General features: G+C 43.7%; 3 protein-coding genes across 5 annotated transcripts; all 3 read right to left on the bottom strand.

The window, feature by feature from the left end:
- Positions 1–8357: 8357 nt before the first annotated feature.
- LOC109896049 (proliferating cell nuclear antigen-like) lies at positions 8358–11278 on the bottom strand. Its single transcript, XM_020490252.2, has 6 exons — positions 10875–11278; positions 10032–10129; positions 9755–9822; positions 9416–9610; positions 9047–9170; positions 8358–8939 (listed from the first exon to the last, which is right to left on the bottom strand). The coding sequence occupies exons 1-6, from the start codon at positions 11093–11095 to the stop codon at positions 8863–8865; spliced, it is 783 nt and encodes a 260-aa protein (XP_020345841.1). The 5' UTR covers positions 11096–11278; the 3' UTR covers positions 8358–8862.
- A 636-nt stretch (positions 11279–11914) lies between these two features.
- zgc:152830 (leucyl aminopeptidase family protein) lies at positions 11915–19810 on the bottom strand. Its single transcript, XM_020490253.2, has 16 exons — positions 19540–19810; positions 17891–17932; positions 17723–17813; positions 17486–17634; positions 17281–17389; positions 16895–17022; positions 16562–16661; positions 16170–16245; positions 15743–15828; positions 15524–15628; positions 15329–15404; positions 15020–15138; positions 14610–14693; positions 14442–14499; positions 12578–12759; positions 11915–12478 (listed from the first exon to the last, which is right to left on the bottom strand). The coding sequence occupies exons 1-16, from the start codon at positions 19548–19550 to the stop codon at positions 12344–12346; spliced, it is 1551 nt and encodes a 516-aa protein (XP_020345842.1). The 5' UTR covers positions 19551–19810; the 3' UTR covers positions 11915–12343.
- Positions 19811–29835: 10025 nt separating this feature from the next.
- Positions 29836–68849, bottom strand: gpat2 (glycerol-3-phosphate acyltransferase 2, mitochondrial). 3 transcript variants are annotated; one of them, XM_031829875.1, is made up of 23 exons: positions 68705–68849; positions 65345–65454; positions 59556–59666; positions 57071–57144; positions 56864–56974; positions 54954–55076; positions 52639–52738; positions 51581–51714; positions 51358–51457; positions 46220–46399; positions 43173–43274; positions 35167–35249; positions 34554–34672; positions 34138–34208; positions 33695–33858; positions 33523–33626; positions 33233–33417; positions 31305–31382; positions 31093–31200; positions 30903–31023; positions 30717–30785; positions 30493–30548; positions 29836–30403 (listed from the first exon to the last, which is right to left on the bottom strand). In XM_031829875.1, exons 2-23 carry the CDS (start codon positions 65414–65416, stop codon positions 30287–30289), a joined length of 2382 nt encoding a protein of 793 aa, XP_031685735.1. In that variant the 5' UTR covers positions 65417–65454; positions 68705–68849; the 3' UTR covers positions 29836–30286. The 3 variants fall into 3 exon arrangements, with proteins under 3 accessions (XP_031685735.1, XP_020345843.1, XP_031685737.1); XM_020490254.2 differs by lacking the exon at positions 68705–68849 and adding an exon at positions 68175–68391; XM_031829877.1 differs by lacking the exons at positions 30493–30548; positions 30717–30785 and having other exon boundaries at positions 30286–30403.
- Between the last annotated feature and the right edge of the window lie 60836 nt (positions 68850–129685).

The following is a 129685-nucleotide window of genomic DNA, read 5'->3' as shown; positions in this document are numbered from 1 at the left end:
TAGTTGTTATATGACCTGGCTCTTTACACAGAGCACTTATATTGGTGTGTGTGTGTGATGTCTCACCATTCTATCACCCCACAGATTTCCTGGAAATTCTTTCTAGAAACTGGGATTTGAGGACAACCACACACAGTAACACACACACAGTCCCTTATATGCCTTAATCTATAGTTTCTCTAAAGCTCTCTGATCTTACTATTAAAACACAGAGCAGTGCTATAGGACAGTGCACCTCATTCATCCATATAAATGTCCCTCTGTTCCTGCAATGGATATTCTTAAAAGCTTTGCAATCATTGATTGTTTCTGATATGTGCAGTATTCCATTTAAAGGGAGGAAGATGTCAATTCAATACAATGTTTTCTTCTCATTAACCCCTACTAGTCTAATCCTGTAGACGGTGACATCCACTAAGCTAACATATGGAGCTGTTTTATTAATATGGTCATAAGACGGACCACTTAGCTATTTGATTTGGAGTTTTAGGACCCCTGTAAACGTTTAGCCTTTATTAAAGCCTTCATGGTGGAGCTTTAGGAAGTGGATGGAACAAAACACAGCCCAGAGACACAAAACACAGCTTATCTTGGAGGTGGGGTGGGGGCGATGGAGGGAGACACGTTGTAGCCTTGGAAACGGTTGCTAAGTAGCGGGGCGAAGGATGCCTGGACAGAGGGGCCGAGGTGGAACTGTGAGGAGGGATGAGGAGAGAAAAGAGGGGGAGACCTGTGTGTGTGTGTGTGTGTGTGTGTGTGTGTGTGTGTGTGTGTGTGTGTGTGTGTGTGTGTGTGTGTGTGTGTGTGTGTGTGTGTGTGTGTGTGTGTGTGTGTGTGTGTGTGTGTGTGTGTGTGTGTGTGTGTGTGTTGAACAGTAGTCTGTGAATCGAGTACACACATGGAACTCTAAAGTGCTTTTGCACTCCGTGGACCCTGCCTTTGGTGGGATAAAAATAACCAGGTTCTGGTTAACCAACACCACTGTATCCTAAAGACACACACACACACACAGACACACATTTCCATTCAATCTGCTCTTACTTGAGTTTATTCCACTCGATGCCTAGTTGAACTAAAACCTCTGTACCCTCTGTTTTTTCTCCTTTCCTCTGTCTATCCCTTCTCCACTCTCTTTTATCCTCTCCTTTCCTCTGTCTATCCCTTCTCCACTCTCTTTTATCCTCTCCTTTCCTCTATCCCTTCTCCACTCTCTTTTATCCTCTCCTTTCCTCTGTCTATCCCTTATCCACTCTCTTTTATCCTCTCCTTTCCTCTATCCCTTCTCCACTCTCTTTTATCCTCTCCTTTCCTCTGTCTATCCCTTATCCACTCTCTTTTATCCTCTCCTTTCCTCTGTCTATCCCTTCTCCACTCTCTTTTATCCTCTCCTTTCCTCTGTCTATCCCTTATCCACTCTCTTTTATCCTCTCCTTTCTCTCTTCCTCAGTTATGAATGACAGAATATGAATGACAGAAAGCGGACACAGACGACATGCAATTCATATGCTAATCCATGTGGGTTGGATTTCCGCAGTTCCCGGCCACATTCAGTGAATACACAAGTTCACTTTAAATCAATTTGGATTAAAGCATCTGCTAATTGAACCTTTTGTTTTTATATTAAAATGACATTATATGTGTTATTGGAACTTCTCTCAATCACCGAAACAGTGCTTACTTACTTGCTTATGGTAGCTCAATTCATCAGATGATGGTACGCATAGTTCTCTGTTAATCATGACAGTAGATGTCGGTAGATGTTGTCCACGTATGTTTCATGTGGTCTTCCACTATGAGACCACTGGTGGCCAGCTGATGATGCCTGAAACATACAGAAACTGTATTGAAGATTAAAATAATAAACACAAATCATAAGACCAAGTAGGACATGGACAGACACGCATTCTAATGCACACACGTATTCTGTGTATATTCCTGAATGGTAGAGATGGGGGGAAAAACATGAATTCGAAATAGTCTGGAAAGATTTCATCTATTTAGGCAGCGGTGGTTGTGTTTTGGTAGCAGCCTTGAGTAGTTATTTGTTTGACAACAGACAAGCATTCATACACTGAGAATACAAAACATTAAGAACACTGCTCTTTTCATGACATAGACTGACCAGGTGAATTCAGGTGAAAACTATGATCCCTTATTGATGCCACTTATTAAATCCACGTCAATTAGTGTAGATGAAAGGGAGGAGACAGATTAAAGAAGGATGTTTAAGCCTTGAGACAATTGAGACATGGATTGTATATATGTGCCGTTCAGAGAGTGAATGGGCAAGACAAAAGATTGAAGTGCCTTTGAACAGGGTATGGTAGTAGGTGCCAGGTGTACCGGTTTGTGTCAAGACTTGCTGTGTTTTTCACACCCAACAGTTTCCTGTGTGTATCAAGAACGGTCCACTATCCAAAGGACATTCAGCCAACTTGACACAACTGTGGGAAGCAGTGGAGTCAACATGGGCCAGCGTCCCTGTGAAACGTTTTCGATACCTTGCAGAGTCCTTGCCCCTGGCTGTGGTAAGGGCTGTTCTGAGGGCGGGGGGTGCAACTCAATATTAGGAAAGTGTTCCTAATCCTCGGATGGGGCCACAGTGTCTCCTGACCCCTCCTGTCTCAGCCTCCAGTATTTATGCTGCAGTAGTTTATGTGTCGGGGGGCTGGGGTCAGTTTGTTATATCTGGAGTACTTCTCCTGTCCTATTCGGTGTCCTGTGTGAATCTAAGTGTGCGTTCTCTAATTCTCTCCTTCTCTCTTTCTTTCTCTCTCTCGGAGGACCTGAGCCCTAGGACCATGCCCCAGGACTACCTGACATGATGACTCCTTGCTGTCCCCAGTCCACCTGGCCATGCTGCTGTTCCAGTTTCAACTGACCTGAGCCCTAGGACCATGCCCCAGGACTACCTGACATGATGACTCCTTGCTGTCCCCAGTCCACCTGGCCATGCTGCTGCTCCAGTTTCAACTTCCACCTGACTGTGCTGCTGCTCCAGTTTCAACTGTTCTGCCTTATTATTATTCGACCATGCTGGTCATTTATGAACATTTGAACATCTTGGCCATGTTCTGTTATAATCTCCACCAGGCACAGCCAGAAGAGGACTGGCCACCCCACATAGCCTGGTTCCTCTCTAGGTTTCTTCCTAGGTATTGGCCTTTCTAGGGAGTTTTTCCTAGCCACCGTGCTTCTACACCTGCATTGCTTGCTGTTTGGGGTTTTAGGCTGGGTTTCTGTACAGCACTTTGAGATATCAGCTGATGTACGAAGGGCTATATAAATAAATTTGATTTGATTTGGTATACTCAGTGTATATAGGCATGAATGAATGGATACAGGTGTAACTGACGTATTCTAAATGGATACAGGTGTATCTGACATATTCTAAATGGATACAGGTGTATCTGACATATTCTAAATGGATACAGGTGTATCTGACATATTCTAAATGGATACAGGTGTATCTGACGTATTCTAAATGGATACAGGTGTAACTGACGTATTCTAAATGGATACAGGTGTATCTGACGTATTCTAAATGGATACAGGTGTATCTGACATATTCTAAATGGATACAGGTGTAACTGACGTATTCTAAATGGATACAGGTGTATCTGACGTATTCTAAATGGATACAGGTGTAACTGACGTATTCTAAATGGATACAGGTATATCTGACGTATTCTAAATGGATACAGGTGTATCTGACGTATTCTAAATGGATACAGGTGTATCTGACATATTCTAAATGGATACAGGTGTATCTGACGTATTCTAAATGGATACAGGTGTATCTGACGTATTCTAAATGGATACAGGTGTATCTGACGTATTCTAAATGGATACAGGTGTATCTGACGTATTCTAAATGGATACAGGTGTATGACATATTCTAAATGGATACAGGTGTATCTGACGTATTCTAAATGGATACAGGTGTAACTGGTGTGTCCTTGACTTGTGCGGCCAGTCTTCCTTGCACACGTCAATATATCTATAGGACTAACTCTGGAGGGAGAACATTTGGCCATCAGAATTCTCTCGATTTTCCTCTCTCTTACATCTCTTTTTATCTATCTCCCGCTCTCCTTTTCTCTCTCTTGATCTCCCCCTTCCCTGCTCCCTCTACACCAGGGGAGAACGACTGGTCCCTCTCGTTGAAGACACGAAGTTCAAGGCCGACCGCCGTACTGCAGGAATTGTTTGCAGAAAATAGGATCCCCATTATAATGAAGGGGAAATGGCGATCTTTGTGGTCAGTCTTCATGTAAATAAATACAAATTTGAAGGAAATCCTGGTACCAATATTACTTCTATAACACCAGATGTATCAATCAATCAAATTTATTTATATAGCCCTTCGTACATCAGCTGATATCTCAAAGTGCTGTACAGAAACCCAGCCTAAAACCCCAAACAGCAAGCAATGCAGGTGTAGAAGCACGGTGGCTAGGAAAAACTCCCTAGAAAGGCCAAAACCTAGGAAGAAACCTAGAGAGGAACCAGGCTATGTGGGGTCGCCAGTCCTCTTCTGGCTGTGCCGGGTGGAGATTATAACAGAACATGGCCAAGATGTTCAAATGTTCATAAATGACCAGCATGGTCGAATAATAATAAGGCAGAACAGTTGAAACTGGAGCAGCAGCACAGTCAGGTGGAAGTTGAAACTGGAGCAGCAGCATGGCCAGGTGGACTGGGGACAGCAAGGAGTCATCATGTCAGGTAGTCCTGGGGCATGGTCCTAGGGCTCAGGTCCTCCGAGAGAGAGAAAGAAAGAGAGAAGGAGAGAATTAGAGAACGCACACTTAGATTCACACAGGACACCGAATAGGACAGGAGAAGTACTCCAGATATAACAAACTGACCCCAGCCCCCTGACACATAAACTACTGCAGCATAAATACTGGAGGCTGAGATGTATGTCCTTGAAGAGATTATTTTTAAATCACACAGAAGAAATTATAAGGATAATTTAGTAGCTAATATCAGCCTGCAGTACCCCGGTCAGTCTTCAATTTGAGGAGCAGCACTGAGCTACCCTCAAAGGTCACTTGATTTAGTAGCTCAAACTTTGCATGTGAGGTCTAAATAAATCTCCCACGAGACACCATTTTAACCAACTTTGCATTCCAAACACTTAACAGACACACCCTCTCAAATTAAGTGGACACTTCTGATGACTTATCATGAAATCTGACGAGTTTACACTTGCAGGGCAAGGGGCGAGGGAGGAAGGAAGGAATTTTAAATGGACCACTCTTGCCCGGATATTCGTCCTCGTTCATCCCACGACGATTGTGTTTTCAGCCACTGGTAGCTTGTGGGTGCTTTATATGCGCTACAGTCAATTATGATTGCATGTCTACTTATATTAAATATATAATTATTCATATACGCCTAATGTATGATAGCTAGCAAATTAATTAGCTAACTAATGTTAGCCTGCCTAGCTAGAACTTCTGAAGTAGGAAAATGTTTTATTTTTTACAATTTCCAAAAGCTAACCAAACTAAAACATAATTACTGAAAACGAGGACTGAGGGGCTTACGTTGCAAACTTCCCTTGCTTGGATAATCATTTGGACCGACGACAAATATGGCCGCAGGGATTCCCCCAAGGGCATAAGACAAGGATAAATGAATAAGGGTGTGTCTTTTATGAGTTTGAAACGCAGCCCTGGGCTTCAAATGCGCTATTGAGTCTTCAGATGGGAATGAATGGTGTCACGTGATCGGTGGCTTTGTCCATTCATAAATGTAGTCTTTGCGCTGTACCCACCTAGGTATACCTAGACTCACAGAGTAAGACCAAAGTGACTTGCTCTCCTCCCTCTCTCCATTAGCGATCCCCTGACTTTTACTATCTCCATGTATCTTCATCTCACTCTGTCGTTTCTGTCTCGGTCTGGGTGACCCACACTCATTGAGAAGAGTCTAACGCAGCTCTGTATTAACTCATTTCCCTCTGCCTCAGAGAAAACTATAGAACTTACACTGTACAACACTAGACTCCACACTGTAGTATCCCTCGTTCATGTGTTGTACTACAGTATACTATAGACAGCAAAAACACTAGTGTATACTATCGTATTTATACCGTAGTGTACTATACTATTCTTTCATGTGAGGGGAGAGAGCGATAGAGACGATTGACACGCAAGCCTAAATATTCTCAGTACTGGATAATCTCCTTTTGCATCTGAGGGGAGGGGGGCACAGAGAGAGAGGCGGCGCATCACCCTGTCCCCTTATCTCACCCCGTCTCTGGCGCAAATCCCAGTCCTCTAAAAAGCAGTTTACACACCAGACAGAAAAAGCAGAGGGAACGAGAAAGGAATGGACTAGAGAGATAAGTGCGGTAGAGTAATGAGCAGAAAAGGCTGAATAGACAAAGGGCACTCCAGGCCAGAGAGAAAAGCTAACTATACTAAACATGTAAAGCAGAGAAAGCAAACTCTATAGGCTAACTTTATGAGTTGTCTGGCTCAAGAGATGTGAAGGGGTGAATTGTTAGACTGCGCAGCAGTAATGCTTGTTAATGTACTTTTAAATGATTAGAATGCTTGGGCACAAATAACTATAAGACAAATGCAGGGGCTACGCAGAGACAGACCTGTCACCAGAGGAAGACTGAGAAATGGAAGTGTCCAGTTAAACCGTCATAGTTGCCTCAATATTTCATTAACCACTCACATCAAGACTCATTACTTTATAGAATTCATCAGAAGTCCACCTAGGTTTGTAACCAGAGAAGGGGGACAGATGGAAGCATTGCCTGGAGCAACCTGAGGCAGTAGTTATTTTTACCTTCAGTAGAAATTGGTCACAGAACCCCTGATGATTTAACTTGAAATGAAGGTTGAGGGAAAAAAACAAATTTCTCCCCTGGTTGCTGTGGATACTAACTCAATGCAGCTCAGCAGATTAGTTTTGAGAGAGCCTGTGGTAGCTGGGAAAGGGATAATGTAGAAATGCAATCTACAGTGAGATTATAATCCAGCCCTCCCCTTTGTTGCTTTTGGGCTGGTTGAACCCAGTGAAGTGCTAAAATTGAGTATACATCTGAAGCCAGATGTACCGATGGGATTAGGGTTTTAGAAAACCCAGACTGACAGAGCTGTGTTGGCTAGGCCCGTAGAGGATTGCTAGAGGACATAGCCTATTCACTTATAGCATGAGTGCCAGTGGTTGTGCCATAATGCCAAACAGTTTGTTTTGACAATGACAGTTGTCAAGGGCAAACAGATCTGGGCCCAGGCTACTATTTACAGCAGTCAAAACGGTTTTGATTGTAAAAACCTTGGATTTTGATTGCTATAAATAGCCTGGTCCCAGATCTGTGTGCCCTTGACAACTGTCATTGTCAAACCAAAGAAGCATTTTAAGACTAGGTAGAAATCACATATCTGCGATCAACTCACATTACCCCAATCGGTAGGGGGATTAGGGGATTGAAGAAATACCAGACCCTATATGGTTAGTGGGAACTAGCAGGATCAGTGGGTCCCCCAGGGGATGGTTGAGCTAACCTAGGCTAATGCGATTAGCATGAGGTTGTAAGTAACAAGAACATTTCCCAGGACATATCTGATATTGGCAGAAAGCTTAAAATTCTTGTTAATTTAACTGCACTGTACAATTTACAGTAGCTATTACAGTGAAAGAACACCATGCTATTGTTTTAGAGTGCACAATTATGAACATGAAGTTATTAATAAACAAATTAGGCACATTTGGGCAGTCTTGATACATTTTGAACAGAAATGCAATGTTTCATCAGATCAGTTTAAAACTTGGCACACTTGCCATCTAGTGGCCAAAATCAAAATGGTACCTGGCCTGTTACGGCCTCTTGCATTTGCATCAGACAATAAAAATAAAGTACTTTCTTTCATCAGATCTAACGCGTTATATTCTCCTACATTAATTTCACATTTCCACAAACGTAAGCATTTCCTTTCAAATGGTATCAAGAATATGCATATCCTTGCTTCAATGCCTGTGCTATAGGCAGTTAGATTTGGGTATGTCGTTTTAAGCAAAAAAATTGAAAAGGGCAGATCCTTATTAAAACATGCACCAATTGTCTAAATACATTGGTAAATTAATCTGGATAAAGTTTCCCTTAAAAACAAGAGTATGTTAAGAGGCATATATTATTTTTCAGGGACACAGATCAACCTCAATACTGGAATAAAAATGTGTTCAAACAAGATTCTCCATTGCAAGTAATTTGTCAAACTAGTCCATCTATGCCCAGGAAAACTGCAAATGAAATGGCACTGAGAAAGTTCTGATTATTTTATAGTCATGGGCACCACCTTGTGGTAGCAGATAGAAAATACATATTGTAAATCAGAATCAAAGTATTTATTTATTGGGGTTCAAGAATAAAAAGTTGGAGTGGTGAACATGACCACAGAACATATATACAGACATATCTACAAACTGGATTGAGCATTTGTTTTCCAAACAGAAGAGGGAACAAGGGGAGCATGGAGTTCTGTTGATCTTCCTCAGACAGCTGGCCAGGTAAGATTAGCAACTAAAAAGTACTTGCGCTAGAATAAGAACCCTAGTCCCAGAAAAGGACATCAGTAGATCCCTACCACATATACACACATATATATATATATATATAAAAATGACTGGATCAGTCAAACTGCTGATAAACAAACATATCCAGATAAAACTAAAACGCAATAGCGATGCCATGATGCAGACAAAGTCAGCCAGCCATCTCTTTCCCACCCGCCAACAAGATCCTCCTCCCCACCCACAGGAAGGAACATGACCGACCCCCCCCCCCCCCCCCCCCCCCCCCCCCACTCCATTGGAAGTTTGGACCAGGGAGGTTTAGGAAGCCTCCTCATCAATCTTGGGCGCCAGGTAGTACTTGACATGGCCCATGTCAGCTATCTTGTACTCCACCACTGTCAAAGAAAAGATCAGTCAGACATCAGAAAACAATGTACAGTACCTGATAGGCTGTGTGTATGGGGTAGAGGTTAGGGTTAGAGGGCAGGAGCAGGTTACCTACCTAGGGGAATGTCTGCAGACATGCTGAGGATGACTGTCTTGGAGAGGGGTGTGGCCTTGGTGAAGAAGTTGAGGTAGTTGAGAGCAAAGATCAGCTGGACTGGCTCGTTCATCTCAATACTGACCTAAGAGGAAGGAATGGGAGAGAAAATATTTAATTCAACATCGAAGCTTCCAGTGATCCCAGACAAAACTGCAAATCTGTTGTCCAAGAGAACAACCGTTACCGAGCTGATGGCCATTCTGGTTGACATGTTCATTGTCCATCTGATATGCAGTTTCTCACACTTCACCCCAGGGATGAAATGATATAGGGCACTATATAGGGAATAATTTGGGATACAGACCCAGGTCTCCTCCCCATACGTACCGCTTCCTCCTCCTTGTCCACATTGCTGGTTTGGGACAGCTTGACGTTGCCAGTGCCCAGCTCTCCCGTGGCCGAGAACTTAACGCCATCCTTGGCGCAAGAGATCATGACGGCGTCACCAATCTGAGACAGGTCACGGCAGATACGGGCAAACTCCCCCGATGGCATCTTGACCACACAGCTGTACTCCTGCTCCTAGAGGGTAAGAGAGGGGTGAGAACGTGACAACCAACATGGCATGGTCTGGTGACAAACGCTACTGCCACAAGTATGGTTCAAATAGCACACTGAAGAGAAGTTTAGAACTTTTACTTAATGGAATATTGGGAGAACACTTACTGGGATTCCCAACTGCTCTACATCGAGATCCATCAACTTCATCTCATAGTCCGACACCTTCTCCTGGTCTAAGAGAAGAACAGGTTAACACTGACATCTAATTAAACATTAAATACATGACCAAGCATATATGATAGCAGTGGTTTACCATGGGTCCTGAGAATTCAAGTCTTCCTACAACAAATCTAATAGATCTAGCAATCTATCATTCCAGCTGCAAAATGAAATTTCCCTACTGTAAAAGTATAGATATTGCTTGATGGAGAAAGGTACTCACTGAGTGTCTCGAAGACTAGGGCGAGTGTGTCTGCGTTGTCCTCTGCTCTGAGAGTGATAATGTCTTCATTCCCAGCACACTTCAGGATCTTTGACATACTAGGAGGGAGAGTGGTAGACCAGTCATAATTTCACTCAAAAAAACTTGCTGAAGCACAAAATATGAAAATTGATTTGATATGCTTTGTTTATACGGCAATATTTGTATTAGCATATTTAAACCTGCCCTTTCCATAGGCTGCGTATGTCAATCAAATGCAACTTTGGTTAGGCCGTCATGACACTGCACAGAGCACCATTGTCTAGAAGCTCTGCTACACGTTAGTGGTTAAATTATACATAAGCATTTATGAGATAATATACAAAGTGATTTCATATAGCTGGTAAACGTGATCGTATGCTCCATTTAGCAAACAGCCAACTTCAAATAATGGTGACTGACGTCACCTGAACTTGGCGGGTTCGCGAAATTCCCGCCAACCTTCAACCAGCGATTTGGCGCTCAAGTGACGTCACTTTCAAAAGGCGGCTTTATTACATGCATGTTACGCTGCAACCGGTCGATAATATCAGTTTTCCAGGAAAAACATTGTCTACAGACTTTTAACTTCTGAAAATAACACGAGGCGTTGCAAGAGACGAACGTCTAAAATTTCCTCAACACAGTAAAAATTAGAATACTAAAGCCACGCCAACAAAATAACATGGTTAACTTAGCTTACTAGCGACAATGAAAAATCTTAAACTAGTTACCTCCTTGCTAAACTAACGACATTATTGTTCTCTAGGCAAAGTAACTAACCTTGACAATCATGCTGTCATACTCAAAATCAGTTCCACTAACCTGCTAAGATTGACTCCCATTGCGAGGTTGCGGTCACAACGGTAGGAGTCGAATCCGTCGCTGCGGAGAGTGAGCTGAACTAGGGAGACGTGGGACGAGTCCATACTCTGAAGAGAGATACCCGACGAGCTCACGTCCCAACAGGCCTCGGTGATCAGGTCCTTCAGAGCCTCCAAAACCTTCTTCAGGATGGATCCCTGTACCAAGCGAGCCTCAAACATTGTCGAGTCTGTTTGTATGTAGTAGAAATACAAAATTATTTCCTGAGACCTTCTCCTTCAACTTTGGTCCTGCAGTCTAAAAAAGCAGGCTTGGATAAAAAAAAATGTAAAAAAGAGCTCCCTTCCCAAAATGCGACAAGAGTTCTCTCTTCTCTAGTTGGAGGGGAAACGGTCTGTGGATCATGAACGCGCGCTAAAGTGTCGTTTAAAGCGTCATTCGTCATTTCCGTTTAATAATGGGCGCCTTCGGCTCCTCCCACTGAAGAAATTGAGGCACAATAATCTCTATCTTTGATATAGTTTTAGGCACTTGTTCATACGCATACGTTGATCCAAAAATGGTATACCTATTTCCAAAATAAGGAAGTTCGATGGCGCCAAATGTTCTCCAGCTTAATTTTCAAAACAGTAAAATGACTCCGATATTTCGACCGTAGCTATGCATACATGTTCTCTGGTTTTACTTTATTTGACTCATATTTATTACTTTAACCCATTCGTTTGAGTGATATGCAACTGTCTATGCGCTGCTGCATTAGGTTTGTCTGAGCTTTCCCAGCTTGCATTTTTGTGTGACTTTGTCATAAATTCCTGTTTTGTTGCAAACAGTCCATGCACCATGACAAATGTAATACATTTGAATATGGAATATACATGAATATGGAAACTATAGCTTCCATATTCAGCATACAATTGGTTAAAAATGGATTTCCCAAAATATATATATGTGATTGGTGGCCTACCTCTAACCTATATACCTGCCATTCCACAATTCCTGGTCCTACAGATGTTAACATTGGTTATTGAAATAAGTAAACATTGAAAATCGATTATTTTATTGAAGCACACAACCATTTGACTTGCCACTCATCTCAAGTTTCACGTGTATAAAATGGATGAACACAGAGCATGTCATTTCTCCCCTGAGAGTATTCAATACAGTGACTCATGTTAGATATGGGGGTAAAACATTTGGGACACTTAAGGTTGGATGGATATATATTAGCATGATCTTAGAAACAGAATCTATCGAACAACAACCTGAGCTCTTGGAATGTTTGAAATTAACTGCCAATATCACACCATTGATGGATGTCTGTTCTTATTCTTTGTGTAATATATCAAATTATACTGGCACTAACATATTAGGACGGTTATCTGTGATATAACTCAGGACAGAGTAGGGTACATTCTACACATTCTTATATCACAAGGTTGCTAAGCACTGGGCAGGGTGTAGTTGGGTTGCTAGGCGCTGGGCAGGATGTAGTTGGTAGCCATGGCAAGGACTGGCGCTCCGGTGGGTACACCGGGGAAGGGGCCGCTGGAGCCAGCGATGTCGATGTGAGAGTATGGCAGAGGATTGCCAGAGTCCACACCATACTAATGGAGGGAAACAAACAAACGAACACAGATTATGTTCGATCCAGGGCTGTGAAAAGAGCTGGAGCATTGTGTGTCTGTGTGGTGTGGGATGTGTACCTTGTCCAGCCCAGAGGCCATGATGAGGAAGGCGGCGGGGGTCTGATGTCCGCGGGGAGTAGCAGAGGATGGCAGGTTGTTGCTCTGCAGAATCTCCTCGTACTCAGACTTCCCCTTATGAAAGTCATAGTCCTCACGCCTGATACTGGACACCTCAAACAGATCACCCAGCACCTCCCCCGCTACACAGAGGGAGAAAGAAATAGGACTAACAGGTTAAACCATGTCCAACCCAGAAAACCCACATTCAGACCTGTAAACCCTGGTTTGAATGAATAGTATCCTGTATGTACAGTGGGGCAAAAAAGTATTTAGTCAGCCACCAATTGTACAAGTTCTCCCACTTAAAAAGATGAGGCCTGTCATTTTCATCATAGGTACACTTCAACTATGACAGACAAAATGCGAGAAAAAAAATCCAGAAAAACACATTGTAGGATTTTTTATGAATTTATTTGCAAATTATGGTGGAAAATAAGTATTTGGTCACCTACAAACAAGCAAGATTTCTGGCTCTCACAGACCAGTAACTTCTTTAAGAGGCTCCTCTGTCCTCCATTCGTTACATGTATTAATGGCACCTGTTTGAACTTGTTATCAGTATAAAAGACACCTGTCCACAACCTCAAACAGTCACACTCCAAACTCCACTATGGCCAAGACCAAAGAGCTGTCAAAGGCCACCAGAAACAAAATTGTAGACCTGCACCAGGCTGGGAAGACTGAATCTGCAATAGGTAAGCAGCTTGGTTTGAAGAAATCAACTGTGGGAGCAATTATTAGGAAATGGAAGACATACAAGACCACTGATAATCTCCCTCGACCTGGGGCTCCACGCAAGATCTCACCCCGTGGGGTCAAAATGATCACAAGAACGATGAGCAAAAATTCCAGAACCACACAGGGGGACCTAGTGAATGACCTGCAGAGAGCTGGGACCAAAGTAACAAAGCCTACCATCAGTAACAAAATACGCCGCCAGGGACTCAAATCCTGCAGTGCCAGACGTGTCCCCCTGCTTAAGCCAGTACATGTCCAGGCCCGTCTGAAGTTTGCTAGAGAGCATTTGGATGATCCAGAAGATTGGGAGAATGTCATATGGTCAGATGAAACCAAAATATAACTTTTTGGTAAAAACTCAACTCGTCTTGTTTGGAGGACAAAGAATACCTACTGTGAAGCATGGGGTGGAAACATCATGCTTTGGGGCTGTTTTTCTGCAAAGGGACCAGGACGACTGATCCGTGTAAAGGAAAGAATGGGGCCATGTATCGTGACATTTTGAGTGAAAACCTCCTTCCATCAGCAAGGGCATTGAAGATGAAACGTGGCTGGGTCTTTCAGCATGACAATGATCCCAAACACACCGCCCGGGCAACGAACGAGTGGCTTCGTAAGAAGCATTTCAAGGCCCTGGAGTGGCCTAGCCAGTCTCCAGATCTCAACCCCATAGAAAATCTTTGGAGAGAGTTGAAAGTCCGTGTTGCCCAGCAACAGCCCCAAAACATCACTGCTCTAGAGGAGATCTGCATGGAGGAATGGGCCAAAATACCAGCAACAGTGTGTGAAAACCTTGTGAATACTTACAGAAAACATTTGACCTCTGTCATTACCAACAAAGTATTGAGAAAAACTTTTGTTATTGACCAAATACTTATTTTCCACCATCATTTGCAAATAAATTAATTCCTACAATGTGATTTTCTGGATTTTTTTTCTAATTTTGTCTGTCATAGTTGAAGTGTACCTATGATGAAAATTACAGGCCTCTCATCTTTTTAAGTGGGAGAACTTGCACAATTGGTGGCTGACTAAATGCTTTTTTTGCCCCACTGTATATGTATGCATGTGCGGAGCGTCTCACCTTTCTGCCACTGCCGGGCATTGCCAGAGCGTTGGGCAGCTCCGTTGTCCATGATGATCTAAAATGGGACAAAGTTTAATCAAACAAAATTGTCACCATGGCCAGTGTGTTGTATTGTACTGTGTGTGTATGGTAGAGTACAGTGTGTGTATATGGTCCAGTCCTCACAGAGTAGTTTGGTCCCATGGCTCTGATGGCGTGTCCTGTCAGAGTGGCAATGGTAAACAGCTGAGGAGACACCTCACATACCGCCTGGAAAGAGAGGAGATAGAGGGTGTCATTACACTTGACGATACACCCTGCCAAGAAATTAAACTTTAAACCTCATTTGACATTGTCATCAACAGCTAATCCCTAGAACGTCGCATGCAAACATATCCAGTGACACCTGTTTTGGGACTTAAACAGATATACGCAAACATTAAAGGTCTTGCCCCTTGACCTGGAAGGCGTATAAAGTCACTGACAGTCAGTCAGTTTTTGACAGGAAGAGGTGAGATTAAGGTGACAGAATGGGTTGGACAGGAGAAACCGAGGGAGAGATGGAGAGAAGAGGGAATAGAATTGTGTATTCTCACTTTCTCCTTCATTTCACAGAGCAGGTCGACCATCACCATGCGTCCCTCAGCGTCCGTGTTCCCCACACGAACTCTGCGACCCGCACGGGACACCACCAACTCATCAGCTACGTAGCAGTCTGAAAGAAGAGAACCACAACACACAACCCTTAAACCCTCATTCAGTCAGAGAGACAACACACAGAGAGAGATAGGAGAGAGGGAAGACGCCAACTGTACACTCATTAGGTGAAACTATAGAAATAGAATAATAAAAATAGATTTTCATATAAGATTCTATTTGTGAAACCCCTACGTCATCACACTGACCTGAGCCCACGCTGTTCCTGACCATCGCCATGGCACCGACCACCTTCAGATGCTTGGGCTTGAGTTTGGCCAGGACCTGACAGGACAGAACAGAGCTACATGTTAGCAGGAGAAGCAGACTATTTGAGGGACTATGAAACATCTCTAACTACCATCCTCTAGTGATAACTAGTGTCAAAGTGCTAGTTGTTGAACCTGGAAGAACCCAGCCACGGCAGCAGCACCACACTTGTCTCTGTGCATGCCAGCCATGAAGCCACCAGCCTTGATGTCAGCTCCACCGGTGTCATAGGTGATGCCCTGAGAGAAACACACACAAACATGTTACATCCAAAAACATGTTCATGACATGAGAACACCCCACCCCCTTTATCGCCACCATCATCTTCCCCTCTTCCACACTCTCCCTCTCACCTTGCCGACCAGCATCAGTGTGTGTTGGACTGGTCCTTCTCCACAGTACTGCAGCTTGATCACTCTGGCCTGGTGACGAGGCACAGCTATAAGAGACAAACACACAGATGAAAAACACAGACACACCAGACCTAGGTTCAAATACATGTGAATTTGAGTATCTGGTATTTAAAATACTTTTCTCTGTGTATTTGAGTATTTTCAAATAAACAGCCCAAAACAAGTACTTTTATTTGAGTATTTGAATGGTTATTTGTAAAAAAAAACAGATAGAATATCAAAAATTGAGAGCATTATCAAATACATGGGAGTGTATGAGTATTTTCAAATATTCAACTACTATTCAAATAAGAGATCTGAATACTTACTGTGAATGTATGTAAAAGTAATTGAGATATTTGAACCCAGGTCTGACACACACACTTACCATTGGCACAGCGGTTGACAGCAGCGAGGCAAGGGTACTCCTTCTCCAGCACCTTCAGATCACTCACCACATCTACCTGAGAAAGACAGGGTGGTTCAGCTTAATCACATTAACATATTAGTGAAATACATGAGACAAGTAGAGTTTAGATATGCTGGCACTACTAAAGGCTGGTAAAGAATGGAGAGCTTATCTGGGTAAAGTCATATTCCCCAAAATTAAAGGTGATTGCATCTCCCAAAAAGACTGCAACAAAGCTTTGACAAAGACCGATAGCTTTTTTAACTAATAAAAAAAGCACCTGAATCACAAAATCACTTTGTTGTTGCCGTCTTTTTGGGAGATAGAAATCACCTTTTCCTTTTTGGATATATGAGAAAATCATCTCTCACCTGCACTGGGCTGTCCTTAAAGAGGGCCTGGATGTACTCAGCTACACGAGGAGCAGCCATCCTCTCAGGATCGGACCCTCCTATGTCGCGGCAAGCCAGCCTGGAGAAAGAGAGAAAGAGAGAAAGAGAGAGAGAAAGAGAGAAAGAGAGAAAGAGAGAAAGAGAGAAAGAGAGAAAGAGAGAAAGAGAGAAAGAGAGAAAGAGAGAAAGAGAGAAAGAGAGAGATTGCTTTTTTAAACTAACAAAAAAAAGATTTTTCAGATCTAATGCATTTAAAAACCTCTCCCCATAAGAGGGATCACTAAGTTGTGAATATGTGTGTGTGTGACCCACCGTCCACTCTCCAGAGCAGAGGCCAGATCCACCAACTCCTTCCCCTGGGCCTCCTGGTCCACCCACAGCCCCAGAACACACACCTTATACTGGCTAGGCTTCACAGACGCCTCCCTCACTTCCAGAGGCTGAGAGAGAGAAGGAGATGGAAAAAGAGAGAGGGAGAAAAAGAGAGAATAAATGTCAGCACCATATTTGGTGCAAGATAATTGATTTTCTAGAGCTCCATATGTGTGCAAAGTTTATTTGAATAAGGGTCTAGGGGTTTATGGGCACAGGAGTGCCTGAAAGTTCTTCGGGTCGAAATGTTGCACAATAAAAAACAACTATGGGAGCATTAATCAGTGTACTGGTATCTATTCTGTTTTTCATAGGATAGTTCTCACCATGTAGAGGGCGTGCAGGGCACCTAGGGCAGCCACCAGGGTGCTCCTGTCATAGCTGCTATGGCGAGGACAGACCAGAAGGGGGCGCTGCATGCCTGCTTTCATGGCCCTGAAGAAACACCCAGAGAGTATATGGTAATGAATGGGAGACACACACACACAGCGTAACCTCTTGATACCATTTGTGTGTGTGGTGTTGACTGACCTCTTGATGCCATTAACAGCTGCGTCACTGAAGCGTCTGACATCATCGTAGTCCCGGTTAACGGGCCCAGTGGACGCAAACACCAAGCGGTTACCAGGCAACCCCGGAACCTTCAACACCACCACCTCATCTCCCAGACCACAGTCCACCTAGAAGAGAAAGGGAGAAAGGAGAGAGATGGAGGAAAAATGTAGGGCTATATTCATCTATCTATCTATATGCTGTTGTGTGACTCACAGAGCTGTAGTCCAGCAGAGGTGCTTTCAGACATTGCAGCTCCTTGGGCAGCGTGTCATAACTCTGCGTCACCAAGACTATTCCATCATAACTGGAGAGAACACACACAGTTAGATCTCACACACACACACACACACACACACACACACACACACACTTAATACTCACTTCTGGCTCTTACAGTCAGTGGTCCACTCGATGGGCTGGACACTATGGACAGTGGTGGAAAAAGTACCCAATTGTCATACTTGAGTAAAAGTAAAGATACCTTAATAGAAAAATGACTCAAGTAAATGTGAAAGTCACCCAATAAAATACTAGAGTAAAAGTATTTAGTTTTAAATATACTTAAGTATCAAATGTAAAAATGTAATTTGTAAAATATACTAAAGTACCAAAAGTGAAAATAATTTCACATTCCTTATATTAAGCAAACCAGAGGGCACAATGTTTGTGTGTCATTATTTTAGGGATAGCCAGGGGACACTCCAAAACTCAGACATTTACAAACAAAGCATGCGTGTTTAGTGAGTCCACCAGACCAGAGACAGTAGGGATGTTCTCTTGATTATGTCTGAACTGTCCTGCTAAGCATTCGAAATGTAGCTAGTACTTTTGAGGGTCAGGGAAAATGTATGGAGTAAAATTACATTATTTTCATCAGGAATGTAGTGGAGTAAAAGTGGTCAAAAATATAAAGTAAAGATGCCCCCCAAAAACTACTTAATTAAGTAGTACTTTAAAGTATTTTTACCTTAGTACTTTACACTTCTGACTATAGAGAGAAACATTAATTACAGCTCAATATTACTGGTCTTGAAGGTCCAACTCACAAACCTGGTCCCAGATTTGTATGTGACCTTGTCAACCCCATTGCAGTCATTGTCAAGCCAAACATTGTTAAGCATGATAATGAATGACACGGAGTTGGAAATCATTATAGTACACACTGGATCTCTGGTTACCAACTCAGAATAATACAGTGAGCTGTTTTGACTGCAGAGAAAGGTGAGATAATGTATTGCTTTGCTTTCCTGTTTGGTATTCTCTGCTGCAGGGTTAGCGATTTCACTGAGACTGTGTCAAAGTCTGTCTTGCAGAGAAACCTTTGGCCTCTAGATAATCTGCAAGACTCGTATACACGCGGCCTGTTAAGACTCCCTGGTTATCTCTAAAGGCACACATAGTCAAGGGGATATCGCTTTTACCTGCCCAATTCATCCACAACGCACAAGGAACAGAGAGACCTTTGAGATCCACTTTATGTTGAGTTGCAGACCATATGAGTCCGACTCAGTATTTACGTATCTCGCCATAGAACGAACCATGCCTTCAGATTGAAATGGAAGGGGTGTTCTAAAGACCAGTGTTACCTTTCTCTCACCCTCCCTTTCCTGTAATGTGGAGATTCATGCATTTGTCACAAGAATAACATGTCATGCAGGGAGACTATTATATCTCCAAAAACAAGGAACACGATCTAGGAACAGAAAGTGAAAATGGCAGATTCTATTTTTTGCCATAGGCCAAGACAAACTGGGCTGTAATAAAAAGCTAGTTCGCAGCTACTTGAATGCAAAATTGCAACTATCTTGCTAATCAGCCTGTCTGTAAAAACAATAGACAGTCCTTGCGAATTGATCAAGTGGATTTAAATATGCATGCAATCCTGTCGAACAAAGCCACGGCTCAAGAAGTTAGTTCGCTCATTCATACCAGATAACAATTGATCCTGCACACATGCATTTCACAAAGTACATTTTCTGACCGAATCTTTGCACGGAAAACAGCTAAATAATATGAATCGGTAGGCTTACCGGGCACACATTGCTGTCCTTCCGACGTCTAGAGGGAAAGAGACAGCAAGCTGACAGAACGAAGCCTCCCTCTGGTTGATCACCTGATTTATCAACGTTCTTTAAATTTAATCATGGGAATTGTAGTTTATACATAGCAATTACTTATCGTCTCGGTCGCGGAAATGTATGCAGATTATCCATAGAAATTGTTCAGATAATCAATTGTAAGTGTTACTTATGATGCACATGCTAGAGAGCATTGACCTTTGATCTCACATACTGTGAGCACTGAGTGACAGTATACAGTAAACTAAACTACAAACACTGACCAGGAAGTGCACTTCTGTGCATATCTGTTCTGTAGACAAACTAGCAAGGCGAGTTTATTGATCTTCGGTCCAAAGTGCAATAATGAGACGATTTACAAGACGTTTGACCTGATTTATATGATGTCGGTAAAAACCAGCTACTTTTCATTGACTAGATTGTATTAGCAGATTTTGGTTGTGCAACGTAGAGTATATGTTGCTGGCTGCGTAATGTATACACCAGTTCCACAGCATAGGGACAAGGGGTTAATTTGGGATTGGGCACAAGCGTTACAAGTGTTGTCTGTTGTGGTCCTCAGTGCTTGACTTCAGCAAGAACTCACCGGAGTTGACTACTGGCACCTAAAATGTTCTACTGCTTGAGCTCCTGTTCCTCTAATAGAATAGGAACTCATACGTATTGTGACGCTCCTGTACCATAATGAAGTGTTCCTGTATATGCGAGTATTTCAGAGAGGTGACGTGGTTGAGTGTCAGATAGAACAGCTGGGGGTAATAGCAACAATGTTGTCTAACCTATGACTCCTGAAGCAGCCAGCCCATTGGTCAGCTCTTTTTTTAATCAACCAATCATTATGATTGATAGATTCAGCTCTCGTTTGGACCAAAGTGGCATTATTCTACTGTACTGTAAATCAGGTCACAAATCCAAGCAATGTTTTGTGTGTAAATTCTGTCAATCTAACTCATGTTGCATATATTTTGTGGAATTCTTGTAGATTCGACTAGATTACTTATCAATTCAAGCTCTGTGTGTGTTCGGTGATCATTCTTATACAAAACATCTGTTGTCATACTAAAATACCACTCACATGGCTAAATGCATGATGAGTCTTTACAGAAGTCAAGTGTGCTATAACAATGTTTCCATCCCAAATGGCACCCTATTACCTACATGACCACAGACCAAAAGTAGTGCACTATATAGGGAATAGGATGCCATTTGTGATGCAAACAGTGTCATAAAGAATATATTTTTACCTAGACAATTAGATTAAGCAGGACTACCATTAATAATTGTGATAAATATTCATGGGGGTCATTATGACTCATATCACTGTTATATTTCTTTGACAATAGATATACTCAGTGGTCAGTTTATTTAGGTACACCCAGCTATACTGAACAAAATAAAACACAAAATGCAACAACTTCAAAGATTTTAATGAGTTAAATGAACTTGAAGGAAATTAGTCAATTGAAATACATTCATTAGGCCCTAATCTATGGATTTCATATGACTGGGAATACAGACAGGCAACTGTTGGTCACAGATACCTTAAAAAAAAAGGTAGGGGTATGGAACTGAAAACCAGTCAGTATCAGGCGTGACCACCATTTGCCTCATGCAGCGCAACACAACTCCTTCGCATAGAGTTGATCAGGCTGTTGATTGTGGCCTGTGGAATGTTGTCCCACTCTTTAATGGCTGTGCGAAGTTGCTGGATATTGGCAGGAACTGGAACACGCTGTTGTACAAGTCGATCCAGAGCATCCCGAACAGGCTCAATGGGTGACATGTCTGGTGAGTATGCAGGCCATGGAAGAACTGGGACATTTTCTGCTTCCAGGAATTGTGTACAGGTCCTTGTGATGTGGGGCCGTGCATTATCATGTTGAAACATTAGGTGATGGCGACGGATGAATGGCAAGACAAATGGGCCTCAGGATCTCGTCACAGTATCTCTATGCAATCAAAAATTGCCATCGATAAAATGTTTGTTGTCCGCAGCTTATGCTTGCCCATACCATAACCTCACCGCCACCCCTCTGTTCACAAAGTTGACATCAGCATACTGCTTGCCCACACATGAACCCTCCAGGACACCTGATGTCACCTGATGTTCAGGACACCCGATGTCACAGGAAGGCCCAAAAGATCAAGGACAACAACCATCCGAGCCACTGCCTGTTCACCCCGCTATCATCCAGAAGGCGAGATCAGTACAGGTACGTCAAAGCTGGGACCGAGAGACTGAAAAACAGTTTATCTCGAGGCCATCAGACTGTTAAATAGCCATCACTAGCACAGAGGCTGCTGCCCTATATAAACTCAGCAAAAAAAGGACCCTGTCTTTCAAAGAAAAACAGTAAAAATCCAAATAACTTAACAGATCTTCATTGTAAAGGGTTTATACACAGTTTCCCATGCTTGTTCAATGAACCATAAACAATGAATGAACATGCACCTGTGGAACAGTCGTTAAGACACTAACAGCTTGCAGATAATTACCTACTAAGGTCACAGTTCTGGAAACTTAGGACACTAAAGAGGCCTTTCTACTGACTCTGAAAAACACCAAAAGAAAGATGCCCAGAGTCCCTGCTGATCTGCGTGAACGTGATGTGGCCAGCGCAATAAATTGCAATGTCTGTACTGTGAGACGCCTAAGACAGCGCTACAGGGAGACAGGACGGACAGCTGATTGTCCTCGCAGTGGCAGACCACGTGTAACAACATCTGCACAGGATCGGTACATCCAAACATCACACCTGCGGGACAGGTACAGGATGGCAACAACAACTGCCCGAGTTACATCAAGAACGCACAATCCCTCCATCAGTGCTCAGACTGTCCGCAATATGCTGAGGAAGGCTGGACTGAGGGCTTGTAGGCCTGTTGTAGGCAGGTCCTCACCAGACATCACCGGCAACAATGTCACCTATGGGCACAAACTCACCGTTGCTGGACCAGACAGGACTGGCAAAAAGTGCTCTTTACTGACGAGTTAAGGTTTTGTCTCACCAGGGGTGATGGTCGGATTCGCGTTTATCGTTGAAGGAATGAGCGTTACACCGAGGCCTGTACTCTGGAGCGGGATCGATTTGGAGGTGGAGGATCCGTCATGGTCTGGGGCGGTGTGTCACAGCATCAGACTGAGCTTGTTGTCATTGCAGGAAATCTCAACGCTGTGCGTTACAGGGAAGACATCCTTCTCCCTCATGTGGTACCCTTCCTCCAACATATCAATGTTTGTGCACAAAACTTGAGATACGCTTTTTGTGCTTATGGATAATTTCAGGGATTTTTTATTTCAACTCATGAAACATGGGACCAGCACATTCTATATGTCGCGTTTTATTTATGATCAGTGCAGTACCGGGTTGAACCCCCCTTTGCCTCCAGAACAGACAGAATTCTTCAGGGCATGGATTCTACTTTATATAGCAAGCCACAGTCCCATGAGTCACTGTCTGTAGGTGTGAACCATTTTCATGAATGGGGTGGTGTACCTAATAAAACAGACAACTGAGTGTATGAGGGTAGATGTGGGCACAGATAAGATTCCAGTGTGTGCAGGAATAGCAGCTGCTTACCATGAGGCAGTGTGGCAGCTGTAAAGGTATTGCTCTGAGTCAGCTGTTATGGGCAGCTCATCTTCTCTGTATAGAGATGGTGGCTTTGGTCTCCATGATTCAATCAGACATATGTATGACCTTGGAAATATTAAATATCTGGGTCCACTGCAGCTCAATGCTCTACGGTAGATACATATTTTGTATTGGAAACATTATACCTGGTTAGTCTCACCATCAGACAGTGGCCTCTCCTGTGGCACTTACACAAACACAAGTGTTTACTGTGTCAAACACAGCCCAGAGATACCCACTTAATCTAAATGCAAAGTGCGAGACCGAAAGAGAGAGCTGAAGGCTATTGATTATTCAAGGGCAATAGAGGTAAAATGCACAGCCAGCCTGTCACATCTCTGATTACAAATGCTGCCATTTGTTCAGACCAACACAAGGTGGTAGTAGTGTGTCATAAGACGTCTTCTGACATTCAGACGGTATCTAATCTCTGCCATCTCTTGAAATAGTCTGCATGCTATATTGTTGCCTTACAAGACAACTGATTTGACTTATTTCCATCTGTTCAAATGTTTCTTACACATGTTGTCTTCTACAGTATGTAAGGGTGAATTATTTGACCTCAACTCATCTTCCCATGTTTTTGCTCTGTCCAGCCACTTCTCCCAGGTTAAGTATGGATTGCTCTCTCTTTGTTATTCAGTGACCCCCCCCATCCCCTGGTTGTTCATGCTCTCCTGGGCTCTGATTCAGCACATCAAGACAGATATAAAATATACTGTCTAGAACAGCGATGTTAGAAACGCACTACCTGGAACAAGCATGATAGAAATACACTGCCTACAACCAACATAAAGTACACTGCCTAGAACAGGCATGCTAGAAGTATAATATATATATATATATATATATATATTTATTATCAGTCAAACTTTTGAACACACTCATTCAAGGGTTTTTCTTTGTTTTTACTATTGTCTACATTGTAGAATAATAGTGAAGACATCAAAAGTCTGAAATAACATATGGAATCATGTAGCAACATTTAAATCTATTTTAGATTCTTCAAATAGCCACCCTTTGCCTTGATGATTGTTAAGAGTGTGCAAAGCTTTCGCTTAACCAACTTCACCTGGAACAGTCTTGAAGGAGTTCCCACATATGCTGAGCACTTGTTAGCTGCTTTTTCTTCACTCTGCGGTCCAACTCATCCCAAACCATCTCAATTGTGTTGAGGTTGGGTGATTGTGGAGGCCAGGTCATCTGATGCAGAACTCAATCTCATTCTTGGTCAAATAGCCCTTACACAACCTGGAGGTGTGTTGGGTCATTGTCCTGTTGAAAAACAAATGAAAAACAAATGGTCCCACTAAGCCCAAACCAGATGGGATGGCGTGTCGCTGCAGAATGTGTGCCTTGAATTCAAAATAAATCACTGACAGTGTTACCAGCAAAGCACCCACACACCACCTCCTCCTCCATGCTTCACGATGAGAACCACACATGCGTAGATAATCCATTCACATACTCTGAGTCTCACAAAGACACGGCAGTTGGAACCAAAAATCACAAATTTGGACTCATCAGACCAAAGAACAGATTTCCACCAATCTAATGTCCATTGGTCGTGTTTCGTTGCCCAATTAAGTCTCTTCTTCTTATTGGTATCCTTTAGGAGTGGTTTATTTGCAGCAATTCGACCATGAAGGCCTGTGTAGCATTTATTTGGGCTGCAATCTGAGGTGCAGTTAACTCTAATGAACTTATCCTCTGCAGCAGAGATAACTCTGGGTCTTCCTTTCCTCTGACGTTCCTCATGAGAGCCAGTTTCATCATAATGCTTGATGGTTTTTGGGCGGCAGGGTAGCCTAGTGGTTAGAGCGTTGGAATAGTAACCGAAAGGTTGCAAGTTCGATTCCCCGAGCTGACAAGGTCGTTCTGCCCCTGAACAGGCAGTTAACCCGCCGTTCCTAGGCCGTCATTGAAAATAAGAATTTGTTCTTAACTGACTTGCCTAGTAAAATAAAGGTTAAAAAAAATTCATGCAGTCTCTGAACAGTTGATGTGTCTGTTACTCGAACGCTGTGTAGCATTTATTTTGGCTGTAATCTGAGGTGCAGGTAACTCTAATGAACTTATCCTTTGCAGCAGAGATAACTCTGGGTCTTCCTTTCCTGTGACGGTCCTCATGAGAGCCAGTTTCATCATAGTGCTTGATGGTTTTTGCGACTGCACTTGAAGAAACGTTCAAAGTTCTTGATATTTTCTGTACTGACTGACCTTCATGTCTTAAAGTAATGATGGACTGTCGTTTCTCATTGCTTATTTGAGCTGTTCTTGACATAATATGGACTTGGTCTTTTCCCAAATAGGACTCTCTTCTGTATACCACCCCTACCCTGTCACAACACAACTGACTGGCTCAAATGCATTAAGGAAAGAAATTCCACAAATGAACTTAAGGCACACCTGTTAAATGAAATGCATTCCAGGTGACTACCTCATGAAGCTGGTTGAGAATGCCAAGAGTGTGCAAAGCTCAAAATCAAATAAAATTTTATTTGTCACATACACATGGTTAGCAGATGTTAATGCGAGTGTAGCGAAATGCTTGTGCTTCTAGTTCCGACAATGCAGTAATAACCAACAAGTAATCTAGATAACAATTCCAAAACTACTACCTTATAGACAAGTGTAAGGGGATAAAGAATATGTACATAAAGATATATGAATGAGTGATGGTACAGAGCGGCATAGGCAAGATACAGTAGATGGTATTGAGTACAGTTTATACATATGAGATGAGTATGTAAACAAAGTGGCATAGTTAAAGTGGCTAGTGATACATGTATTACATAAAGATGCAGTAGATGATATAGAGTACAGTATATACGTATACATATGAGATGAATAATGTAGGGTATGTAAACATTATATTAGGTAGCATTGTTTAAAGTGGCTAGTGATATATTTTACATAATTTCCCATCAATTCCCATTATCAAAGTGGCTGGAGTTGAGTCAGTGTGTTGGCAGCAGCCACTCAATGTTAGTGGTGGCTGTTTAACAGTCTGATGGCCTTGAGATGGAAGCTGTTTTTCAGTCTCTCGGTCCCAGCTTTGATGCACCTGTACTGACCTCGCCTTCTGGATGATAGCGGGGTGAACAGGCAGTGGCTCGGGTGGTTGTTGTCCTTGATGATCTTTATGGCCTTCCTGTGACATTGGGTGGTGTAGGTGTCCTGGAGGGCAGGTAGTTTGCCCCCAGTGAGGCGTTGTGCAGACCTCACTACCCTCTGGAGAGCCTTACGGTTGTGGGCGGAGCAGTTGCCGTACCAGGCGGTGATACAGCCCGACAGGATGCTCTCGATTGTGCATATGTAGAAGTTTGTGAGTGCTTTTGGTGACAAGCCGAATTTCTTCAGCCTCCTGAGGTTGAAGAGGCGCTGCTGCGCCTTCTTCACAATGCGGTCTGTGTGGGTGGACCAATTCAGTTTGTCTGTGATGTGTACGCCGAGGAACTTAAAACTTACGACCCTCTCCACTGCTGTTCCATCAATGTGGATAGGGGGGTGTTCCCTCTGCTTTTTCCTGAAGTCCACAATCATCTCCTTAGTTTTGTTGACGTTGAGTGTGAGGTTATTTTCCTGACACCACACTCCGAGGGCCCTCACCTCCTCCCTGTAGGCCGTCTCATCGTTGTTGGTAATCAAGCCTACCACTGTTGTGTCATCCTCAAACTTGATGATTGAGTTGGAGGCGTGCGTGGCCACACAGTCGTGGGTGAACAGGGAGTACAGGAGAGGGCTCAGAACGAGGAGGATCAGTGTTGAGGATCAGCGAGGTGGAGATGTTGTTGCCTACCCTCACCACCTGGGGGCGGCCCGTCAGGAAGTTCAGTACCCAGTTGCACAGGGCGGGGTCGAGACCCAGGGTCTCGAACTTGATGACGAGCTTGGAGGGCACTAGGGTGTTAAATGCCGAGCTGTAGTCGATGAACAGCATTCTCACATAGGTATTCCTCTTGTCCAGATGGGTTAGGGCAGTGTGCAGTGTGGTTGAGATTGCATCGTCTGTGGACCTATTTGGGCGGTAAGCAAATTGGAGTGGGTCTAGGGTGTCAGGTAGGGTGGAGGTGATATCGTCCTTGACTAGTCTCTCAAAGCACTTCATGTTGACGGAAGTGAGCGCTACGGGGCGGTAGTCGTTTAGCTCAGTTACCTTAGCTTTCTTGGGAACAGGAACAATGGTGGCACTCTTGAAGCATGTGGGAACAACAGACTGGGATAGGGATTGATTGTATATGTCCGTAAACACACCAGCCAGCTGGTCTGCGCATGCTCTGAGGGCGCGGCTGGGGATGCGTTTGGGCCTGCAGCCTTGCGAGGGTTAACACGTTTAAATGTTTTCCTCATGTCGGCTGCAGTGAAGGAGAGTCCGCATGTTTTGGTTGCGGGTCGTGTCAGTGGCACTGTATTGTCCTCAAAGCGGGCAAAAAGGTTATTTAGTCTGTCTGGGAGCAAGACATCCTGGTCCGTGACGGGGCTGGTTTTCTTTTTGTAATCCGTGATTGACTGTAGACCCTGCCACATACCTCATGTGTCTGAGCCGTTGAATTGAGATTCTACTTTGTCTCTATACTGACGCATAGCTTGTTTGATTGCCTTGCGGAGGGAATAGCTACACTGTTTGTATTTGGTCATGTTTCCGGTCACCTTGCCCTGATTAAAAGCAGTGGTTCGTGCTTTCAGTTTCACCGAATGCTGCCATCAATCCACGGTTTCTGGTTTGGGAATGTTTTAATCGTTGCTATGGGAACGACATCTTCAACGCACATTCTAATGAACTCGCACACCGAATCAGCGTATTCGTCAATGTTGTTGTCTGACGCAATACGAAACATATCCCAGTCCACGTGATGGAAGCAGTCTTGGAGTGTGGAATCAGATTGGTCGGACCAGCGTTGAACAGACCTCAGTGTGGGAGCTTCTTGTTTTAGTTTCTGTCTGTAGGCAGGGATCAACAAAATGGAGTCGTGGTCAGCTTTTCCGAAAGGAGGGCGGGGCAGGGCCTTATATGCGTCGCGGAAGTTAGAATAGCAGCGATCCAAGGTTTGGTTGCGCAATCGATATGCTGATACAATTTAGGGAGTCTTGTTTTCAGATTAGCCTTGTTAAAATCCCCAGCTACAATGAATGCAGCCTCAGGATGTATGGATTCCAGTTAGCAAAGAGTCAAATAAAGTTTGTTCAGAGCCATCGATGTGTCTGCTTGGGGGGGGAATATATACGGCTGTGATTATAATCGAAGAGAATTCCCTTGGTAGATAATGCGGTCGACATTTCATTGTGAGGAATTCTAAATCAGGTGAACAGAAGGACTTGAGTTCCTGTATGCTTTTGTGACCACACCACGTCTCGTTAGCCATAAGGCATACGCCCCCGCCCCTCTTCTTACCAGAAAGATGTTTGTTTCTGTCGGCGCCATGCGTGGAGATACCAGCTGGCTGCACCGACTCCGATAGCGTCTCTCCAGTGAGCCATGTTTCCGTGAAGCAAAGAACGTTACAGTCTCTGATGTCCCTCTGGAATGCTACCCTTGCTCGGATTTTATCAACCTTGTTGTCAAGAGACTGGACATTGGTGAGAAGTATACTGGGGAGTGGTGCACGATGAGCCCGTCTCCGGAGTCTGACCAGAAGACCGCTACGTTTCCCTCTTTTACGAAGTCGTTTTTTTGGGTCGCCGGCTGGGATCCATTCCGTTGTCCTGGGTGAAAGGCAGAACACAGGATCCGCTTCGCGAAAGTCATATTCTTGGTCGTACTGATGGTGAGTTGACGCTGCTCTTATATTCAGTAGTTCTTCTCGACTGTATGTAATGAAACCTAAGATGACCTGGGGTACTAATGTAAGAAATAACACAGTTAACTGCATAGTTTCCTAGGAACGTGAAGCGAGGCGGCCATCTCTGTCGGCGCCGGAAGTAGAGCTGTCATCAAGGCAAAGGGTGGCTACTTTTAAGAATCTATAAAATATATTTTGATTTGTTTAACACTTTTTTGGTTACTACATGATTCCATGTGTTATTTCATAGTTGATGTCTTCACTATTATTCTACAATGTAGAAAATAGTAAAAATAAAGAAAAACCCTTGAATGAGTAGGTGTGTCCAAACTTTTGATTGGTACTGTATATGTTCTTAATTTTCATTGGACATAAAAAACATTAACATTTTGGGAAATCTGTTCTAAAGTATTTCCATGCATAACAGTGATCATATACAAATGTAAGCAAGGTTTGAAATGATTTAGTTTCATTTATTATATATATATGTTTGCTAGTTTAGGGTTGGAGTAAAAACCTATACGATGGTAGCTCTCCAGAAATAGGGTTGGAGAGCCCTGGCCTAGAACAGTTATAGATATACACTGCCAAGAACAGGAATGATAGAAATATACTGCCTAGACTTGATAAGACTCAAGAGTTCTAATCTAAACTGACCTCTAGTCCATAAACCACTGTTAATTATGTGAACACTTGGCAAACAATAAACTGAATGGCTGCCCACACATTAGTTTTATAGGGATTGTTCTCAATCATTATGACCCTTATCACTTCTAATGGAGTGTGATGCTTCAGGTTTGTGAGAGCAGAGCAATGATGGATTCAGAAAATAAAAACATTTCTAGGTTTAATAACATCAACGTAACAAAGAGCATCATATGAAAAAAAATCTTGCTAGACACTTTCCACTGAGCTATTCTGCATCATTAACACTAGAAACACACATCTTCTCTCAATTTCTCTGGTGTGTCCAAAAATGTGAACTGTTCCAAGCCAAGTTATCACTATACATCTTTGGCCAAAGGCAACATCCAAACTGAAACAAGACCCAATGTTCCGGTCCATTATAGACTCATGCAAAGTCTTTTACTAAACTGAAACACGCATTGAGATTAAACAAAAAAAATGCCTGATGAGAACAGTAAAATGTAAACTTAATTCCAACGACTTGATCATGTAAACACATGAAAGTCAATAAGAGCAGGCTAAACATTATAGAGCTTCACTATATAGACTTTACTCTCATTCACTGCTTGGTCGTTCTCTTGTGGTGTGTGTGTGTTAGTCATAGAGGAACTGGGATATAAAGCTGTGGAGTTTCTGTCTGTTGTCTGTCTGTTGGAAGAGTGGACTGACTCCCAGGAACACACATCCTCTCTGCTGATCCTCAACCAGCACCTGACACACAAACACTATTTAGATACACGTGCAAGGACCAGTGAGTCACTGATAAAATGTTAATCATATACAGAGTGACTGCTTCTCACCCCCAGGTCTGTCAGCGTCCTGACTGTCACACGTGCCACCTCCTCTGAGCAGCTCTCTGTGTCACACACACACACAACAAACCAGTGTTTGTGAAAGGTGAGTCATGTGCGTAACCTCCAGACAAAAAAGCTGGTTATTAAAGAGGAGATTTTCATTAGGCAAATGTTTGAAGTATGGGTATTAAGCATTCTGTGTGTATGTCATTGTGTAATTCCAGTCTCACCATAGTGTCCCCTATCCCTCTGGGCGGTGTCACACAGGTGGGAGTGTATCTGGCCCAAACAGACAGCCTCTGCAGGGTGAGACACACACAGCTACTCAGAGGAGTTCCGTGCGCGCGCACACACACACACACACACACACACACACACACCCACCCACCCACCCACCCACCCACCCACCCACCCACCTGGTAGCGGAGTGTCTAGGAGGTCTAACCCCTTTGTAGCCCAGCACAGGGCCCTCAGGTAGCCAGCCATCAGACTGCACAGGAAGAAAAGCAGTTCTGGACACTGGCTGGGCTGGCTCAACTACAAAGAGAATGAGAGAGATAGATTTTAGTCACTGAGTTGTGTTGATTAGTAGTTCTGTGTGTGTACCTTGAAGGAGCGTGCCTCTCCTTCTTCACAGTCAGAATGGTCGTCTGAAGCACTCCAGGTCAGAGCACCCTTCCTCCAGAAATCACAGATCGGCGTGTCGCTAGGAACCTACACACACACAAACGATATAAATGACATAAGCCCAATCACTGGGTTGAAATGGTGAAAGTGTGTTGTGAGAGATGTACGTTTGTGTGTGATGCACTTTTAACCTCTTCCATCACAAGGATGCCACAGCGCACCAGTGTGTCCACTGCATCCAGAGCAAAGCCATGAGATGACTGACATGGCTATAGAGAAAGAAAGACAGAAACATGGGGCAAGTCAGAGCATTATCTGTGCATATTTTGTTGCTACTGGTGGACAGACAGGCAGTTATCAGTCAATGTGGAAACCCAGATGGGTAGGGGGGTTGAGGAAACACAGAGGGTAGGGGGATGATGTAATGGTTTTCTTCATCTGAAGGAGAGGCGGACCAAAGCGCAGCGTGGTGGTTATTCATATTCTTTAATTGATAAAGAAACTACACATGAGATAACAAAAACAACAAATGTGAGAAAACCTAAAACAGTCCCATCTGGTGCAAACACAAAGACAGGAACAATCACCCACAAACACACAGTGACACCCAGGCTACCTAAGTATGATTCTCAATCAGAGACAACTAATGACACCTGCCTCTGATTGAGAACCATACTAGGCCGAAACATAGAAAACCCCAAATCATAGAAAATCAAACATAGACTGCCCACCCAACTCACGCCCTGACCATACTAAATAAATACAAAACAAAGGAAATAAAGGTCAGAACGTGACAGATGAGGAAACACAGATGGGTAGGGGGGGGTGAGGAAACACAGATGGGTAGGGGGGGGTGAGGAAACACAGGAGGGTAGGGGGGGTGAGGAAACACAGATGGGTGGTGGGGGGGTGAGGAAACACAGGAGGGTAGGGGGGGTGAGGAAACACAGGAGGGTAGGGGGGGTGAGGAAACACAGATGGGTGGTGGGGGGGTGAGGAAACACAGGAGGGTAGGGGGGGTGAGGAAACACAGATGGGTAGGGGGGGGTGAGGAAACACAGATGGGTGGTGGGGGGGTGAGGAAACACAGGAGGGTAGGGGGGGTGAGGAAACACAGATGGGTAGGGGGGGTGAGGAAACACAGATGGGTGGGGGGGGGGGTGAGGAAACACAGGAGGGTAGGGGGGGTGAGGAAACACAGGAGGGTAGGGGGGGTGAGGAAACACAGATGGGTAGGGGGGTTGAGGAAACACAGATGGGTAAGGGGGGTGAGGAAACACAGATGGGTAAGGGGGGTGAGGAAACACAGATGGGTGGGGGGTGAGGAAACAGATGGTGGGGGGGTGAGGAAACAGATGGTGGGGGGGTGAGGAAAAACAGATGGATAGGGGGGGTGAGGAAAAACAGATGGATAGGGGGGGGTGAGGAAACACAGATGGGTAGGGGGGGGTGAGGAAAAACAGATGGGTAGGGGGGTGAGGAAAAACAGATAGGTAGGGGGGGGGGAACACAGATGGGTAGGGAGGGGGAGGAAACACAGATGGGTGGGGGGGGGAGGAAACACAGATGGGTAGGGGGGGAGGAAACACAGATGGGTAGGGGGGGATGAGGAAACACAGATGGGTGGGGGGGTGAGGAAACACAGATGGGTGGGGGGGAGGAATCACAGATGGGTAGGGGGGGGGGAAACACAGATGGGTAGGGGGGGGAAACACAGATGGGTAGGGGGGGGTGAGGAAACACAGATGGGTAGGGGGGGTGAGGAAACAGTGTGAGTCAGATAGAAATAAAAACTGATGCAATCAGACAAAGGAGAGAGCGAGAAGGAGAGAGAGAGGGAGCGAGAGAGAGAAATGCCTAGTATTTATGTCTTTGATTAAAAGCCTTTGAGGACAGAGAGTTCGAGAGCACACACTCCATACACAATCTCTCGCACTCTCAGAGCTAGATGAATGGCTGTGCTGCTCCATTAAACATTCATTGAATAAGACACACACACACCCAGCCAGTCCATTGTGTGTCTAGTATAGTATTTTCAGGCACAGTAGGTATGTGTGTGTGAATGTGTACTATTCACAGGTATTGTTCACAGGGGGGCATTGTGTGTGTACGTACTCACAGGTATATACCCCGGGGGCAGTAAGTGTGTGAGTTGCAGGGCTCTCTCAGTCAGTTCATCCTGACACAGTGCCACGTCAAACTCTATCTCCCCTCTGACCCCGTCACCTTTAATCTCTTCACCCCTGATCCTGCTGCTGCCCCCGCAGCCTGCCACCTCACACAGCATGGCCGACACCGCACACGCTGCACACACACACACAGTCAATTGTAGGAAAAACAAAAGAGTCATAAATAATACAACTAATCAATGAAGATTGTGAATGTGGTAATAAATTTGCACAGACGTACCTCCGACAGCCTCATGGATGAAGGTGTGTGTGAGTATCTGGGAATGGCGGGAAAGAGAGAGAGTGGCGGAGAGAGAGGGGTGGGGAGCGATGAGGGGATCAGACCTAGAAGGGAGGGAGAGAAATGGTTGGTATTCCCTCTCCGTCACACACACACACACACACCTACCTACCTGTCTTTGGGATGGGCAGCGAGGGTGAGGTGAGGGGTGAGGAGGGTGAGGGAGTGGTAGACCACCCCAACCAGACTCCCCCCAAAGCCCACATCTCTGTTCCTGAACAATATCTCCTCCAGCAGCCAGGCCACGTCACGACACAACACAGACAGACATACACCCTGGATGGAGGGTGGGGGTGGAGAGAGAAAATTAGGTAAGCAGACGACCTAATGACCAATAAAATGAAAGAACAGGGCTTTGCCCCTTTGAGAGTAGAAAGTCAGCATCAGCGACTCTAATAACGTCTATACACAGAAACATTAAGCAGCAAAGCAGAAAAACACGGGACTCCAGTACTTAACCCCCCAGGCTGAGTTTATGGTCATAGATGGTGTGTGTTCCCTGTGATATCACCACAGGGCTGGCAGGAGAATAGTTCTCACACACACACACACTACCTTGCGGTGTTTGTGCAGTAGAAGACAGGAGACCAGGCTAGTGGACATCACAGCCATGCAGGACATAGTGGCTAAAAAGAGGAAAAACACCAGGTATATTACATGTTAATAGACTGGAACTGGCATTATGACATGTCAAAGAGATGGAGACAGAGGGTGTGAGAGAGAGAGGGGGGTTGGACAGTGATGTAGTGTCAAAGATATTATGGAAACTCCAGACTAGTACAGTATAGCTGATCTGGTCCTTTCTGATGTACAAGGGGGAAATCAAGAAGAGTCTAGGAGTTAGGACTAGGGGTTGATTTAGGACGGCAATAGACTCACAGTAGATGAAGGGCAGGGTGGGGGTGTGTGTGCGCGCTTATGTATGCATCTCTGTGTGTGTGTGTGTGTGTGTGTGTGTGTGTGTAACTCACAGTAGGTGAGGTGCAGGGTGAGGGCAATGCTGAGGTCTCTCTCCGATTGGCAGAGCTCAGGCAAATAACGAGGGGGCAGGACCCATGACATCGTCCTCTGGCCAAATATCGCATCAGACCTGGAGGAAGGGCAAGGGCGCGCACAAACATATCAGCCTGAAGACCTTTCACTAAATCAGCTCCTTCAAAACAGGAAATCTCAATTAGCGATGCCAGATAGACAACAGGAAGCATAAAACCTAGAGAGTAGAGACTGCAGGGTGTTTGAGCATCAGTTAGGCACTTTGAATGAGTGTGTTTTTGTGAGTCAGATCAAAAGTGTGTGTATATCCCACCAGGTTCCCAGCTTGGTTTGGCCAGCTCTCCTGTTCACTGCTGTGTGTTTACTATTTGAGCTGTGAACAATAGAGACTTTAAACAGACCTAATAAACCAAGTAAAGCCAGACAGATTGACTCAACAAACTCTTTCTCCATCCATCTTCAGTCCCCACTGCTGATACCCCCTTTCAACTCTCTCCTTTTCCCATCGTCCTCTCTCCTCTGAGTTTCATAAGAAGTGAGGACTGAACAGCAAATATTGAGATAAGATGTGACGCAAGTGCAGGCACACACCTGTTGTGTAGAATGGTAGGGAGCAGGAGATCTTGTAGAGGGCGCCCTCCATCCACACGACACTTCCCTGTGTCACACATCTCCTACGCACGCACGCACGCACGCGCGCACACACACACAGCAGAGAGAAAAGTCAAAAGCAACATTTCTATAGGCTATGCAATTGCACGAGAAAACAGAGTGATGGCCTCTATTAAAAAGAGGACGATCCCATCAGCTTTCTTCAGGCTAGGCTTACTTTATTTATCAACTTTCATAATATTTAGCACATTGCTTCTCTTTACAACAGGAGTAGAGCCTACCTGACTGGTGTGAAAATAAACCAATGGAAAAGTGTCCTCCATTTGCTATTTAAGTGCATAGATGACATGTATTTTTCCCGATGGCCTGCTTTAAGACAGGTGCATGATAATGGTTCATTTTAAATCTAAACTAATTCCACACATATACAGTGGGGCAAAAAAGTATTTAGTCCGCCACCAATTGTGCAAGTTCTCCCACTTAAAAAGATGAGGCCTGTAGTTTTCATCATAGGTACACTTCAAATATGACAGACAAAATGAGGGAAAAAAATCCAGAATATCACATTGCAGGATTTTTAATAAATGTATTTGCAAATTATGGTGGAAAATAAGTATTTGGTCAATAACAAAAGTTTCTCAATACTTTGTTATATACCCTTTGTTGGCAATGACAGTGGCCAAATAACTTCTTAAAATGAAGCACATTAATCTGCTTTATAACAGGTGTAGAGCCTAACTGGCAAACATATGCAGTGCGTGAGTGTAAAGTCTGGGGGAAGATAATTTTCACCATAATAATTCACCTTTATAATAAAATTATTTAATGCATCATCGCATCTGTGGTCACTTTTGAGAATGGTGTTTTCCTGTTAATGGAACATTTGCGCTTATAGCCTACTGCCATTTGCGCATTGCTGCGCTTATAATGTCAAGAAATAGCCTAATAGTTTAACAACATTTTAAGCTAAATGTTCTCATCTGTTTCGTCAGGCTCATTGCTTAAAACAGTTTTTTTGATGCTAGTGGTTGTATTAATTTGGGATCTAGGGCATTCCACAACTGTCCCGGGCTATGTTTGGAAAATGTATTTCTCGCACGGAATAGGTGAACTTTTGTACTATGGGGATAGTATATAGACTAGTGCTTTTGCTGTTTGTTACGCCTACTCATCTTGTTGGTTGACAAAAAGTAAATGTGGACAGTTCTTCCAATATGCACCTCAGAATTGGATAAGGATGCGCACAGTTGCGTCCACGATGTGTCTGTCTTCACTTGTAGCCTGTGAGAAAGACATGTACCACGTGACTGAGAGCCATACGAGTGAGATGCTTCGGCACGCAGCCGGGAGAAGGGAATCATAATTATTATATTCAGCCCAAGGGCACAGACTTTTTTCTTGGGCATTACGGCCACAAAGGGGATGCAGCCAGGAAATTTGAGGCATTATCAAATGCTTGTCAAATTGTGAATGAGAGACTGATGAAGTGTGTACAGTCTGAGCAAAGAAAAACTAATCATGCCTTTTTTCTAAACATCGCACCATGCAGGCTTAGAATGTATAAAATCTAAACATTGTCATGACGTTGCCCTGTTGGGTGAGGTTTATGACTACCCATAAATACATTTCCTCCTTTTCTCTCCACTCTACAGAATGGACTCTTGGAAAGCCATTTGTTAACAGAGAGAGTATGGCAACATCAAAAGGTTGAGGGATGGAACAATATTTCCCTTTCTCAACCAGTTGAAAGTGTCCGTTGGTACTTAAAGAATATGATATCAGATCAGTTGGTGTCTGGGACATTATGTCTGATGAAAGGACGACAAATGTAATCTTGGGACATCTACACATTCTAGTTATAAGATTCACATGGAATGGTTGTGCAATTTAAATGTTTAAATATGAAACAATTTGTGACCAGATGTAATTTTAACTTCTAAATGAGAGAAATGTTTACATTAGTAAACTACGCTCACTCAGTGGACATCCCCAAGTGAACAGACATTGGTTGAGAACTATGAAACACGACCTTCTCTCCTACAGTACAAAGGCCCGTTGACGGATGTCAATTTAGTTCCCGACGACGTGAGGACTGGTGCGCAAATGTTTAAAAGGGTGAATTTCAACGTGGAAGTGACGATCACTACGCTGGAATGGTGAATTTCAATGTGGAAGTGACGATCACTACGCTGGAATGGTGAATTTCAACGTGGAAGTGACGATCACTACGCTGGAATGGTGAATTTCAACTAGACCAGCCAGAATACAGTGCGAGCTGATTACGGCAACTTGGTATGAACTTTGAACAGTTATTCACTAAAGAAGAAGTGAGCCTGCAGGAAGGGTACCACATGAGGGAAGAGGATGTCTTCCCTGTAACGCACAGCGTTGCGATTACCTGCAATGACAGCAAGCTCAATTGGTATATGTTTTTATTTATCACACTTTTCTTTAACCATTTATGTTCTTTAATACAGGGCCGACATACCAGTTCCTTACTTTTTTCCCCTTCTACTTGCCTCTTCCACTTTTGTGGTAGTGCTGCAATTAGTTGGTTGTAATTTTGGGTAGAGCAGATATTTCCATGTCTGTGTTAGCTGCATGTGTGACATAACTCCACCAGTCCTATTTATGATATCATTCACTAAAACACCTTTCCTAGCCACCGTGCTTCTACACCTGCATTGCTTGCTGTTTGGGGTTTTAGGCTGGGTTTCTGTACAGCACTTTGAGATATCAGCTGATGTACGAAGGGCTATATAAATAAATTTGATTTAAATAATTTCTTTGAAAAATATATATTTTTTGAATCAATTAGTATATTTGAGTTTAACCACAATATTTGTTGTATTATTTGTTCTGTCTTTTCAGGTGGATTCAACTGAAATTGCAACCAACTTTCTAAGGCTTGTTTAAAAAAATAACGATATTTGAGATTATTTGCTTTTCAAACAACCGAAAGTGAGCAGGTGTAATCTGAACAAAGGGGAAAAGGCCATTCTTGAACATAGGATGAGACATTCCTACCAATTTACTAGAAAACCAGTTTGGATTGAAGTATAACTTTTGTATGACTGATGCCTTTAGTGAGACCATTTAATTGGTAAACTACACGGTAATGTAAAATTAGCATTTTTTTGTGATCCAATACGTAATAGTACATTTATAATTTGGTTTTAATCCAGAGACGATAGCAAAAGTATCTAGATCCTCTATAAGGCCGTGGAAAGATTCTAATTGTGTTTTTAAAAGAAAACATGAATCAGTGTACAATGACACCTTAGTTTTTAAGCCATGGATTTCCAATCCCTTAATTCTTAAGGCTAGAGGGCATTATTTTCACATCCGGATGAAAGTGTGCCCAAAGTAAACTGCCTGATACTCAGGCCCAGAAGCTAGGATATGCATATAATTGGTAGATTTGGATAGAAAACACTAAAGTTTCTAAAACTGTTAAAATTATGTCTGAGTATAAGAGAACTTATTTGGCAGGAGAAACCCTGAGGACAAACCATCCAGGAATTTTGTTGTTGTTGAGGTCACTCTTTTCAATGGGTTTTCTATGTGGACCTAGATTTCTAAGGCACTTTCTTGCAGTTCCTATTGCTTCCACTAGATGTCAGTCTTTAGAAATTGGTTGAGGTTTTTCCTTTGTGTAATGAAGAAGTATGGCCATCTTGAATGAGAGTCACTTGAAGTGGACTGTTGGATAGATGCGCGTGACCAGAAAAGTAGCGTCAGTTTGTTTTCTTTTTGTATTGAAGACAGATCATCCCGTCTTCAATTTTATCGATTATTTACTTTAAAAAATACCTAAAGTTGTATTACAAAAGTAGTTTGAAATGTTTTGGCAAAGTTTACAGGTAACTTTTGAGATATTTTGTAGTGACGTTGGGCAAGTTGGAACCTGTGTTTTTCTGGATCAAACGCGCCACATAAATGGACATTTTGGATATATATGGACAGAATTAATTGAACAAAAAGGACCATTTGTGATGTTTTTGGGACATATTGGAGTGCAAACAAAAGAAGCTCAAAGGTAAGGCATGATTTACATTTTTATTTCTGCTTTTTGTGTCACGCTTGCAGGGTTGAAATATGTTCTCTCTCTTTGAATACGGAGGTGCTACCCTGAGATAACAGCTTCGTTTGCTTTCACCGAAAAGCCTTTTTGAAATCTGACATGTTGGCTGGATTCACAACACGTGTAGTTTTAATTTGGTATCTTACATGTGTGATTTCATGAATGTTTGATTTTTTATAGTATTTTATTTGAATTTGGCGCTCTGCATCTTCCCTGGCTATTGGCCAGGTGGGACGCAATCGTCCTATCCCAGAGTGGTTAAGCAATATCTAAAAATGTAATGAAATGTGAGATGCGTGTGTCTGCCGCCCCACCCCAACCCACATGAAATAGTCTATTTGAGGCTGTTGAGGGGCGGGCAGGCCCACAACAATGGCCAAAGTGAAATGGAGAAGGTAGATCTAGCTGGTCTGTCATAATATAATAGAGACAGTAGATCTAGCTGAAATGTCATAATATAAAAGAGACAGTAGATCTAGCAGGTCTATAATAATATATTAAACCTTATGTTCCCTGTACTCTATATATACACTGCTCAAAAAAATAAAGGGAACACTAAAATAACACATCCTAGATCTGAATGAATGAAATATTCTTATTAAATACTTTTTTCTTTACATAGTTGAATGTGCTGACAACAAAATCACACTAAAATTATCAATGCAAATCAAATTTATCAACCCATGGAGGTCTGGATTTGGAGTCACACTCAAAATTAAAGTGGAAAACCACACTACAGGCTGATCCAACTTTGATGTAATCTTCTTAAAACAAGTCAAAATGAGGCTCAGTAGTGTGTGTGGCCTCCACGTGCCTGTATGACCTCCCTACAACGCCTGGGCATGCTCCTGATGAGGTGGCGGATGGTCTCCTGAGGGATCTCCTCCCAGACCTGGACTAAAGCATCCGCCAACTCCTGGGCAGTCTGTGGTGCAACGTGGCGTTGGTGGATGGAGCGAGACATGATGTCCCAGATGTGCTCAATTGGATTCAGGTCTGGGGAACGGGCAGGCCAGTCCATAGCATCAATGCCTTCCTCTTGCAGGAACTGCTGACACACTCCAGCCACATGAGGTCTAGCATTAGGAGGAACCCAGGGCCAACCGCACCAGCATATGGTCTCACAAGGGGTCTGAGGATCTCATCTCGGTACCTAATGGCAGTCAGGCTACCTCTGGCGAGCACATGGAGGGCTGTGCGGCCCCCCAAAGAAATGAAACCCCACACCATGACTGACCCAACGCCAAACCGGTCATGCTGGAGGATGTTGCAGGCAGCAGAACGTTCTCCACGGCGTCTCCAGACTCTGTCACGTCTGTCACATGTGCTCAGTGTGAACCTGCTTTCATCTGTGAAGAGCACAGGGCGCCAGTGGCGAATTTGCCAATCTTGGTGTTCTCTGGCAAATGCCAAACGTCCTGCATGGTGTTGGGCTGTAAGCACAACCCCCACCTGTGGACGTCGGGCCCTCATACCACCCTCATGGAGTCTGTTTCTGACCGTTTGAGCAGACACATGCACATTTGTGGCCTGCTGGAGGTCATTTTGCAGGGCTCTGGCAGTGCTCCTCCTGCTCCTCCTTGCACAAAGGCGGAGGTAGCGGTCCTGCTGCTGGGTTGTTGCCCTCCTATGGCCTCCTCCACGTCTCCTGATGTACTGGCCAGTCTCCTGGTAGCACCTCCATGCTCTGGACACTACGCTGACAGACACAACAAACCTTCTTGCCACAGCTCGCATTGATGTGCCATCCTGGATGAGCTGCACTACCTGAGCCACTTGTGTGGGTTGTAGACTCCGTCTCATGCTACCACTAGAGTGAAAGCACCGCCAGCATTCAAAAGTGGTCAAAACATCAGCCAGGAAGCATAGCAACTGAGAAGTGGTCTGTGGTCACCACCTGCAGAACCACTCCTTTATTGGGGGTGTCTTGCTAATTGCCTATAATTTACAACTGTTGTCTATTCCATTTGCACAACAGCATGTGAAATTTATTGTCAATCAGTGTTGCTTCCTAAGTGGACAGTTTGATTTCACAGAAGTGTGATTGACTTGGAGTTACATTGTGTTGTTTAAGTGTTCCCTTTATTTTTTTGAGCAGTGTATTTGAAGATGTATAGAAAAGCTATATTTTTGTATTTTTATTATTATTATTATTATTATTAAGAACTATTTTTGAAATAGCCATGGAGTAGTCTTTATGTCTCTGAACAGCTGGTTATCAATATATAGTTTATCGACGACGAGATCGACTCGTTTCCCTTTTAATCAATTTTTCTTGGAAATTGGATACAGAACTTTATGCCATTCTGTAATTTCCTTCGGGAACTGGTCATTCATGCCAATTTTGGTCCCAGCAAGTCTTTTACCCAGGCTTTTATCCATTATTTTATCTTTAAATGTAGCAAATTTGGCAACGATTGGGCGTTCATACCTCTACTCTCTCTGTCCGAAGTGGTGTACACATTTGAGTTGGATTTTGTCGATAGCTTCGCATGGAATCTGAAGCACTGTAAGGAGGAACTCTAACTACAGATTCAGGAACTTCTCCTTCTTGGACACCTGTAAGTACCAAATTCTCTCTCATGGATCTAGTCTATGTCAAGTAAGGCTTCTCTCAGAACGGTGTTCACTTCGGTTTCAATCTTATGGATTGTCACTTTTAGCTTATTTGTTTCCTTCTCCAATGGTCGCAGCTTTTTCATCACTCATCTCGAGGCTTGCCTTCAACTCTTTTATATCCTTACTGACTATTTCAAGTATACCCAGTTTGTCATTTATTGATTTTAACAGATCGGTTTCGACCATTCCCGGTGGTGAAAATATTAAATTGTCTGTGTCTGTAGAAGAGTCACGTTTTCGTTCAGAAATCGGTTCCCCTGTCTTAACTCTGTCATATTTGTGTGTTTCTTGTTTTCTTAATATTTGTCAATAAATTTCTCTCGTCTTAAGATTTGTTTTGTGTTATTATCCAGATTGAAGGTTATCACCCACCAGATTGTGTTGTGCTAATATTTAGTCTAACTTGCCGATATTGAATATTACGTTTTCATCTTGAGGTGCTCTACATAACTACGTTCAGTCCACCATTACCTGTCTCAGTCCCGCCCTCTCCTCCTACCTCTATAGCCAAGTACTCACGACAATCAGAATGAGACCGATCGAGCTGACGATTAATAATTGACTGCTATTGATATAAAAGATCTTCAGATCTTTTAAAGAGTGGATTCGGGAGATAACCGCTCTATATAAATGAATGCCTCCGTGGTGCCCCAGGTTATTAGTGGTTTAATTGTTGCATGGTTTAATTCAATCATGTAATCAATTAAATGTTAGGTCATCGATTTGATAAAATAGCGTATCTTATAATTTAATCAGTCAGAAACACGACAAATCTAGTCTGCTAAATTAAATAGTGTAGCCCACAGCCATATGGCATAGCCGGATCAGGGCCTAACATAAGGACAACTCAGAGTATGCTATTCTGTTCTTCTGAAATATACTACATTTCCTTCATTTCATGTTTCTATAGACATGTCTAAAATAAATAACGGAGTTATTGTGATGGTGTAGGCTGGTGTACATGGATCTATTAGACTTTTTAAAATGTAGATGTTCCAAAGTTCTGCATCAGTGGCTTGTAGGCTGTGTGTGGAAGATGCTAAATGTGTTTTATGTTAACTAACGGTCACTTACCGTGAGACTGGCAGTTATTTGCTTGACATTCACAGGCTGACTAAATTTCATGACCGCCTCAGCCCTAGTCACAACTAGACTTCAAAAATACTAAGACAAAAGTGTTTCACAATCCCTGTCTGTTGGAGAGTTCGTTTTAAGCTAAGCAGCTCAGTCCTCCATGAAGGAACAACAATAGCATACCCATCAGTTCCTGGTCCAAACATACCTTCAGAGAGAAGGGCTGGGCGAAGTGGATCCTAACACTACTTCTCTGTCGGTTGCTGCACAGCAAGGAGAACACACACCTCAGAGTAGACAGCAGACCAACCTGGGGGATATGGAATATATAAACACATTGTTATCCTCGTGGGGACCTAGAATGAATTTCCATTCAAATTCCTATTTTCCCTAATCCCATAACCCTAACCCGTAACCCTAGCCCTAATAGTAACCCTAACCCCTAAGCTTAAAATAGCCTTAATCCTCATGGGGATGTGGGAATTTCTTTGGATACTTGAGGGAATGATTAGTTAGGAGAATGGAAGTACAGATACAATAGAAGTATAGAATACATGCACATAAGCACACACAGATCAGTTATGATGATACCATAATGGGGCTCTCCCATTAAGAGGAAGATTAGGGGAGCAATAACAAAAATGAGAAGGCTCTTTTAATTAACAATAGGATGACGTGTGTGTGTGCGTGTCAGATTAATAATGAACAATAAGATGTTGAGGGAACATTAGCCCACCCACAACGGAACACCATCTAACCAACAAGTACACAAGCAACACTGTGGGGGGGCTCCGAGGGGCTTTACCAGGAAATTTAAGATTAATGTGTGTGTGTTATACAGGTAACTGTCAAAAATAATGGGAACACTCAAATAAATGAGGGATAGAGGTGTGGTTCTTTCAGCATCCCATCAAGCTTAGGGTCATGTAGAAAAATGCTGGGCAGGCCATTATTTCAGCTACCATGGCTATAACCCCATAGGATGACAATGCACCAATCCACAAGGAACGAATGGTCACTGAATGGTTTGAGGAGCATGAAAATGATGTAAAACACATGCCATGTCTGTCTCAGTCACCAGATCTCAACCCAACTGACCACTTACGGGAGATTCTGGAGCGGCGCCTGAGACAGCATTTTCCACCACCATCAACAAAACATCTCTCCCAGTGTTCCAGACACTTGTAGAATGTATACAGTGCCTACGGAAAGTATTTAGACCCCTTGACTTTTTACATATTTTGTTACATTACAGCCTTATTCTAAAATGGATTAAATACAAATCCTCAGCACAGAGTAACCCATAATGACAAAGCGAAAACAGGTTAAGAATGTGTCCAAGGTACATATAAAAAATTTACTGAAATAGCTAATTTACATAAATATTCAGACCCTTTTGCTATGAGACTCGAAATTGAGCTCAGGTGCATCCTGTTTCTATTGATCATCCTTGAGATGTTTCTACAACTTGTTTGGAGTCCACCTGTGATAAATTCAATTGATTGGACATGTTTAAAAAAAAAAAAAGGTCCCACAGTTGCCAGTGTATGTCAGAGCAAAAACCAAGCCATGAGGTCGAAGGAATTGTCCGTAGAGCTCCTGGACAGGATTGTGTTGAGGCACAGATCTGGGGAAGGGTACCAAAAAATGTCTGCAGCATTGAAGGTGCCCAAGAACACAGTGGCATCCATCATTCTTAAATGGAAGTTTGGAACCACCAAAACTCTTCCTAGATCTGGCCGCCTGGCCAAACTGAGCAATCGGGGGAGAAGGGCCTTGGTCAGGGAAGTGACAAAGAACCTGATGGTCACTCTGACATAGCTCTAGAGTTCCTCTGTGGAGATGTGAGAACCTTCCAGAAGAACAACCATCTCTGCAGCACTCCACCAATCAGGTCTTTATGGTAGAGTGGCCAGACAGAAGACACTCCTTAGTAAAAGGCACATGACAGCCAGCTTGGAGTTTGCCAAAAGGCACCTAAAGACTCTCAGACCATGATTGATGAAACCAAGATTGAACTCTTTGGCCTGAATGCCAAGAGTTCCATCTGGAGGAAACCTGGTACCATTGTTACGGTGAAGCATGGGTGGCAGCATCATGCTGTGAGGATGTTTTTCAGTGTCAGGGACGGTAGACTAGTCAGGATCAAGGCAAAGATGAACGGAGCAAAGTACAGAGAGATCCTTGATGAAAAGCACTCTGGAGCAGGTTAGGACCTCAGACTGGGGCACAGGTTCACCTTTCAACAGGACAACGACCCTAAGCACACAGCCAACGCAGGAGTGGCTTCGGGACAAGTCTCAATGTCCTTGAGTGACCAAGCCAGAGCCCGGACTTGAACCCGATCAAACATTTCTGGAGACCTGAATAGCTGTGCAGCAACGCCTTCCATCCAACCTGACCGAGCTTGAGGGTCTGCAGAGAAGAATGGGAGAAACTCCCCAAATAATGATGTGCCAGGCTTGTAGAGTCATACCCAAGAAGACGCTAGGCTGTAATCGCTGTCAAAGGTGCTTCAACAAAGTACAGAGTAAAGGGTCCGAGTAGTTATGTAAATATGATACCAGTTTTTTATTTTTCAGAAATTAGCAACAATTTCTAAAAATCTGTTTTTGCTTTGTCATTATGGGGTATTGTGTGCCAATTGATGATAATAATTGTTTTAATGTAACATAACAAAATGTGGAAAAGGTCAAGGGGTCAGAATACTTTCCGAAAGGCACTGTACCAAGGTGCATTGAAGTTGTTCTGGCTTGTGGTGCCCAATGCCTTATTAACACACTTTATGTTGGTGCTTCCTTTATTTTGGCAGTTACCTGTAGGCTATACACTGAGTGTACAAAACATTAGCAACACCTGCTCTTTCCATTACAGACTGACCAGGTGAATCCAGGTCACCTGTTAAATCCACTTCAATCATTGTAGATGAAGGGGAGGAGACAGGTTAAAGAAGGATTTTTAAGCCTAGAGACAATTGAGACATGGACTGTGTATGTGTGCCATTCAGAGGGTGAATGGGCAAGATGAAAGATTGAAGGGCCTTTGAACAGGGTATGTTAGTAGGTGCCAGGCACACTGGTTTGAGCGTGTCAAGAACTGCACCGCTACTGGGTTTATCATGCTCAACAGTTTCCTGTGGGTCAACATGGGCCAGCATCCCTGTGGAATGCGTTCGACACCCTGTAGAGTCCATGCCCCAACAAATTGAAGCTGTTAGGTATTAGGTAGGTGTTCCTATTGTTGTGTATACTGTACCGTTGTGCTGGTGTTGGGAACACAGTCATAGGAGATGCCCACTGGAATCAGGTGGACGTCAGGCACCACTCCCTCTCTCACAGCCAGTCTGATGCGTGCCAACCATTGCCCTCCTCGCCAACTCTCTCCTGACACACACACACTCAGTACCTGGCCTTCACACAGCAACTCACCAACCAACTACACACATAAAGAGAGAGGGGGGGTGCGGAGCAGTTGGAGAAAAACACGTTTTGGAATGCAATAATCTGATAAATTACCCAACCATAACGTAATGACAACCTCCAATAAGAGGGGTGGGGGACCAGAGAAGGAGAAGAGAGGATAGAGAAATAGGAGAGCTAGGAGTAGTCGATGCCTCCAGTCCAAAGCATCTGTCCCTACTGAGAGGTTGAAAAGACAAGGATGATAAGGAAAGAGGGGATGATGAACAGAGAAAGAGAGAGGTACAGTGCCTTGCGAAAGTATTCGGCCCCCTTGAACTTTGCGACCTTTTGCCACATTTCAGGCTTCAAACATCTCTGCAGTTCATCCAGAGTGATCATAGGCCTCTTGGCTGCATCTCTGATCAGTCTTCTCCTTGTATGAGCTGAAAGTTTAGAGGGACGGCCAGGTCTTGGTAGATTTGCAGTGGTCTGATACTCCTTCCATTTCAATATTATCGCTTGCACAGTGCTCCTTGGGATGTTTAAAGCTTGGGAAATCTTTTTGTATCCAAATCCGGCTTTAAACTTCTTCACAACAGTATCTCGGACCTGCCTGGTGTGTTCCTTGTTCTTCATGATGCTCTCTGCGCTTTTAACGGACCTCTGAGACTATCACAGTGCAGGTGCATTTATACGGAGACTTGATTACACACAGGTGGATTGTATTTATCATCATTAGTCATTTAGGTCAACATTGGATCATTCAGAGATCCTCACTGAACTTCTGGAGAGAGTTTGCTGCACTGAAAGTAAAGGGGCTGAATAATTTTGCACGCCCAATTTTTCAGATTTTTATTTGTTAAAAACGTTTGAAATATCCAATAAATGTCGTTCCACTTCATGATTGTGTCCCACTTGTTGTTGATTCTTCACAAAAAAATACAGTTTTATATCTTTATGTTTGAAGCCTGAAATGTGGCAAAAGGTCGCAAAGTTCAAGGGGGCCGAATACTTTCGCAAGGCACTGTATATAGCAGGACAGACAAGTGGATTATGAATGTGTGAGATATATGTACATACATACACAGTTGAAGTCGTTAGTTTATTTACACACTCAGTTTCACAATTCATGACATTTAACCCTAGCAAAAATTCCTTGTCTTAGGTCAGTTAGGATCACAACTTGATTTTAAGAATGTGAAATGTCAGAATAATAGGAGAGAGAATGATTTGTTTCAGCTATTATTTCTTTCATCACATTCCCAGTGTGTCAGAAGTTCACATGCTACCAAATGCTAATTGAGTGTATTGCCTTTAAATTGTTTAACTTGGGTCAAACATTGTTTAACTTGGGTCAAACATTTTGGGTAGCCTCCCACAATATAATTTTGGCTCATTCCTCCAGACAGAGCTGGTGTAACCGAGTCAGGTTTTTAGGCCTCCTTTGCTCGAACGCGCTTTTTCAGTTCAGCCCACAAATTTTCTCTAGGATTGAAGTCAGGGCTTTGTGATGGCCACTCCAATACCTTGACTTTGTTGTCCTTAAGCCATTTTCCCACAACTTTGGAAGTATGCTTGGGGTCAATGTCCATTTGGGAGAACCATTTGCGACCAAGCTTTAACTTCCTGACTGATGTCTTGAGATGTTGCTTCAATATATCCACATAATTTCCCTGCCTCATGATGCCATCTATGTTGTGAAGTGCACCAGTCCCACCTGCAGCAAAGCACCACAACATGATGCTGCCACCCCGTGGTTCACGGTTGGGATGGTGTTGTTCGGCTTGCAAGCATCCCCCTTTTTCCTCCAAACATAGCGATGGTCATTATGGCCAAACAGTTCTTTTTTTTGTTTCATCAGACCAGAGGACATTTCTCCAAAAAGTACGATCTTTCTCCCCATGTGCAGTTGCAAACCGTAGTCTGGCTTTTTTATGGCGGTTTTGGAGCAGTGGCTTCTTCCTTGCTGAGCAGCCTTTCAGGTTATGTCGATATAGGACTCGTTTTACCGTGGATATAGATACTTTTGTACCCGTTTCCTCCAGCATCTTCACACGGTCCTTTCTGTTGTTTTGGGATTGATTTGCACTTTTCACACCAAAGTACGTTCATCTCTAGGGGATAGAACGTGTCTCCTTCCTGAGCGGTATGACGGCTGCGTGGTCCCATGTTTATACTTACGTACTATTGTTTGTACAGATGAACGTGGTACCTTCAGGCATTTGGAAATTGCTCCCAAGAACCAGACTTGTGGAGGTCTACAATTTTTTTCTGAGGTCTTGGCTGATTTCTTTTGATTTTCCCATGAGTTTGAAGGTAGGCCTTGAAATACATCCACAGGTACACCTCCAATTTATTCAAATGAAGTTAATCAGAAGCTTCTAAACCATGACATCATTTTCTGGTATTTTCTAAGCTGTTTAAAGGCACAGTCAACTTAGTGTATGTAAACTTCTGACCCACTGGAATTATGATACATTGAATTATAAGTGAAATAACTTGTCTGTAAAGAATTGTTGGAAAAATTACTTGCATCATGCACAAAGTAGATGTCCTAGCCAACTTGCCAAAACTATAGTTTGTTAACAAGAAATTTGTGGAGTGGTTGAAAAGCAAGTTTTAATGACTCCAATCTATGTGTATGTAAACTTCCGACATCAACTGTGTGTGTATATATATTAGAGGTCGACCGATTTATCGGAATGGCCGATTAATTAGGGCCGATTTCAAGTTTTCATAACAATCGAAAATCGGTATTTTTATATATATACATACAATATATATATATACAGTGGGGCAAAAAAGTATTTAGTCAGACACCAATTGTGCAAGTTCTCCCACTTAAAAAGATGAGGCCTGTAATTTTCATCATAGGTACACTTCAACTATGACAGACAAAATGAGAAAAAAAAATCCAGAAAATCTCATTGTAGGATTTTTAATGAATTTATTTGCAAATGATGGTGGAAAATAGGTATTTGCACGCAGAGTCAGGGTATATTCAACAGTTTGGGCAGCCCGGCTCATTGTGAACTAATTTGACAGATTTATACGTAATTATGACATAACATTGAAGGTTGTGCAATGTAACAAGAATATTTATAGACTTAGGGATGTCACCCGTTAGATAAAATACCGAACGGTTCCGTATTTCACTGAAATAATAAACATTTTATTCTAGAGATGATAGTTTCCGGGTTCGACCATATTAATGACCTAAGGCCATTTCTGTGTGTTGTTATAATTAAGTCTATGATTTGATAGAGCAGTCTGACTGAGCGATGGTAGGCAGCAGCAGGCTCGTAAGCATTCATTCAAAACAGCACTTTCTTGCGTTTTGCCAGCAGCTCTTCGCAAGCACAGAGCTGTTTATGACTTCAAGCCTATCAGCCTAATGGCTGGTGTAACCGATGTGAAATGGCTAGCTAGTTAGCGGGGTGTGCGCTAATAGCGTTTCAAACATCACTCGCTCTGAGACTTGGAGTAGTTATTCCCCTTGATCTGCAAGGGCCGCGGCTTTTGTGGAGCGATGGGTAACGCTGCTTGAAGTGTGGCTGTTGTGTTCCTGGTTCGAGCCCAGGTAGGGGCGAGGAGAGGGACGGAAGCTATACTGTTACACTGGCAATACTATAGTGCCTATAAGAACATCCAATAGTCAAAGGTATATGAAATACAAATGGTATGGAGAGAAATAGTCCTATAAATACTATATTAACTACAACCTAAAACCTCTTACCTTGGAATATTGAAGTCTCATGTTAAAAGGAACCACCAACTTTCATATGTTCTCATGTTGAGCAAGGAACTCAAACGTTAGCTTTTTTACATGGTACATATTGCACTTTTACTTCTCCAACACTTTGTTTTTGCATTATTTAAACCAAATTGAACATGTTTTATTATTTATTTGAGGCTAAATGGATTTTTATTGATGTATTATATTAAGTTAAAATAAGTGTTCATTCAGTATCGCTGTAATTGTCATTATTACAACAACAACAAAAAATAAAACGTCCGGCTTTTTTGGTCCTCCAATAATCGGCATCGGCGTTGAAAAATCATAATTGGTCGACCTCTAGTATATATACATAAGTGTGTGTGTGCACGCACGCACGCACGCACACACACACACACAGCAGGACGGATCAGTGATACTATAGGATGAGCTGCAGTAGCTAGATGCTGCCAGAGCCTCAAGTTGTGTTTTTGCTTCTCATACAGAGTGAATTAAATTACTATTGACCAGCAGAAGAGCAGCCCTGTGAAATGAACTCAATAAACTAGCAGGTCTATTAACAATGATGCACAGCCAATAGAAATACACACACAACTGCCTCCCTCCCTTTTCCCCTTACTTCCTCCTCCTCTCTCCTCTCCAGCCAACACAGATGCCACAGATTCTCTAGTGAGATTCAGACTTGCTGTTAATGGGAGTAGAACCAGAGCTGGAGTGGGATGGAGCCGGGGCTGACAGTGGGGGATGGAGCTAGAGTGTGGGATGGAGCCGGAGATGGGTCTGACAGTGGGGGATGGAGCCGGAGTGGTGGATGGAGATGGGGCTGACAGTGGGGGATATTGCCGGAGTGGTGGATGGAGATGGTGCTGACAGTGGGGGATGGAGCCGGAGTGGTGGATGGAGATGGGTCTGACAGTGGGGGATGGAGCTGGAGTGTGGGATGGAAATGGGGCTGACAGTGGGTGATGGAGCCGGAGATGGGGCTGACAGTGGTGTATGGAGCCGGAGTGGTGGATGGAGATGGGGCTGACAGTGGGGGATGGAGCTGGAGTGTGGGATGTAAATGAGGCTGACAGTGGGGGACAGAGCTGGAGATGGAGCCAGGCTGGGTTCGGGTTGAAGTTCTGCCATCAGCATGCCAAGGAGTGCAATAAAGATGGCGCACGTGTGTGTGTGTTTTACCCGAATTCCATTTCTCCCCTTCCCCTGACGTACGAAGGTCTCTCGAATCCACTTGTTGATGGAGACAGACTTACGGAGGTCATGACTGATGAGTAGAGGTTGTCGGTCTCTGCTTCCTGTTCTGTGATTGGATCTGGTGGGAGGAGGACAACGCCAAGTCTCTGCAGGACTGACCTATAAGAACAGGTTATACCAGTCAGGTGACAGGAAGAGTAGAGCAGCCAAACTGCCATACCAGGTTGCCTTTTTGTCAATCACTGACTGTCTGTGTGTGTGTGTGTCTGCACACGCGCGTACCTAAACCAGTTGTTGTGTATCTGTAGGTGACAGAGTGTGTATGGCACTCTCAGGTTGTGACAGAAGAGAACCAGTGGGATGAGAGCATAGTCCACGATACTCTGAGGCACACACACATACACCAGTGACGCACCCTGAAAAACAAAACGCATTACACACATTCATTCCTCCAATCGACCTTCTACACACACACACACCTACATATCTTCTTACACTCCGATCAAAATGTCTGTGTGTGCGTTCGCCAAAATTTCCTAGGGGGATGCAACCTTTATTTGAGGGGTAAAATATCCTTAAATAGCCTATAGGTACACCTAAAATATGTCATGAGTCTTGTTAAAATATGTAGAATTGCAGTAAATTAGCTTCAAAACATTTATTTTACTGTGGTTATAGCGTCATTTAATACATTTTTTGTTTATTTTAACCTTTATTTAACTAGCCATGTCAGTTACGAACAAATACTTATTTACAATGACGGCCTACACCGGTCCAAACCCGGATGACGCTGGGCCAATTGTGCGCCACCCTATGGGACTCCCAATCACGGCCGGTTGTGATACAGCCTGGATTCGAACCAGGGTCTGTAGTGACAGATGTGCCTTAGACCACTGCGCCACTCGGGACCCCATCACTATTGATTTAATATAGAGCCCTAGAACGACCTTGTCTGACGACTCAAACTGAATTATTCCGCTGCTCTATGTTCAACTACATACTTCAGTCAGACTGCCATCGTTGAAGTCGTTTGTGGTGACGTCAAAATGAGGGGTGTTGTACAAAATAAAGTCATCAGTGATTGGATCATCTCTAATCAGAGTATCAACGGCAATTACGAATTTTCAAAATGCAGCTTTACCCATGTGCGTTCTGGCTCTGGCCCAACGCATCAGTTTCTAGGACCACTAAGAAAGGTTCAAATGTCTTTGAGTTCTAGAAATAGTCGGGGAGGTACTCAGATCCAGCCTCTAACGTCCATGGGCATTTGGCCGGAGCAAGGAGTTTGGGTAACCAGGCAAAATGTCTGTATGACAGTGTGTGCGTGTGTGAGTGAGTACCTGCTTTGAGGCTCTGTGCAGGGGAGCCATGTGGTTCAGGTTGACCTGAACACTGCAGAACACTGACCCAAACGCCTTCAGCAACACCCAGCCGACCAGCCTGGAGAGAGTGAGAGAGACAAACGCTTCAGCAACACCCAGCCTGGAGAGAGAGAAAAACCCCTTCAGCAACACTCAGCCTACCAGCCTGGAGAGAGAAACCCCTTCAGCAACACTCAGCCTACCAGCCTGGAAAAAGAGAGAAACCCCTTCAGCAACACTCAGCCTGAAGAGAGAGAGAGAAAAAACCCTTCAGCAACACTCAGCCTGAAGAGAGAGAGAGAAAAACCCCTTCAGCAACACTCAGCCTACCAGCCTGGAGAGAGAGAGAAACCCCTTCAGCAACACTCAGCCTGAAGAGAGAGAGAAAAACCCATTCAGCAACACTCAGCCTGAAGAGAGAGAGAAAAAACCCTTCAGCAACACTCAGCCTGAAGAGAGAGAGAGAAACCCCTTCAGCAACACTCAGCCTGAAGAGAGAGAGAGAAAAACCCCTTCAGCAACACTCAGCCTGAAGAGAGAGAGAGAAAAACCCCTTCAGCAACACTCAGCCTGGAGAGAGAGAGAGAAAAACCCCTTCAGCAACACTCAGCCTGGAGAGAGAGAGAAAAACCCCTTCAGCAACACTCAGCCTGAAGAGAGAGAGAGAAAAACCCCTTCAGCAACACTCAGCCTGGAGAGAGAGAGAAAAACCCCTTCAGCAACACTCAGCCTGGAGAGAGAGAGAAAAACCCCTTCAGCAACACTCAGCCTGAAGAGAGAGAGAGAGAAACCCCTTCAGCAACACTCAGCATGGAGAGAGAGAGAAAAACCCATTCAGCAACACTCAGCCTTGAGAGAGAGAGAAACCCCTTCAGCAACACTCAGCCTGAAGAGAGAGAGAGAAAAACCCCTTCAGCAACACTCAGCCTGGAGAGAGAGAGAAAAACCCCTTCAGCAACACTCAGCCTGAAGAGAGAGAGAGAGAAACTCCTTCAGCAACACTCAGCCTGGAGAAGAGAGAGAGAAACCCCTTCAGCAACACTCAGCCTGGAGAGAGAGAGAAAAAACCCTTCAGCAACACTCAGCCTGAAGAGAGAGAGAAAAACCCCTTCAGCAACACTCAGCCTGAAGAGAGAGAGAAAAACCCCTTCAGCAACACTCAGCCTGGAGAGAGAGACAAATATCCCTTCAGCAACACTCAGCCTGGAGAGAGACAAATATCCCTTCAGCAACACTCAGCCTGGAGAGAGACAAACATCCCTTCAGAAACACTCAGCCTGGAGAGAGACAAACATCCCTTCAGCAACACCCAGCCTGGAGAGAGAGACAAACACCTTCAGCAACACCCAGCCTACCAGTCTGGGGGGGGGGGGAGAAAGAGAGAGACGCATTCAGCAACACCCAGCCTGGAGAGAAACAAACCCCTTCAGCAACACTCAGCCTAGAGAGAGACAAACCATAAAAATATAGCTGTATGTGAGCTCAATCAATGAATTATTAATTTATTTTATAAACCCCTTTCAACCTCAGCAGTTGTCACAAATTGCTTTACAGAGCTCTCAGGAGTGCTCGAATTCTAAAGATAGTGTTTGTGAGGGAAGGATAGGAGAAACATGACACTGATATGGAGAAAGCACGGGGTAAACCCATTTCAATTTAATCACTTTAATCAGTTCTTTGTAGTTTGACAACCCTGTTTGTAAGCTTTTAAATGATATCAAACTTTTAGATTTTCCAGTGATGAAGACATTTATAGCCTGAATGTCCAAAAAGTCACCTTTAGAGCACTTCTACAATGGACAAAAATTGAAAGTTTTGTTGAAATCAAAAGGGATGCTATGAAAAAGTAAATGAATTCAAATGGATTTACCCGGAGGGGGAGGGGTAGAAAGAGAGAGGAGATAAAGAGGGTCAGATGACACTGGCTGGAAATTAGATGGAAGTTGTGGGGGGAGAGAGCGCGGGTGGAGAGAAGTAGACAGATGTTAAAGACAACCACAATAGAATTCCAATGACCGAGTATATCTACTGGGGATGAAATTGAAAAGAGAATTTTCAATTCCATCCAGGACTACATTATATTCCACCATCTACAGAATCTGAAAGGCAGTGAAATTCAGAAGGCAGGTCAAATTAACTCCAAGACAGGATTTCAATGACAATGGTATTCCAAAAACAAATTCCAAGATTTATGGAACAGACAGAGTTAATCCCAAATGGCACCCTATTCCCTACTTTTGATAGGGCTCTATGGGCCTTTTGGGACGCACCCACTGCCGGACAGACAGACCCACCGTAGAAGCTGTGGAGAGATGCAGGTGTTGATGAGGGGGATGTAGGGGGTAAGGTGGGTGAGTGAACCCCAGGTGTCTCCCCCTGCTGGTGCTATGTCTGGTGAGGAGAGAGCCTTCTGAACCCTGAAACACACACACGTTGGGATAGGCAACAGGACAAAACAGCCATTTTACTTAACATGTGCACAAACACGTATGCATGCACTCATACACACATATCCACTTGAGCTTGGGTGAGCTCCCAGCCATCAAGGACGTACATGCAAGGGGGTGTCTGAGAAAGGCCAGAAAATTGCTAAAGACTCCAGCCACCCGAGACATGAACTGTTCGCCATGCTCCCGTCCGGCAGATGGTACCGGTGCATCAAAGCTCAGAACGACAGACTCTTACAGTTTTTATCCCCTGACCATAAGACTGTTAAAAGGCTAACAACTACTACTCACCCTCACACCTACACTCCTGCTAAAATCCTTAATGATTATATTTATTATTTCCACTATGATGCTGTTCATTGATTGCCATTATCTATCCATTTTATCCTGCTATTGGCCACTATTACTCCCATTCACATTTATACACTCACTGGACAGTTTATAAGGTACCCCCATCTAGTACTGGGTCGGACCCCCTCTGCCTCCAGAACAACCTGAATTATTCAGGACAAGGATTCTACAAGGTGTCGGAAATGTTGGTTGCTCAATTGGTATCAAGGGACCTATCGTGTGCCATGAAAACATTCCCCACACAAGTACACTACCAGCCTGTACGAACCAGGATGGGGCCATGGACTAATGCGGCTTACGCCAAATCGTGACTGTCATCCAGCATGACGCAACAGAAACCAAGATTCGTCGGACTAGGCAATGTTTTTCCACTCAATTGTCCAGTGTTGGTGATTGTGTGCCTACTGGAGCCGATTCGTCTATTTTTTAGCTAATAGGAGTGTAACCCGATGTGGTCGTCTGCTGCAATAGACCATCCGTGACGAGGATCGACACGTTATGCATTACGAGATGCCGTTCTGACCACAATTGTTGTACTGCACCGTTATTTATCAATTTGTGGCCCACCTGTTAGCTTGTATGATTCTTGCCATTCTCCTTTGACCTCTCAACAAGCTGTTTTCGCCCACAGGACTGCCGCTGACTGGATGTTTTTTGTTTGTCGCACCCTTCTTAGTAAACCCTAGACACGGTCAAGAAGAAAGGCCAAGGAGGGCATTCGTTTGAGTTACTGTATCTGGCACGCCTGGCACCGACGATCATACCACGGTCAAAGTTGCTTAAGCCACTCGTTTTGCCTATTCTAACATTGACTCATTGTACGTAGGAGCAAACCATTTTCGTGAACGGGGTGGTGTACCTAAAACTGGCATGTGAGTATCTGCTGGTCCCAGTGGTTTTCAATTAATGTGGTCTTGTTTTTTCCAGAGAGAGAGAGTTTTGATACATAGCGATCCATTTGTTATATGTCTGTAGGAGCAATCCATTTTTGCTATACTATTCTTTTAGTGATAACTGTACTGTTGGGTAGAGCTTGCAAGTTAAACATTTACGCTTCGAACACACCGACAGCGTCAATGGGCAAAATAGTATGCAGCATCATCTGGATATGTGTGCAACAAAAGTTACATTCACCTACAGTAAAATTCACCTTCTGCTACCATTTCTGCTACCATTTCTGTCAAGCCGTATACACATAGTTTAACGCATACGTTCAATAAATCCAACATCTGCACCACACCGAAAGCACTGCAACTGCCTCTGCAACACAATGCTGCACAGCAAACTCAGCGTTTCATTGGAAATGAATGTACTTCTGGTGTACCAAAATGCAATGACGCCGTCGGTGTGTTCGAAGCGTTAACTGTACCTTTGCATGCAACAACACAACACACACATACAGGTACCTGTTGCTTTGGGAGACTCGCTCCACTCTGTCAGTAGCAGGACTAGGGTAGACCCTGCAGCCTCTGACCAACAGCACACAGCACACTCTCCTCACCAGCCAACCACGATACCTACAACGCCCAGGAAACATCACATCATTGTGTATTTGCATGCAGTGTAAGGCCGTGGAGGTCTGTGTGTGTGTGTAATATATGTGTTACGTCTACCTGGTGTGGGTCTCATTGACACTCAGTAGATTATGGAAGCCCAGAGAGGGTATGGTCTGTCCCAGCTTCTTGCCCTGAAACGCAAGTGTACGCACACACACACACAACCTAGTTGGTTAGACCAGTCCAAAGACGACTACACACTGCCAGTACCACACCTCATAATAATGGCTGGAATTGAGTGATGGAATGGTATGAAACATGTTTGATGTGATTGACACCATTCCATTACTATGAACCCATCCTGATTTAAAGTGCCTCCAGCCACCACTGCTGCAGAGATTGACTGATGTGAACAGTAAACGTCCTCTCAGGACTTCATTTAAATGGGGCCTTTTATTAGGACATGACTGGGTTTGCTAAATGTGCTTTGTGTGTCAGGTCAACCCCATCTCTATGGTTACACCTCAATAGCCTCTCTATAGACCCTTTTCCAGTACACGACACACTGACATCACTCTTGGCGGCAGTAAGAAAGCCATCACCATTTGCGCCCATTGAACATTTAGATTTACGTTTTTATTACTTTAAACTTAATACGTTTTTTGGGTTCTCATACGCTTACAATGATGTTTTGATTCTAGCTTGAACAGTTGCTAAGATTATATTTTGTATGCAGCAGTTGTTAGCTAGAATGCTAACACTCTTTATTATAAGCTGTAGCAAAAGCTAGCCAAATAGCAATTTTACTGGTTGAAGTTTGTGTTTAAGTATAATGTAATTGATTTGCAATGATGACAAAAACAATATATTAAGCAGGACATTCATACATTCATTCAATTATAATCCAAAAGTAGAGTGAAATAAGCAACATGTAAATAGAGGCGTTTTTGCGGGCGTTCTGCCACCCTCATGCGGCAAAGTTTGCAAACACAGAAAGGGCTCTCTGGGCAGCCCCTCCATAGGCTCGCTCTCTGGGCAGCCCCTCCATAGGCTCGCTCTCTGGGCAGCCCCTCCATAGGCTCGCTCTCTGGGCAGCCCCTCCATAGGCTCGCTCTCTGGGCAGCCCCTCCATAGGCTCGCTCTCTGCGCAGCCCCTCCATAGGCTCGCTCTCTGCGCAGCCCCTCCATAGGCTCGCTCTCTGGGCAGCCCCTCCATAGGCTCGCTCTCTGGGCAGCCCCTCCATAGGCTCGCTCTCTGGGCACCCCCTCCATAGGCTCGCTCTCTGGGCACACCTCAAAAGTGTGAAGTGGCTTTCTCTCTTCCATCTGCATTATTTTTTTATTTCACCTTTATTTAACCAGGTAGGCCAGCTGAGAACAAGTTCTCATTTACAACTGCGACGTGGCCAAGATAAAGCAAAACAGTGCGACAAAAACAACAGAGTTAAACAAATGTACAGTCAATAACACAATAGAAAAATCTGTGTGTGTGCAAATGTAGTAAGATCAGGGAGGTAAAGCAATAAATAAGCCATAGCGGCGAAATAATGACAATTTAGCATTAACCCTGGAGTGATAGATGTGCAGATGATGTGCAAGTAGAGATACTGGGATGCAAAAAGAGCAAAAATAAATACATTTGGGGGATGAGGTAGTTGGATGGGCTATTTCCAGATGGGCTGTGTACAGGTGCAGTGATCGGTAAGCTGCTCTGACAGCTGATGCTTAAAGTTAGGGAGGGAGATATGAGTCTCCAGCTTCAGTGATTTTTGCAATTCGTTCCAGTCATTGGCAACAGAGAACTGGAAGGAAAGGCCGCCAAAGGAGTTGGCTTTGGGGATGACCAGTGAAATAAACCTGCTGGAGCGTGTGCTATGGGTGGATGTTGCTATGGTGACCAGTGAGCTGAAATAAGGCGGGACTTTACTAGCAAAGACTTATAGATGACCTGGAGCCAGTGGGTTTGGCGACGAATATGAAGCGAGAGACAGCCGACTAGAGCATACAGGTCGCAGTGGTGGGTGGTATATGTAGCTTTGGTGACAAAACGGATGGCACTGTGATAGACGACATCTAATTTTCTGAGTAGATTGTTGGAGGCTATTTTGTAAATGACATCGCCGAAGTCAAGGATTGGTAGGACAGTCAGTATTACGAGGGTATGTTTAGCAGCATGAGTGAAAGAGGCTTTGTTGCGAAATAGGAAGCCGATTCTACATTTAATTTTGGATTGGAGACGCTGGAAGGAGAGTTCAGTCTAGCCAGACACCTAGGTATGTGTAGTTGTCCACATATTCTCAGTCAGAACCGTCCTTCATTTGGGAGAACGGGCTTGTGGTAATGGCTGGCGCGGACTTAATGGAATGGTATCAATAACATCAAACAAATGGTTTCCAGGTGTTTGATGCCATTTGCTTCGTTCCGGACATTATTATGAGCCGTTCTCCCCTCAGCAGCGTCTACTGGAGACAACATACACATGGCCTGTACATTCATAAAAAGTACCATTGTTTACATTGTTACCTAGCAACGCACTACTACTCCTCCTCGGGCCTTATTGCTTAAGTACCCACCTCGCCTCGCTCTCCATCCCCCTACTTACCAGGCTGTCAGGGGTACACTGGTGGCAACATTGTCCTACAGATGGTCTGAATTTGCCGAGGTAGGGAGCTACAGTCTTCAGCTTCTTCTTGATCTTCGACCCCCACGACAACTAACAGGGAGAGAATGCAGGGATATGGCATTAACATACACACAAAATCACAATGTAAATTGACGACAGCATCAACTCTGAGTCAACATGCTTCATATTTGGTATTGTTCTTATATTGTCCGGCACAAACACATGATCTTATATCAACATGTCATAAACATGTCAACATGTCTAACACAAACCGGATTGTCACTGTATAGGACTTTTGAGCGGTGACTTTCAAACTAGTGGCAGTAGAATGTGTTTACATGACATCCCTATCAGTGAGACCAAATCCATTATTATTCTGTCTACTCCCAAAACACAAGTTTGTCTCTGTGAATGGTTTGTCCTCTGACAAATCAACTGTAAATTTCGGTGTTCCTCAAGGTTCCGTTTTGGGACCACTATTGTTTTCACTATATATTTTACCTCTTGGGGATGTTATTCGAAAACATAATGTTAACTTTCACTGCTATGCGGATGACACACAGCTGTACATTTCAATGAAACATGGTGAAGCCCCAAAATTGCCCTTGCTAGAAGCATGTGTTTCAGACATAAGGAAGTGGATGGCTGCATACTTTCTACTTTTAAACTCGGACAAAACAGAGATGCTTGTTCTAGGTCCCAAGAAACAAAGAGATCTTCTGTTGAATCTGACAATTAATCTTAATGGTTGTACAGTCGTCTCAAATAAAACTGTGAAGGACCTCTGCGTTACTCTGGACCCTGATCTCTCTTTTGAATAGCATATCAAGACCATTTCAAGGACAGCTTTTTTCCATCTACATAACATTGCAAAAATCAGAAACTTTCTGTCCAAAAATGATGCAGAAAAATTAATCCATGCTTTTGTCACTTCTAGGTTAGACTACTGCAATGCTCTCTACTTTCCGGCTACCCGGATAAAGCACTAAATAAACTTCAGTTGGTGCTAAATACGGCTGCTAGAATCCTGACTCAAACCAAAAAATTTGATCATATTACTCCAGTGCTAGCCTCTCTACACTGGCTTCCTGTCAAAGCAAGGGCTGATTTCAAGGTTTTACTGCTAACCTACAAAGCATTACATGGGCTTGCTCCTACCTATCGCTCTGATTTGGTCCTGCCGTACATACCTACACGTACACTACGGTCACAAGACGCAGGCCTCCTAATTGTCCCTAGAATTTCTAAGCAAACAGCTGGAGGCAGGGCTTTCTCCTATAGAGCTCCATTTTTATGGAACGGTCTGCCTACCCATGTCAGAGACGCAAACTCGGTCTCAACCTTTAAGTCCTTACTGAAGACTCATCTCTTCAGTGGGTCATATGATTGAGTGTAGTCTGGCCCAGGAGTGGGAAGGTGAACGGAAAGGCTCTGGAGCAACGAACCGCCCTTGCCGTCTCTGCCTGGCCGGTTCCCCTCTTTCCACTGGGATTCTCGGGGGGCTAGGGTCAGTTTGTTATATCTGGAGTACCTCTCCTGTCCTATTCGGTGTCCTGTGTGAATCTAAGTGTGCGTTCTCTAATTCTCTCTTTCTCTCTCTCTCTCTGTGGACCTGAGCCCTAGGACCATGCCCCAGGACTACCTGACATGATGACTCCTTGCTGTCCCCAGTCCACCTGACCGTGTTGCTGCTCCAGTTTCAACTGTTCTGCCTTATTATTATACGACCATGCTGGTCATTTATGAACATTTGAACATCTTGGCCATGTTCTGTTATAATCTCCACCCGGCACAGCCAGAAGAGGACTGGCCACCCCACATAGCCTGGTTCCTCTCTAGGTTTCTTTCTAGGTTTTGGCCTTTCTAGGGAGTTTTTCCTAGCCACCGTGCTTCTACACCTGCATTGCTTGCTGTTTGGGGTTTTAGGCTGGGTTTCTGTACAGCACTTTGAGATATCAGCTGATGTACGAAGGGCTATATAAATAAATTTGATTTGATTTGAAGTATTGTGCTGTGTGTGTGCGCATGTGTAACAGACAAAGGCTTGCTTGAAGTGTAGCACGGTACCACGGTAATATAACGTTACCAAAATGTCATGATACGAAGATTTTAGAATACCGTAGTACTGTCTCATACGATACTAGCGACTTTTTCAGCCTGACCGATCTAAAGAACCTGCGGGCGCCTGTTCTAAAATGTTTCTCAAGTCACTTTTGTTTATGAATTCAGTTGAATTTAAGCAACAGCCACTAGTCTCTTGAATCAGCAGGCAATAATATCCACTTCACTTTGTTAAAAAATATATACAATTTAACTGTGATGCGAGCGGGGATGCAGACCCAGACGAGTCTTATGTTGTTAGAGTTGTATATTTTGTACATTGGAGCAGAGAGATACATTGTATAATTTCATCACCTGTTACAACCAGGAGCACAGACCAGTCTGAGTAGACTTTAAAAGTTCCCTGACATGTAGCCTCTGAGTGCCAGAGGGAAAATGGAGCAGAGAAAACATATTGTCTCTAATCTAACCAGTGACAACAATATGACCCATATTACCAGAGATGCCTTTCATTCTACCTATCAGGATTCGCGCACATTTGCTATAATTTCATAAACCATGTCACGGGCCTTTTACACTAATCCTGGGTCGCTGATTATGAGTTTGGTAACAGACAACGTTGTTCAGTCATGTTACCCAGCTAGCTAACAACCTGGTAACTTGGCAAATTGAATTGGCACAGGAAGAAAGGAAATAGTCTGCTACTCATGAGGGGTATTTCAAAGGGAAGAATTAATTTATGGTGCTCCTTCAATTCTGTTTGGTGCCTGTAATTTTAAAAGTTGGGAGTAGTGTGTGTTTGTGGGAGAGAGAGAGTGGTGTGTGTGTGTGTGCTTTATGAGAGTGAGGGAGACAGAGGGTGTGAGGAAGGGAGGGTGTGTGTTAACTGAAAAGACTCTCCCCTTACTGACACAATGACATGCAGATCATTATGCATGTATATCACAGGAAGATGGTGGCACCTAAATTGGGGAGGACAGGCTAGTGGTAATGGCTGGAGCGGAATGGTATCAAACACATGGTTTCTGTGTGCTTGATGCCATTCCAATTGCGCCGTTCCAGCCATCATTATGAGCCATACTCCTTCCAGCAGCCTCCACTGATGTACATATATTCCTTCCCCTCATTCCTCCAGCCAATCACAGGTAGGCCTTTTCAAATATTAGCAAATCCTCCACAGGCTGAGCAGGGCCAGGGACAATCCACTTGAATAGAGAGCCTGCAGTATGACACTGATAAATGAGCCAGTTTTCAGTACAGTAAGTTTTCAGTACAGTAAGAACACATTGTGAAAAATGATAAAGTGCTGACATGTTAAAAGCAACTTTCCAAACCATATATATATATATATATATATATATAAATAATTCGGAGTTTTGCGTGTCAATTCATAAACCATGTAATCGGTACATTGAAAATCTCCCCAACTATTTTGCAATGTACATGGCACAGCTGTCAATATAAGGTCCCGCAGTTGCCAGTGCATGTCAAAGCAAAAACCAAGCCATGAGGTTGAAGTAATTGTCCGTAGAGCTCCAAGACAGAATTGTGTAGAGGCACAGATCTGGGGAAAGGTACCAAAAAATGTCTGCAGCATTGAAGGTCCCAAAAATCACAGTGGCCTCCATCATTCTTAAAAATGGAAGAAGTTTGGAACCACCAAGACTCTTCAGAGTTTGCCACCTGGGACAAGTCTCTGAATGTCCTTGAATGGCCCAGCTAGAGCCCGGATCTGAACTCGATCATACATCTCTGGAGATGCCTGAAAATAGCTGTGTAGCGACACTCCCCATCCAACCTGACAGAGCTTGAGATGATCTGCGGAAAAGAATGGGAGAAACTCCCCAAATACAAGTGTGCCAAGCTTGTAGCGACACACATCTCAAAACAGCAAATGCATTTGCAACGGAAGGCAGGCTTCATCAGCGTGTCATACACCACTTTCAATGAGATGGAGGCCGTATGCAATTTGAAAACAGCCTACTTAATCGTTTTACTACATTATGAAGCATGTCTTACCTTGCTTTAAAACCTCTTGGGGCTAGGGGGCAGAATTTTCACTTTTGGATAAATAGCGTGCCCAATTTCAACTTCCTGCTACTCATGCCAAGAATATAAGATACGCATATTATTCATAGATTTGGGTAGAAAACACTGAAGTTTCTAAAACTGTTTGAATCATGTCTGAGTATAACAGAACTTATGTAGCAGGCAAAACCCCGAGGACTAACCGTTCAGATGTTTTTTTTTTTAGGTCTGTCTGTTCATTGAGTTCTCTGGTTTGTTTTCATTCCTGTATTGAACACAGATAGACCAGTCTACAATTTGATCGATTATTAACGTTTAAAAATCCCTAAAGTTGTATTACAAAAGTAGTTTGAAATATTTTGACAAAGTTTATAGGCATGTTTTGAAATATTTTGTAGTGATGTTGCGTTTTTTGGAAGGTGTTTTTTTTGTGGATCAAACGCGCTTTTTAAATGGACATTTTGGATATATATGGACGGAATTAATCGAACAAAAGGACCAATTGTCATGTTTATGGGACATATTGGAGTGCCAACAAAAGAAGCTCGTCAAAGGTAATGCATGTTTTATATTTTATTTCTGCATTTGTGTAGCGCCTGCAGGGTTGAAATATGCTACCCCCTTTGTTTACTGCTGGTGCGATCATCAGATAATAGCTTCTTATGCTTTCGCCGAAAAGCATTTTAAAAAGCTGACATGTTGGCTGGATTCACAACGAGTGTAGCTTTAATTGAGTATCTTACATGTGTGATTTAATGAAAGTTTGATTTTATATTAAAAAAACTGCATTTTCCCTGTTTTTTTGCCCAAGTGGGACACAACTGTCCCGCCTCGTCAAAATTCAGACCATATCCGTGGAGGCAATTGTTTTATATAAACTTTTTTTTTTGTCCGGTAGCCAAAGGCACAACCCATGCTAGTTGTTGCATATTAGATCACCCCTCTTTCTAAATGTTTAAGGAAATGTTCATCTCTGTTACATGAAACCACTCGCATGTGCATTGCGCTTTTGACAATAAGCGTTTTCCCACTAATTGCATTCTGGAACGAAACGTTGCGCGTAGCCTACTGCTTTGCTGCGCTTATTATGTGAATAAATAATTGTTTTTCAACATTTTAAGCTAAACGGTCTGATCGGTTTCATCACTCATTGCCTTTTAAAGTATAATTTTTTGTATTTTTATGTAGCCTACTGTTTGTATGAATTTGGGATCTATCATCCCACAACTGTCCCAGTCTGTTTGGAATAGGCTAATTCTTTCTCGACAAGCTGACCAATAGAATAGGTAAACGTTTGTACTATAGTAGATTGACATAGGCTAGTGATTTTCTGTTTGTTACTCGTCTTGTTGGCTGAGGAAAAGTACATGTGGACAGTTATTCTAACATCTTCGAAGTGCACATCTGAATTCAGTAGGAAGAACCGCACATCGTTGCATCCTGGACTTGCATGTCCATTTAACATTTAATTACCATAAACAAAATGTGATTTGTCATTCTGAGCACTGTGGTTGGATGCCCTAATCAGGTTACATACCCAATGCATATGGGTCCGGTAAATTTCTCAAATGACAGGTAAATTAAAATGTTGCCGGTCAAATGTCCGGCGCCAAATTTTCCTAACGGAACCCCTGGTGGGTAGGTAGGTGGGTGTACTGTAGGCAGAAGGGTGTTCTTACTGCTGGTCTCTTCTGTTGAGTGCCCTGGGAGATGAGGGCTTCAGTAAAGCCATACCCACTCTCTTGCGCCATGGTGGTTCGTTCCACAGGTGTGTCACTCTCTCAGGGACCTATAGGCACAAAGAGGGTGGCAGGTTAAGAGCAGGTTTACTTCACACACATACACTGTAGAGCTCTTCACGGTTCCGGGTGGACACGATATACCTGAGACTCGAACAGATTGGGTTTGTGTTTGAAATTCAAACTTGTCCCTCGGGTCTGAGCTGGATCCTGTTTGATTGTCATCGGGTCTATGTAACTACAGCTTACAGACCCGAGTGGACCTGACCATGTTCTGCATAGCCCATAGCATACTTATGTTACGCTAATAAGGTGGATTTATTGACTTAGAAGGCCTAGCCAACATATAAAGACCTATTCATTAACCAGAAGAGCAACTTGTTAGTTCACAGGCTGAAACAATGGTGCTCAAACACAAGAGGCTGTTTCTGTTCTTAACTGCCATTACAATTAGACTTTCCTGTTCATCTGTTATCAATAGAAAAATGGTGTTCTGGTGAAGACATTCAGAGACAGATAACGCAGACTCACTGGCAAACAAGACAACAGTCAAGAGAAACAGTATGAATGAGTGCACTGACGCATCTAACATCTATCAGTATCACTGACATCTCCCCCTGCCTCTCAGTATCACATAATAAGGCCAGACTTCCATAATAGGAGAGAGATGACAGAGCCCGAGCAAGTGGCCAACCCAGTCATCCTCTGTTGCTGATAATACACCTGAAAGCATCGCACGCACATGCACCCTTTACATACAGACTTTCCCATGGGAATGAGGGTTATTCTAGGGTGAAGCTGTAACCATAGTAACCCTAGAAGCCAATCTAGCTTGACACACAAGCATTTGCTTTATTTTGCACAAACACCCATAAGCATGCACGCACGCACACTTTATGAATACATAACAGTAATGTGCTGGACACTGCACAAAACAAACAGAAGAGGATTGTGATTGAAATGCACAGAATGTGCTTTATCACTTAAATTACAGCTAAAGCCTTAACACACACACACCTTTCCCCCAAAACAAATTTACTCACCCAGTCCTGGCTAGGGAGTGTTGGCAAAAGTCAACCATCTATCAACCTGAGCCCATAGCTACAATTACTCATCCTCATTCTGCATCTCTCCACACCACATTTCACTCTACCTTCCTTATTACTAACTTTACTCACATCCTGAATCAACTCTCCTTTCTAGCAAGCGTATAGCCTAACTTAATGCTCAGAGAGGGCAAAGAGGGGTGGGCTATCAGCTGATCATAGCGAATGTACACTGAACAAAAATATAAAACGCAACATGCAACAATTTCAAAGATATTACTGAGTTACAGTTCATAAGGAAATTAGTCAATTGAAATAAATTCATTAGGCCCATCTATGGATTTCACAACTGGGAATACAGATATACATCACTTGGTCACAGATACCTTAAAGAACAAGGTAGGGGCGTGGATCAGAAAACCAGTCAGTATCTGGTGTGACAACCATTTGAATCATGCAGCACAACACATCTCCTTCACATAGAGTTGATCAGACTTTATTGTGGCCTATGGAATGTTGTCCCACTCTTCAATGGCTGTGCGAAGTTTCTGGATATTGGTGGGAACTGGAACATGCTGTCGTACATCCAGAGCATCCCAAACATGCTCAATGGGTGACATGTCTGGTGAGTATGCAGGCCACGGAAGAACTGGGACATTTTCAGCTTCCAGGAATTATGTACAGATCCTTGTGACATGGGGCCATGCATTATAATGCTGAAACATGAGGTGATGGCGACGGATGAATGGCACGACAATGGGCCTCAGGATCTCGTCACGGTATCTCTGTGCATTCAAATTGACATCGATAAAATGTATTTTTTTGTTGCCTGTAGCTTATGCCTGCTGTACTATAACCGCACCATGAGGCACTTTGTTCCCAACATTGACAACAGAAAACTGCTCACCCACATGTCTGGCATCTGCCCGGTACAGTTGAAACTGGGATTAATTCATAAAGAGCACACTAAGTGATGCCAATGGCCATCAAAGGTGAGCATTTGCCACTTAAGTCGGTTATGACACCGAACTGCAGTCAGGTCAAGACCCTGGTGAGGATGACGAGCTTCCCTGAGGCGTTTTCTGACAGTTTGTGCAGAAATTCTTCAGTTATGCAAAGCCACAGTTTCATCAGCTGTCTGGGTGGCTGGTCTCAGATGATCCCACAGGTGAAGAAGCTGGATGTGGAGGTCAAGGGCTGGTGTGGTTACACGTGGTCCGTGGTTGTGAGACAAGTTGGATGTACTGCCAAATTCTTAAAAATGACAGCGGCTTATGGTAGAGAAATTAACATTAAATTCTCTGGCAACAGCTCTGGTGGACATTCCTGCAGTCAGCATGTCAATTGCATGCACCCTCAAAAATGTTGACATCTGTAGCATTGTGTTGTGTGACAAAACTGCACATTTTAGAGTGGCCTTTTGTCCACAGCACAAGGTGCACCTGTGTAATGATCATGTTTAATCAGCTTCTTGATATGCCACACCTGTCAGGTGGATGGATTATCTTGGCAAAGGAGGAATGCTCACTAAACACATTTCTGCACAACATTTGAGAGAAAAAAGCTTTGTCTGCTTATGGAAAATGACTCAGATCTTTTAAATCAACTCATGAAACCACTACTCTATATGTTGCATTTGTAATTTTGTTCAGTATAGATTATGTAAAGCAGCTAATTATCTTGCTAGGTTGCTATTCTGTTGAAACAATCTAACTAGTCTTTACCTGTGATTGGAGTTATCTGCCTTTTAGGCCTACTGACAGTCGAATTGAAGCCTTCCCTGTTCCTGACCGTGAGATGACACAGGCAAATCAAAAGTGGGCCACTAGTAGCCTACACTACCGCTCGGCGCCGAAAGCTTCTGCCTGCAGGACAAGTAACAAGGAGAAGTACAGTACGCGCACGGGTTGGTGCGAAGGAGGAGGGAGTTTCAAGATTAAAAAATTAGCAATGAGCTGGTTTGATGGGCAACTCAAATAAGAGAGAAAATGGACTAAGTGAAATAAAAAAAGTTAAACGTCTCCAATCTGAAAGGGCACTTTTCTTATAGGAGGGCGAAAGAGCAGGTGCCCAGAAAGACCATCTATGCACGTGCCTGATTCCTGCTCTCTCAGTCTTTTCCTTTTTCTCCCATTCAACTCCATGGGTACATCTCTGGCTAAGCATCATTAGCTAAACATCAAATGGTACTAAAACAGAGTGGACAGGAATTAGTTTGTAACGTAAACTAGGCAGAGCCCCAACATAAGCCTACCTGTCTTTGCTCTTTCTCTCTTATTAACGCCTTTTCTAATTATCCTCTGAAGTTGTTCAACGCTACTCTATGATACGTATGACCGCTTATCCTGCACAGCTAGCTTATGTAACTAGCCAACTTGCTGGCTAGCTCCAAGTATGGGTAATTGCATACGTTCTGTCTAGAAGTGGGCGTGTCAACAGAAGTCGGAGGATCAACAGACCGTTTTGATTGTGCGTGTTGTTTTTAGTTTCCACGTTTTAATTGGTCAGTTCCCCACCGTGTGAACCAAGACTGGGGCTAAAATGCACTCTGTCCTTGATAGAGAATAATACTGTGCCATTTGAATGTTAACAAAACACACAACAAACACCTCACTTATTGCCTATATATGAAAATAAAAGTAATTTTAACGTTGAATGCTGAACTAAAATCCACAAATAGCAGTAGAGCATAGATAGGCCTTGGGGTTCTCCAGATGTTGCGGGATGAGATGCACTATACTGAGGATTGCTTAATCTGTGCCACATTTGTATTTGTTAGCCAACTGATGCAGGTCCAACAGTGTGTTTAGTCTGACTGAATGATCTTTTCAATACACTTCATTACAATGGAGGTCAGAGCAACAGGTCAACAGTCTTATCTTTGGGAGAAGGCTTCTGAGGAAGAGGGGTGATGATTGCCTTCTTCCACCGAGGTGGAACCGTGTGGGAATGTACAGGTATCTAAAAGACAGTGACTGGTGTTGAGCATGTTAACACACTTGGCAGAGAAGTGATGTCAAATTTTATGTAGAAGTCATTAAGTTAATTTGCTATTTTCTTTTCATCTGTTGTGTACAGTGGTTTTCTGGTGGGAGTTATATTAGTGATGGCTTTTATTGTTAACCTTTGTCCTTGAATACTCTTCATTCTAAGCTGGTTTGCTGCACAAGTCTAAGAGTAATTATATTGAGCAAAACAATTTTATTATCATCATCTGATAGTAAAATATATAGATGCCATAAGTTATAATAAAACAGATTTATTGGTAAATGGAAAAAAAACAATTGACTGTTTGCCGCCCAATTATACAAGAGTAATTATTATTGGTAATACGTGAAAAAATTGGAAGACTAATAACTGACATCAACATTTATTTTCATATACTGTATAAGCTATAAGAGAGGTGTTTGTTATGTGTTTCGTTAACATTCAAATGGCATAGTATGATTTTTTATCAAGAATAAAGCGGCTGTTAGCCTTCCCAGTCTTGTTTCACACTTTCAGGAACTGACCAATAAAAACACGCTCAATCAAAACAGTCTAACCAATTACAGAACGCTGGTGTAACGCCTATCGCTGCTGATCCTCCCACTTCTGTTGACACACCCACTTCCAGACACTCCACTTCCAGACAATCCACATATGCATTTACCCAAGGGAGGAAAAGTGACAAGGACAAGGCTAACGTTACTTGCTTGGGTAAAGTGTACATTGCAAATTTGAGTTATTTTGATTAATACATTTTTCAAATGTGCTTGCAAAACATTATTTGCTACTCACGTTGCGATCTTCTGTCTGCTGTACTAACCTAACATAGAAGGCGTAAAATAAACGCCTGAAACTAGATCCTCTACATCAGTGATTCTCAACTGGTGGGTTGCGACCAGGTTTTGAATGGGTTGCGAGTGTCCAAGTACATTTTTATTAAATTAAAAATACTCCAGTCTGAACTTAAATGACTAAAACCAGGTATAAAGTGTGTATAAATGATAATTAACCTATATTTTTTACTAATTTAACTTCTGAACAATTTCTTCAATCACAGTATTTTCAATATAGTTATTAGCAGAGCTATTTGGCAGATTTTGTAGTCTGAAACCAGTGAGCTTAACATTCTTCATCAAGAAAATGGGCAAATTGGAATTATTGACAATGAAAAAGGTGGGACATTTGTTCCCATGTCATATAATTGGTACATTTACTATCAAGTTAATATTAAAAATAGAATTCCATATTGCATTTTGGCAAATTTGGGCCGACTTTCTTCTCTGTATACATCAATGATGACGCTCTTGCTGCTGGTGAGTCTCTGATCCACCTCTACGCAGGCGACACCATTCTGTATACTTCTGGCCCTTCTTTGTAAACTGTGTTAACAACCCTCCAGACGAGCTTCAATGCCATACAACTATCCTTCCGTGGCCTCCACTGCTCTTAAATACAAGTAAAACTAAATGCATGCTCTTCAAATGATCGCTGCCCGCCCGTCCAGCATCACAACTCTGGATGGTTCTGACTTAGAATATGTGGACAACTACCTAGGTGTCTGGTTAGACTATCAACTCTCCTTCAAGACTCACATCAAACATCTCAAATCCAAAATTAAATCTAGAATCGACTTCCTATTTCGCAACAAAGCATCCTTCACTCATGCTGCCAAACATACCCTCGTAAAACTGACCATCCTACCAATCCGACGATGTAATTTACAAAATAGCCTCCAATACCCTACTCAATAAATTAGATGCAGTCTATCACAGCGCCATCCATTTTGTCACCAAAGCCCTATATACTACCCACCACTGCGACCTGTACGCTTTCGTTGGCTGGCCCTTGCTTCATACTCGTCGCCAAACCCACTGGCTCCAGGTCATCTACAAGACCCTGCTAGGTTTAGTCCCTGCTTAGCTCAGCTCGCTGGTCACCATAGCAGCACCCACCTGTAGCACGTGTTCCAGCAGGTACAGTGCCTACGCCAAACACATTACACACAGGTGGATTGTATTTATCATCATTAGTCATTTAGGTCAACATTGGATCATTCAGAGATCCTCACTGAACTTCTGGAGAGAGTTTGCTGCACTGAAAGTAAAGGGGCTGAATAATTTTGCACGCCCAATTTTTCCGTTTTTTATTTGTTAAAAAAGTTTGAAATATCCAATAAATGTCGTTCCACTTCATGATTGTGTCCCACTTGTTGTTGATTCTTCACAAAAAAATACAGTTTTATATCTTTATGTTTGAAGCCTGAAATGTGGCAAAAGGTCGCAAAGTTTAAGGGGGCCGAATACTTTCGCAAGGCACTGTATATCTCTCTGGTCACCCCCAAAGCCAATTGCTCCTTTGGCCGCTTCTTCTTCCAGTTTTCTGCTGCCAATGACTGGAACGAACTACAAAAATCTCTGAAACTGGAAACACTTATCTCCCTCACTAGCTTTAAGCACCAGCTGTCAGAGCAGCTCATAGATTACTGCACCTGTACATAGCCCATCTATAATTTAGCCCAAACAACTACCTGTCACGCTCCTCAAAATGAATAGACCAAGGGGCAGCGTGAATAGAGTTCCACATATTTTTAATCAACTGGAATTCACTGAAACATAACACCGACCGACCGACCGCAAATCTACCATTTCAGTGTTTTACTTGCTATATTTTACTTGCTATATTGTATTTACTTCGCCACCATGGCCTTTTTTTGCCTTTACCTCCCTTTTCTACTGTATTATTAACTGTATGTTTGTTTTACTCCATGTGTAATTCTGTGTTGTTGTATGTGTCGAACTGCTTTGCTTTATCTTGGCCAGTAAATGAGAACTTGTTCTCAATTTGCCTACCTGGTTAAATAAATAAAATAAAATAAAACATTTGGATAGCGACCGAGACAACCTAGTTCAATTTGGGTCCCGAAGAAAAACCAGTTGAGAAACACTGCTCTACATACTGTTCTTGACAAGAAGGGAAAATAACTGTTAGGGGAGGAGTTAAAATGGAGTGTCGCCAAAGTTGTCACCTTGATAACGTCCACAGTGGTAGTCGTGTCACAGGCTCTCTTTCCATTTCCCCTGAACACCAGAACATCCGGCCACAAAGTCAAAATTGTCTATATCGTAGAAATTCATGAAAACAAACACTTACTTTTGGGTCTTAATTTAAGGTTAGGCATAAGGTTAACAGTATGGTTAAGATTAGTGTTAAGGTTAGGTTTAAAAATCACATTTTATGAAAATAAATTGTAGAAATAGACAGAGTTTATGACTGCGGTAACTAGTGACAATTCTACTGAGAGGCGTGTAAGCGTGGAGCGCCCCCTTCAGGCCAAAAAGAAAGACAAGATTAGCACATTTGTTTGTTCATTTGTTAATATAATATCAGCGTTTTTATAAGCGAATGCCGATACATATGTATAAAAATATCGCTAAACTGATTTATTGTTTGGCCTCTAGTGGTCATAATGCTGTAGTGGGCTGGGATTGGGAGATCATGAGGGACTCTCAGTGAGAAGAGGAGACTGGCGTAACCATGGTTGCATTTGCAACCACTTAACACTGTCACTCACACTATCATCAACTCTGGTATTCACATCACACCGCAGGGCTGGAAATTCAGTCTAGAGGGGGAGACAGCGATTACATGAGAGAGTGTGAGCCGACAAACCAAAAAGAAACATGGACAGCGAGAAAGCAACAGAAGCAGAATACCTCTGTTAGTAAGAGACTGTGCTTGTATTGTTCCCTGTATCACTGATCTACAGAAGAGAGTTCTGACTGTCTACCGTCTGTCCTAAATGGCACCATATTCCCCATAGTGCACTACATTTAAAAAGTAGTACACAGGTGCGGCCTCCCGGGTGGCGCAGTGGTCTAAGGCTGGGCCACCAGAGGCTCTGGGTTCAAGCCCAGGCTCTGTCGCACCCGGCCGCGACCGGGAGGTCCATGGGGTGACGCACAATTGGCCTAGCATCGTCTGGGTTAGGGAGGGCTTGGCCGGTAGAGATATTCTTGTCTCACTGCGCACTAGCGACTCCTGTGGCGGGCCGGGCACAGTGCACGCTGACCAGGTCGCTAGGTGTACAGTGTTTTCTCCGACACATTGGTGTGGCTGGTTTCCGGGTTGGATGCGCACTGTGTTAAGAAGCAGTGCGGCTTGGTTGGGTTGTGTTTCGGAAGACGCATAGCTCTCGACCTTCGTCTCACCCGAGCCCGTACGGGAGTTGTAGCGTTGAGACAAGACTGTAGCTAATAACAATTGCATACTGTGAAATTGGGGAGAAAAAGGGGGTAAAAATAAATATATATATAATTTTAAAAAGTAGTGCACTGGGGAACAGGGTGCCATTTGAGACGCCTCCTAGGTTGTCCTATTTGCTGTGTGTGATCAGTCAGTCAGACTAGGTAGATAGGCTAGAGCCTAGAGAGGTACAGGGAGGCTAGAGGCTGTGTGTGGTCAGTAAGACCAGGTAGGTCAGGCCTGGTCTGATTGACCACACACAGCCTCTAGCCTCCCTGTACCTCCCCAGGCCCTAGCCTATCCACCTGGTCTGATGATTGTATGATGATTGTATGTATTTTCCATGGAGGGCCACATTAGAATATATTTTTGCCATTGCGGGCCAGAATCATATTACATACACACTACTTATTTTACTTTTTTAACATGCACAGAAATAAACCATATCCATGTTCTCCTCTTGGTAGTCATTATTAAACATGCAATGAACTACACGGAGGGAAAGTACACTGCACATTCAGCACCACGGACAGAACTCTTGTTAGCGGGTATGCACAAGAACACAAGAAAGAGAGAGATCAACATTACATTTAAACTACTCAATCAGTGTGAGGAGTGAAGTCTCTGATTGACATTGACTAGAGCAGTGAAGTCAGGTATAGTTTCTGACGTCACTATGCGCAGGATTGCTAAGAGGTGAGAGTCAGTAAGAGATGTGCCTTGACTTGTTATATTTCGTCACTGAAAATGTCTGTTCACATACATAGGTTGACCCAAACAGTACAAACATCTGAGCATGACTCCTAATCTTTGGAAAGTTTTGTTTATCGAGAGATGCATAGAACCTCGTCAGTGACATTGTTTTGAATAGTTCTCCAATCACTGCATCAGACTGAAGATTGATAAGCTCAAGTTGCAGGTAAGTGGGAGCGTTATCCACATTGAAGGTGAAAGGAGAGGAAACCAACAGCATTAAATTTTCCAACACTTTGAAGTCCTCAAAACGAGAGAAAACTCACCATTCAAAGCACGCAGCAGAGATGAATACTTCTCCCACTAGTCATCTGATAGGGAACAGACTAGTAGTGTCAGAAGGTGGTTGAGATTGTTGACTTCTACTTGGCGGGTCAGGAGGAGTAATTTTCCCTTGAAGGCTTTGACAAGGCTGTACATCTGATGTGCAAAAGGGCCCTTCCCTTGTAGTTTGGAATTCATTTAATTCACGAGGGCCATGATGTCCACGGTGAAGGCAAAATCAGCCAACCATTCTTTATCTTGCAGTTGAGGGAAATCCACATATTTTCCTTTAATTTGCAAAAACTCAGCAATCTCCTACTTCAGGTCCCACACCCTTTTAAGTACCTTCCCCAAACTCAGCCATCTCACGTTTGTGTGGTAGGGGAGATTTGCAACTTCCAACTGTGAGACAAACTGTCTGTGGTTTAAATATTTAGCTCTTATGAAGTTTACCACTTTAGTGACTGTGTCCACAGCATGACTCATTTTCAGAACACATTTACAGAGCACCTCCTGATGAGTAATGCAACGCAGGAAAATTATTTTCTGATCTGGGTTCAGCTCAGCTACTTGATCCTTTTCAAAAGGCCAATGTTTTTTTCTGTCAAGTTTGGGCACCCATCAGTGGTCACACTGGATAACTTTTCAAAACTCAGTCCCAGCTTTGCCACACACTTATTAACCTCCTTCAATAAACATTTCCCTGTGGTTTTGCTCTTCGTTGACTGCACTAAAGTAAGCCTCCGTAATTTCAGAGTATGGGGTTATGCCTCGTAATAATATCAACAACTCCGCCTTGTCACGAGCATCACTGCTCTCATCCAGGGCCAAGGAGAAATCCGTTACCTCGTCTTTCAACTGTTGTTCCATATTGTCTGCGATGTCCTCAACACGCCGTGTCACTATTCGTCTTGACAGGGAAACTTGTCTTGTGAAAAGTCTTTGCTGCTTTTCCAACTGAGAAAGCAACTCTTTCGATAGATCTTGCCTCATTAACTTGGTACTCCCAGAGAATTGCCCTAAAGGCGGTTACGCCCACTTCTGACCCAAGGGTATAAAACCTGTGAGTATAGAATTTATGACAGAACTACGTGACCCCAGCTGCAGCAAGGTTTAAAAAAGTCAACGAACCCAGAACGCAACGCAAGTTTGAGGACAAAGAAATCCTTTTCTAAACAAGCTACGGATGAGTAGCTAAGTCTAAGCGGGTGAATTCAAGTCGAACCACCTAGCCTCCATCTCCCATCGAATCGTGATATCTAAAGGGTTTCATTCCAATGCTGTGAGCTCTGACCTACAGAGCTGTCTGTCCTTAGAAGACCCCATTCCAGAGAAAAGGGTGAGGGAACAGACTCCTAAGCCAAAAAGGAGACTGACATCGGGAGGACGAGCAGGGAGGTGCGCAGGAGAAGTGCGTCATCGAACAGCGGAACGGTCCACGCAGAAAATCCTCGGAGATCATCCCCACGTAATTACATCATTATATTCTGACCCATAAGTGCGGCAGTTTGGGGCAAGGCTAGGGTTAGTATAAGCATAGCTGACAAATTCACCCAAATGTATATTTCTCTTGTGTACTTTATTTTTTCTCTCTCTTTTGAAATCCTCATTGTGGGTAACACGCGCCATAGTGTGTTGGCCCGTTATACTAAGTTCTAATCAATAGTCTATAATGTGTTTTGTCTATGTGTCACGAACCTCGCTGAAGAGGGTGCCTCTTCCTGTTCGGGCGGGGCTCGGCGGTCGTCGTCACCGGCCTATCGGGGTCCCCAGTTCACGCCCCGGGTTTGGAAGGCGTTTATGGAGCGTCTGGGGATCTCGGTCAGCCTTACCTCTGGTTATCACCCCGAAAGTAATGGGCAGGTGGAGAGATTAAACCAGGAAGTGGGTAGGTTTCTGAGGTCGTATTGCCAGGATCGGCCAGGAGAATGGGCGAGGTACGTCCCGTGGGCAGAATTGGCCCAGAACTCTCTTCGGCATTCGTCCACAAATATGTCGCCATTTGAATGCGTACTGGGCTACCAGCCGGTCCTGGCTCCGTGGCATCAGAGTCAGACCGAGGCTCCTGCGGTGGAGGAGTGGGTAGGCCTGCCGCTCTCAGGCAGGCCAGTGAACGGCAGAAGAGAGTCGCTGACCGCCACCGCAGTGAGGCCCCGGTGTTCGCACCAGGGGACAGGGTCTGGCTCTCGACCCGAAACCTGCCCCTCCGCCTGCCCTGCCGGAAGCTGTGGCCGCAGTGTGTGGGGCCATTTAAAGTCCTGAGGAGGATAAACGAGGTTTGTTATAGATTGCAACTTCCCTCTTATTATCGCATTAACCCCTCGTTTCATGTGTCTCTCCTCAGGCCGGTGGTAGCTGGTCCCCTACAAGACAATGAGGTACCGGAGGTCCCTCCACTCCCTCTGGACATCGAGGGGTCCCCGGCGTACACAGTACGAGCTATTCTGGACTCGAGACGCCGGGTGAGGGGCCTGCAGTACCTCGTGGACTGGGAGGGGTCCGGTCCGGAGGAGAGGTGCTGGGTACCGGGGAGGGACATTTTAGATCCTTCCCTCTTGAGGGATTTCCACCGCCTTCACCCGGATCGCCCCGCGCCTCGTCCTCCGGGTCGTCCTCGAGGCCGGGGTCGGCGCGCTGCGGGAGCCGCGCGTCAGGGGGGGGGGTACTGTCACGAACCTCGCTGAAGAGGGTGCCTCTTCCTGTTCGGGCGGGGCTCGGCGGTTGTCTTCACCGGCCTATTAGCTGCCATCGATTCTTTTTCCGTTTGTGTTTGTTATTGGTTAATTGGGTACACCTGTTTTGTATTAGGGTTTGTTTGTAGGGTATTTAAGGGCACTAGGCCTGCTGGGTATTTTGTGCGGGCTTGTTAATTGTTACTCTGTGTTTGATGGTGTATTTGCTTTTCGTATCTTTATTTATCCGGTCTATTTTGTCCTGTTGTTTTTGGACTGGCAACTTATACGCCCTGTGTGTTGGCGTCATCGTTTTGGTTGCACCGGTGAATAATTTTTGATAAACGACAGAACCCTGCTCTCTGCGCCTGATTCCACCCACCACTCATAGTTATTCGTAACACTATGTGTATCTTTTATCATAATTTTAGCTTTTTAGTAAGTAAATATTCAACTAAGATTGGTGTGGTACGAATTCATTAGTGAGACCCGGGTCCGTGCAGATTCACGGGCTATACGACGTTCAGAACGAGATTGGTAGAGGTAACTGGTAAATTAGCGGCTGTTGTAAAATCGATATTCTGATATTCTTTGAGTTAATTTGGGAAATAGAAACTCAATTAAAAACTAGTTTTCCTATGGTGACCCAGGTTAATGAGTTAATAATTGCTTGATTCAGTTAATCACGCAATTAGAAACTTGTAATCATTCGATGAGCAACAGTCGTCACATTAACTAATACAATGTCACAACACCATGTTATAACCAGAAGCACACAGCAATGCTGACCATATTTTGCTTTTATGAGAGATTTGCATTCAGAAATGCAAGCGGCCTCACTTTTGAGGGGCTGATGCGGTTTCTTCTCTCAGTAATTATTTGCTCAGTTTTTGAGAAGATCCTCTCAGAGGGAATGGATGTGGCCACTATACAGAGTCTCCCTGTCATGACTTTAGTAAGCCGTGGGTACACAGAGGCCTTATTATTCCACCAGCTCAGAGGATCTGCAGGAGGGGCTCCTCCAAATAGGATCAGACCTCCATTATGAGATCTGCTGAGGGATTTCTTTGTGCTGCATCCCCAGTTGCTCTCTCGTCGAACAGCATCCAAAAAGCAGACGTTTGTAGCACTACTGCTGGTGCTTCTGCTCCATCAGATCCCTCTTCTTCCTGTTGCCCTGGTGCCTGAGCCAGCTGACTGCTGGGGCTGTCCCTACCTGCTGCTGAGGTTATTCTTTGAAGAGCCTCATCAATCGCTCTGGCATCACTGAAGTCTAACTTCTTAAACCTGGTGTCAAGTGCAGCAGTTCCTGATAGCACGTAATTATATTCCATTCTGTGGAACTTTCTGTCCATTGATGAACATAGGGTGTCCATCAACTCTGTCACATGTCCTGTGGTTACATTTGCTTCTCTGTGGCGGCTGGCTATGATTCGCTGCAGACCTTTACATAGGAGTATCATTTTTGAACCTGTCACATAGCTGAAAAGAGAGAACAGTAACTTGTTAGTTCAACAGGTTCATGTTTTGTCTACTGATACTACATTCTCATGTACTGCTCATATAGAGTTGAAGTTGGAAGTTTACATACACTTAGGTTGGAGTCATTAAAACAAACTTTTCAACCACTCCACACATTTCTTGTTAACAAACTATAGTTTTGGCAAGTCGGTTAGTACATCTACTTTGTGCATGACACAAGTCATTGTTTACAGACAGATTATTTCACTGTATCACAATTCCATTGGGTCAGAAGTGTACATACACTAAGTTGACTGTGCCTTTGAACAGTTTGGAAAATTCCAGAAAATGATGTCATGGCTTTAGAAGCTTCTGATAGGCTAACTGACATCATTTGAGTCAATTGGAAGTGTACCTGTGGATGTATTTCAAGACCTACCTTCAAACTCAATGCCTCTTTGCTTGACATCATGGGAAAATCAAAAGAAATCAGCCAAGACCTCAAAAAAAACTGTAGACCTCCACAAGTCTGGTTCATCCTTGGGAGCAATTTCAAAACGCCTGAAGGTACCACGTTCATCTGTACAAACAATAGTACCCAAGTATAAACACCATGGGACCACGCAGCCGTCATACCACTCAGGAAGGAGACGTGTTCTGTCTCCTAGAGATTAACGTACTTTGGTGCGAAAAGTAAAAATCAATCCCAGAACAACAGCAAAGGACCTTGTGAAGATGCTGGAGGAAATAAGTACAAAAGTATCTATATCCACAGTAAAACGAGTCCTATATCGACATAACCTGAAAGGCCGCTCAGCAAGGAAGAAGCCACTGCTCCAAAACCGCCATAAAAAAAACAGAATACGGTTTTCAACTGCACATGGGGACAAAGATCGTACTTTTTGGACAAATGTCCTCTGGTCTGATGAAACAGAAATAGAACTGTTTGGCCATAATGATCATCGTTATGTTTGGAGGAAAAAGGGGGATGCTTGCAAGCTGAAGAACACCATCCCAACCGTGAAGCACGGGGATGGCAGCATCATGTTGTGGGGGTGCTTTGCTGCAGGAGGGTCTGGTGAACTTCACAAAATAGATGGCATCATGAGGTAGGAAAATTATGTTGATATATTGAAGCGACATCTCAAGACATCAGTCAGGAAGTTAAAGTTTGGTCGCAAATGGGTCTTCCAAATGGACAATGAGCCCAAGCATACTTCCAAAGTTGTGGCAAAATAGCTCAATGACAACAAAGTCAAGTTATTGGAGTGGCCATCATAAAGCCCTGACCTCAATCCTAGAGAAACTTTGTGGGCAGAACTGAAAAAGCATGTGAGAGCAAGGAGGCCTACAAACCGGACTCAGCTCTGTCAGAAGAAATGGGGCAAAATCCACCCAATTTATTCTGGGAAGCTTGTGGAAGGCTACCTGAAACGTTTGACCCAAGTTAAACAATTTAAAGGCAATGCTACCAAATACTAACCGAGTGTATGTAAACTTCTGACCCAGTGGGAATGTGATGAAAGAAATAAAATGCTTAAATAAATAATTCTCTCTACTATTATTCTGACAATTCACATTCTTAAAATAAGTGGTGATCCTAATTGACCTAAGACAGGGAATTTTTACTCAGATTAAATGTCAGGAATTGTGAAAAACTGAGTTTAACTGTATTTGGCTAAATTGTATGTAAACTTCCGACTTCAACTGTACATATATAACACTGGATTAAATAATGAGGTAGTAATAACTGCATACTGTACCTCTCTCCACTGATCTCCACAGGGACCTGCTCAAAGGGTTCCAGGACTCTGCACACCTCCTCAACCACCTCCCATTCCTCTTGGGTCAGAGCATCAACAGGTGCATTGACAATGGCCAGGGTAGAGATGATGGCATCCTTTGACTCAAGAAACTGCTTCAACATATAAAATGTTGAATTCTACCTTGTAGTGCAGTCTTGTTTAAGCCTCAGCTCAGGCGTCCCCATCTGGCATTGTGTAGACTTTAGTTTTACAGCAACTACTGTGCTCCTGTGGAAGTATTCTACAGCTACTTTCACTTTGTCCACAGGGGGCTTCATCACCTTCAGAGCATCTCTTACAATCAGGTTGATTGTGTGGGCAAGACATGGATGATGGGTTCATTTTAAAATTGTCATGGCTTTGGTTATGTTTGCTGCATTGTCACAGACCACTTTTCCATTTACTTGACATTCTCTGGCCACTCTCAACAGTTCCTCTGCCAAGTTCTCTGAGGTGTGTCTGTCGCTGAACTCAAAGCAGTCCAGAAGACAGCTGGACATTGAAATTTCTTCAATGAAGTGACATGTAACCGACATGTAAGAAGTGGTTACCCTTGATGTCCAGCAGTCAGTGGTAAGACAAACTGCAGTAGCTTTTTGGACTCTTTCCCACACTGAAGCCTGTGCGCTCTCGTACAGTTGTGGAATAAGTGATTTTGAAAGGGTTTTCCTGCTTGGAATTGTGTACATTGAATGTAAACTATTGCTATAATTTCTAAAACCTCTGTACTCCACGATTGAAAATGGCTGGAAATCAGTGGCAATCATTTTAGCCAATGCAATATCAATTTGGCCTTGTTTTTCTACAGACATAGACTTTGGCATAAACTGGTCCATAGAAGACTGCGTTGCTGTGGGTCGCGGAGTAGGCCTACTTGACTGAGTGGCTACATCTCCACATGTGGAGGTGATGGCTCCACCACTATCACTAGCAGGCCCGCTACTTTCTCGAAGCTCCAGCTCCAGCTAGCTTCACAGTTGGGTACACAGTTCGCATATGCCGGTGTAGGTTATGTGTAGAACCGGCTTTATATGAGATTTTGTTTTGGCAAATTCTACACTGTGCTCTAACATTGTTTACATTATTAAAATGCATCCAAATGCTACTGTACTTCCTCTCTCTCCTCGGCTGCTAAGTGTGTGACTGAGTGAGTTGGCTTGACACTTAGAGCCGACCCGTTTGCGAATAACCCATCACTAATTTGAATAACAAATACGTTTAAAAAAAACTTTACTATAGCAAATTCATTGATCTGATTTCGCGGGACGTATTGAATCAGGTCGTGGGCCGCATACGGCCCCTGGCCGGCCTTTGTCCAGGCCCCCTACCTTTCAGACAGAAAGAAAAGGTGGCAAAAAGTTGGCAGCATGTTAAAGTTGTGGTAGGTTTATATGTTTGGTCAGTCAGTGTGGCTGTTAGACCAGTGTGGTGGAGACTGGAGAAGAGACAGAGGGAGACTGGGAGTGCCTGGGAGGCAGCATTACACTAGATGGATTATTTAATGCTTGCAGGCTTCAGGTATTTAACACTGCTTATGCAACCCTGTTCCCCAACACCAACATCAATCTAGGTTAGTTTGAAACTGAGTGGCTCACAGCTATATAGGGCCTTAGGAAACATTATTTTACTTCATTTCACACAACTACAGTAGCTGGGGTATTTTTGCCAAATAAATGTTCAGTGTGAGCGAAGCCAAGGAAAGCTAGTTTTAATGACTGAGTACTGTGTTGTTGCTCGACAAGCAGGTTTCCACAGGCAATTCCTTTGATATATGCTTCTGTAGTAGAGTAAAGTTCACGTACTAGTGAGTTCAATACTAAACCTGCCACAAAGAGACTTAAAGCCTGTATCTCTCTCTCTCCCTATGTCTCTCTCCATCACTCTACCTCTCCCTCATCCCACTTTCTCTCCCTCCTGCCCCATTAAAGTTGGCTAATTAAAACCAATCCATTCCCTTCTTTGGGGAGGTGCTCCACTTCAACTGGCTCCGGTTCCCACATTTATTATCTTCCCCGTGGGAACACCAGGCATCAATCAGAGGTTACCAGGGCCCCTCGGTTTCCTCCAACAAGGGAGGAGGAAGAAGAGAGAGGGGAGGTAGAGGAGGAGGAAGATGGGAGAGGGGAGGGAAAGAGAGGAAGGGTGTTCATTTGTGGATTAAGGATGTCAGTAATCAGCATGTATCAGAGTGATAGGCTGTAATAGGGTTGTATAAGATCCCTACAGGGGAAGGCCACACAGAATCAGCATATACACATAGGTAGGTCAGCCCTATACTAGCTATGTACCAAAACCACCTCTCTCTCTCTAAACAAGGCCACATGAATTGGAAACCACTGGGGCCAGCAGATATACACTCAGTGGTACACCACCCCGTTCACGAAAATGGTTCGCTTCTACAGACAGTGAGTGATGTCATGTGGCCGTGGCTTACTATATGAAGCAGACACCCAGGCATCGAGGCATTCAGTTACTGTTCGATTTAATGTTAGAATGGGTGAAACGAGTAACCAAGCGACTTTGAGCACGATATGATCATCGGTGCCAGGCGTGCCGGTTCCAGTATCTCAGAAACGGCCGGCCTCCTGGGCTTTTCATGCTTGCCATTTCCCCAAAAACATCCAGTCAGTGGTAGTCCTGTGGGCGAAAACATCTCATTGATGAGAGGTCTAAGGAGAATGGCAAGAATAGCTGTATTTTTTTATATTCATGCCATGAGATTTCAACGAACGACGTGATTGGTTGATTGATCCTGCTTGTCGTGTCACGTTGTCACGCCCTGACCTTAGAGCTTTTTGTGTCTCTATTTTGGTTTGGTCAGGGTGTGATTTGGGTGGGCATTCTATGTTCCCTTTTCTATGTTTTTGTATTTCTTTGTTTTGGCTGGGTATGGTTCTCAATCAGGGACAGCTGTCTATCGTTGTCTCTGATTGGAAACCATACTTAGGTAGCTTTTTCCCACATGGTTTTTGTGGGTAGTTAATTTCTGTTTAGTGTTTTGCACCTTACAGGACTGATTCGGTTATTCTCTTTGTTATTTTTGTTATAGTGTTCAGTTATAGTGTCACTATCGTCTCGCGCACCTGCGCCTCATGACACTCACCTGGACTCCATCACCTCCTTGATTATCTTCCCTATATCTGTCGCTCCCCTTGGTTCTTTCCTCTGGAGTTATTGGCTCTGTTTCATTTCAGTGTGTTGTTTGTGTTTATTGTTTGTTTATTTATTAACACTTGCTCCCTGTACTTGCTCCCCGACTCTCAACGCACTCATTACATGAGACATGTTTCATAGCAATTATTGTGGCCTTAGTGATAAGGCGATTGCATGATTTAAAAAATATATTATTTCACCTTTATTTAACCAGGTAGGCTAGTTGAGAACAAGTTCTCATTCATAACTGCGACCTGGCCAAGATAAAGCAAAGTAGTGCAACACAAACAACAATACAGAGTTACACATGGAATAAACAAACATACAGTCAATAATACAGCATCCATTTAGTTTTGCTTGCATTTAAGAGAAGTTGGAGGCCACGGAAGGAGAGTTGTATGGCATTGAAGCTCGCCTGCAGGTTAGATAACACAGTGTATAAAGATGGACCATGTAACGGCCGTTGTTGGTGGAAGAAGGTGAGGACCAAGGTGCAGCATGGTATGTGTCCATATTTATTCAAATGAACACGGAAATAACAAAAATACCAAAGAGAAACGACCGAAAACAGTTCTGTCTGGTGCAGACACACAACAGAAAACTATAACCCACAAAACATAATAGAAAACAGGCTTCCTAAAATGGTTCTCAATCAGGGAAAACGATTGACAGCTGCCTCTGATTGAGAACCATACCAGGCCAAACACAGAAATAGCAAATCATAGAAAAACTGACATAGAAAACCCACCCAACTAAAACAAAGACATAACAAAAGAACTAAAGTCAGAACGTGACAGGCCAGAAGTATACAGAATGGTGTTGTCTGCGTAGAGGTGGATCAGAGAATCACCAACCGCAAGAGCGACATCATTGATGTATACAGATAAATGAGTCGGCCTGAGGATTGAACCATGTGGCACCCCCATACCAGAGGTCAGGACAACAGGCCCTCCGATTTGACACACAGAACTCTGTCAGAGAACAATGCCAGGTGAGGCAGTCATTTGAGGGTGTTGAGTCTGCTGATAAGAATATGGTGATTGACAGAGTCAAAAGCCTTGGCCAGGGTGATGAAAACAGCTGCACAGTATTGTCTCTTATTGATGGCGGTTATGATATCGTTTAGGACTTTGAGCATGGCTGAGGTGTACCCGTGACCAGCTCGGAAACCAGATTGCATAGTGGAGAAGGTAAGATGGCATTCGAAATGGTTGGTTATCTGTTTGTTAACTTGGCTTTCAAAGACCTTAGAAAGGCAGGGTAGGATAGATAAAGGTTTGTAGCAGTTTGGGTCTAGAGTGTCTCCCCCTTTGTCCGAGGTCAACGGCGAGGGTCGCCGCTCTAAAGAGGCCACGGAAGCGGGCTAAGAGGCAGACAAGGACTATGGTGGAGTGGGTTCCACGTCCTGCGCCAGAGCCGCCACTGCGGACAGACTGGGATGGGGATGGGGCATGCTTAATGGGGCATGCTTATTTAAGATGGTGAGGAAAGCACTTTTTTTTTACCCCAATTTCGTAGTATCCAATTGTTAGTAGCTACTATCTTGTCTCATCGCTACAACTCCCGTACGGGCTAGAGAGAGACGAAAGTTGAAAGTCATGCGTCCTCCGATACACAACCCAACCAAGCCTTACTGCTTCTTAACACAGCGCGCATCCAACCCGGAAGCCAGCCGCACCAATGTGTCGGAGGAAACACCGTGCACCTGGCAACCTTGGTTAGCGCTCACTGCGCCCGGCCTGCCACAGGAGTCGCTGGTGCGCGATGAGACAAGGATTCCCTACCAGCCAAACCCTCCCGAACCCAGACGACACTAGGCCAATTGTACGTCACCCCACGGACCTCCCTACACTAACTAGCATAGCGCAACGGTTGTTTCCTACCCTCACCACCTGGTGGAGGCCCGTCAGAAAGTCCAGGACCCAGTTGCACAGGGCGGGGTCGAGACCCAGGGTCTCGAGCTTAATGCCGAGTTTGGAGGGTACTATTGTGTTAAATGCTGAGCTGTAGTCGATGAACAGCATTCTTACATAGGTTTTCCTCTTGTCCAGATGGGTTAGGGTAGTGTGCAGTGTGATTGTGATTGCGTCGTCTGTGGACCTATTGGGGCAGTAAGCAAATTGTAGTGGGTCTAGGGTGTCGGGTAGGGTGGAGGTGATATGATCCTTGACTAGTCTCTCAAAGCACATCATGATGACGGAAGTGAGTGCTATGGGGCGATAGTCATTTAGCTCAGTTACTTTAGCTTTCTTGGGAACAGGAACAATGGTGGCCCTCTTGAAGCATGTGGAAACAGCAGACTGGCATATGGATTGATTGAATATGTCTTTAAATACACCAGCCAGCTGGTCTGCAAATGCTTTGGAGACGTGGCTAGGGATGCCGTCTGGGCCGGCAGCCTTGCGAGGTTTAACACGTTGAAATGTTTTACTCATGTTGGCTGTGGTGAAGGAGAGCCCACAGGTTTTGGTGACGGGCCGTGTCAGTGGCACTGTATTGTCCTCAAAGTGAGCAAAGAAATTGTTTAGTTTGTCTGTGGGAATTACATCGGTGTCCACGACGGGGCTGGTTTTCTTTTTGTAATCAGTAATTGACTGTAGACCCTGCCACATACCTCTCGTGTCTGAGCCTTTGAATTGCGACTCTACTTTGTCTCTATATTGACGCTTATCTTGTTCGATTGCCTTGCGGAGGGTATAGCTACACTGTTTGTATTCGGTCATGTTTCCGGTCGCCTTGCCCTGATTAAAAGTGGTGGTTCGCACTTTTTTGAGCGAATGCTGCCATCATTCCACGGTTTCTGGTTGGGAAAGGTTTTAATAGTTGCTGTGGGTACGACATCACCAATGCACTTGCTAATAAACTCGCTCACCGAATCAGTGTATACATCAATGTTGTTGTCCGACGCTATCCGGAACATATCCCAGTCCACGTGATCGAAGCAATTTTGAAGCGTGCAATCAGATTGTTCGGACCAGCGTTGAACAGACCTGAGCATGGGGCGTTTCCTGTTTTAGTTTCTGTCTATAGGCTGGGAGCAACAAAATGGAGTCATGGTCAGATTTGCCAAAAGGAGGGCGAGGGAGGGCTTTGTATGCGTTGCGGAAGTTAGAGTAACAATGATCCAGAATTTTGCCAGCCTGGGTCGCGCATTTGTTATGCTGATAAAATTTAGGGAGCCTTGTTTTCAGATTTGCCTTGTTAAAATCCCCAGCTACAATAAATGCAGCCTCAGGATATGTGGTTTCCAGTTTCCAATAAAGTTATTTCAGGGCCGTCGAGGTGTCTGGGGGGGATATACACGGCTGTGATTGTAATCAAAGAGAATTCTCTTGGTAGATAATGCAGTCAGTATTTGATTGTAAGGAATTCTAGGTCGGGTGAACAAAAGGACCACGACTCGTTAATCATAAGGCATACACTCCCGCCCTTCTTACCAGAGAGATGTTTGTTTCTGTCGGAACGATGCGTGAAGAAACCAGGTGGCTGTACTGACTCTGATAACTTATCCCGAGTGAACCATGTTTCCGCTAAACAGAGAATTTTACAATCTCTGATGTCTCTCTGGGAGGTAACCCTTGCACGAATTTCGTCTACCTTGTTGTAAAGAGACTGGACATTGGCAGGTAGTACACTCGGGAGCAGTGGGCAATTTTCCCATCTACGGAGCCTGACCAGAAGACAGCTCCGTCTGCCCCTTCTGCAGCACCTTTTTTTGTGTCACCTGCTGGGATCCGATCCATTGTCCTGGGTGGTGGACCAAACAGAAGATCCGATTCGGGAAAGTCGTGTTCCTGGTCATAATGTTGGTAAGTTGACGTTGCTCTTATATCCAATAGTTCCTCCCAGCTGTATGTAATAAGACTTAAGATTTCCTGGGGTAACAGTGAAAAATATATTAAAAAACAAAGTACTGTATAGTTTCCTAAGAACGCGAAGCGAGGCAGCCATCTCTGTCGGCGACGGATTTTGATCAAATATTAAATACATCAGGCGATTGCGTGAATCAGGCATTCATGGTAAAATTGCTGCAAAGAAACCACTAAAGGACACCAATAAGAAGGGACTTGCTTGGGCCAAGAAACACATGCAATGGACATTAGACCGGTGTAAATCTGTCCTTTAGTTTGATGAGTCCAAATTTGAGATTTTTGGTTCCAACCTCCATGTCTTGTGAGATGCAGAGAAGGTGAACGGCTGGTCTCCGCATGTGTGGTTCCCACCGTGAAGCATGGAGGAGGTGGTGTGGGGGTGCTTTGCTGGTGACACTGTCTGATTTATTTAGAATTCAATTCAGATGACCTGGTCTCCACAGTCACCTGACCTCAACCCAGTTGAGATGGTTTGGGATGGGTTGGACCGTATACAAGTCCGCCTGCATTTGTTGGTACTCCTTCAAGACTGTTGGAAAATTTCCAGGTGAAGCTGGTTGAAAGAATGCCAAGAGTGTGCCAAGCTGTCAAAGGCAAAAGGGTGGCTGCTTGTTTAACACTTTTCGGGTTACTACATGATTCCAAATGTGTTATTTCATAGTTTGTAGATGTAGAAAATAGTCAAAAATAAAAACCCTTGAATGAGTAAGTGTGTCCAAACTTTTGACTGGTACTGCATGTACAGCAGCTAGCAATAGCTATACCACAACGCAGTTGTGAGCATATTAGTTCATTGTATGTTATGCTAAAAAACATCACTCTAACTGAATATGGACGTTGTATTACTTGAATGTTCCAGGCAGGTTCCAGAATGTCATTCAGCTGGTTAACCTCATCTTGTGTTGGGTAACGGCAGCTGGTTTAGCAAGCTTAGGCCCTGTGTCAATGTTGGCAGGGGATGTTGAGTTTGGGGGGCTGTGACTCTTGCTCCTTGTAGACAACCGTCTGGTCCTTTCTTCACACCACAGCCAAGGTGGACAAGCCTCTCGTACACTTTCTTCACCACCCACTACTTTGACCGCTTGCAGAATATTTGTTTGTACTGGAAGTCTCCTGGAAAGACAGAGTGATCATGATGATGTGTAACTATATATTAAACCCTGTTTGTAAACAAAAATGGGTACAGTAGACTTGTTTTGTTACACTAATGGGGCACTGATATGGGCTGTTAGCAAAGACGTGAAAAGTTTGAGGCGGGCTTGACTTGTAGACAGTCTAGTCGTGTATTGTTGTGTACAAGCACCTACAGTTGTGCTGTTGAGTAGACAAGCACTGCCAACAATAGAATGATTAGGCTAGAAGAGTATACTCTAACAGCCCCTCTTACCATGCCAAAGAACTGACTGCAAGGGTGTGAAAAGTTTGAGGAGCACTTGTCTTGCAGACAGTTTAGTGTATTGGTAAATGTGTTTTCTCAAGAGGATATAGGTGCTTTTATGCATACATTTTGGCTGTCCTGGCTTGTTTCAAAGTCAGATGATGTTATTTAAGCTTGAGCTTATTCCAGGCTGGAAGCTTTCATCCAATGGGTCTACAGGCGCTGTACTACAAAAGCTGAGTCAAGGTCATCGTCATCAGTAGCAGGGTTAGTCTGTAGGACACACAGTATTCAGTGATTAGCCAACATTGTACCACTTTGCACTCATCAATACACACTCAAATAACGTACTATATCCACCCATCCCCCTCATGTCAATACAGCATGCATACTAACCTTCACACGCAATACCCACCCCAGTCAGTCACCCACACCATCCCCTCCTTACTAATATCTACTTTTCTCCAATTTAGACTTCAAGCCTTGCATGACCATTCAACTAAGCCTCCATAATACAGAGGTAATGAATGTACTGTAGAAGCTGTAGCCTACTTGTAAACACACTAATTATGACAACAAGACACGCATGGACCATGTTTATGTCTGGCTCCATTAAATGTATTTGCTCATCATGGAGTCATGGACAGATTTAGTAGATTTTAGTAAGATTTTAGAAGGTGACTTACACTAATTCCGGGTGCTGAGCTTGATGTTGATGCCTCTGCAGATGTTGATGGGATTAGACTCTAAATAGAACAGTCATGTTAGCCTCTGCGGTAGTTAGTTTGCTACAAATTTGCACAATCGCGACATTCAAACGAGGCTGCAATGAAAACTAATAGGACTGTAGCGACTGTGTTGACATCAAAATCTGGGGTGGGAACTACATTTCTATTCAAGCGTTGATTGACATGGTAATGGCTCAATATTATTGGACAAAAGTTGAAAAAACTGACCCCCTCTGACGCTGTACGTTAAATTGTGACGTGTCATGACGTAACGTACAGCACGCATGAAGCATCTAATTCTGTCTTAAAGCCTCTCTCCACTAGGTGTAGCACTTCTCTCACCGTTTAAAAGCAAGAAAGGGACAGGGTAATGGGGATACCGAGTCATTTTTTGCGTCATCACTGCAAGCTATCATGACTCTCAAAAGCTGCTGTTTACTTCTGAAGATCACTTTAGCACTGCCTTAAAACCCGATTCAAATTTGACACAAACCTTCAAATAGGTATGTAATGACACATTATATAAACTCTTTATCGTGTTTTATTTACATTTTAGAGGTGATAAGGTGATAAGCTGGACAGATCGAGTGAAAAAAGCTTTTTCCCCATCTCTCCTTCTCACTATCACGCAATAGGTTTTGCTTCACCACCTGCCATTTTAAAGAAGAACCCACAGAGCTCATTGCCTTCTTGAATCATGCAAAGATGGGCATCATGAAGGTCTCGTCACTGATTTTGTTGGAAAGGGGAGTAATTGTGCTTTACAATGATATTACAGTTGATCTGAAAGTATTACGTTTTTTGGCCGCTAAAATAAGGTAAATTGTACGGACCAGCGCAATGTACCAAAGTGAGTTAACGTTAGCTATTGGTTAGCTAATGTAACCTAAAGAAGCTAACACTAGCTTGCAACGTTACAAATCACATCGCCAGATAGCAGCTGCATAATTACATTGAAATGCTTTAGAATGTCTAGCCAGCATATTATGAAAGCTATCTAGATTTTGGTTTAGATAAACAAATGTAGTTAGCTACTATTTTCTGCTGCTCAGATTGGATAGCTCCCTCTTTGAAGTGAAGGGGGAAATCTACAGAATGGCATCAATTTTCAATGTTTGACGACATGGCAACCCCATCAGTTCTTATTCACATGATTCTCACGAGTCACACACACTGTGTATTACACCATGCACTTTAAGGGACCACAATGGAAATAAGTAATTCACTTTGTTATCCTAGTCTAAAAATGTACTGTGAGTATGTATTTTTTTCAACTGTAAAATAAAAGCAATCAATCAACGCACACACACACTATGCAGTCTGACCTTGATGATGTTCACAAGTAGATACTATTCTTTAAATGGTAATACTGTACCTTGTTTTCTAACATAGCAGCTCTAGAAAAAGGCTCAGTGCAATCAGCCAGCTGTAACGTTCCCGTTCTACACAACAATGACTGAGGGAACACTGACACTCACCTCTCAGGACCCTCAAAGGAAAATTAGATGGTTTGACTGCTTAATTGATTGATTGATCAATTATTTACACAAACAGCCAGCCTATGATGTGTAAATGTTTTCAGCAGTTTTAGGACAGCTCTCACAATAAGCTACCATTCTCAGAAAGGATCACTTGTATACATTTAGAAGACATAAACAAATATATAAGTAATTGAATGACTAATGTGATGTGTGCTAAGTGCTGCCGTTTAGAGCTGGTTTTGACTTGCTAATGAACTCTCTGGGATGGGCCAATTAGATGAGATGATTGTGCTGAGTGAGCAAATAGATAACGTCACAGACTGATGTATCATGTATGAAGGTAAGACCCAGATGCAGTGTCGAATTAACAATGTTTATTACAGCAACAGGGACAAAGGTACAGGATGGCAGGCAGGCTCATGATCAGGTCAGGCAGAGGTCAGTAATCCAGAGGTGAGGCAAAGTTACAGGACAGCAGGCAGGCTCAGGGGCAGGCAGAGTGGTCAGACGGGCGGGTACAGGGTCAGGACAGGCAAAGGTCAAAAACCAGAAGAACAAGAAAAGAGAGACTGGGGAAAAGCAGGAACTGACACAAAAATGCTGGTTGACTCGAAAAACAAGACAAACTGGCACAGATAAACAGAGAACACAGGTATAAATACACCAGGGAATATGGGCGACACCTGGAGGGGGGTGGAGACAATCACAAAGACAGGTGAAACCCTCAGGAGGTGTCTCACTGTGTATGCCGGATGGCCATCGACGACATGGGGAGGAGGGGTGGGCCTTGAAATAGAAGACAAAGGGCCGTGAGACACATGCTTAATTCTAGACACATGTAGGAATGTAGGATGAATACGAAGGGCACGGGGCAACAGAAGGCGAACAGCAGAGAGGCTAATGATCTTGGAGATGGAGAAAGAGATCCCGGGTGGACAGCCATACCTTCTGCCCGAGACAATACCGGGAAGCCGGGGTCAGATGGCAATCTGCATGTCGTCGATACTTGGAGTTGGTCTTGAGGAGGGCCGACTGCGCTCTCCTCCAGGTATGATGACAGCGGCGGACAAACAGCTGGGTAGAAGTTATGCCGACCTCCTCTTCCTGCTCAGGGAAGAGTGGAGGCTGATAGGTCCGTGGCAGAGCAGGGAAGGGTGTTGCAGGTGTATTTGACCCACACAAGCTACTGGCTCCAGGTGGGGGGGTTGGCGGAGACCAGGCAGCACAGGGTAGTTTCGAGGTCCTGGTTAGCTTGCTCCGACTGGCCGTTGAACTGTGGGTGGAACCCGGAGGACAGGCTGGCCGACAACCCAATGAGGGTGCAGAACGCCTTCCAGAACTGGGACGAGAATTGAGGACCCCAGTCGGAGACCATGTCTGCAGGCAGTCCCTAGATCCGGAAAACGTGCCACACCATGAGCTGGGCCATCTTTTTGGCAGGGGGTAGTTTGGGGAGAGGAATGAAGTGGGCGGCTTTGGAAAACAGACGGTCACCACGGTCAGGATGGCGGTGTAGCCATCAGACGAGGGAAGACCTGTTACAATGTCCAGGGAGATGTGAGACCAGGGACGGTGGGGAGAGGCAGAGGTTGGAGGAGACCAGCCGGAGCTGGCAGAGGAATCTTGTTCTGTGCACACAGTGCAAGCGGCAGCAAATACGAACACATCAGGGACCGTAGCAGGCCACCAAAAGCGCTGTTGCACAAATGCCAGGGTCCGACGGGCGCCCGGGTGGCAGGCAGGCCAGGAGGAGTGGGTGCACTCCAGGACCGTGGAGCGGACGGCGTCAGGAATGAACCTCCGGTTATCAGGGCCCCCCCGGGGGTTGGCTAGGAACGCTGCACCTCATGGACCTGCTTCCCTATTCCCCAGCTGAGTGCCCTCACCAGGCATGAAGTAGGAAGGATGGTCTCGGGTTCCGGAGTTGTAGTCGTGTGGCTATAGCGGCGGGATGATGCATCCGGCTTGACATTCTTGGATCCCGGCTGGTATGAGAGGGAGAAGTTGAATCGTGTGAACAGCAGGGCCCATCTGGCTTGCCTGGAGTTGAGGCTCTTGGCAGTGAGGAGATACTCCAGGTTCTTGTGGTTTGAGTTGATTTTTATTTAGATCTCTTTTAGTCCTCATTTGGATTAATCTTCCAAGAGTCCTTAAACATTCAAATACAATTTATAATACGAACACATTTTCACATATAAACACAGTGTTACAAACAGACATAATACACTAACATATTTACCCGATAAATACTCAGTCTAAAAAGATATTGATTCTTCATCTACTATAGTCCAACACAACATTTCTATGTATTATATTTAAATAGTTTTAAAGTATTGTTTAAATTTATATATTGAGAGGTTTCTGGTTTCCTCAGTTAAATTATTCAATATCGTTATTGCTCTAAATCTAAATGTTCTTTTGTCTATTTCTCTTTTCTGTCTGGATAACACATAGATAGTGGACAAAATATTCCTAGTATTTACTGAATGTCTGTCTCTTACCAACTGAATACAGTTGTGAATAGAGTTTGTCAGTTTTAAATGGCGTATATTATGAAACAAAATAAGCATGTTTTTTCAATTATCTTGTTGATTGATGACCAACCAAGAGCATTGTACATGACTACAACAGAAGAACCATATCTTCACCTTAAAACAATCTTTACTGCTTTGTTCTGTGCAAACTGCAGCCTCCTAATTTCACTTACTGATGCCTTTCCCCAGACCACAGAACAGTAGTTCACCTGACTCAATTAATGCTTGTGTTATTTGCTTAAGAATCTCTCCTGGTAAATATTTAGCTATTCTTCTGCTCATGCATGCTGTTTATTTTTTATTCTTTTTTATATAGATGAGTAATTTGAGACGACCATGATAAGCAGTTGTCTAGCTGCACTCCCAGTAGTTTGGTTTCTGCCACTTCCTCGATTTGTACTCCCCCCATACTTAATTGTACCCCATGCTCTGTTGGCCTTTTCTTAGTGGAACCGACCAACATAACTTTGGTTTTCTTGGTGTTTAAAACAAGTTAGTTCTGGCAAACCCACTCCATGATATTCTCCAAACCTCCTTGTAAAGCTTTCTGTACCTGTTGAAACGATTGTCTTGCTGTATAAATTGTAGTATCATCTGCAAATATAGTAGCTTGAGTTACAGATAAGGCATAAGGAAGGTCGTTGGTGTATATTAAATAAAGAAGAGGCCCAAGGCAACTGCCCTGTGGTATTCCACAGTTTAAAGCATGAGGGGAATAAAATTAACCATTGATATAGGTGGACTGTTTCCTGTCAGTTAGATATGACTGTACCCAATTCAATGCTACCTCCTTAAAACCATAATGCATTAATTTTGTCAAAATGATTTCATGATCCACTAAATCAAATGCTGGACTAAAATCTAAAAATAATACACCCACAAATCTGTCATTATCCATAGCATTGAGCCACTGGTCAGTCATGTCGACCAATGCAGTGGTAGTGGAATGCTTTTTGCGATAAGCATGCTGATTGGCTGTAATCAGATCATTCTTTTCCATGTACTCATATTTGTCTACTCACAATACCCTCCAATATATTCCTTTGTGAAGGGAGTAGACTAATTGGCAGGAGTAATTGGTTCTTTGCTGTCTTTCGGAATAGGACACCGTTTCTCATGGTTCCATACATTTGCAAACATCCCCTTTTCCAGTGACCAATTAAATATATATTTCAGTGGAGCTGCAATCTGGGGAGCAGCAAAGCGAAGTAAAACATTGCCCATAAGATCATAACCTGTAGATTTACCATCGGGTAATGACTTCAATAGGTTTAACACCTCCTCCACTGACACCATTTGTAGACTAAAAGAACAGGGCTTGTTGCTCATAATATGATCATCAATCCATTGGACAATAGCTTATTTGGAAGAATGTATGTTTGCATTAATGCTCAGTAAATTAATTTTCTTTGTAAAAAATTCAGCAAAATGATTGGCAATATCAGCTTGTTTTGTTATTGTTCTCCCGTCAACCTCTACACTAGATGGGCATGATGAGATAAATATACCAAGTAGGCCCTTAACTGTATTCCATACCTTTTTAGAATCATTTTTACAATCAATAAAAGCATTTTGGTAAAATAACGTTTTTTTTCTTACGATTCAATTTAACTGCATAATTACGTAATGTTCTATAATTCTGTTAATCAATTTCTAGTTCTGATTTGGCTGCTAAGACTTTAGACATATTTCTTTGAGAAAAAGCCTCACCCAGTTCATCATCAATCCATGGATATGGACAAGCCCCAACAACTCTTTCTTACTGGGACATGGTGGTCCATTACCTCAGTGAGCAAATCAATAAAACATTCTGTAGCATGATTTAAATCATCCTCTCGATAAATCAGCTCCAATGGGACAGCAGCCAAATCATTTAAAAATAGCTCATGATTAAATGTTTTAAAATGTCTCTTGACCACAATCCTAGGGGGTTTCTTTGGAACCTTGGTGTTCATGGTTATGGTCACAATATTATGGTCTGTCCAGCCCACTGGCATTGATCTGGCTTTTAAACATCGCAATGGTATATTACAGAAGATCAGATCAATGCATGTGTCTGAACGATGACCAAACTTAGTTGATGATCTAGTAGTATCATTAACCATTTGTTTCAAACCACAGTTCTCTGTATATCTCATCAATTTAGTTCTATTCTAATTTTGATGATCCTTCCAATTTATATTAAAACCACCCAAGATAAATTATTCTCTGTTGCTATCTGTGGCCTGGTCAAACCCAGTGCATAAGTCATCCAGATAGGACACCTTAGAGCTTGGCGTTCTATACACACATCCTACCAATATGGCTGCCTGGTGAGGCAGATGTACTTGAGCCCATAGTGCCTCTACTTGACATACATTAAGGTCATCCCTCCTCTTAAAAGGTATATGATTCTGAATGTACAGTACTGCACCCCCACCATTCCTATTCCCGTCTCTTCTAAGTAGACTATATCCTTGAATGTTAATTTGCCCATCATTTACAGATGCATCTAAATGCGTTTCGGTCAAAGCCAAAATATGAATATTATTTATGTTGACCAAGTTAAAAACCTCATGTATTTTGTTAGGAAGGCTAGATACATTAACCTGAGCTATATGCAACCCTTTTCTTGTCAAGTGGAGATCAATAGAGCATGTATTTGTTATAGTTGAAGTTGTCATGATGCACTACAACACAAACTCAGATTTGAACATTGAATTAAAATAGCCAGGGAGTTACTCTAGATTCCCGATACAATTGACCGTTGATGTAAAGTTTATCCATCACCATGGAGACTCGTTGATTCAGACAACGCTTTTCCTTCATGATGGGATAAAAAAATGTTTATCCTGTCATTGATCTCGGTGGGGAAGTGATCATTCATTCCAAAATCAGTGTTTCTAAGTTCTCTGCCCCTGCTCTTCGTCATTTCCTTTTGCTTAAATTTGTCAAAACATGCAATGATAGCCCATGGCCTATTTCCAGAAGCCACGGGCTCCTGAGGACTCTGGAGAAAGTGACATTATGCACAACATCAGTGGGCAGTTTCAGTTGAATTGACATAAAGTCTTGGGCAGTGTCCTCACAGCCTCTGCTGTTGTCATTCTCCGGTATCCCTGAAAATATTAGATTGTCCCGAATTGATCAGCACTGTACATCAAGCAAGGTTTCTTTTAGTTGTTTGTTTTCCCTTAGCACCACCTCCACCTTGCCTTGAATAGAGTCTACAGTAACCTTCAGCTCCGTATTCTCTTTCCTTAGATCATCTATCTGACATTGGCTGAATTCTAGACTGGCACATAATGTATTGATGTCCTCTCGTAATATGTCCAAGATATCAAGTTTGGCAAGCCTTTCATTGATGGATTTTAACAAGTCAACATCCATATCAGTAAACCTCTCCCCACACGCCACGTGCACCTTCCTTGGGGTTGTTTTGGTTTCATCTTTGATACCGCTTGGCCAACTTGACTTTGGTTTGTTTTGTTGATTGTGTTGGTTGTCCTTAACAATGCTTGAATCCTCCGAAACCAGCGACATGTTTCTTTGAGTTCGTAAGTATCTCTCGTCAAGAGACGTCAAGTCAAGTCTCTCGTCAAGTAACCCCGGATAAAATGGCGATAAAAGTTGGAACCCCAGGAAACTTTGCAGCTGCACCCTGGACATAGGCTGAGGCCAATCCATCACTGCTCTCACCTTCCCGGGATCCATCTGAACACTCCCAGCAGAGATGATGTAACCCAGAAAGGCAATGGTGGAGCGAAGGAACTCTCACTTCTCCACCTTCACAAACTGCTGATTCTCCAAGTGGCATTGAAAGACCTGCCAGAGATGGAGCACGTGTTCTTGAGGGGAGTGGGAGAAGATGATGATGTCATCAATGTAGACGAAGACGAACTGGTTCAACATGTTGCGGAGAACATCATTCACCAGAGCCTGGAACACAGCAGGGGTGTTGGTGAGGCCAAAGGGCATGTCCCGATTCTCGTAGTGGCTACTGGCTGTGTTGAAGGTGGTCGGTATTCCATTCATCCCCCTCTCGTATCCGCAACAGGTGGTAGGCCTTCCGTAAATCCAGCTTGGAAAACACAGTGACCCCCTGGAGCGGCTCGAAGGCCGAGGAGATGAGAGGTAGCGGGTAACGGTTCTCAACTTTAATGTCATTGAATCCCTGGTAGTCAATGCACGGGCGCATGGTCTTGTTCTTTATCTCCACAAAGACGAACCCTGCGGCGGCAGGGAGAAGATGAGGGACAGATAAATCCAGCAGCTAGGGAGTCCCCAATATAGGTATTGTGGCAAAGAAGGGGGTCGAGTGATAAGTGGCAGATATGTGAGAGCAGAACTAATAAACGGGCTCTGCCAGATCACTAAAATGGCCACCCCTGTCAGAACTACAGATCACTAAATGGCCGACCGCCAAAACTACAAGTCCCAGAAGCAAGGGGAACCCTCAGAAGGTGGAGCCGACTCACAGATAAAGGGTCAAGAAAAAACAGGAAGAGGAAGAGAGAGTGCTGGAAGGAGCTATGAACAATAGAGAAAGAGACTATAGAGATTGGCTGGATTTACCGTGTATGAGCTGGATTGTTTTGGACTTACCTGTTGGCGTTTGGACCTGGACCTACCGAGAACCCGATTCGTGTACCGAACCCTGCTATCCTTGACCTCGCCTACGGCCTGGGTGGACCAGGACGGAGAAACAAACACACAGGTACTGTCCTGTTCGAAAGAACTCTCATTCTTGGGTGATTTGGTGACAGTTTACCACTTAGATTGTGACAAACGCTCCTAACCTTGAAGAGGTTTGCCACAGTATCCATAGCCTTGGTCTCCGGTCCCGACAGGAGTACAGCGGCATGGTGCTAGGGAGAAGGTCAATCCCACAGTCATAGGGTCGGTGCGGCGGAAGATACGTGGCCCGGGCCTTTCTGAACACCTCCTGGAGGCAGGTTGTGCTGACTTCAGGCAATGGGTATGGCAGAACGGGGTCCAGCCCATGATGGCACCAGTAGACCAGTTAATGAGGGGATTGTGTTGTTGGAGCCAGGAGAATCCCAATACCACGGGAATCAGAGGGGATTTGATGAGCAGGAACTGGATATTCTCGCTGTGGTTCCATGACACCTGTAGGTTGATGGGAGTGGTGTTGTGGGTGCCTCGGCCTATAGAGCGCCCATCCAGTGCTCTACCGTCCATGGGAATGGAGAAGGGCTGAGTGGGGATGTTCAGCTCTGATGCCAAGGTAGCGTCCAAAAAGCTCTTGTCAGTCCCAAAGTCAATGAGAACCCGGAGAGATTTGGACTGGTCTCCTCACAGCAGAATGGCATGAAAAGGGGTGCGAGTAGGGGAAGCAGGAACGTTCTCCAAATGGCCCACCAGGGTCCTTGCTCCTACCAGTGAGCCTGGTTTCTTTAATGGACAAGAGGACATGAAATGACCAAGAGTCCCGCAATACAGACAACTCTTCGTGTCGATCCTGTATTGCCGTTCCGCTGGCGACAACCCAGCTCTGCCTAGTGGCATAGGCTCAGGAAGCGGTGACTCGGCCGTCTTCGGGCAGCCCTCACGGCAGGTCAGGAAGCCTCGGATTCTCCTGGCAACGAGACCATCGGGAGCTTCCGGGATGACTCAGAGGCAAGGTGGGATCCATAGGCGTGCGAGCAAAATCCAATTTCCTCTCCCTCCGTCGTTTACGTAATCGTCCATCGATACAGATGGTCAAAGCGATGAGGGAATCAAGCTCCGTAGGTAACTCCCGGGCTGCAAGCTCGTCCTTGACCTCCTCCGAGTTTCCGTGCAGGAACATATCGAACAGTGCCTCTTGATTCCAAGCACTCTCCGATGCCAACGTGCGGAAATCCACCGCATCATCAGCTACACTGAGGGAGTCCTGCCGAAGCTGGATTAGCTTTCGGGTGGCCTCTCGCCCGGAGAACGTGGCATCACAGACCTTCCTCACTTCTCCCACGAACCCCTCCAGACTAGCGTATATGGCCGGCTGTTGTTCCCACATGGCAGTAGCCCAGGCAAGAGCCCTCCCGGACATCAGCGTGATAAGGTAGGCTATCTTGGAGCTATTCGAGGGGAAGGAGGAGGGCTGAAGCTCGAAGACGAAGGCGCACTGAGCAAGGAACGCCCGACAGGTTCTCGTTCTCGACTCTCCATTGAATCGTGGCTCCCGAGAAGGTAGAGTGACCGATGAGACGGCGCTGTGGGGTTTCCACCGTGGTTGGCGGCCTCCCAGACAACCTGTGGAATTGCTCCAGCAAACTGTCCAACACCTGGTCATGGCATTCAGCCAATGTTTGGACCCCCTCCATAAGGCCACGAAGCAATGGTGGTCAGGTGGGCAGGGACAGGACAGGCAAGTGTCAAAACCAGGAGAACAAGAAAAGCGAGACTGGGGAAAAGCAGGCGCTGACACAAAAACGCTGGTTGACTTGACAAACAAGATGAACTGGCACAGACAAACAGAGAACCCAGGTATAAATACACAGGGGATAATAGGGAACATGGGCGATACCTGGAGGGGGGTGGAGACAATCACAAAGACAGGTGAAACAGACCAGGGTGTGACATGATGGGCATTTCCACAAACTTTAAAGCGTTCACTCTCTCTCTCTCTCTCTGACACACACACACTAGGGGTGCAATGGTTCACCAAACCCACGGTTCGGTATGTGTTGTGGTTTTGCGGTCACACAAAGGGCTACTTGAATGCAGAGGGGAGACAAAGATGTGTTTGACATTTTTGTGCATTTCTGTTGGTAGTAGGAATACTGGGATGATGTCGGCATAAATATGTCAACATGTTTGAGGTGTTGGCAGTTGCATCGGCTATTATTATTGAGTAGGGGCGACATACTCTCTGTAATTTACTGCAAAGCTAAAAACTTTCCCAAACTGGAGATTTAAACAATGATGGAGAATCCTCCTGGTTTATCGACCCCACTACTTGCCATTGTACAGAACTTGTTCCCACCTACGCCTCACAAAATTATAATTTGAAATGTGCCAATTAAGATATGAAGTTTGATTACAACGTGCACATAGGCTCTAGTTGTAACGGAATAGCCTGAAATGTTTTTGTGTAGCCTTTAGGCCTAGTGTTTTTATTTTGTACATAATTGTCTTATGTGTTTATTTGGGTTCCCAGTATCAACAATTTGGTACAAATAAGTGTGTAGTTACACCCATAACTCCCCCCCCCTCTCTCTCTCTCTCTCCCTCTCGGAGGGTCTTGTGGAGTGACTTTGAGTCATGGCGACAGAGTATCATTGATTTCCTCTAAAAGGCCTCAGAACAAAAGCTGCTATTTATCCCTTTCTTTCTCTCTCCCTCTCTCTATTTAGCTTCATGCTGCTCTCTTCTCAACTATCCTCCTCTACACTCCTTTGTTTCTCTAACCTTTCCTCCTCTCCACCGCTCTTTCTATTTACAGCCCTCTTCTCTCACTCCCTTTTTCTCCCTCTCTACCACACTCTCTCCCCTCTGTCCTTTTATCTCTCTTCAACTCTCTTCTCTCCCACTCTTTCCATCCCCTTTCTCTCTCTACCTCACCCTCCCTTTCTCTCCATTCCCATTTCTCTTTCCCTCTTTTCTAAACTATAGCCCCCACCTCTGTGTCTGTGCCCAGTTATTTTGGACATTATCAATAATCCCTTGATGGAATAAGAATGCTCATGTAATGTGTTGTTCCTTGGTTGTCTCCATGATTTAGAACTGTTATGACTCTCAATCTCAACCAAGTTATAGCCCCCCAAGCTCTGAACTAAATTAGTTGTACAATTCAGTTTTAATAGTCATAAGGCCTGACGTGGACGGTCCCACCTCTGATCTGGGTCTGGACAGAGAGAGGGGGCTGAGGGAAGAGAAGGCAGAGAGAAAAACAACAGAGACAGAAGAGATGGAATTAAATATATTGAATCAAATTGAATGTGAACTCTGCCTGCTCTCAGCTTTGGCTTCGTAGATAAAAAGGGAAGAGAAAGAGGGGTCAGAGAGGAGGTAAAGAGGGTTTTTGGAGAAATATGAAACAGTTCAGGTTAATTTAACCGTTGGCCATGTCATCTCCATCAGGTGATCCCCCCTTAGATGAAAAGAGTATTTTGTTCCCAGCTCTGCTTGAAAGGGAATTCTGTAATTATTCTGAATCAAACTCATCCAAGTTATGTCCTTGACTGGAAAAAATTGCCTACTGTTCCTCAACACTAACCATCTCCCCGAGTAGTACCTGATGAAGCTGAAAGTTTAACACATTGTTCGTTAACGCACTGCAAAATGGACTAATGCAGTCACAATACGAGTGGACTAGCTCAGTCACAGTACAATTTGACTAATGCCTTCATAATACAAGTGTACTAATTCAGCCACTACAAGTGAACTAGCTCAATCACACTACAAGTGGACTAATTCAGTCACTACAAGTGGACTAGCTCAGTCAGATTTAGTCCTGAGCGATTAACAAAAATGGATTTTTTCAACTAATTGACTAATGTGGATTAAATGATAGTTTCTCTTGAGATAAATCAGATCCAGCCTGAACTGTGCAATGTATTAGGGAGTTGAAGTTTCCAACAGGCTAATATTCTACATAGTTTAGTGCATAAAACGTGATAATTAACTACAATAACCATAATCCATTGCGCATCTACTTATCCAGTCTATTTCTTTTACCCCTGCCATGTAAGAGACAAGAGAATGTGCGATTGTGAGGGGATATGGATTGCAGCTGTTGCTTCACGAGGTATCGCTGCCTGAAAATACATGATTTAAGTGATTGATAGTTAGTATTCAGCAGTCATAAAAATATGCCTTATTTACTTTGAAGAACTACAAAATAGTGATTTTGTCAGACCGCATAGGTAGCAACTTGATTTGATTTATTAGGATCCCCATTAGCCGATGCCAATGGCGACAGCTAGTCATACTGGGGTCTGACATATAACGAAAAAGGCATTACAGACAAAAGACTTTACAATTGACATACATTTACAAGACATTGACATGTACTGTAGTATGTGTGTGCATCTTTGAAATATCAGCTGATGTAAGAAGGGCTACATAAATACATTTGATTTGATCTATCAGTTACACATACATGTCAGTACATACAAGTAGGTCACATGGGGAGAGGTGTTGTGCCATGAGGTGTTGCTTTATTTGATTTTTGAACCAGGTTTGCTGTTCACTTGCGCTATATAAGATGGAAGGGAGTTCCATGCACTCATGGCTCTGTATAATACTGTACATTTCCTTGAATATGTTCTGGACCTGGGGACTGTGAAAAGACCCCTGGTGGCATGTCTGGTGGGGTAAGTGTGTGTCAGTGCTGTGTGTAAGTTGACTATGCAAACAGTTTGAAATTTCCAACACATTAATGTTTCTTATAAAAACAAGAAGTGACAAGGTTGGTCTTTCCTCAACTCTTAGCAAAAAAGACTGGCATGCATAGTATTAACATTAGCCCTCTGATTACAATGAAGAGCAAGATGTGCGGCTCTGTTCTGTGTCAGCTGCAGCTTAACTAGGTATTTCTTTGCAGCACAATAATCAAGATAAGATAAAACTAGAGCCTGCAGGACTTGCTTTGTGGAGTGTGGTGTATCTCTTTATTACGGACAGACCTCTACCCATCTTTACAACCATTGAATCTATATGTTTTGACCATGACAATTTACAATCTACGGTAACACCGAGTCCATTAGTCTCCTCAACTTGTTCAACAGCCACACCATTCATTTCCAGATTCAGCTGAGGTCTAGAAGTTAGGGAATGATTTGTACCAAATACAATGCTCTTAGTTTTATATACATGACCAGTTTATTACTGGCCACCCCTTCCAAAACAGACTGCAACTCTTTAAGGGTTTCAGTGACTTCATTTTCTGTCGTTGCTGATGCATTTATTGTTGAATCATCAGCATACAGTACATGGACACACATGTTTTGTTTAATGCCAGTGGCAGGTCTTTGGTATAAATAAAAAGAGTAGAGGGCCTATGGAGATGCCCTGTGGTACCCCACACTTCACATGTTTATCATAAGAGAAGCTTCCATTGAAGAAAACCCTCTGAGTTATTTTATATAGATTGCCATATCGTGGATTCAGAGCTGAAGTTGAAAAGCCATAAGACATAAGTTTTCTCAACAAAAAGTTATGGTCCATAATATCACATGCACTGAAATCTTAACAGTACAGCTCTCACAATCTTCTTATTATCAATTTCTTTCAACCAATCATCAGTCATTTGTGTCAGTGCACTACATGTTGAGTGCCCTTCTCTATAAGCCTTCTGAAAGTAGGTTGTTACTTTTTTTTTTACAGAGAAGTAGCATTGAATTTGGTCAAAAAAAAAATTCTCCAAAAGTTGCTATGAGCTGGCAGCAAGCTGATAATTCTGCTGTTAGGACCGATAACGTTTGCTTTACCACTCTTGGGTAGCGAAATTACTTTGGTTCCCTCCAGGCCTGAGGACAAATACTTTCCTCTAGGCTCAGATTAAAGATATGACAGATAGTAGTGGCTATTGAGTCAGCTACCATCCTCAGTAGTATTCCATCTAAGTTGTCAATGCCAGGAGGTTTGTCATTATTGATTGTTAACAATACATTTTCCACCTCTCTCACACTAATTTACAAAAAGCAAACTTGCAATGCTTTTCTTTCATTATTTTCTTTTTATATGACTATGATAGCTCACTGCTCAATGTTAGCATTTCTTGCCTACTTTTGACCACTTTGCCAATGAAGTAATCATTAAAACAATTGACAACATCAATTGGTTTTGATGAATAAGCCATCTGATTCGATGACAGAACGAATTTGTCTTTCTGAAGAAAAAAAATGCATTAAAAGTACAAAAAAAAAATTTCTATCATTCTTTATTTCATTGATCTTAGCTTCATAATACAGTTTCTTCTTCCTGTTGTTGAGTTTTGTCACATAATTTCTCAATTTGCAATAAGTCAACCAGTCAGATGTGCGGCGAGACTTGTTAGTCACTCCTTTTCTCTTTCAACCCTACAGTTTTTCAATTCCTCGTGGAGTCTTAACAGCTCGAACAATCAGTTTCTTAATAACAGGTGCATGTTTATCAATAATTGGAAAATCAATTTCATAAATTCATCAAGTGCAGCTAATGGATGCTCCTTATTAATCACATCAGAACATCAAATATTTGTAATAGCATCAACACGAGTCACAGCAAAATCTTTTGCATGATCTCTTAAACACTATTTTAGGCCCAGCTTTTGGAACTTTGGCTTTCCTGGATATAGCCACTATATTGTGATCACTGCATCCAATGGTTACGGATACAGCTTTAGAACAAAGTTCTACCATATTTGTAATGTTTGAGAGATAAGCAGCATGTTATTTTGCACACCTAGTTAAAATGGTATGCATGTGTTCAGTGCATGATATTAAAAATATGTATCTGATTGGATGCGCACAGTTTTATTGGCAGGCCTCATTGGTTGTTGGCCAAGGTATTCAATTGTGTTTCCTTTGAGCGGGTGCAGATGGACTCAGCTTGGAACCGGCTATGTAGTATCCACTGTCATCTTGTAACTAAACCTATTTGTGATGTTAATTCTTTACACTGTCGAGTTTCTCTTTACAATAACTAAAAAGAACCCACTTCCTTTAACTGGAGATACAACAGATTGGTGACAAGGTACCGGAGTTTTTGTCCGAAGGGGAGAGAGCGAGCAAGAAAGACAGAAGATGTCATTCAGCAAGGCTGAGGATTTTCGCTTCGAGGAAAGTGAGGAAGATTTTGAAGCCTATTTGGAAAGGTTGGAACAGTATTTTGAAGCTAATGGGCTCAAATACGAGGATGATAAGTCTAAAGACATTTTTCTGACAAATGTTGGCAGAAAGACTCACAATTTGTTAATGGACTTATGTGCGCCACAGAAACCAAGTGAAATAATGTTGACAGAGTTGGTTGCGCTGTTAAAAAGTCACTACATACCGAGGACAAATTTTATTGCTGAAAGATTAAAGTTTCATGCAAGGAGTCAACTTGAGGGAGAGTCGATTAGTGAGCACTTGGTTAGTTTAAGAAAACCATCAACCAGATGTAAATTCGGTCTGTTTCTTGAAGAGTCATTACGTGATAGATTTGTGTGCGGTGTTAAAAGTGCAGAGCTGAGAGACCGGTTACTGAACGTAGCTCACACAAAATACTTAACATTAGCACTGGCTGTGGATGTGGGATTCTCTTTTGAAGTAACAAGGAAATGTGCACAGCAGTTTTCACAAAATACTTGTAAAGCAAATGCAGTTGAGAAGAAAAGCGTTGCCATGAAAATGGAGGCAACCGGGTAACCATGTTACTGTTGCGCGGGAAAAGGACACAAGCCAAATGATTGCCGCTACAAGGATTTTGAGTGTCGGTAGTGCAAGAATAAAGGACCCAGCCAGGGCATGCCACTCGCTTCAAGTGGGAAACAATGACACGAAGCAAGCGAAATGGAACAAGAACCTGGATGCTACTGAGGGAGAGGCCCCCTTACTGCGACTGCAGGAAGACGAGAGGAGCAACAATGATCAGCACCAGGGCAACGAGAACACATGTTGTAACAGTTTCACACCAACCTTGGTGGATGAGATTGGGGCAAGGTTAGCCCAAGGTACAATCTACTGTCTCTTTAAGACCCTCACTTTTCTCATCACTTGTGGTAAATGACAGATTGGTATTTCAATGCGTTTTTAGTCTAAATGACTATACATTTTGCAATGTGCAGCCTTCCACAATCAACCTGATACCCCAAATAAACTATTTTGGATAAGCAGTTGGCACGGTTGACCACCCCTCTCCATCCCAGGCACTCATCCTTCCTTTCCTGGCATTTCTTCATGTTCTTCTTCAGATAGTGTTTCAGTTTGTCCTTTTAATGGCACATGTTCAAAGTGGATGGCCCTTGATAATGTCTCTCACCTTACAGCCATTATGTCTTTGTCCATTTTCCCACCAGTACACCAGCAGCATGAGAGAAGTTTGGACTGGATCTCTCTCCATGCTCACTCCACATGGACCCACGTCACACTCCTGTGAGAAAAAGCATGAGAGAAAAGGCAGTTGATATCTTCTACTGGATGCTGTGTACAGGTTGCTGACTCGGACTCAGGCCTCACGGTAAAAGTGGTGAATAACCATACTGAGCGCTATTTTCGCAATTTTCAGCTGGTTAGAGGGGTTGTTGTGTTTTTTTAAAACATTTATTTAGCCAGTTGAGAACAAGTTCTCATTTACAACTGCGACCTGGCCAAGATAAAGCAAAGCATTGTGACAAAAACAATACAGAGTTACACATAAACAAATGTACAGTCAATAACACAATAGAAAAGTCTATATACAGTGTGTGTTGAGGTTCACACTGTTCTCAGCCATCTCGAATCATCTTCCATGCATTAAGATACCATCTGTGGTCCCCTTTGACATAACCTAGAGAGAGAGAGAGAGAGAGAGAGAGAGAGAGAGAGAATTTTGCTTCATTACAACCTGTCATTTAAATGGATTTTATTTGGATTTCATGTAATGGACATACATAAAATAGTCCAAATTGATTAAGTGAAATGAAATAAATAAAAAATTTAAAAAATGGTAAAGTGGTGCGTGCATATGTATTCACCCCTTTGCTATGGAGCCCCTAAATAAGATCTGGTGCAACCAATTACCTTCAGAAGTCACATAATAAGTTAAATAAAGTCCAATCTAAGTGTCACATGACCTGTCACATGATCTCAGTATATATACACCTGTTCTGAAAGGCCCCAGAGTCTGCAACACCACTAAGCAAGGGGCACCACCAAGCAAGCGGCACTATGAAGACCCAGGAGCTCTCCAAACAGGTCAGGGACAAAGTTGTGGAGAAGTACCGATTAGTGTTGTGTTATAAAAAATATCTGAAACTTTGAACATCCCACGGAGCACCATTAAATCCATTATAAAAAAATTGAAAGAATATGGCACCACAAAAACCATGCCAAGAGAGGGCCATCCACCAAAACTCACAGACCAGGCAAGGGGGGCATTAATCAGAGAGGCAACAAAGAGACCAAAGATAACCCTGAAGGAGCTGCAAAGCTCCACAGCGGAGATTGGAGTATATGTGCATAGGACCAATTTAAGCCACACACTCCATAGAGCTGGGCTTTACAGAAGAGTGGCCAGAAAAAAGCTATTGCTTAAAGAAAAAAATAAGCAAACACATTTGGTGCTCACCAAAAGGCACGTGGGAGACTCCCCAAACATATGGAAGAGGGTACTCTGGTCAGATGAGACTATTTGGCCATCAAGGAAAATGCTATGTCTGGCACAAGCCCAACACCTCTCATCACCCCGAGAACATCATGTTTTTCATTGGCAGGGACTGGGAAACTGGTCAGAAGGAACGATGTATGGCGCTAAATACAAGGAAATTCTTGAGGGAAACCTGTTTCAGTCTTCCAGAGATTTAAGACTGGGATAGATGTTCACCTTCCAGCAGGACAATTACCCTAAGCATACTGCTAAAGCAACACTCGAGTGGTTTAAGGGGAAACATTTAAATGTCTTGGAATGGCCTAGTCAAAGCCCAGATTTCATTCCAATTGAGAATATGTGGTATGACTTAAAGATTGCTGTACACCAGTGGAACCCATCCAACTTGAAGGAGCTGGAGCAGTTTAGCCTTAAAGAATGGGCAAAATTCCCAGTGGCTAGATGTGCCAAGCTTATAGAGACATACCCCAAGAGACTTGCAGCTGTAATTGCTGCAAAAGGTGGCTCTACAAAGTATTGACTGTGGGGGGTGAATAGTTATGCATGCTCAAGCGCACATTTTTTTGGGTCCTATTTCTTGTTTGTTTCACAATAAAAAACATGTTGCATCTTCAAAGTGGTAGGCAATCAAATGATTGTGTTAATCAAATGATACAACCCCCCCTCCCAAAATGCATTTGAATTCCAGGTTGTAATGCTTCAATTCATTTGGAGAAACTGTCATCCATTACCAACATCTCTTTTTTTCCTTTTACAGGCAGGCATGTGAAGAAAATCAAGTAGCATGTTTACCAAGGGGCCCGGTAATTCCCCCTTTGGACACATGACTCACATCGTGATTCATGCGTCTGAAAAAAACAACAACACTGCCTGTTAAATCAAAAATAAACAAATTAGAACAACAAATTGAATAATCTCTTGATAACTCCATAAGGAAATAATTGTATGCCTTAAGGTAATGGTAAAATAGACTAGAGACAGCTCTCTCTCTGTCCTTCTCGTGGTCCGAATCATACATAATACTGTTGATAAATTATAAACTTCTTCCTAATTATTTGTTTTTACATAGCCCATAAAAAACAAAACAGTGTCTGTCTTTCTAGTGAGGATCATCAGGCCTCACCAGGAAGTCAGAACAGAGCTCAGAGGTCAGTCAGCCCTATTAAGTGAGTGTTTGTTTTCCTGTACCTCAGACATGATTAAAAGATATTTCAAACATTTCAAACATTTTGTGTATCAGGTTTACATGGGTTTTTTCAGTGCATTTCTTCTAATCAAGAGAATTTACACGTGTGCAACCAAAACTTTTAACAACAGAAAACTTTCATTTGTGTACAGAATCCTTTCTAACACCTGAAAAACCCACTAAAACCAAATATACTCATACTCTGAATCAATCAGAGTATGAACCACTGACAAATATGCATTAACAGGTGGGTTGCGTGTGGGTGTTGGTGTGTGTGTGACAAAAATAAACGCAAACAAAATGGCCAGGCCTTGCTTAATTTGGGAGGTCCCTTAGCAGCTGGATCCGGGAACTTTTAACTGCTCTCCCAAGGCACCTGCCTCATGAAGCCTTTCAAAGGGAGAGATACAGAATCATTGGTAAAAATGAAGAAAAAAAACTTGGTAGTGGACATTCCATCAGTCCAGGAAGAAAGAAAAAACACACGTACTTAGTTTTCACTATGCCACAATTTAATCAGTCCTAAAAATTCTTAATCATTAATCAAGTTTACTGTATCTTGGGCAGGAAGTCTCTATAAACCCAAGCGTATACAGAATTATACTTCAGACACATTTATACTTCAAACATATCAGATAATACGTTGTCCCATAAAGCTGAATTGGGCACCTTATAAAGTAAACACTTCCCCTGTAATCTGAATTTTTTGACCTGTTGCATTAACATACAATTCCCCAACTGTGTCTCTCACAGCCTGTTTGAGTTCAGTGTGTACTCGCGGCTATCTATTGTTCAACAGGAAGGTTATCTCTAACCCAAACAACAGATGACTTAAACACAAGAGCAGTGGACCAGGCCTTGAAGAGTGAGCAGCCTCTAATTTAATATCAGTCCTAATGATTAAAATATTGGATTATTGGATTGCTATCTGAATGCCGATTACCATTCACTTTGCTACTTTCACTAGTCTCTATATATGTTTCCATCAACTTGGACTCCCTTCCCAATAGGAATACCTCAATCACTACTGCTTAAACACACAGATCACTCTCAAACAACATTCTGCTTTTCCCCCTATTGCAAGGGTTAAAACAAAACAAACATGATAACTTTCTCCATATTGGAAGGCATTGTTTTCATTTTAGTATACCTTCAATGTGGCAGTCATTGTAAATAAGAATTTGTTCTCAACTGACTTGCCTAGTTAAATAAAGGTTTAAATAAATGTTTTAAATAATAATAATTAACTGGGTTGGCACTGTCTTTGTCCCCAGTAGATGTCGCGCTCCGTCCATAATAAGTCTGGCACCTGAGACAACAGGCAAACAGATGCAGTCTCCATTTTGCCTACTCATGAATTGGGTTAGAATGTCATCATTTGGGATGTCAACAAGAACTCCAGTACAATAAGTACAATAAATTGTAGCCTTCTAAGTTTAGTTAACAGAAAATCATGTTCAACATTCATTGGTTCTATTTAAGAGAGTATGTGCTTATTTAAAAATGCATTATCAGGGTGGAGGAAAGCTTCTAAGCGTTCATTAGTTATATTGGTTAGAGGTAAGTCATGTCCCGTATAATGCTTTATCCTTATCATACAAATGATCCATAAAGGGGCCACTCTGAACAGAATACTTTTTACTCCACTTACATATGTCTACATGTGGGTGTGCTAGTTGTATGTTATTATTATTTTTCTATTCTTACGTCATCAGATCATCATAATAACCCATTATACAAATATTATGTTACTTTATCTCTAGTAACTTTCATATCTGTCACACCCTGATCTGTCTGAGGGTAGAATAACACACATGTATGCACGCACTCACAGTTCTCTAAAAGGTTAGCCACTCTCAACCCTCTCCATTCATAGCCCAGCGTGTCTCTCCTCTGTGTGTGTCTCCCTGCCACTATCTCTGATCCGTCTCCATTTCTCAGTCTCAGTATGAGCTGAGCTGAAAGGTTAAATAGCCCATTCTGCCCTGATGGACTCCCACTGACACACGCACACACACACTCCTACACACACGTGCCCCTATAAGTTCTTATGTGAAACGGTTGGACAGCATTCTTACACACACCCTACTGTGTGAAACACACTAAGGAGGCCTATTTCACGTCTGTATGGCAGTTTGCTCACACTCATGTCACACATCCCCACACACATAGACTGTTGTTATTCCACTTTACCAGGCACCAATATGTGGTGTTATCCGTTGCTACTCCAGTGAAGCTGACTGGCTTTATTTCATAATTGAAAGCTTGATTACATTGCTGCTAGAGAGACAATTGATAAAGTACTTTAAAGTCAGAATTGAATTGTCCACTAGGAGATCCAGGAATCTGAGTACAATTGCTATGGCTTTGGCGCCACCGAATTAGTTCCACTAAAACTAAGAGAGAGCGAGGGGTGAAGGGGTGGGCGGAAGAGGGAGCGAGAGTAGGGAGAGAGAAAGAGAGAGAAGGGAGAGCGGTAGAAGGGAGAGAGAGAGAAGGGAGAGAGAATGGAGAGAGAAGAGAGAGAGAGAAGGGAGAGAGAAGAGAGGTAGAAGGGAGAGAGAAGAGAGGTAGAAAGGAGAGAGGTAGAGAGAGGAGAGGTAGAAAGGAGAGAGGTAGAGAGAGGAGAGGGAGGTAGAGAGGGACGAAGGGAGAGAGGTAGAGAGAGGTAGAAGGGAGAGAGGTAGAAGAGAGAGAGGTAGAAGGTAGAAGTAGAAAGTAGAGCGAAAGAGAGGTAGAAGGGAGAGAGGGAGAGAAACAGAGAGAGAGAAGAGGGAGAGATGTAGAAGGGAGAGAGAAACTGTTCTGCCTGCGGCTATTGAACCCTGACCTGTTCTCCGGACGTGCTACCTGTCCCAGACCTGCTGTTTTCAACTCTCTAGAGACAGCAGGAGCGGTAGAGATACTCTCAATGATCGGCTATGAAAAGCCAACTGACATTTACTCCTGAGGTGCTGACTTGTTGCACCCTCGACAACTACTCTGATTATTATTATTTGATCATGCTGGTCATTTGTGAACATCTTGGCCATGTTCTGTTATAATCTCCACCCGGCACAGCCAGAAGAGGACTGGCCACCCCTCATAGCCTGGTTCCTCTCTAGGTTTCTTCCTAGGTTTTGGCCTTTCTAAGGAGTTTTTCCTAGCCACTGTGCTTCTACACCTGCATGTCTTGCTGTTTGGGGTTTTAGGCTGGGTTCCTGTACAGCACTTTGAGATATCAGCTGATATAAGAAGGGCTATATAAATAAATGTCATGATTCGATGAAGATAGAAGAGAGGGAGGTAGAAGGGAGATATGTAGAGGTAGAGAAGGTAGAGAAGGCAGAGAGAGAGAGAGAGAGAGAGAGAGGTAGAAGGGAAAGAGAGAGAGGTAGAAGGGAGATATGTAGAGGTAGAGAAGGTAGAGAAGGCAGAGAGAGAGAGAGAGAGAGAGAGAGAGGTAGAAGGGAAAGAGAGAGAGGTAGAACATTAAATGAGATGTAGAAGAGAGAGAGGGGTAGAACATTAAATGAGATGTAGAAGGGAAAGAGAGGTAGAACATTAAATGAGAGGTAGAAGGGAAAGAGAGAGAGGTAGAACATTAAATGAGATGTAGAAGAGAAAGAGAGGTAGAACATTAAATGAGAGGTAGAAGGGAAAGAGAGAGAGGTAGAACATTAAATGAGAGATAGAAGGGAAAGAGAGAGAGGTAGAACATTAAATGAGAGATAGAAGGGAAAGAGAGAGAGGTAGAACATTAAATGAGAGGTAGAAGGGAGAGAGAGAGAGAGGTAGAACATTAAATGAGAGGTAGAAGGGAAAGAGAGAGAGGTAGAACATTAAATGAGAGATAGAAGGGAAAGAGAGAGAGGTAGAACATTAAATGAGAGGTAGAAGGGAGAGAGAGAGAGAGGTAGAACATTAAATGAGAGGTAGAAGGGAAAGAGAGAGAGGTAGAACATTAAATGAGAGGTAGAAGGGAAAGAGAGAGAGGTAGAACATTAAATGAGATGTAGAAGAGAGAGAGGTAGAACATTAAATGAGAGGTAGAAGGGAAAGAGAGAGAGGTAGAACATTAAATGAGAGGTAGAAGGGAAAGAGAGAGAGGTAGAACATTAAATGAGATGTAGAAGAGAGAGAGAGGTAGAACATTAAATGAGAGGTAGAAGGGAAAGAGAGAGAGGTAGAACATTAAATGAGAGGTAGAAGGGAGAGAGAGAGAGAGGTAGAACATTAAATGAGAGGTAGAAGGGAAAGAGAGAGAGGTAGAACATTAAATGAGAGGTAGAAGGGAAAGAGAGAGAGGTAGAACATTAAATGAGAGGTAGAAGGGAGAGAGAGAGAGAGGTAGAACATTAAATGAGAGGTAGAAGGGAAAGAGAGAGAGGTAGAACATTAAATGAGAGATAGAAGGGAAAGAGAGAGAGGTAGAACATTAAATGAGAGGTAGAAGGGAGAGAGAGAGAGAGGTAGAACATTAAATGAGAGGTAGAAGGGAAAGAGAGAGAGGTAGAACATTAAATGAGAGATAGAAGGGAAAGAGAGAGAGGTAGAACATTAAATGATAGGTAGAAGGGAGAGAGAGAGAGGTAGAACATCAAATGAGAGGTAGAAGGGAAAGAGAGAGAGGTAGAACATTAAAAGAGAGGTAGAAGGGAAAGAGAGAGGTAGAACATTAAATGAGAGGTAGAAGGGAAAGAGAGAGAGGTAGAACATTAAATGAGAGGTAGAAGGGAAAGAGAGAGAGGTAGAACATTAAATGAGAGGTAGAAGGGAAAGAGAGAGAGGTAGAACATTAAATGAGAGGTAGAAGGGAAAGAGAGAGAGGTAGAACATTAAATGAGAGGTAGAAGGGAAAGAGAGAGAGGTAGAACATTAATGAGATGTAGAAGAGAGAGAGGTAGAACATTAAATGAGAGGTAGAAGGGAAAGAGAGAGAGGTAGAACATTAAATGAGAGGTAGAAGGGAGAGAGAGAGAGAGGTAGAACATTAAATGAGAGGTAGAAGGGAAAGAGAGAGAGGTAGAACATTAAATGAGAGATAGAAGGGAAAGAGAGAGAGGTAGAACATTAAATGAGAGGTAGAAGGGAAAGAGAGAGAGAGGTAGAACATGAAATGAGAGGTAGAAGGGAGAGAGAGAGAGGTAGAACATCAAATGAGAGGTAGAAGGGAGAGAGAGAGGTAGAACATTACATGAGAGGTAGAAGGGAGAGAAAGAGAGGTAGAACATCAAATGAGAGGTAGAAGGGAAAGAGAGAGAGGTAGAACATTAAATGAGAGATAGAAGGGAAAGAGAGAGAGGTAGAACATTAAATGAGAGGTAGAAGGGAGAGAGAGAGGTAGAACATTAAATGAGAGGTAGAAGGGAAAGAGAGAGAGGTAGAACATTAAATGAGAGATAGAAGGGAAAGAGAGAGAGGTAGAACATTAAATGAGAGGTAGAAGGGAAAGAGAGAGAGGTAGAACATGAAATGAGAGGTAGAAGGGAGAGAGAGAGAGAGAGGTAGAACATCAAATGAGAGGTAGAAGGGAGAGAGAGAGAGGTAGAACATTACATGAGAGGTAGAAGGGAGAGAGTTGGAAGAGAGCGAGGTAAAACATTAAATGGAAATGCTGTTTAGAGTTGTGTAGTTTGAACAGCTCTAACTACATTTCACAGCTGTACAATGATCCAGTAGAATGGTTCAGGGATGGAGGGATGAGGAGGAGGAGAGGAGGAAATGTTTTGTAGTTGTAATTAGGAGCATCCTCTATCTCACTGTTTACTGCAGCAGCTGGCTAGAGAGGGCGATAGGGGAGGGGTTATTAGAGAAACTGAGTGTGTGAGAAAACAGAGGGAGGGAGGGTGAAGGTAGTGTTAGGACACATTGAAGATATTAAACTAGTATGTGTGGCAGATTTTTCTTGCATGTCTGCTAGTCTGGGGTGTGTAAAGTACTGAGGCAATCTCTTTGCTTGCCGTTTTGTTCTGTGTCTTTTATCAAAGCCTTATCCCCCACTGTAATCACTCAATCCAGCTATGTGATACAGGATTCTTCAGGTCATCACATTTATCTGCTCGACATGATCGGAATTTTGACTAACCTCAGAGTTGATGAAATATGAATTTGATGTCCATAAACTGTAAACACTTTCTCTCTAACATCTCTCCTAATAGCTCTGTACTTGATGTACTCACTTCTGCCCTCTCTGTCACACTCCTGACCTCTCTGTCACACTCCTGACCTCTCTGTCACACTCCTGCCTTCTCTCTGCCACTGTCCTTAATGAGTCATCATGCAGCTTTAAGGCTGTTTAGGGACAGTAGCGCTAGTGTCCAGTCAGCAGTATAGGGGGCTGATGTTTAGGGACAGTAGCGCTAGTGTCCAGTCAGCAGTATAGGGGGCTGATGTTCAGGGACAGTAGCGCTAGTGTCCAGTCAGCAGTATAGGGGGCTGATGTTTAGGGACAGTAGCGCTAGTGTCCAGTCAGCAGTATAGGGGGCTGATGTTTAGGGACAGTAGCGCTAGTGTCCAGTCAGCAGTATAGGGGGCTGATGTTTAGGGACAGAAGCGCTAGTGTCCAGTAAGCAGTATAGGGGGGTGATGTTCAGGGACAGTAGTGCTAGTGTCCAGTCAGCAGTATAGGGGGCTGATGTTTAGGGACAGTAGCGCTAGTGTCCAGTCAGCAGTATAGGGGGGTGATGTTCAGGGACAGTAGCGCTAGTGTCCAGTCAGCAGTATAGGGGGGTGATGTTCAGGGACAGTAGCGCTAGTGTCCAGTCAGCAGTATAGGGGGCTGATGTTCAGGGACAGTAGCGCTAGTGTCCAGTCAGCAGTATAAGGGGGCTGATGTTCAGGGACAGTAGCGCTAGTGTCCAGTCAGCAGTATAGGGGGCTGATGTTCAGGGACAGTAGTGCTAGTGTCCAGTCAGCAGTATAGGGGACTGATGTTCAGGGACAGTAGCGCTAGTGTCCAGTCAGCAGTATAGGGGGCTGATGTTCAGGGACAGTAGCGCTAGTGTCCAGTCATCAGTATAGGGGGGTGATGTTCAGGGACAGTAGCGCTAGTGTCCAGTCAGCAGTATATGGCTGCACAAATAGCCACAGTCACACACTGCTGCCTGCAGTTTCCTGGTCTAATTGATGTCACCAGCCCTGATCCTGGAGAGTTTCAGGGTTTTTAGTCTCTGCCTCCTAACTCAGTTATGAACTAAAACATCTCATTCAACTAATAGTTAGGACCTACATATTCTACACATAGGGTTGTGTAGAATATGCAGCCTAATTTCTTAGGTCTAGGAGTAAGCAGTGAACATTCATTGAGCTTTCCAAGATGTGGGCATGTGTTTGTGTGTGTCTGTCTGTATGTATATGTGTGTGTGTGTTGTGTGTTGTGTGTTGTGTGTGTGTGAGTGTGTGCGCGCGGACATGCCCGTGTGTGTGTTTTTGCAAGCTTTTCCTGCAGGTGAAATATTGACAGCAGCTGCATTTGGAAAGCTCTTTGATGTGCTGGAGTTGAGATTGGTCCGAAGGGCCTTTCTGCTCTCACGCACACACGAGCACAGGGACAGGCACAGGCACAGGCATGCACACGCACGCACACGCACACGCACACACACACACACACACACTCTGCTTCCTAACCTCAGCAGGTACTGTACAGGGAGATTACTGTCACGGTATTACATGTACATGGTAGCCATTTAGTGCCACACACATGCAGACATAAACAAATGTGCAAGTTCTCTGTTCTAAAGTTCCATTTCATGTCCAGTCATCATTGCCAGTAGATCAATATATAATATTGATCTACTCTTCCGGCGCCGACAGAGATGGCCGCCTCGCTTCGCGTTCCTAGGAAACTATGCAGTTTTTTGTTTTTTTACGTGTTATTTCTTACATTAGTACCCCAGGTCATCTTAGGTTTCATTACATACAGTCGAGAAGAACTACTGAATATAAGATCAGCGTCAACTCCCCATCAGTACGACCAAGAATATGTTTTTCGCGACGCGGATCCTGTGTTCTGCCTTACAAACAGGACAACGGAGTGGATCCCATGCAGCAACCCAAAAAAACGACTCCGAAAAAGAGGGAAACGAGGCGGTCTTCTGGTCAGACTCCGGAGACGGGCACACCGTGCACCACTCCCTAGCGTTCTTCTTGCCAATGTCCAGTCTCTTGACAACAAGGTTGATGAAATCCGAGCAAGGGTAGCATTCCAGAGGGACATCAGAGACTGTAACGTTCTTTGCTTCACGGAAACATGGCTCACTGGAGAGACGCTATCCGAGGCGGTGCAGCCAACGGGTTTCTCCACGCATCGCGCCGACAGAAACAAACATCTTTCTGGTAAGAAGAGGGGCGGGGGCGTATGCCTTATGGCTAACGAGACATGGTGTGATGAAAGAAACATACAGGAACTCAAATCCTTCTGTTCACCTGATTTAGAATTCCTCACAATCAAATGTAGACCGCATTATCTACCAAGAGAATTCTCTTCGATTATAATCACAGCCGTATATATCCCCCCCCAAGCAGACACATCGATGGCTCTGAACTAACTTTATTTAACTCTTTGCAAACTGGAAACCATTTATCCGGAGGCTGCATTCATTGTAGCTGGGGATTTTAACAAGGCTAATCTGAAAACAAGACTCCCTAAATTTTATCAGCATATCGATTGCGCAACCAGGGGTGGAAAGACCTTGGATCATTGTTACTCTAACTTCCGCGACGCATATAAGGCCCTGCCCCGCCCCCCTTTCGGAAAAGCTGACCACGACTCCATTTTGTTGATCCCTGCCTACAGACAGAAACTAAAACAAGAGGCTCCCACGCTGAGGTCTGTCCAACGCTGGTCCGACCAAGCTGACTCCACACTCCAAGACTGCTTCCATCACGTGGACTGGGATATGTTTCGTATTGCGTCAGATAACAAAATTGACGAATACGCTGATTCGGTGTGCGAGTTCATTAGAACGTGCGTTGAAGATGTCGTTCCCATAGCAACAATTAAAACATTCCCTAACCAGAAACCGTGGATTGATGGCAGCATTCGCGTGAAACTGAAAGCGCGAACCACTGCTTTTAATCAGGGCAAGGTGTCTGGTAACATGACCGAATACAAACAGTGCAGCTATTCCCTCCGCAAGGCTATCAAACAAGCTAAGCGTAAGTACAGAGACAAAGTAGAATCTCAATTCAACGGCTAAGACACAAGAGGCATGTGGCAAGGTCTACAGTCAATCACGGACTACAGGAAGAAATCCAGCCGAGTCACGGACCAGGATGTCTTGCTCCCAGGCAGACTAAATAACTTTTTTGCCCGCTTTGAGGACAATACAGTGCCACTGACACGGCCTGCAACGAAAACATGAGGTCTCTCCTTCACTGCAGCCGAGGTGAGTAAGACATTTAAACGTGTTAACCCTCGCAAGGCTGCAGGCCCAGACGGCATCCCCAGCCGCGCCCTCAGAGCATGCGCAGACCAGCTGGCCGGTGTGTTTACGGACATATTCAATCAATCCCTATACCAGTCTGCTGTTCCCACATGCTTCAGGAGGGCCACCATTGTTCCTGTTCCCAAGAAAGCTAAGGTAACTGCTAAACGACTACCGCCCCGTAGCACTCACTTCCGTCATCATGAAGTGCTTTGAGACACTAGTCAAGGACCATATCACCTCCACCCTACCTGACACCCTAGAACCACTCCAATTTGCTTACCGCCCAAATAGGTCCACAGACGATCTCAACCACACTGCACACTGCCCTAACCCATCTGGACAAGAGGAATACCTATGTGAGAATGCTGTTCATCGACTACAGCTCGGCATTCAACACCATAGTACCCCCCAAGCTCGTCATCAAGCTCGAGACCCTGGGTCTCGACCCCGCCCTGTGCAACTGGGTACTGGACTTCCTGACGGGCCGCCCCCCAGGTGGTGAGGGTAGGCAACAACATCTCCTCCCCGCTGATCCTCAACACTGGGGCCCCACAAGGGTGCGTTCTGAGCCCTCTCCTGTACTCCCTGTTCACCCACGACTGCGTGGCCACGCACGCCTCCAACTCAATCATCAAGTTTGCGGACGACACAACAGTGGTAGGCTTGATTACCAACAACGACGAGACGGCCTACAGGGAGGAGGTGAGGGCCCTCGGAGTTTGGTGTCAGGAAAATAACCTCACACTCAACGTCAACAAAAGAAAGGAGATGATTGTGGACTTCAGGAAACAGCAGAGGGAACACCCCCCTATCCACATCGATGGAACAGTAGTGGAGAGGGTAGCAAGTTTTAAGTTCCTCGGCATACACATCACAGACAAACTGAATTGGTCCACTCACACAGTCAGCATCGTGAAGAAGGCGCAGCAGCGCCTCTTCAACCTCAGGAGGCTGAAGAAATTCAGCTTGTCACCAAAAGCACTCACAAACTTCTACAGATGCACAATCGAGAGCATCCTGGCGGGCTGTATCACCGCCTGGTACGGCAACTGCTCCGCCCTCAACCGTAAGGCTCTCCAGAGGGTAGTGAGGTCTGCACAACGCATCACAGGGGGCAAACTACCTGCCCTCCAGGACACCTACACCACCCGATGTTACAGGAAGGCCATAAAGATCATCAAGGACATCAACCACCCGAGCCACTGCCTGTTCACCCCGCTATCATCCAGAAGGCGAGGTCAGTACAGGTGCATCAAAGCTGGGACCAAGAGACTGAAAAACAGCTTCTATCTCAAGGCCATCAGACTGTTAAACAGCCACCACTAACATTGAGTGGCTGCTGCCAACACACTGACACTGACACTGACTCAACTCCAGCCACTTTAATAATGGGAATTGATGGGAAATGATGTAAATAAATCACTAGCCACTTTAAACAATGCTACCTTATATAATGTTACTTACCCTACATTATTCATCTCATATGCATACGTATATACTGTACTCTATATCATCGACTGCATCCTTATGTAATACATGTATCACTAGCCACTTTAACTATGCCACTTTGTTTACATACTCATCTCATATGTATATACTGTACTCGATACCATCTACTGTATCTTGCCTATGCTGCTCTGTACCATCACTCATTCATATATCCTTATGTACATATTCTTTATCCCCTTACACTGTGTATAAGACAGTAGTTTTGGAATTGTTAGTTAGATTACTTGTTGGTTATTACTGCATTGTCGGAACTAGAAGCACAAGCATTTCGCTACACTCGCATTAACATCTGTTAACCATGTGTATGTGACAAATACAATTTGATTTTGATTTGATTTGATTTGATAATAATTGTAGTCTTGTGTGTGCTGTTAATTAATAGTGAATAAATGTATCTTGCTCATCATCTGTGGATCAATAGGAGATTCATCTATTTAAAGTATTGATTGACCGCTGCACATGTTTCCCACAGTTACAGTGAGCTGACAAACAAGCCAAGGCACCTGCTGGGGGAGGAAATAAATGCACTAACATCTAACAGATGTTATCCTTATTTGATGGTTGGTTGAGTAACACTAAAATGAGAACGGTTACGTCACCACATCCAATCGTATGCTTTTACACGGTGGCAAACGCAACAGCAAACACTTCAATATTCACAATGGTCAAGTGCTGCAAAGAAGGACTTAGAAAAGCTGCAGAACAGAGCAGCACGTCTTGCCCTTCAATGTACACCGGGGGCTGGTATCAACAGTATGCATGTCAGTCTCTCTTGGCTCAAAGTAGCGGAGAGATTGACTGCATCAATTCTCGTTTAAAAAAGATATATCTTACTGTGTTGAACATTCCAAATTGTCTGTATAATCAACTTACACATAGCTCTGACAAACATACTTACCCCACCAGACATGCCACCAGAGGCCTCGTCACAGTCCCCAAATCCAGAATGGATTCAGGTGACACCAATGCCCAGTATTATATAGACGATGATCAAGTGGAACAAATTACTTAAAGCAAACAGCAAAATCAGCTTTAAAAAACAAATACAAAAACACCTCACAGCACAACCCCTCTTCCCTATCTGACCTCGCTAACCTAGTTAAGGCATATGTACACGTGTATGTAGTAATGTATGTATGCGTGTAAGTCTGTCTATGTTAATGTTTTTAAACATATGTAAATTGTACGTTTTTGTTGTTGTCTGTAATGTCTGTTTCGTTATGTTTCGGCCCCCAGGAAGACTAGCTGTCGGCATTACTTGTTTGGTCGACTGTGGTGTTAAAAATACTGAGCATCTCTTTATCACACGTAGACCTCTCCCCATCTTTACAACAATTTAATCAGTATGCCTTGACCATGACAATTTACAGGTGACACCAAAATTGACACCAAAATTTCAATTTACAGGTGACACCAAAATGTTTAGTCTCCTCAACTTGCTCAATAGCCACATCATTCATTACCAGATTCAGCTGAGGTCTAGAATTTAGGGAATGATTTGAACAAAATACAATGCTTTTAGTTGTAGATATGTTCAGGACTAGTTTATTACTATCCACCAAAACTGACTGCAACTCTTTGCTTAGGGTTACAGTGATTTCACTAGCTGTGGTTGCTGATGTGTATAATGCTGAATAATCAGTGTATATAGACATACAGGCTTTGTTTAATGCTAGTGGTATATCATTAATAAAAATAGAGAATTAAATTAAATTAATTATATAATTAAATTAAATGTACCTTTGACCTAGTGTCTGTTATGCAGTACAGAATATCACAAGACACACAATAAAATGAAGTGTGTGTTATATAATCAGATTGGCTGCATATGACCTGAGAGCACCAGATGGGATGTCAGATGCTTATGAAGCCTTAATGTCTGCTTTATGTGGCTTTCACATTATCCTTATGAAGTGTTTACAGATGTGTCATGAATGCAGTCTTTTTTTTAAATATCACAATCAAATCATTTTCTGGGTAACAAGTACCTTACTGTAGGTTTCCATTAAAATGGGCAAAAATGGCTTTTTAGCAAACAAACTACTTCTCAAACAGCCATTTTGCTAGGACTGTCTGGGTGAGGAGGGGGAAACTGAAAATGAGCTGTTCTTGGCAGAGGTTTGGAATGCTTTGTTATTGGTCTATTAGCCAATTTACCGCATGGTGATGTCACCCATACAAACCTGCTGATTAGAAGGTTAGTTTCATCAGATGTTAGTTTCATCAGATGTTGTGCAATCTGATATAAAACACAGGAACAACAGGGCCTATAAAGAATAGATGTGGACTATTTGTCACCAAAGCCCCATATACTACCCACCGCTGCGATCTGTACGCTCTCGTTGGCTGGCCCTCGCTTCATACTCGTCTCCAAACCCACTGGCTTCAGGTCATCTACAAGTCTCTGCTAGGTAAAATCTCAGCTCACTGGTCACCATAGCAGCACCCACCCGTAGCACTCGCTCCAGCAGGTATATCTCACTGGTCACCCCAAAGCCAATTCTTCCTTTGGCCACCTTTCCTTCCAGTTCTCTGCTGCCAATGACTGGAACGAACTGCAAAAATCACTGAAGCTGGAGTCTCATATCTCCCTCACTAGCTTTAAGCGCCAGCTGTCAGAGCAGCTCACAGATCACTGCACCTGTACATAGCCCATCTGTAAATAGCCCATCCAACTACCTCATCCCCATACTGTATTTATTTATTTATCTTGCTCCTTTGCACCCCAGTATCTCTACTTGCACATTCCTCTTCTGCACATCTACCATTCCAGTGTTCAATTTCTATATTGTAGTTACTTCGCCACCATGGCCTATTTCTTGCCTTACCTTCCTTATCCTACCTCATTTGCACACACTCTATATAGACTTTGTCTACTGTATTATTGACTGTATGTTTGTTTTACTCCATGTGTAACTGTGTTGTTGTATGTGTCGAACTGCTTTGCTTTTATCTTGGCCAGGTCGCAGTAAATGAGAACTGCTTCTCAACTAGCCTACCTGGTTAAATAAAGGTGAAAAAAATAAATAATAAATATAGCCGTTTGATTTGATTGATTATTGATTGATTGTATATTTACTTACCCATGCCTCATCCCTCTCTTTTTCTCTCAGGAATGTTGTTTTTGTGAGTGTGTTTTAACTTGCTTTTAGCATCCCTTTGATGAACTGAGCAGATTGTGATCTGGTCTGTCCTGGCTTCTTCGTTGGGCCTATACCTAATGACACTCACATGGCGCTCTCACTCTGTTCCAAACAAACACTTGGTTCTCCTCTCTGCTTGTATTAGATTCATCAGCTAAGGCTGCTTTTATAGCCTTTATCATAAGACCCACATAAATGACACTAAAGACCTCAGGCTGTACCCCCCCCCCCATCCCCAGTCCCCAGTCCTTTCTGTCTCTCTTCATCTCTCTCTCTCTCTCACACACACACACACACACACACACACACACACGGATAGTTATCAGAAATTGTGCCTGGCCTACTTGTAGCTGACTTGGTGTGATAATCCTCCTATTGTAGAGCCAGGAGAGCAGACGGTGAACTGTGAAACTCCCAGACACACATTTCACAAAACATCTGATCAGGACTCAACACATCACAGAGGAGCTGTTTATGCCACTGGCTGCAGCATTGTGACCCACTACAAACATTTGAACTGTTCTTGTGACCCACCAAAGAAACACAACCTTTCTACCAGGGGTTGGAACCAAATTAATTTTTTTGTTCTGCTCCACTGTTCCCACCAGCAAAAGTTCTGAACCGGTTTGAAACAAAAATGGAACGGTTTATATAGTGTTCCTTTCCGTTCCTTTTTAAACTTCTGAAATACACTACCGTTCAAAGGTTTGGGGTCACTTAGAAATGTCCTTGATTTTGAAAGAAAAGCAAAAAATGTTGTACGTTAAAATAAGATCAAATTGATCAGAAATACAGTGTAGACGTTAATGTTGTAAATGACTATTGTAGCTGGAAACGGCAGATTTTTAATGGAATATCTACATAGGCGTACAGAAGCCCATTATCAGCAACCATCACTCCTGTGTTCCAATGGCATGTTGTGTTAGCTAACCCGGTCCTGGATCGTTCTCTCATTCGGGACTTCCACAGGCGTCGTCCTGACCGACCGCAAGGTCGTCGACGCCCGTTGCTGGAGCAGCACCTCAGGGGAGTACTGTCACACCAGCCATTGCTTTGGCTAACCCCTCCTCTCCAGCTCAGGCGTTTGGCATCGCCGGCTTTCTAGCTGCTGCCAAACCTACTGCTGGCAAACGCCCTTCTCGTCATCATTACACACACCTGGTTCAATTCTCCACTCTATCACTGTATATATACACTCCCTCTGTCATTGTCTTTGTCGATCATTGTAATGTTGCTTGTTTTCCTGAGAGGAATCTCTCCTACTATTTTTCTGAGATCTTTATTATTCTGGGTTTTGGGTTTTGTCCCGCTTTTATAATTATAGTACTTTAATAAACTCAGTAGTTCTAAACCTGCGACTGCCTCCTGCCTCCTCCTATCTACGCTTGTGACAGTCAGCCAGGTCCTAACTATTTGAATAACAGGTAGTATTTCGGGGAGAGGAAATGGTGGCAGCCGATATTAGACACAGCCCTGTCTGTGGTTCAGGTGCCCCAAACATACACACACGCGCGCACACGCACGCACGCACGCACGCACGCACGCACGCACGCACGCACGCACACACACACACACACACACACACACACACACACACACACACACACACACACACACACACACACACATACCTAGGTTGCTGTATTACTACTTAGTGACAAATGTTGTCTTATATGGAAAAACTGGCAGATATACATATTGAGTGTGATTGATTGAGCACACAGGATGTTAGTGCCAACCCCAGCTAACTGTAATAATGTCACTGCATGTGTTTCTCATAGGGATTTACAGCCACTACAATACTGTCTTTTGCTATCATTGGGTTTTTAGGATTGATTAATTTGTGACGGTTGGTACCAGTGTTGTTTATACCCTCTGTTTCATGTCTGTTGATAGGGCATGAATTGGGTGTGACTATTAGCTCAGCTGTGATATTATTTTGTATGATGTTTGTATGTTTTTGTTTTTATTTAACCCTTATTTTACCAGGTAAGTTGACTGAGCACACATTCTCATTTGCAGCAACAACCTGGGGAATAGTTACAGGGGAGGGGAGGGGGATGAATGAGCCATTGTAAACTGGGGAAGATTAGGGGACCATGATGGCACAGCATGAGAGCCAGATTGGGAATATAGGCAGGACACTGTGGTTAACCCTCCTACTCTTACGATAAGTGCAATGGGATCTTTAGTGACCACAGAGAGTCAGGACACCAGTTTAACGTTCCATCTGAAGACAGCACCCTACTTAGGGCAATGTCCCCAATCACTGCCCTGGGGCATTGGGATATTTATTTTGACCAGAGGAAAGGGTGCCTCCTACTGACCCTCCAACACTACTTCCAGCAGCATCTGGTATCCATCCAGGGACTGACCAGGACCCTGGATGAGGATGTCCTTTATGGATGTTGAATCCAGCAGTGCTGTGAAGCTCAGACAAGCAGGCTTAGTTCACTAACAAAGCTGAGCCACACTTCAAATCACATTTTACTGGTCGCATACGCATGTTTAGCAGATGTTATTGCTGGTGTAGAGTGTTATGGAATTTTAATGTTTGTGCTTTTCTTAGAACTCATTTCTGGGATCTATTTATGTGCTGTTCTGTAAATCAATTTCTGTGTTCATGGAAGTGATTGACTGAACAAATCCTCACCCTCAGTAGCTGCAATTTGGCAGTATGCCCCGACCTTGTTTTGAGAACGAACGAAAGATATCTCTGTTTCAATGTCTCAGCTCAGAGAGAAGAAGCCTCGTGATGTATTGGTCTATCACATGTTATGAACCAGTATTGGTCGGTCACATGAATGAAACAAAATGGTAATGATTATTTAATTATGCAAAATAATGCAAATATAACTTGTCTATGTATAGCCCTATATAAGACAACTGCTGGGATTGCCCAGGGAGAGCTCCTGATTGACATGTGTACTATGGTGCATTGAGTTGGTTGGAACCTCTCCAGCACGCTGACAATAAACAATGATTAATTTAAGAATGACTTTGATTGTCCCTGTGTCAATTTGGCGTCACAAAAAGGATGATTGATTCTGCCTGTGGAGCTTTCCAGTGGTGATCTACGAGGAAAACTGGCGCCACATTTTATGAAGCGTGAGGGAAATTCCTGTCTGACCAAAAGAGGACGAGGAACAGCCCAGACCAGATCAGACCCTTACTGTGAGCTGCCCAGGAGGAGACACATCATCTACAAACAATTGAGGGATGGCAACTGATTTCAGCGAGTCAATTTAAATGAATCTGTATAAAAATTTAAAAAATATATAAAATATTAAACCAATAAAATTGAACATAAAGATGTAGAAGGAGGGTATCACTATCTTACAAAAAAACACAAGGTGTTTTTGAATACGGGGTGTTATTTACATGTATGGGACGCGGCAAGACTATACTGTAGAGCCTATAGAATTTATGACTATGATAGTGAGGGACCGTAGGTGCTATAACTATAGGGACTATGGATGCATTTGGGACTATTGATGCTCAGGGACTACAGATACTCAGGGACCATGGATACTGTAGAGACTATGGTGACTGTAGAGACTATAGAGGAACTGCATAAGATACATATGATGTGGAAGAAGGCTAGAGCTAGTCTTAGAGAGAAGACTAGAGTGAGGGCAAGTAACGGTACCAAGCCCCACTGACAGCTGTCTATAGGCATTTATAAGAGAAATGTCTACTTGGTATGCTGCCACTGGTAGAGAATAGCATAAATACTATTTTATACGTATAGTGAAGATACATGTGGTGCATAGGAGGTAACGACAGAGAATCGTTGAAGATGCACGTGGGTAATGAAGAGATTACTGAGTGTGTTTGGGAATAGTACTACGTGAATGTGGATGTGAAAGTTGTGTGATTGTGAGAAATGGGAAACACTCAAAGTTCCAGAATGGGTTTAAAATGCAACTCGAACATACTTCTACAGAGCTGCATATATTTGTCACTCAGTGACAATCCACCTGCCTGATGCTCCTCAACAATACATTTCAGCATGTGTGTTGAGTAGAATGCCTTCAACCTCAGGACAGCCTCTGCACAGGACTGTGCATCATAGGGAACAGGGATGACAACTTGTTGGGACAGAGTGCAGATCAGCCCCTTACTTTCTCTCAGTCCTGTGCAAAACATACCAATTTGCAGCTGCATGTCGTAGCCACGTGGCCCATGTGGTTGCAGTTGGGGTGTGCCCTCCACCACCTTCACATCACAGGATTTCCCATTGAAGACATCATCCAGAGAATATCAGCCCTTCCCCATGACAGGACACTTGATCTCCAACAGCTCCTTGGAGTTCAGCACTCCATCAGGGCTTGCTGATAGCCATGGCTCTTCAACTCTGACAACAGGGTCTCTGTGGTCCACAGAGTAGCCACAGTCTTCCAGCCACTGGGAGGCTATCAGCTCATTATCTTCAAATACATTAAAATGGTACAGCCACAAATAAATATTCCTTTCAGTCCAATTTTACCTGGGATGCTACTGGCTGTGATATTATTGTCAGTTCAGTATTAACACACTTATAGAGCAGATTTCCATAGGCAGATTCAGGTGTCTCAGGTTCCTATTCAATTCATCCCGTGCAGGAGTGGGAGGCAGGGGTGGTCATGCAGGAGTGGGAGGCAGGGGTGGACATGCAGGAGTGGGAGGCAGGGGTGGACATGCAGGAGTAGGAGGCAGGGGTGGACATGCAGGAGTGGGAGGCAGGGGTGGACATGCAGGAGTGGGAGGCAGGGGTGGACATGCAGGAGTGGGAGGCAGGGGTGGACATGCAGGAGTGGGAGGCAGGGGTGGACATGCAGGAGTGGGAGGCAGGGGTGGACATGCAGGAGTGGGAGGCAGGGGTGGACATGCAGGAGTGGGAGGCAGGGGTGGACATGCAGGAGTGGGAGGCAGGGGTGGACATGCAGGAGTGGGAGGCAGGGGTGGACATGCAGGAGTGGGAGGCAGGGGTGGACATGCAGGAGTGGGAGGCAGGGGTGGACATGCAGGAGTGGGAGGCAGGGGTGGACATGCAGGAGTGGGAGGCAGGGGTGGACATGCAGGAGTGGGAGGCAGGGGTGGACATGCAGGAGTGGGAGGCAGGGGTGGACATGCAGGAGTGGGAGGCAGGGGTGGACATGCAGGAGTGGGAGGCAGGGGTGGACATGCAGGAGTGGGAGGCAGGGGTGGACATGCAGGAGTGGGAGACAGGGGTGGACATGCAGGAGTGGGAGGCAGGGGTGGACATGCAGGAGTGGGAGGCAGGGGTGGACATGCAGGGGTGGGAGGCAGGGGTGGACATGCAGGAGTGGGAGGCAGGGGTGGACATGCAGGAGTGGGAGGCAGGGGTGGACATGCAGGAGTGGGAGGCAGGGGTGGACATGCAGGAGTGGGAGGCAGGGGTGGACATTCAGGAGTAGGAGGCAGGGGTGGACATGCAGGAGTGGGAGGCAGGGGTGAACATGCAGGAGTGGGAGGCAGGGGTGGACATGCAGGAGTGGGAGGCAGGGGTGGACATGCAGGAGTGGGAGGCAGGGGTGGACATGCAGGAGTGGGAGGCAGGGGTGGACATTCTGGATGCTTTTCTGCATATTGGTCACTGGCCTTATGGTGTGTGAAGTCAATGCTGTTTAACTGCTTTGACTCAAGGTTCCCTGCATTCCATTGTCACTGCTCATCTGTGCAGGCTATGCCAGTTAGCCCACTGGACACTGCATTCTGCACCTGTGATAGAATGTTTGTTACAAATTACAATTTTGTGACTGAGGACTATGTGAGGACTATGTGATAAACTTAATCAAAACACATGCAAGTTTCATCATAAACTTACCTTGATATTGTTCCCAATGAGATGATACCGCTTATACTTACCATACTTTAAGCATTACCACCCAACCACAAGGATATTTTACAAACCTTATTCACCCAGAAAAAAACGAGAAAAAAACACTGAAGACACTAATAACACTAAAGAAATACATGTGATGCTGACATGTTGAAATACATTTTATAACCTACTCACCTGGACTCCACAAACCTACCATTAGATTTGACAGGATACTTACATATACCCAACATTAATACAGCAGTTCTGTTGATCCACAAATGCATGTTAACATAACCAATAAATCATGACATTCTCAATTCAGCTTTCATCAACAACAAAAAAGCCTGACTATTTTATCATTCTGTGTCTAGATAAGGCAGTATTGCGCACTTTCATCTATAAATCAACATTTCTTGCTGGTAGTATGGGTCAGATCTTTTCACCTGGTTGGGCTAGAAGCAAGCCATCTTCGCTTTAGTGATGGTGCAACCATGACGCTAACAAATTTGCACTTGATCGTTTTCTGGATCACTCGGAAACAATCTCACAGCGAAGCCTTATCATTACAACAAT

Source organism: Oncorhynchus kisutch, linkage group LG8 (assembly GCF_002021735.2).
Source record: "Oncorhynchus kisutch isolate 150728-3 linkage group LG8, Okis_V2, whole genome shotgun sequence".
Taxonomy (NCBI): Eukaryota; Metazoa; Chordata; class Actinopteri; order Salmoniformes; family Salmonidae; genus Oncorhynchus; species Oncorhynchus kisutch.
This window is presented reverse-complemented; position numbering and strand designations above follow the sequence as displayed.

Coding starts and splice junctions, on each gene's coding strand:
- zgc:152830 (XM_020490253.2), bottom strand. Junction 16,662..16,894: donor TCTGCTCTGGAGAGTGGACG/GTGGGTCACACA, acceptor CTCTTTCTCCAG/GCTGGCTTGCCGCGACATAG. Junction 16,246..16,561: donor TTAAGGACAGCCCAGTGCAG/GTGAGAGATGAT, acceptor TGTCTTTCTCAG/GTAGATGTGGTGAGTGATCT.
- gpat2 (XM_031829875.1), bottom strand. CDS start 65,416: ATGGCGCAAGAGAGTGGGTATGGCTTTACTGAAGCCCTCATCTCCCAG. Junction 55,077..56,863: donor CGAGTCTCCCAAAGCAACAG/GTACCTGTATGT, acceptor TGTGTGTTTCAG/GGTTCAGAAGGCTCTCTCCT. Junction 31,024..31,092: donor GAGAGGCACGCTCCTTCAAG/GTACACACACAG, acceptor TTCTCTTTGTAG/TTGAGCCAGCCCAGCCAGTG.
- LOC109896049 (XM_020490252.2), bottom strand. CDS start 11,095: ATGTTTGAGGCTCGCTTGGTACAGGGATCCATCCTGAAGAAGGTTTTG. Junction 9,611..9,754: donor TAGAGCAGTTGGGAATCCCA/GTAAGTGTTCTC, acceptor CTTACCCTCTAG/GAGCAGGAGTACAGCTGTGT. Junction 8,940..9,046: donor GTCTGCAGACATTCCCCTAG/GTAGGTAACCTG, acceptor TTTCTTTGACAG/TGGTGGAGTACAAGATAGCT.